The 144,179-nt window shown below is 38.8% G+C and overlaps 1 protein-coding gene across 1 annotated transcript; it reads left to right on the forward strand.

Annotated features, from left to right (window-relative positions):
- Positions 1–48,199: 48,199 nt before the first annotated feature.
- ANXA10 (annexin A10) lies at positions 48,200–115,313 on the forward strand. The gene is made up of 12 exons (XM_036856255.1): positions 48,200–48,383; positions 75,929–76,010; positions 82,314–82,408; positions 98,311–98,424; positions 100,078–100,168; positions 101,182–101,261; positions 108,746–108,799; positions 108,887–108,980; positions 109,646–109,741; positions 110,259–110,317; positions 112,879–113,001; positions 114,973–115,313. The coding sequence occupies exons 1-12, from the start codon at positions 48,366–48,368 to the stop codon at positions 115,039–115,041; spliced, it is 975 nt and encodes a 324-aa protein (XP_036712150.1). The 5' UTR covers positions 48,200–48,365; the 3' UTR covers positions 115,042–115,313.
- Positions 115,314–144,179: the final 28,866 nt, after the last annotated feature.

The following is a 144,179-nucleotide window of genomic DNA, read 5'->3' on the forward strand; positions in this document are numbered from 1 at the left end:
CACACTACTGTATATAAAATAAATAATAACTTCCTACTGTATAGCACAGTAAACTATATTCACTATCTGGTAATAACCTACAATAGAAAAGAATCTGATATATATATATATATATATATATATAGTCTGAATCACTGTGCTGTACACCTGAAACTAACATAACATTGTACATCAACTATGCTTCAATTTTTAAAAAATGGGCATTTATATGAACAGACACCTCACTAAAGAAGATATACAGAAATAAGCATTTGAAAAGATGCTTCACATTGTATGTTATTAGATAATTGCAAATTAAAATGAGATACCACTGCACACCTATTAGAATGGCTAAAATCCAAAACACTGACAACATGAAATGCTGGAGAGTATGTGGAGCAATAGGAACTCTCATTCAGTGCTGGTGGGAATGCAAAATGGTCCACTCACTTTGGAAGACAGTTTGGCAGTATCTCACAAAGTTAAACATAGTCTTGCATGCAATCCAGCCATCGTTATCCTAAGTATTTACCCAAGTGAGCTGAAAACTTATTTTCACACAAAACCTACACACCAATGTTTATAGCAGCTATATTGATAATTTATTCATGATTCAGGCAGAAACTGGAAGCAGCCGAGGTGTACTTCAATAGGTGAAAAGAGAAATAAATTGTGTCCAGACAATGAAATATTACTCAGAGATAAAAGCGAATGAGCTATTGACCCCCACCCCTCCAAAACGGGGGCTACTCTTCATTGCGGTGCATGGGCTTCTCATTGAGGTGGCTTCTCTTGTTGCGGAGCACGGGCTCTAGGCACGCAGGCTCAGTAGTTGTGGCTCATGGGCTCAGTAGTTGTGGCTCATGAGCTCTAGAGCGCAGGCTCAGGAGTTGTGGCGCACAGGCTCTAGGCACACGGGCTCAGTAGTCGTGACTCGTGGGCTCTAGAGCGCAGGCTCAGTAGCTGTGGCGCACGGGCTTAGTTGCTCTGTGGCATGTGGGATCTTCCCGGACCATGGCTCGAACCCATGTCCCCTGCATTGGCAGGCAAATTCTTAACCACTGTGCCACCAGGGAAGTCCCTACAATACAAATGGTCTTTTAAATCTCGGTGAAAGGACCTGGGAGGGCCCCGGTGCCATGGTCTCCTCTGAGAGATCAAAGGCGCATCAGTATATTAAACACTGGGAAGACCTGAAGGAAAGAAACATGTTTGAGTCCCATGTTCCCTGGCTTTTTATTATTGAACTCCACTTTCTACCAATAATATCTATCAACAAGCTGCACGGCGCATTTTAGGAGAGGCTGGACTGGACGTTTTAAGTTCCCCTTAAACTGCCTTCCAAAGAATGTCTCCCCTGTGTGCATCTAAACCCACTCAAGCAAAGGAAAATTATCACCCGGGCTCTCCGCTTCCCAGACTACACTCACGACGGAACCCGCCGCTGTCTTCCTCACCACCGCTCCTTTGAAAGAAAGACTGAAATCAGCATCGACCCTCATATGCTGAATGAGAAAGTCACCTTCTAGCTTCATTGACCGGTTTCTCCTCCAGTGCTCTATTCCTTTGTTTCCCCTGATTTTCCTCCCAACTCTGGGGCAGCTCTTTCTCCTCATCCTTTACCAACCCTCCTGTATTTAGCCTTTGACTGTTGAAAATACTCAGACCTTTGTGATAAGCTCCCTTATCCTCACCATCTCACTGTATCCTTTCACGTAAGTAATCTTGCACACGTTCATAGCTTTTCTTACCATAGCTCTGCCCGCGGCATCCAAATGTACCCCCTCCAGGCACGTCAAACCCATACGTGCAAAGAAATTCTAATGAACTTCACCTCTAAACGTGGTTCTTCTCCAGGAACTCCTCCTTCAGCAAATGCTCCCACCGTTTCTCGAGTTGCATAAGTGAAATCCAGAACACTGGGAGTCCATACCTCCCCCCGTGGCCCTGTCCAGGGCTCTGTGCTTCTTACCCTCCCACCCACTGCTCCTGTGAAGCCCCTCCCCTGTCACCCTCATCCCAGGGAACACCCCCATTTTTCTCTGGCTTTTACACGGTAGCTTCCTAACAAGTCTTTAGGAATTCTAACCCCAACCTTCACACTTCACAAAGTAGCCTTTTAAAAACATACACTTGAACAAATAAACTCTCTTTAAAACATGCATCCTGTGCTTTTTCTCAGACTTGCCAATGACTCATTTATGATTATCTGATTAATGTTTCTTTTCACCATTACCTTAGAATCCATCCGAAAAGGGTACAGATAGCATTTTATGTGTTTACCTTGCTTAAAGCAGAGTTGCCCGGCTCCCAGTATGTTTGCAGTTAATATACAATGAAATAATTAATAAAAATATACCCTTTAAATTCAGTACATATGTGTGTACCGATCAACTTGAGAAATAAGATTGGGCCCACCAATCTTATTTCGAAAGGGCCCACCAAAGTGTAGGCAAAGAGCAGAAGCTAAACTAGTAACTATCCTCTCGATAAAGCTGGAAAGGGCAGGCCAGCCACACAAGCATTATAAAAAAACAAAGAATCTAAGTAGGAAAATCACAGGTATGTAAGTGCTAGAAGGTAAAACAGGGCTTCTTCCCTTTTTGCAAATATCTCTGGTAGCATAAGATATTTATAATAGCTGATAACGACTGAAGACTACAGTATTACTACAGGGGTGGTAATAATAGCATCGAACATGGAAGGCTGTTGCAAAGATTAAATCATCACAAGTAAAGCACTTAGAACACCGCCTGTCAAACAAAAAGCCCACGCTACAGAGGAGCGGCGTTAGAAGGGTCTGCTCGTAGCAGGGAGGCCACTACACTGATTTCACTGCAACCTCAGGAAGCTGACTTTACCTACAAAACAAAAGGAGGGAGACATTTGCATGGAGAAACATATTTGGCATGAATAAGGAAGTGCTTTTTAGATGTTTTCCTTTAACCAACCCATAATCCTGTGAGGTAGTCTAGCCATCCCCATTTTTCAGGTGAGGAAACTGAGAGTGAATCCAAAGACTAATTATTTTTCCCCAATTCAGGAAAGCAGTGAGCAGAGGAGCTCCACAAAATAGAAAATACGTGTTTCTGCTCCAGAGCCCAGGTTTCCACCTCGGGAATGAGCCCTCCGGTCTGAGTGGCCCCCTTCCCACTGGGGGGGTTTCTGCGGCCACGTGACTGCCACCCACAGAGGACCACTCGGAGGACTTGCAGATCTGAGAACAGTTCATTTTCTCCAGGATTTCTGTTTCCTGATGAAGAAAATGGATGTTATGTTATCAGTACTTAAGCCAAAGGCATTCTCTCCTCATTATTAATGAGGCAACAAACTAAATAGTCTTGGAGAGAGAAGAGGCCAGAATTGTTCTCTCTCTTAGCATTTAACATAAAAGTCACGTTTTGCTCCTAGATTAAAAACAAAGACTCTAGGACCGGTTTACCTGCACTCGCGTCCCAGTTCTGTCATATCGGGCTGTGCGATACTGGATGTTTAAGATATAAATAGCAAGTTCTCATAAGTATTAGCAGGTATCAATGTTATATTCAGCACATGTCACGTTTTCCTGACAGCATGACCTTCTTAAAAGGGACAGAATCTGGATGCTGAGGCAAAGCCGGTGCCTACCATCCAGGTTGCTTTGTAAAAGGTAAAAATACCTGGTTAAAAGGGGAAATCCATGTAAAAGGGCATTTTCCTTTGGCAGATGTAACCCCTTTCATTCTCCCAGTCCCATCACATACTCCCCCAAAGTGACACATACTCCCCCCAAAAATGACACTTTATTGCTTAGCGCACACGCAACAGCTTATCTTTTTAAAATGCTTTGACCGAGTGAGTATCCATGCTTCCCTAAGACGTAACTCAATTTACATTTGGGAAAAAGTGAGAATTGTGGGACTGAATTCTGTAAACCATGCTCACCCTTCTACTGATCATCTCACGTAATATTTAATTATATGCTAGTTAAATTAATATTTCAATGAACTGAAAAATAATTCCTCCTCTGAAATCTGAAAATGCAATAAAAATTAGATATACTCTAATAAAAAAATGTTGTGTTAAAACAGTTAAAAACCTCGATATTTATTATTAATTTTCTGCTTTACCCAACAAGTATTATCCTAATGAAATAAATTGGTGCAAGACTGTCATGTGTTCTTCAATGATTTTTTGATTAATGATAATTAATGCATCATTAAAACCTGTAATATCACTTTGAGATAAATTGTCAGATATTATTAATTAATCTAGTATTCACTACACTTGCATTAGTCATGTTATTTTGGATGTAAAATGTTCTTTTGGAGATAATCATTGGTAAATCTGAATTACTTGAAATACTTTAAAATCTCCATTCTATAAAGGTTCATAATTAACAGTTTTTCTTCTTTTGGATACATATGCACATCAATGAATGAGCATGTATCTTTTATTACACTGTATCTCTCTAAGTAGTCTTAGGACAGTAGAGCTAATGTCATTAACATTCATTAACACACAGTCATTCTTTGTAATGGTCCTGCTGAGAATGAAACTTTCCTTCAACATTTTAGATGGAATTTGCTAGTCTTTCTTTGGAAGATGTGACTGCTCCCTAAATGTGTTTTCAGCACTTCATCGTGATTGGCAATAAGCATAAAGCCATGCTTAAAATGTGTTACATGTGGCTTAACTATCCTTCTATGTATGCGTTTTTTGTACTTCATGATGTTTTTAATCATTATAATAGGAGATGATTTTTTGTGTCCACAGATTCGGAGGTTAAACCACCACATGATTTCAACCCTATAGCTTTGTGAATTTTTTATTTCAAGTTCATTTTTTACATCAGAAACTCAGCATCAACTTACATTGTATAATTATGATTGAAAGAAACTATGTGAATGTATTTTTATTATAAATTATTAAATTTATTTAAACTAAAAAAGTAAAAAAAACAGTTCACCCGTTTCTCCCACCCTCATTCCCTGCTTTTGGCAATCGCCAAACCGTTCTCTGTGTCTATGAGCTTGGGTTTTTGTTTATTTGTTTCTCGGTTTTTTTGATACACATATAAGAGATACCGTACGGTACTTGTTTTTCTCGGTCTGACTTATTTTATTTAGCTTAATAGCCTCTAGGTCCATCCATGGTGTCGCAAATGGCAATATTTCATTTTTTTATGACTGAGTAATATTTCACTGTGTGTATATATATATATATATATATATATATATATATATATATATACCACATCTTCCTTATCCATTCATGTACGGATGGACACTTAGGCGGCGTCCACATCTTGGCTACTGTAAGTAATGCTGCTATGAACACTGGGGGTGTATGCATCTCTTCTAGTTAGTGTTTTCATTTGCCTTGGATAAACACCCAAAGTAAGACTGCTGGATCATATGGTAGTCCTATTTTTAATTTCTTGAGGAACCTCCATACTGTTCTCCATAGTGGCTCCACCAATTTACATTCCCACCAACAGTGTAGAAGGGTTCCCTTTTCTCCACATCCTTGCCAACGCTTGTTATTTCTTATCTTTTTGATAATAGCCATTCTAACATGGCTGTACAACTGTAAATGGGATTCTTTTCTTAAATTCTCTTCCTGACAGCTCTTTAGGAGTATGTAGAAATGCAACAGATTTTTGTTTGATTTTGTATCCTGCAACTTCACGGAATTCATTTATTAGTTCTAATGGTTTTTTGATGAAGCATTTAAAGTTTTCTATATATACTACCATGTTATCTGCAAGTAGTGACAGCTTCACTTCTTTTCCGATCTGGTTGCCTTTTATTTATTTTTCTTGACTAATTTCTCTGGCTAGAACTTCAAATACTATGTTCAATAAAAGTGGGGAGAGTGGGCATCCTCGCCTCCTTCCTGATCTTAGAGAAAAAGCGTTTAGCTCTTCACCATTGAGTAAGATGTTAGCTGTGGGCCTGTCATTATTGGCTTTATTAAGTTGAGGTATGTTCCCTCTATTCCAGCTTTGTTGAGAGTTTTTATCATAAAGAAATGTTGAATTTTGTCAAATGCTTTTTCTGCATCAATTGAGATGATCATATTAAGGTCAAGAGTTTGTAATATTGATGAAGCTTCCATCATCATTTTCCCACTTTTTGTTTATGGTTTTAGTGTCCTATCTTCGAACTCGGGTTTTAAAGATTTTCTCTTACATTTTTCCTAAAATTTAATAATTTTACCTCTTACCTTTAGGCCAAGAATCCACTGTGAGTTACTTTTAAGTGAGTGTGTATTTTATGGAATTAGGTCTAAATTCAACTTTGTGTGTGTGGATATCTAACTGTCCCAGCACTATTTGTGGAAAGCACTATCCTTTGTATTGAATTCCCTTGGTTCCCTGGTTGGCAATCAATTGGCCATAAAGATAAAAATTTTTCTATACAATTCTATTCCATAGATCTAAATGTTTATGTTGATGGTAGTACCACACTGTTTCCATTACTGTAGCTTTATAATAAATTTTGAAACCACAATTTTGTTGTGGCTATCTGAATATTTTTCATTTATACATAAATTTTAGGATTAGCACATCAATTTCTGCAAAATGCCTGTTGGGATTTTTATGGAGATACACATTCTTAACAATATTGAATCTTCCAATTCATGAACATGGAATATGTCTCAATTTACTTAGATCCCCAATTTCTCTTAACAATGTTTTGTAGTTTTCAGTGTACAAGTCTTGCATCTTTTTCTGAAATTTATTCCTATTCAATTTACTCTTTTTGATGCTAATGTGAATGGAATTCTTGGTGTTATTTCAGTATTGCTCATTGATAGCATGGAAATGTAACTGATTTTTGTACATACTGGGACCTTGCAGAATTTGTTTATTAGCTCTACAATTGGTTTTGTGGATTCCTTAGGACTTTCTATACATACAGTCATGTCATCTGCAAGTAGAGACAATTTTATTATTTCCTTCCCAGTCTAGATGCCTTTGGTCTCTTTTTCTCCCATTGTTGTTCAACAAGAACCCCAATTTCAATGTTGAATAGGAGTGGTAAGAGTGAGTAACTCTCCCTTGTTCCCAATCTTAAGGGGAAACATTCATTCTTTCACCACTGAATACGATTTTAATTGTAGTTTTTCCATAGATGCCTATTATCAGGTTGAGAAGGGTCCTCTGTATCCCCAGTTTGTTAACAGTTCTTTATCACGAATAGATGTTGAATACTGTCAAATTATTTTTCCATTTCTACTGACGTGATCCTGTAGTTTTATACTTTATTCTACTAATATGATATATTACATTAAGTGATGTTCTGATGATAAACCAATCTTGAATTTCCAAAATAAATCCTGCTTGGTCGTGGTATATAATCTTTTTTATATGTTGCTGAATTTGGTTTGCTAATACTTTGTTAAGAAATTTTTCATCTATATTCATGAATGATGTTGGTCCATAGTTCTCTTATGACACCTTTGTCTGGCTTTGGAATTACTGGCCTCATAAAATAAGTTGAGAGTGGTTTCTCCCTCTGTTTTGTGCTTCTTTTTTTAATTATTCTCAAATATTGCTGTTCCCCAGGGATCTGCTCCAGTTCTGTTCTCCTACTGTTTTATATGCCCTCCTTCAATAATCTAACCCACACCCATACTATCAGCTTGCAATTTGTAGGCTGAGGACTTCCAAATCTGTTTCTACAATGCAAATTTTGCTCTCAGGTTCTCTATTTCTCTTTCCAACTGCCTACAGGTTATTTGCATCTAAATGTTCACTGGCAATTCAAATACCCAACTGCCCCTTGTTAATGGAATAAAAGCCACCTATTTGTACACAGAGCCATAGACTTACTCACCACCACATAGTCAGTGAGCCCACCACTTAGACACACTATTTCCAAAATATCTCTTGAACTTTTCTTCTATTTCTCTCCTCTGGCACAGTCATTATTTCTCATTTGGATTAAACTATTCCCTCAACTGCTTTCTTTGTTCCTGTTTTTGGACCACTTTCAATACGTGTTTTAGCCAGGAGGCATCATTTGGAATATTAGAGGATGTAACTAGAATTTCCCTTAGTTTCTAGATGAAATCTTGAATCAACAGAAAGGCATTGTCCTCCAAAGCAACCTGGCTTTTACAGCTCCCAATGTCATACTCATAAAGAGTAATAGCAGGTACCCTATTGGTATTTACCCTTTTTCACCTTATCCCTTGATAATGTAAAAGCTCTGCCTAAGGTTAATACTGACCTTTTTTCCATTAAGAACGTATCCTCTCCTTAGTTACTTCCTGCAACTGTGGCACAAAATTTAAGGCTTTTCATCCAAACCCTTAGATCCACAGGAAAGTTATCAGGTATATACTAATGTCAGATTCATAACTGTAAATAACCTTATTGCAACATAAGTTTCTTTAATTTGTTCATTTGAATGTGTGCTCATACCATTTTCCTAAAATCTAATATAATCTGTAGAAACAAATAATTTTAAAAGAAAAATTGAAGAGCCAAATACAAATATATATATTATATATATATATTATATATATATATATGGGGGGAAAAGAGAAACATGGCAAATAAGGAAATTATTTTCACACCCATAACCCTCAGAAAGCCAATTGCAATACATTTGCTAGATAAATGGATATTGTAGTTAAAATCATATAAGGCAATTACGGTGACATTTTCAGCCATCTGCATGTACAATGCCAATAGCACTGAGCTATATATTTAAACTAACTGCTGTTAATAAAAGTGCCTGTTAAAAAAAAATCAGCTCCCTTTACAAATGAAAACAGTTAATACCAATTACCAGTTGTCAAGGTAACAGGTGAATACTAAACGGAGGGTATTTTGCTCCTTTGGCTTCTACAATCTGCTTCCTGGATTGGGGCACAGGGTACAAAGTCAAACGTCTATGAGGTTACAAGGCTGAGGTCAGATATGCTTCCTTTGGCATTTACACACCACCACTACAGTTATACTGCAACACTGTTAATTATGCTCGATTGCCTCCTTGTCTAGTTTTTAAAGCAAATAATTACATAGCATTTATATCTTGAAACATTCCTATACTGCTAGTTAGAAAAATATGCTTTCCAATATCGCAAGACTTCTCCTCCTTTCAAAAGAAGTCACTTTGTTTAAAAATTTGAAAAGGTTTTCTACATCCACTTCACTTCCCTATAAATCACATATAAAATTTTAAAAATCAACACTAATGTTATATATAGGACCTAAAAAGAATCACTTTATGGTGCTTTTTCTGATTTATGATTTTCTAAACTTTAAAAATACATTTACAAAAGAATTTTTGTGTAACCTACTTTTCTTTGGTGTTACTTCATCTGTAGAATCTTAAATTTTATTTTTATTTATTTATTTACTTTTAAAGGGAAGGAGAAAATATTTACTGTGCACCTACTGTGCACCAGACACTAGGCTTGGTACTTCACAGGTATTATCCTGATCCTCATAACAAAACTACAGGGCTTGAGTTATCTCCATTTTTCAATTGGAAAAACTGAGACTCAGATAAAGTAATATGACCCCAGTCGTGCAGTTGGTAAGATGTGGAACTAAAATTTAAATGTAAGCCTAATCAACTCCAATTCTGCATACTAGAGCTGACAGCTTCTTTCTCAACTAACTGACATTCTAGATTCCTGTCTGTCCAGCCTTAGCTCTCATTATCACTAACTGGTAATTATTAGATGTCCACCTGTACATAGTGCTTCCTGAACATACAGGTAAAGAGTTACACTGATAAAGATGGAGCCATTTTGTGTAAACTTAAAGTCTGGAATACACTGACATTCTCATGCTATGAAAAAAGTACTTCTGGTTCTTTTTTTTTTTTTTTGACTTGAATAATTTTTTTTTTTTTTATACAGCAGGTTCTTATTAGTCATCAATTTTATACACATCACTGTATACATGTCAATCCCAATCGCCTAATTCATCACACCACCAGCACCACCACCCCGCCGCTTTCCCTGCTTGGTGTCCGTGCGTTTGTTCTCTACATCTGTGTCTCTATTTCTGCCCTGCAAACCAGTTCATCTGTACCGTTAGAATCTTACATTTTAATTGTGTAAATACGGCACACTCTGTAGCACTTGTTTACCAACGAGTAACATTTAGGCTCAGATTTTCTTATATTAACTACACAAGTTGAATACATTATATAAATTGGCTTTTAAAATCTTGATGTTTGAAAATCTTTAGTAGGTAGAAAATATATCATATTTATTCATAACAATGTTGGCTATGTCTCTATGATGTGCTCATGATTAGTTATCAAAGAATCAGGACGACATACAAGTTTGCAGAGTATGGGTATTAGAAATTATGTAGGGTGGTTCTCTAAGAGTGGTCCCTGGGCAAGTCGCATCACCAGGTAACATGTCAGAAATGCAAACATCAGGCCCCATCCGGAACTCTGGCATCAGACCTTCTGTTGGTGGGACCCAGCAACCCCTTTGAACTAGTACTTCTGGTCACGCTGAGGCGTGTTTAAGTGTAAGAACTAGTGAACGAGACTAGTGCTTCCAGACGCCTGTCCACCGAGTAACACTGATTCGTGGACAAATCTCACCAGCTAGCATCACAGAAAAGAATTACAGCCAGGAGCAATTCCTTAGAAAATATTAAACTTAAAGATGATATCTGATTGGAATTTTCTGGTTATAAGAATGTAATCTCTTTATTAAAACAATGGTGACAGCAAGTCTCTTTTTAAGGTCCCTTTGTAGCAAAATTAAAAATCAGGAACTCTGTATTCATTCTTAACATTTCTTTTCTGTTGGAGGGAGGGGCAGCTATTGGGTTTGTGGTGAGTAAAGTACAGTCACTGTCAAGTGTTTTTATTCATAGATGCAGAACTGACCCAGTGTGATGAAGGGGCTGCTCTACGTCACACACCAAGTCCATGCAGAGCTGGACAGAACCCCCGACCTCTGCACCCTGAACCCAGCGCCACTGTATCACTGGGCTCTCTAAGACCACAGATGGCAGGACCAAATTTACAGGCATATCATTTGACAGGTTCTAGAAACACAAAGAAGTAGAAGTGATGAATAATGTATACAGTGAGGAACAGAAGGAAGGGTGACGGGTTAGCAAGTCCTCATGCACCAGGCAGGGCTGTGCCGGAGAATGAGACTGGTGGACTGGTGCGGGGATGGGGTACCACTGCGTGGACACCCCGCATACCCCGGCTCCCACCTTCCCTTCACACCGCAGTGAGCCCTCCTTCACGCGCAGCCCCCTCTCCTCACACTGTGGTATAAAGACCATAGCAGTCACAGGAAGTGCCTTTTTTTTCACCCTTAGCAGCGAGCATACAAAGTTTCACCTGAGGTGCAGGAAATCAAGTTGGCTCTACTTACAAAGGCTGAGTATCTCGCAGCACATTCACTACTGTGCCCCTGGTTTCTGTCATGACTAGGTTTTAATTTTAGCCTCCCAGCACTCCACTTACTCGCTCCCCCTCCCCTCTGGTCTTTCATCGACCCAACAGTCAGTCATGAGTTAGAAGGTAAGTCAGATCGTGTCACTGCTCTGGACAAAACCCGCACTGTCTTCCGATTACTCCTAGAACAAGGGCCAAAGGCTCCCTCCTGCCTGCGAGTCCCCGGGGCGGTCTGCCCCCTGCCTCCCCACCTCCACCTTACATCTCCCTGCATCACACATGCCAGCCTGCATGTTGTCAAACACACCTGCAACACTTTACATTTAGAGCCTTCGGCCTTAGCCTACCCTGCGCCTGGAGCACATTTCTCCCGAATATCTTCAAGTCATGCTCCCTCACCTCCTGTAAGGCTTTGCCCAGAAGTCATTTTCTGCCACTTTCTCAAAATCCCACCCTATTTATTTATCTATCTGAACATCTTTATTGGAGTATACTTGCTTTACAATGATGTGTTAGTTTCTGCTGTATGGAAACTTCCTCAACCATGGCACTCCTTATTCCTCTTTCCTGCTGTGTTTCTCCCTACTGCACGTACACCATCTAACATTCTTTACATTTTAAATTTTAACTTTTGTCAGTCTTCCTCTTCTAGAATTTAACCTTGTGACAGTGGTGATTTCTGTCTGCTTTGTTCGTTCACAGCTGTAAGTTTAGCACCCAAAACAGTGTGTGGCACCTAGGAAGTAGAAAACACTCGAATTCACTATTGAATAAATTATCAAGATGTTTTTGTAAAAGAAAATTCTGCAACGATCTGCCTTAGAAAGAGTGAAGAAGGGGACGTCTTTGTGCAGCTGGACTCGAAGGCTTAGAGTCCTCTGTACCCCCTACTGTGCCAGCAATAGGAATATTTTCAGTAACACTATCAGAATTCCTCATCCTACGCAAAATTCATTTAAAATCCTTTCAAGGCATTAACCTCTTCTACGTGCACATCCTTTTAGTTTGTTTCCAGTAAGGGTTGGTCAATGACAATGTGTCCACTGCTTGCTTTGAATACGCTACATACAATATACACTCACCATTTTTCCTGCCTCTGTCTCTCTTCCTCCCTCTTTTTCTCTTTCTCTCACCTCCTTCCTTCCTTCCTTCCTTCCTTCCTTCCCTCCCTCCTTCCTTCCTTCCTCAGGAGCTGCTGTAACATTGCACCAAGTCTAGACACACAGAGAAATGTGTCTTTTCAATGATCCTTCCCATATGCACCAGGGCATCACTCATCCCTAACTGCTCTTAATCACGACTACGTTGCGGTGATTCTTGCTATGGGGCTTCCTGTTTTACCCTAACGTAAAGAGGTTGATCTCTGAGACAGAAGTATACCCCCATGAGTAATCCTCCACAAAGTCTCAAAGGGCATCAGCTGGTCAGGGATCTGTGAGTGAGAACCCTTGAAGTCTCGCCCGCATGGACCACCACTGCTTTAACCTATGAGGAGTGTCAGGTATACAGGATGAACATTTCCAGCAGATGTCAGGATTTAGAGCTTTAAGATGTACTCATTTTTCAACTGATTCTTCGTGGACTGGTCTTGGAAGCATAATGAAGAGATCCCTGCGGAGTCTGCAGAAGGATCCTGGTATTAGTTTGCTCAGGCCGCCATAACCAAAGCCCTCGGACTGGGTAACTTAAACAGCAGGAATGCATTTTCTCAGTCTGGAAGCTAGGAGCTCGAGACCGAGGCGCGGGCAGGTGTCACTCCTGAGGAAGCCTCAGGCAGCCACCTCCTCACTGTGTCCTCACCGGGTCTTCCCCTGCGCACATGCCCGCGGTGTCTCTGGGGGTCCTAACCTCCTCTCCCTCTAAGGGCACCATCCTGTCGGGCTGGGGCCCACCTACCGGCCTCATTTTAATTCAGCCATCTGTGTAAAGACCCCGTCTCCAAATACAGTCACATTCTGAGGTACCGGGGGTCAGGACTTCCACATGGGAACTTGAGGAAGACACAATTCAGCCCATCACAATCCTGAGGAAGACTTGCCTGTAACTTTCACACGTTTTTCCTTAAAACGATAGACATGCATTCACAGCAGCCAGAGAAAAGACCCTTAGCCTTCGTGAAGAAAGTGCACGAATTATATGAGAAGCAGCCTGAATCCTCTCTTGTTTGCAGGTCATTATAAAGATGCTGGTTAGGACCCCTTAGACATTCCACTACCCTCCTCAGAATGGACACTTGGCAATGAGCCAGAATTTAGTCACGCAAATAAGGATTTTTAAAGGACCTTCAGACTCCGTGCCCTTGGCCTGAACTAATCTCTCAGCCCCGCTCCCTCTGCCCCATCCTGGACCTTCTCTCTCATCCATCATGGGAAATGAGCTTTGCTCCAGATAAGCATTATGTCGACTCTCGAACATGCACATACGTAATGTGAATTCACTACTTAGACTTTGATTTACCGCTCTTGCTCTTTTACCCTAAAATAGTAACACATGTGCTGAGAAAAGAGCTCACACACTGAAAATTAAATTAACATGCATCACGTTAAAATATTCACTCATTTGAAAATACGTATTCATTAATATGAAAATATCCATGGCACGTCAACTTTGTTTAGCACTGTGCTAGGAAGGATAAAACAGGTGAAAATGTAGTAAGCAAAAATTATAACAAAGACATAAACTCACCAAAAGATGGGTGTGGACTTCACGCAGCTGCTGGGAGGGACTCTGCCCTCGGAGGGTCCTGCCCGGTGCGGGTGTCCTTGTTCTGCCAGGATGATCTGCGGCTGGGGCTTCACATCCATGGTACCTGCTCGACCTCTGGACGGGCTGAGGCCACAGATCGGTGATGCAGTCAACAGACTCTGGCGAGGCCTCCAGACAGCAAGGCTCAGGTGAGTGTCTCTGCCGGCGACACTCCGTGTATGTTGTCACAGCCAACAGGAGAGGAGCGATGCCGTCCTGACTCCACGGAGACCCGACAGGTGGATGCTCCAGGTGTGGCCCTCCCTGCACTCCGTCCCGTGCAGCTTTTCCCTTGGCTGGTTTCAATTTTTGCCTTTAGCTCTCATCAACCTCAACTGGGAGTGGAACAGCTTTCCGGGAACTCCGGTCCCGGAAGATTATCCAGTCAGAGTGGTCTCCTGGCCGATGTTCTCTCTGACTTCACTATGATGTAAAAGTAATAAAGGAATTTAAGTGGCATTTACAAAAGAGGAAGAATACAACAGGTAGGCACAGGGTGAGGACGTGCTAGTTACCTAGGAGAGTTAGAGTTTCCCAGAAGAGAGCGGGGCTAATGGGGAGGCTGTATTGGGAACAGTGGAAGGAAGGTCCTTTCTAGCATACGGGATGGGATGCACACAGGCGGTGGCAAAGAGGCGAGAGCCTGTGTGTGCTTCGAGATGGGACAGCAGGGTGTCACACGTGGTAGGAACCTGCCCAACTTAGAGGGATGTAATGTAACTACCCTGGGGTGTGACTTCAGTCCAGTGGTACTGATGTTTTCTTTCTCTTTCTTTCTTTTTCTTTCTTTTCCTCCATCCTTTCTTTTCTTCTTTTCTTTCTTTTTTCTTTCTTTCTTCTTTCTCTTTCTCTTCCTTCCTTCCTTCCTCCCTTGCTTTCTTTCTTTCCATATAGTTCATTTACAAAGTTGTGTTAGTTTCAGGTATACAGCAAAGTGGTTCAGTTATACATATATATACACACATATATATGTATTCTTTTCCAGATTCCTTTCCCATACAAGTTGTTACAAAATATTGAGTGTAGTTGCCTGTGCTGATTTTAGACTTCTGGCCTCCAGAACTGTGAGAGAATACATTTCTATTGTTTACATCCATTAAGTGTGTAGTGATTTGTTACAGCCGTAGGAAACTAAACAGAGTCCAAGAAATGTACCTAGGATCCTCCTAAAGTCCTTGTCTGAAGACTGATCTGCACAAGCACAGGATGAAAATGCCCAAGGGTGGGCAAAGGAGAACTGCCGGCAAGTTGTAAGCTGAGAAATTCCTAGAGGTCAGAGAGGGATGGCAGGGGATGGATGTCCAACCTGTCAAAGTAGAGAGATCTGGGTGAATACCTGGGCCATTTGGTAGAGACTCCAAAATGACAACTACTAGGATTGACAAATCGGGCAAATAAAAATACAGAATAGTCTACTTGAATTTTAGATAAATTTTAGATAAATAACATTTTTTTATAATATAAGTATGTCTCAAATATTGCAATTGAAGTTTCACTTTAATGTCCCATTTTCTATTTTTAGTGTTGCACAGGACCTACTTTTCCTGAAATAAATGCTTTGTTGTTTATCTGAATCACAAATGTAATTGGACTTTCTAAATTTTAATATGCCATCTCTTCAAACCCATCCTACAAAAGCTTAAGAACAAGTCAGAAACAGGCAATTTAACTACCTGCCAAATCAAAGCCCAAAATTCTATAAAGACAAGAAAACACAGATATTCAACAATATAATAAATGCAATACCAGCATCTGATGAAAAATAATCCTGTAACCCCCCATCCAAAAAAAAATACAGACAAAATCTGATCTATAAACTGGATAAAAATTAGTTAATAAAAACAGACAAAAAATGGTAGAAATCTTGAAAGGAGCAGACAAGTTCCTTAAAACAGGTATTGCAAAAATACTCAGGAAACTGAAAGCAATAATGAAAATAAAGAAGAAAAAGATAGGAAATAAAGAGGAAAAATATACAGACATATATACATTAGTAGGCAGACAAATGAACTTGAAAAGTACAATATGAAATGAAAAAATGTGCTGGTTGAGATTAAAAGCAAATTAAACTATAGAAAGAAAGACCAGTGCACTTGAGGACAAAATAATATCAACTATACAAACTGAAACACAGGAAGAAAAAATGGCAGCTAACAATTAGAGTCTGAGTCATTTATGGGATTATATCACCCTGTTTAACAGACATATAGTTGGAGTTCCAGAAAAGAGAAGCCAAGAACTAGAAAACATATTTGAAGAAAAGTGGCCAAATTTTTCCAAATAAACAAAAACCATAGACCCACAGATTCGAAAAGCTCAACAAACTCCAAGCAAAATAAATATGAAGAAAACATTAAGGCATCATAATCAAATTGTTGTGTCAGTGATATGTGTATTATATAAAAACATATTGCAATGTGTAATATTTACTATATATATTTAAATATTTCAGACTTAACAGCAGTTTAGAAAAAAAGTGAATAAAATCTAGCAGTCTATATATCTATAAGAAAAAATTAAGTACAAATTAGGTATGAAGAAAATTTCTCCCTTCATTATTTGTCCCTTTTCTATTTATTTTAGAATAGTCAGTGATCAACAGAACAGCAAGAATCTCACTTTCCGTTTGCAAAGTATAGAAATTGCATATCATTAACTTGTTATCACAAATATTTTATTGTCACCAAAGAATAAGAGTTACAACCACAAATGTAAGGTTGGGAAATATTCAGGAGTCTGTATAAGATACTAAAGCTCATTAGTACACTTGTAATAATTCGATAGTCATATAGAACAATTCAATATTTTATCAATATTATTTTTAATAACTTTGTTCCATGCATTATAATAAATAATAATAATAATTCTGTTAGAGAAGGTCAGTGTAGTGGTTTAGTGAACAGACTGAAATAAATTGCCCAGACATATTCCAGTACCATCATTAATAAACCTCTTGACTTTGATCAATTCCTTGGTGCCTTAGTTTCCTCCTCTGTGAAATGGAAGAAATAATCATACCCATCTCATTGGGTTGCATGAAGATTAGCAGAATATTTAAATCTGTCTCTCCGTATGGAGCTGAAAACACCCATGTTGGTCATGATTCTCACATACGGATATTAGTCAATTGTATACACCATGGTCACTGTGACTGACTCGGTGGGAGCCAAGAACTCCTCCCCTCCCCTCCCCTCCCCTCCCCTCCCCTTCTCTTCCTTCACCTCCCCTCCTCTCCCCACAGCCTGGTTAGGACAATTGGTCTTTAACCTCCTCCAGTCAGTGTCATCATATTTTAATCATGATTTAATACACCTTTTCATGATCTCAAATCCACGTGTGGATCAATGGAATATACCACCAAGGTGTTGCATTTGTTGTCATAAATGGAAAAGAGAGGCTTTCCTTGCCATCTAATAGGGTTAAATATGATGATTACAAATATTCTAAACAGGACTCTCTCCTGCCCACAATCCCAAACCCACCTCTGCAGAACGGAAGGACAAGAAAGAGCTCAAACGCATGCTGGGTGACCTAATGGCAAAAACGAGCATCTTATTCACTAGCAACTCTCTTACAACAGATTTATTCGGTGCAGTGGCATAAATTACACTATTGGTGTGTATTACATAAAGAACCCCTTCAGATTTGCAAGAAATATGTGAAGAAAAATGGGCTAAGCATATGAACTATTCATACAAGGGTAAAAATCAATGTGAAAGTGGAAAATTGACATGCACAATATAATTTCAAAATGCAAATTAAAAGTGTAATGAGATATAGTTCAATGCATATTTAATTAGAAAGAAACTAATCCATACTAGCAAGAGTGTCTTGAAAGAATATAGATTCAGTTTATTAATCATAAGATGGCAAAAACTTCAAAAATAATATAAAAATGTTTTATCTTACACAAATAAAAAGTGTACTCTTTGACTTAGTATCATACTTCTAAGAATTTAACCCAAGGAACTAATATAAAAGGAAATAAAGTTTATTAAAAGTAATATAAAAGGAAATAAAGCTTAGTTTATTAAAATAATATTTATAATAGAAAGCAAATTGGGAAAATGACAATAGTCTAGACACTAAATTAAGGTACAGTTATTTGATAGAATATTATTCAGCCATTAAAATAATTAAAATAAAACTTCCTTTGGAGCATGAAAAGTGTGTGTGTCATATGTTAAGTAAAAACATAAAATATAAACTTCACTAATTACCACTATACATACAGAATAATATATATCTAACAAGAACAAAACAGGGGCAAAATATATTGTGATTTGATTAGGAAGAAAGATAATGAATAAACGTTATTTTATTCCTTTAAAATCCACAAGTAAACAAAAATAAACAAAATATTTGTTCATGAGGACCTTCCATGGCAGTTTAATTCTCTGAGGTCTGCCTGTCCTGTGGCCAGACCGTCCGTGCTCAGGCCGCCTGTGTGAAATAGAGTTATTTTAGGCGTACCCCCTCTATGCTTATCTCGGGGTCACCTGGAAGTCTGGAACTGACTCTTGATCAAGGTAAGGGGAGGCGGCGTTATAACTAATACTTTGTAATGTGCTATTTAAAGTTGAAAACTTCCCTGGTGGCGACAAACTGTTCAAGTTGTTTCTGGCTTACACCTGGTATTTCCTGTTACACAGCCTTGTTGATTATGTGATCAGGAGTGTAAAACATCCCCCTGGAGACTTAGGGACGTCTTCCCAAACGAAAGTTCATCACACAATCGTGAGGGTTCAAGCTGCAGACGAAGTGTGCCCCGGGCAAACGAGAAGGCTTGGTGAGGCTGCACCCGGACCAGGACCTCACGCTTTCCCATACGCTCTCCACTGCGCTGCTCGTGCCTCGAGTAAAACCTTTTGTTTCTGTTTCATCGAAGGTTTCACAAACAGAAACAGACTCCCAGACATAGGGAACAGACTGGAGGTTGCCAAGGGGGAGGGGGGAGGGGAAGGCATGGAGTGGGAGCTTAGGGTCAGCAGATATAAGCTTTTATATATGGGATGGATACACAACAAGGTCCTACTGTAGAGCACAGGGAACCATATTCAAAATCCTCTGATAAACTATAATGGAAAAGAATATAAAAAAAGAATATATTGTATATATATGTATAACTGAATCACTTCGCTGTACAGCAGTAATTAACACAGCACTGTGAATCGGCTATACTTCAATTAAAAAATAAAATAAATAAATAAAATAAAAAATAAAACCTTTTGGGTGTGTGTTCCATGCACTCTTGTGCGTCCTTTCAATTACATAACTGGTTGCAATCTGTGCAGGTGGCAGACTGTATAATTTAAATAATGGCGACGCCTCTGTTTGGGAGAATAAGCAATGAAGAAGGACTGGGGGGGGTTCAGGACCCCGACGCCTCCCCCCATCCCTGGCAGGAAGTCGCACAAATGCTGCGCCCATGGTGGGAGGGTGCATGCCTATCAGTGATGTGGGAGAGGAAGATCCCAACCCCGGGGCAAACAGCTAAATGAACTTCCGAGTTGACCCAGCTCTGCACCTTGGCTGCCTCTGTCTCTTGGGGAGAAAATGACAGTGAAGAGAAGCAGCGGGTGGGGTCCAAGGCCATAGACCGTGGCACGCGGCTCAGCCTGTAACGCCCAAGGGGACGGGGGAGATAACTGTTTTGTCAAAATACGTCCCCTGTATGAACAAAAGTCACTAACTGTTTACAACGGGGGAGGGGATCAAGAGACTACAGAAACACTAGGATATTCAGCTGCACAGGTTAAGCCACGTTGGAGATAGTCACAAACTCACTTCTGAACCTCTACTGAGATCAAAGGTTTTGCGTGGAAATCAAAGAGCCGCTTCCCCTGCATGGGGCACTGTCAAACGGACAACCATGCTAGTTTGTACTCGGGACCCTCACTTCTGGCAGCTTTGGCCATCATGTAGATACAGGGGCCAACGCCCAATCTGTTAACCTCTGCAAAGGGAAAGGTAAATAACACAAACCAGAAAGGAGAATTGTCCAAACCCACCCTCAGATATTCAGTGGAATACTTCTTTCTGAGGCCACTGAGGTGTGCTGAATACAAGTCACTTTGATTAGTTTTAATAGTCCTAAACTTTCTCCTAACTCGTCAGTGCTGTGCTGTAAGAGGCCCCTGCCACTCTGGCCCCTTGTAAGGCTTTACTGCTGCAGGGACGGGCTCGGGTGTGGGAAACTGGGAGGCTCTTTGCCCGGTTACTGCAAGGGGGGTGGGGGGCTAATGACGAGAGAAGGTTAGGGTTATTCTAAAGAAAGGAAATAAGGATAAAAGGGGTAAAAAGTACCTCAGAACATTTAAACTGAATCTTAAGTATTCAGTAGGTTGATCACAGGCACAGAAAACAGATTTATGGTTAAGGGGCAAGGCGGGGAGGGATAAATTAGGAGTTTGGGGTTAGCAGATACAAACTACTATATGTAAAACAGATAACCAACAAGGACCTATCGTAGAGCACAGGGAACTCTACTCAGTGTCTTGTAATAACCTACATGGGTAAAGAATCTAAAAAAGAAAAAATATATATACATAAATAAATATATGTATATACATATATGTATAAAACTGAATCACTCTGCTGTATACCAGAAACTAACACAACATTGTAAATCAACTATATTTTAATTAAAAACTAATTTTAATTAATTTAAAAAATTTTTAAGTAGCATTAAAAGGACACAATACATGGTGTAAGTACTAAATTTCTAATGACTCACTATACATCTCATTTTAATGATCAGATGATCTTACTGCATCACCAACTCTGCAAGCTCTGAAAAGACTGGGACAGATTTGCTCACGTTACCCTGGCCTTAATGAATTTTCTAAAATCTGATTATAATGCAAAAAGGAATTTATAATTCCTGGAGTAAAGGCCAATTAGAATTGTGTGGAAAAAAGGTGAAGAAAGAATCTGAATGACAGAAGGGCCAAGGTCGCAAGGCTCAGCCACCAGTGAGGGGCCCGAGGCTGTGCACAGTGATGTGGGTAGAGCAGCCTGAGGACACAAGAGGCTTTGGTGAGACGGCCGGACACCGGTGCCCGACACGGTGCCACACTAGAACGTGATGAAAAGTTCGCAGGCAACTAAAATTACATCAGGAAGGGTGGTGAGCCAGTGTAAAGAATTTGATGCTGAAAACTCGGCCTCTGTGCACCAGAGACAAATCAAATCTCAGAGACAGAGTTTTGGGTGAAGTAGAAAAGAAGAGCTTTATTGCTTTGCGAGGCAAAGGGGGCCACAGTGGGCTCCTGCCTGAAAACCTGTGTGCCCCAACCTGGGGGGATTTGGGGAGGAGTTTTATAGCAATGTCAAGGGCAGGGTTCCCAGTAAGGATCAGGGTGTGGGCAGGGCCTGCGTTCTTTTAATCTGGCCTCGGGTGGTCTCCTGATGAACTTCTCAAGGTTATCAAACTGTGACCCTCTCTGGAATGAAGAATTCTAACATCTTCCATTTGGTGGGGGCTTTAGTTCTGCAGAAGAGCTCAAAGGTATGGTTCTGTGTATCCCTTGAGGGGGCACCAGGACCCGCCCCAAGGCTGCACTATTGTTTCCTGACTGTTCCTCCCTTGTCTCTGCATCCCCTCCCTTCCCTGATGAGCAGCTGTTTGAACCTGCCATTTGGAACTCGGGGAAGGTCATGGAGGCTGGAGTCTATTCCCTACAAACAAGAAACAGGGTACAGAAAGGCTTCCATGCCCAGGAGCCCCACAGGGTCCTGCTCGGTTTCAGATACAGGTAAAAGTGTGGCTTAAAATGTAGGGATTTATGAACAAAAGATGTGTGTGTGTCTGTGTGCTGTCTCACCCCACCAGACTGTATTATTGGGATGGACATGATGTTCGAATGGAAGGTCTTATCTCACCCGAATCATTGGGGAAGAGGCTGTCCTGCAAATCTGTTCTTTGTTCTCTTTTAATGGAGCATGGTAATGGGAACTTTGACAATTATCTAAGCCCACTCAAGTGGCTAATTTAAAACAATTAGGAGAAACCAGGGTTGGACACCTGAGGTGCAAAAAGAAATTTTGATTAAAGTTCTTTTAGAGGCAGGGACATCAATACCCACAAATTCCTTGTTTAATGGTCTGTGAGAAAAGCTGAAGAATCCTGGAGACTCCCTGTAGATGATAAAAATCTTAAAAAACAATGGCCCCCAGGCCACAAGTAGTGCATCAATACCCACAAATTCCTTGTTTAATGGTCTGTGAGAAAAGCTGAAGAATCCTGGAGACTAGCTGGAGATGATGAAAATCTTAAAAAACAATGGCCTCCAAGCCACAAGGAGTGCACAGTGTGACATTAAATATTCAGACAGGGGGACAAGCTAAGGGAGACCGCAGGTCTGGGATCAATTTGGCTAATGCTTTCCCTCCATTTCTACTCAAGAAGAAATTCAAAGCCAATTTGCATTCATGTGAGATGGATGGAAAAATACACTTTTACTGTGTTTTCATGAAGATATTTAAATTTTCCTGCTTTTGCCAGAAATTATTCACCTTACAGCTGGAAGTTTGAAGTTTGTACCTTTGACCAACATCTCCCCATTTCCTCACCCTCAGCCCTGGTAATCCCCATCCTACTCTGTGTTTCAGTGAGCTCAGCTTTTTAAGATTCCACACATGAGATCATGCAGTATTTGACTTTCTCTGTCATACTTCACTTAGCATAATGCTGTCAAGGTCCATCCACATTGCCAAAAATGGCAGGGTTTCCTTCTTCCTTGTGGCTGAATAATGATATTCCATATCACATCTTCTTTATCCATTCATCCATGGACAGATGCTCAGGTTGTTTCCACACTATGACTATTGTGAATAATGCTGCAGTGAACATGGGGGAGAAGATATCTCTTCAATATCCCATTTTTATTTCCTTTCTATACACACCCAGGAGGGGAATTGCTGGATCATATGGCAATGCTTAGTTTTTTAAGGAGCCTCTATACTGTTCTCCATAGTGGCTGTATCAATTTACATTCCCACCAACAGTGCAGGAGGGTTCCCTTTTCTCCACACCCTCTGCAGCATTTATTGTTTATAGACTTTTTGATGATGGCCTATTCTGACAGGTGTGAGGTGATATCTCACTGTGATTTTGATTTGCATTTCCCTGATGATTAGTGATGCTGAACACTTTTTCATGTACCTCTTGACCATCTGTATAATTAAGTCTTTGGGGAAATGTCTATTCAGTTCCTCTTTCCATTTTTTAATCGCTTTGTTTGGTTTTTTCTTCTACTGAGTTGTATGAGTTCTTTACATATTTTTGCCATTAGAGATAAAGATTCAGTTGGAAAGTACAGTTATTTATTACATTATTGATATGTGTATTTCTCAATCTGGTCCCTAAGCTAAAACTGAATTAGAAGTATTGATACTTGTTAGCCATATGACACCAGAAGACACTGATTAAACCAACTAAAGTTCAGGGCTCAGCAAAAACCGTGAAATGCCCTGACATCTCTTGGACAGGGGTGACTAGGGCATCCTTCCGACAACCAAAAATGAGTTATTGGTCCTGCCATTTCCAAAATCAAAGCACGGAGCACTAAAATTGATTAGGTTGGTTGGTTTCTAGAGAAACCACATGTAACGTATGAGAAATTTATTAGCCCCTATTCATAAAATTACCAAGGAGAAAAAATCTAAATTTGAGTGGGGCTTTGAGAAACAGCAGTTTTGTTCTTTTTCAGGCCCTCAAAGAACCATAGCACAGGGACTTCCCTGGTGGCGCAGTGGTTGAGAATCCGCCTGCCAATGCAGGGGACACGGGTTCAAGCCCTAGTCCAGGAAGATTCCACATGCCGCGGAGCAACTAAGCCCGTGTGCCACAACTACTGAGCCTGCACTCTAGAGCCCACGAGCCACAACTACTGAGCCCGCGCGCTGCAACTACTGAAGCCTGTGCACCTAGAGCCTGTGCTCCGCAACAAGAGAAGCCACCACAATGAGAAGCCCGTGCACTGCAACAAAGAGTAGCCCCTGCTTGCTGCAACTAGAGAAAGCCCGCGCGCAGCAACGAAGACCCAATGCAGCCAAAAATAAATAAATAAATAAGAAAGAACCATAGCACAATCAAGCCTTTGTACCCCCCTCTCCCACTGTCCCTTAAAAGCTGGCTGGAACATTTGGCAAAAGCCTGCTGCTGCCACCCAGTGGCACCCGCTGGTATTCAGACTGGAAAGTAACCTGATGCAAGTTCCCGGACACCATGTGAAAACGACTGGGCTTGTTATTGTTACTGGGGACTTAATTGGAATTGTTCCCATTATAAAGGACATAAATTTGAGACTTGAGATACCTATCATTGTGGGTTATGTCATATCATCAAACTACACGGAGGGAAGTGGAGGGAAAGATTTAATGAAATTCATTATCTTTAAAAGAAATAGTGCATTCAAGAACATCCAATGGGGAGATCACTGGGGTCCTCAGCACGTGTATGAACAGAAGGCTGGCATCCCTTTGGGTCCTACATCTCCCTGTGGACTTATGGAAGGATGTGACAGAGTGATCCCCTCCCTGTAACACATTATCAAAGGGTGCCAAGCAGCATGGATTGTAGATGGTCATCAACGATCTAGACGACCAACCTACGTTCCATCTAGAGAACAGGGGCTCTGTTGACGCACTGATGATGCTACATTAACTCAAGAGGTAAAAGTAAAACCTGCCCAGTGGGCAGAATTAAGTGGTGTTCCTCACAACATCAGGGGACACAGACAACAGCAAAAGTGACTTTTGCCAGTTCCTGGGTACTAGCCAATAAGGTTGCGATACAGTCCAGAAAACAGGCTTGACACACCTGGCAGGTAAAGAACCCCAATGCAGAGCGCTGTATTATGAAATTCCTTTCAGAATCGTGGGTGGGTGTCAAAATGCAGCATTTCCAAACTAACCCTCAAATAACTCCCACAGTAACCCCAGAGCTGCTGGTACTGCTTAGTCAGCCTGGCTTGGCTACACAACCAGAGAGACATACAGATCTCACCAGGAACTTCTGGCAAAATCTGCCAAAGCAAGATACACTGCACAAACGATGGTTCCGCCTGGAGATGTCACATCCTCGCAGAGGAGGAGGCCCTTGCTGAGCAGGCCTGCTGTTTCCCTGAACCCTCTCCCCTGCCACTCTGGGCCCTTGTCTTCACTAAAAGCCTTACACGAGGGCGCTCTGTGCACTCTTGTGAGTCGATTATCTGAATCTAGTTTTCAGTCTATTCAACCCCAACTATATTGTGGACTAATAATAATGCCTACGTCACAGCATTGTTTTTAGGAGTAAACTAAACTATTCGAAGAGTTTAGAAGAAAGCTGGCACATTAGGTGCTCAAAAGTATTCTCTTTTATCACTGAAACCATGGCATCACTGCCATCGTATACGTATAATCTCCCAAGGTCAAGGACCACACACACTTGGATATATACATTCTAGCATGTCTGTTTTTTAAATACTTCATAGTCACACATCAAAATGAAATTTCTTATTTTACCAAAACTATATTTCTTATTTCAGTGGATAAGGTTAGCATATGTATGTTAAAAACAGAGTATTTTCATCCGACGGTATGAGCTTTATTTACTGATTTCAAGAAAAGTTAAATCAAGTTTACGGCTCTACTTTGGCCACATTTGCTCCATGAGAGCTCATGCTCCTCCCCATGACCAGGTGAAACATGTCATACAGGAATAAGGCGCATCATGTGTTTTCATTTCAAAGCAAAAGAAAAGGTATTGATAAACTAAAAGGTAAATATGATCCAGAAACATGTGATACCACTTTTTAATATGCCTTGCTTTTAGTATTAATTTCAGATGAGGCCAATTTAGCATCACAAATATTTCTTCTTCTTTAATGATAATGATTCTCTGACTCCTAAGCTCTGTGAAATATATGAAAATTATTATACCAGAAATGTGAACTTTGTTTCAAATTAATATACATAACTAATGTGCTAGAAACTAATTTTCAAAGTGATGAAAATAATTTTATAGTATGTTACTTTTTTCTTTGACTTTTAATTAAATTTCTTCTTATAAGGATTTGGAGATCTGATTTGAAAAATAATTTAAAATGGGTTATTGTTGTTCGTGAATTCTATTGCTACGAAATGGAAAGGGTCAGTGCAAATTTCCAATTACAGTGAGCCTTAAATGGGCTTTCAAATATCAGCCTATGTCCAAAGTGCGGAGATAAAGAGAATTTTTACAATCACGTTTTGTTCATTTATACATGACATGGATACCTATTGCGTATTCTATGTGAATTTACAGGAAAAATTACTTTAGATTTCAACAGCAATTCTCTTCGTCAATATGTGAAACTGACAATGGCATTTTGAGCAGGACAAGTGTGGTATATGCAATAAAAATTTATTGTTGTAATTGATAAGCCACACAATTCAGGACAGGTTACCTTTCCTATTTTGCTTCAGAAAGAATTTTGAGATTTACAAGAGAGAGGTTACGGAGATTGCTAGCTAGGATGACCAATAATAACATTTCTAAAGTCCTGGAAAAGAGTATTTGTGAAAAGTAGATGAATTCGGATGACGTATAACTTTGGTCTTTAAATTAACAGATAATCTGTATGTATGTTTCAGGGTGAGAGCACTGCCACAGCCCCACCAACATGACTGACAGCCTTGCTCTCAGGTTTAAATTCTTAGAAAATCAAATGCATTCATTCAAAAATTATTTTGGATGCTGTAAATACTTTATACAATATGTTACGTTCTGTGAGTATGGTGTGAACAAGACCAAGAAATGTTCTAGCCTCACAGAGTTTATTTTAGTGGTAGAGACACATTTTAAAAAATAAAGGAAAAACTATCATTCCCACTACAGAAGATGTGAAGAAGAAAACAGAATAAAGGTAGACATAGTGATGCAAGAGGAAGGGTCTATTAAAAACAGGTTGGCCTAAAGGGGAGAGGGTGGGGGAGGGATGGAGTGGGAGTTTGGGGTTAGCAGATGCAAACCATGATATATAGGATGAATAAACAACAAGGTCCTACTGTACAGCACAGGGAACTATATCCAATATCCTGTGATAAACCATAATGGAAAAGAATATTTTAAAAAAGAATGTGTATATATATATATATATATGTACACCTGAATAACTTTGCTGTACAGCAGTATTTAACACAACACTGTAAATCAACTATACTTCAATAAAAAAAAAAACTTTTTTTAAAAGACAGGTTGGCCAGGTATGATATTTTTCTAAGGAAGCAATATTTAAGCAGAGCTCTAGATAAGAAGAAAGAGCCACCCTGGTCAAAACATGCAGACAGGGAAGGGTCTACATAAATGAAGAGCAAGTTTAAATGCCCTATGTTAAGGGGTTTTTTTTGTTTTTTATTTATTTTTGGCTGTGTTGGGTCTTCGTTTCTGTGCAAGGGCTTTCTCTAGTTGTGGCAAGCGGGGGCCACTCTTCATCGCGGTGCGCGGGCCTCTCACTATCGCGGCCTCTCTTGTTGCGGAGCACAGGCTCCAGACGCGCAGGCTCAGTAGTTGTGGCTCACGGGCCTAGTTGCTCTGCGGCATGTGGGATCTTCCCAGACCAGGGCTCGAACCCATGCCCCCTGCATTGGCAGGCAGACTCCCAACCACTGCGCCACCAGGGAAGCCCAGTGTTAAGGTTTTGAGTAAGTGGTGAGCTTGGTGTCTGCAGGACCTCAGGGAGACGGCCTTTAGTCTGGGAAGAATGAACTGTGGGAGAAGAGGCGGACAAGAGGGCAGAAAGGCAGTCAGGGCCAGGCCACGTACAGCCTTGCATGACTGGGGAAGAAGTCCGGGTTTTATCTGAAATGTCAGAATGCAGTGAAGGATTCTGAAGGGATGAGCGATGGATCTGACTCACTCTGGGTCCTGTGTGGAGAATGGACCCTGTACAGTAAACTACAGCATCAAAGCAGCTCTGGGAGGCTGTGTGTGCAGAAGTCTAGCTGGGATTAGGTGGCCATGGTGGATGAGGATACAGTGATCCTATTCAGGGTGCATCGTAAAGGCAGAGCCAACAGGACCTGCGGGTGACTCGAGGTAGACAAAGGCTTCGAAGGGTGAGACGGAGATTTTCGGCTTGAGCAGCTCGGTGGGTTGTGGGTGGATCGTGGTGGCCCTGACTCACGTGGAAGGGCAGGTCTGCAGTGATGTGAAGAAAAGGTACGGTCCTATTTGATACATTTTAGATGGTCAAATGAGGGTGCTGAATAAACATTTTGGAGCTCAGGGACAAGATGTAAAATTGGGATTCCTAAGTAGAGGGATGGCTTTCAAGCTCAGGGATTAAATGTGATCATTTAGAACAAGTGTTTACATAGAAACAGAAAAGGAACAAAGACTAATCCTGGGAACATTTCCAAATACAGAAGTTGGGAAGAGAAGGAATTTCCAGAACAGGAGACTGAGAAAGTGCAACCAGTGCAGAGTCAGAGTAAAACCAGGAGACAGTGGCCCTCCAAGAGCAAGAGAAAAACAGGCATCCAAAACGGGGTAAGGCAACCATTCCCAATAGATGAGAAGAGAGACCAGGCCACTAGCTTTGCAAAGAGGACCACTGTTCACGACAAGAGCAGCTTCAGGGTTGGGGGCAGGGGCTGACTGAAATGAGAGGAAAGAGGAAAGAGGGGGATGGAGGACCCTGGGAAGGAGCTTCCCAACTTTGGGGGAAGGAAAACGGAGATGTGGCTGGAGGGGAACGGGGAGTCAAGGGAAGCTGTTTTCTGTTTGGTTGGTCGCTTGCTTTCTAAAATGAGAGTTGCTATAACGTGTTTTGCAGCTGATGGAAATATTAAGGGAATAAAATGATGATGTTGAGCAGAAATGGGATAATTTCCAGATTAAAGACCTCGTGTAAGTGAGAAAGAAGGTACAAGTCAAGTGCTTGGATACAGATGTGGAAAGGTGCCAGGTTAGGAGCAGTGAGCATCGCTAAGGGGGTGAGGAAGACACAGGGTAGGGCTGCGCATGGCGAATGGATGAAAAAGTTCTTATCTATTTGCATTAATGGGTGTTTCCTCAAGGAAACAATGAGAGCAGCTTCAGCTAAAACTGGAAGAAGGGTGGAGAGTGTAGGGCAGGGGCTGGAGGGAATGAAGATGTGAAATAGGCCTTAAAAAGAGTGGCTTTTCAGAGCTGGTCCCCACACTCCTGAGGTTCCCTGTCACATGTTTGTGTTGTACCCCGTCAATCCAGGGCTTCTGTTCTGTGTATGTCTCCTTATTCATTGTGACTCTTCACATACAAGTTTCAACCACATACTTATTAGGTTTAGATCAACATAACAGAAACAGGTGAATTTTATAGGAAACAAATTCACTTAGCAATAATTATTACCATGACTTGTAATCCCGGAACTTTTCAATGACCCAGTAGCTACTCACATCCTTATTATCAATGTCTGCAAAGTACAGAGTCCTTCATTTTAAGAATATCAACTTATGTACAGATATAGGGCAAAATATCCCTCAATGCAGTCTGGGACTAATGCCTAGGAATTTGGAAAACCAGCTTCATCAGATTAAGATTAATTACTTTCTTGCAGATGTGCACTGCTGTTCTAATTCTGTGAAAGTCTAAATTATAAACTTAATTATTTTCAAACATGACATTTAGCGACTAATACATCTAATACTTCTACAGTGTCTGACTTCTGTCAATTTGTCTAGTCTTTTCAAGGGACTTAAAGATAACCAAGAAAATTGAACATTGGTATAAATAATATAGGTCTTTGATACCAGGTGACAGAAGCAATTTGACTAAAAATTTTCCTGTTTACAGAGTTGCCTTTCCCCAGTTATGTTTAATTTTAACTCTGACAACAAGATATATCTAAGAAAGTACTAAGAACAAAATTAATAGTCATTAGAGAGGTCTTGCTTTTTGGTGTATTTACTAGAAATTGAGATGAATGATTATAATGATTGAAGAGCAAATCCTTCTGAACCAAATTTGTCAACTAATAAACTGATAAATATTTTGGTGATACATCACAATGTTCATATTAATCAGAGCTTCACAGAATTGAATTATATTCTTGTAAAAAAAACTTCTCCCATTCCTACCAAAATACTTATCTGAATATGCTTTGCAAAGCTTACACCTATTTTAAAAAAACCAGAATGTATGCTATTACTCTCTCATTCCAGCCACCAGAAACATTCACCCATGGGGACCTGAGAAAATAATTTATCTCATTATATTACAATATACTTGAAAATATTTATGTTTTTGACAAATCGTGCACTATTACTCTAAGGAAATCTCCTTAAAGAAGAAACAATTTTAATACTTAGAGGATTACATTCACAGGATTTATTTTTAATTTATTTATATTTATTTTTGGCTGTGTTGGGTCTTCATTTCTGTGCGAGGGCTTACTCTAGTTGCGGCAAGTGGGGGCCACTCTTCATCGTGGTGCGTGGGCCTCTCACTATCGTGACCTCTCTTGTTGTGGAGCACAGGCTCAGCAATTGTGGCTCACGGGCCTAGTCGCTTCATGGCATGTGGGATCTTCCCAGACCAGGGTTCGAACCCGTGTCCCCTGCATTGGCAGGCAGATTCTCAACCACTGCACCACCAGGGAAGCCCCCATAGGATTTTTAATAATTAAATTTCAATGCATAAAGAGAGAACGTCAAGGAATGGTGTCCCAGTAAAAGAGTTGTGTAGACTCAACCACGTTAGATAAAAATTATAATAGATAACAATTATAGAACCAGATGAAATAAAAATTCAACTATGTAAAGGCAGTAGAAATTATCCAAAATCAGACAGAGGCTGCAGGAAATTTTGCTCTGAAAAAACAGCTCTTAAAATAGTAAGAAATGTGTGAGTTTGAGGCTTTCAGTCCTGAATTTGTGGCTTTTGGATTACAGATCTTCTCAAACCCCCTTCAATGATGCGAATCAGCAGAAGAAGATTATATGATATCACTTATATGTGGAATCTAAAATATGATACAAATGAACTTATTTACAAAATAGAAACAGACTCACAGACATAGAAAACAAATTTATGGTTACCAAAGGGGAAAAGGGGTGGAGAAGGGGTAAATTAAGAGTTTGAGATTAACAGATACACCCAACTGCATATAAAATAGATTAACAACAAGGACCTACTGTATAGCACAGGGAACTATATTCAGTATCCTGTAATAAACCGTAATGGAAAAGAATATGAAAAAGAATACACACACACACACACACAACTGAATCACTGTACTGTATACGTGAAACTAACACAACACTGTAAATCAACTATAACTCAATAAAAACAAAAACAAACAAACAAACAAAATATAGTTTTACACGGGCAAAGTACCAGAAATGAGAGTTTATGATTGGAATAGCAGCTGGAAATTTTTTTAAAAATTTTAGCCATTCCAAGAAACAGCAAAGTATGACACAAATCCAGGAAGAGAGTCAATAGAAACTGATTCTAAGTGGGCCCACACATGAATTTAGGGAAGAACACTCCTAATCCCCTATTATAAACATTTGAACATAAGAAGAAATAGAAATTTGAATAGTTTTAACATTATATCTATAAAAAAAAAAACTTTACCAAGAATTCCAGACAAGTTGGGTTTCACAGATGAAATCAATCAAATATTAAAGAAATAATGTTAATATTACACAAATGGTATTAAAATTCTGTTGAAAATAGAAGAAAAAGAAATCCTTCCCATCACATTTTATGAGGCCACTATTACTCTGATAACAAAGCTAGACAAAGCATTATAAAAAAGAAGATACAAATATCATATCCGTTATGAATATTAGATGTAATTTTTTAAAGAGAACATTAGCAAATTCAACAATATATTAAAAATATAATGTATAATGGCCAAGCAGAGGTTCTTCCAGGAATACATGTTAATTTAGCATTCAAAATAAATTAATATAACTCACCAAACTAATAAGATAAAAAACAATCCATAAAACTCCTAGAAGAGAGCGTAGGCAACACATTCTCTAACATAAATCATACCAATGTTTTCCTAGGTCAGTCTCCCAAGGCAATAGAAATAAAAACAAAAATAAACAAATACGACCTAATCAAACTTACAAGCTTTTGTACAGCAAAGGAAACCATAAAACAAACAAACAAACATAAAAGACAACTTATGGAATGGGAGAAAGTACTTGGAAATGATGTGACCGACAAGGGCTTAATCTCCAAAATATACAATCAGCTCATATAACTCGACAACAAAAAAACAAACAACCCAACTGAAAAATGGGCAGAAGACCTAAATAGACATTTCTCCAAAGAAGACATACACATGGCCAGTAGGCACATGAAAAGATGCTCAACATCACTAACTATTAGAGAAAGGCACATCAAAACTACAGTGAGGTACCACCCACCTGTCAGAATGGGTATCATTAAAAAGTTTACAAATAACAAATAGTATGTTCTCAATGGTGAAAAACCGAAACCATTTCCACTAAGATTAGGAACAAGACAAGGTTGTCCACTCTCGTCACTATTATTCAACATAGTATTGGAAGTTTTAGCCACAGCAATCAGAGAAGAAAAAGAAATGAAAGGAATCCAAATCGGAAAGAAGATGTAAAGCTGTCACTGTTTGCAGATGACATGATACTATACATAGAGAATCCTAGAGACTACCAGAAAACTACTAGAGCTAATCAATGAATTTGGTAAAGTAGCAGGATACAAAATTAATGCACAGAAATCTCTTGCATTCCTATACACTAATGATGAAAAATCTGAAAGAGAAATTAAGGAAACACTCCCATTTACCATTGCAACAAAAAGAATAAAACGCCTAGGAATAAACCTAGCTATGGAGACAAAAGACCTGCATGCAGAAAACTATAAGACACTGATGAAAGAAATTAAAGGTGATACAAACAGATGGAGAGATATACTATGTTCTTGGATTGGAAGAATCAATATTGTGAAACTGACTATACTACCCAAAGCAATCTACAGATTCAGTGCAATCCCTATCAAACTACCACTGGCATTTTTCACAGAACTAGAACAAAAAATTTCACAATTTGTATGGAAACACAAAAGACTCCGAACACCCAAAGCAATCTTGAGAAAGAAAAACGGAGCTGGAGGAATCAGGCTCCCAGACTTCAGACTCTACTACAAAGCTACAGTAATCAAGACAGTATGGTACTGGCACAAAAACAGAAATATAGATCAATGGAACAGGATAGACAGCCCAGGGTTAAACCCATTCACATATGGTCACCTTATTTTTGATAAAGGAGACAAGAATATACAATGGAGAAAAGACAGCCTCTTCAATAAGTGGTGCTGGGAAAACTGGACAGCTACATGGAAAAGAATGAAATTAGAACGCTCCCTAACACCATACACAAAAATAAACTCAAAATGGATTCAAGACCTAAATGTAAGGCCAGACACTATAAAACTCTTAGAGGAAAACATATGCAGAACACTCTATGACATAAGTTACAGCAAGATCCTTTTTGACCCAGCTCCTAGAGAAATGGAAATAAAAACAAAAATAAACAAATGGGACCTAATGAAACTTAAAAGCTTTTGCACAGCAAAGGAAAACATAAACAAGATGAAAAGACAACCCTCAGAATGGGAAAAAATATTTGCAAATGAAGCAACTGACAAAGGATTAATCTCCAAAATATATAAACAGCTCATGCAGCTCAATATCAAAAAAACAAACAACCCAATCCAAAACTGGGCAGAAGACCTAAATATACATTTCTCCAAAGAAGATATACAGATTGCCAACAAACACATGAAAGGATGCTCAACATCACTAATCATTAGAGAAATGCAAATCAAAACTACAATGAGGTATCAACTCACACCAGTCAGAATGGCCATCATCAAAAAATCTACAAACAATAAATGCTGGAGAGGGTGTAGAGAAAAGGGAACCCTCTTGCACTGTTGGTGGGAATGTCAATTGATACAACCACTATGGAGAACAGTATGGAGGTTCCTTAAAAAACTAAAAATAGAACTACCATACGATCCAGCAATCCCACTACTGGGCATATACCCTGAGAAAACCATAATTCAAAAAGAGTCATGTACCACGTGTTTACTGCAGCACTATTTACAATAGCCAGGACATGGAAGCAACCTAAGTGTCCATCGACAGATGAATGGATAAAGAAGATGTGGCACATATATACAATGGAATATTAGCCATAAAAAGAAACGAAATTGAGTTATTTGTAGTGAGGTGGATGGACCCAGAGTCTGTCAAACAGAGTGAAGTAAGTCAGAGAAAAACAAATACCGTATGTTAACACATACATATGGAATCTAAAAAAAAAAAAAAATGGTTCTGAAGAACACAGGGGCAAGACAGGAATAAAGACACAGATGTAGAGAATGGACTTGAGGACAGGGGGAAAGGGAAGGGTAAGCTGGTACGAAGTGAGAGAGTGAAATGGACTTATATATACTACCAAATGTAAAATAGATAGCTAGTGGGAAGCACCCGCATAGCACAGGGAGATCAGCTTGGTGCTCTGTGACCACCTAGAGGGGTGGGATAGGGAGGGTGGGAGGGAGAGGCAAGAGGGAGGAGATATGGGGATATATGTATATGTATAGCTGATTCACTTTGTTATAAAGCAGAAACTTACATACCATTGTAAAGCAATTATACTCCAATAAAGATGTTAAAAAAAAAAAAGGGAACCCTCCTACACTGTTGGTGGGTATGTAAGTTTGTGCAGCCACTATGGAGAACAATATGGAGGTTCCTCAGAAAACTAAAAACAGAACTACCATATGATCCAGCTATCCCACTCCTGGGCATATATTTGGACAAAACTGTAATTCAAAAATATACATGCACCCCAATGTTCATAGCAGCACTATTCACAATAGCCAAAACATGGAAACAACATAAATGTCCACCAACAGATGAATGGGTAAAGAAGATGTGGTATGTATATACGATGGAATACTACTCAGCCATAAAAAAGAATGAAATAATGCCATTTTCAGCAACATGAGTGCAACTAGAGATTATCATGCTAAGTGAAGTAGGTCAGACAGAGAAAGACAAATACCGTATGATATCACTTATATGTGGAATCTAAAATAGGACAAAAATGAAGCTATCTACGAAACAGAAACAGACTCACAGACACAGAGATCAGACTTGTGGTTGCCAAGCGGGAGGGGAGGGATGGACTGGGAGTTTGGGATTAGCAGATGCAAACTATTACATATAGAATGGAAAAACAACAAAGTCCTACTGTAGAGCACAGGGAACTGTATCCAATCTCCTGGGATAAACCATAATGGAAAAGAATATTTAAAAAAAGAATGTATATATGTGTGTAACTGAGTCACTTTGATGTACAGCAGATAGGCACAACATTGTAAATCAACTATACTGCAATTTCAAAAAAAAGAAACAATCCATTTGATTATCTTAATAGTTTCAGAAAAAGAAATTTTAAAAATCCACTAATCATTCATGATGAAAAAAAGAATCTGCTAGTAAACTATGACTAGAAAGAGACTTCCTCAAATTAAAAAGAAATCTATTAAAGACCAATAAGCTAATAATGTATTTAATGAAGAAAAACTAAGTGCTTCCCTCTAAGACTCATGAACAGTTAGGATGCCAGCTCTCTCATTTATTCCACATTATACTAAATTCCTACCCAATAAAATAACAAAATCAAATATTTAAAAAGACACACAGATTGGAGAGGAAGGGGTGAAACTGTTTTTTCTTTCAAACTGGCCTGACTGTATTTGTAGAATACCCTAAAATATTTACAAAAGAGCTGCAGAAACTAACAAGACAGCTTAGCAAAGTCACAGAGTTAAATGTAAATATCACAAATCAGTAGTATACCCAATTATGATTACTAAATAATTGTAAATTTAAATAACAAATACAATATGATTTTCATGGAATTATAAAATGTGTTATTTCAGAAAAATTTTAAATAAATGCAGAGAAAACAATAAATACTCATGAAAGAAAGTAGAGTTTAATAAATTGAGAAATACACTACGTTCATGAATCAGAAGATTACATATTTTTAAAGAAACTATTTTTCCTCCAAATGAATCTATTGTGTTGGCCAAAAAGTGCCTTCGGTTTTTAAGTAAAAATAAAAGACACATTTTTCATTTTCACCAAGAGCTTTATTGAACATCATAATCACCCTTTTTTCCACTACATTCTGCCATTTTTCAGGCAACTTCATAATTCCATATTCCCAAAACTTTTTATTGTTTTGAGCAAAGAACTGTTCCAGGTGCCTTTTACAGTCTTCCAGGGAATTGAAATTTTTTCCATTAAGAGAATTTTCTAAAGGGGGCAGACAGCAGAAGCAAGAAGAACTAAAATCCTGCAGCCTATGGAACAAAAACCACATTCACAGAAAGACAGACAAGATGAAAAGGCAGAAGGCTATGTACCAGATGAAGGAACAAGATAAAACCCCAGAAAAACAACTAAGTGAAGTGGAGATGGGCAACCTTCCAGAAAAAGAATTCAGAATAATGATAGTGAAGATGATGCAGGACCTCGGAAAAAGAATGGAGGCAAAGATCGAGAAGATGCAAGAAATGTTTAACAAAGACCTAGAAGAATTAAAGAACAAACAAACAGAGATGAACAATACAATAACTGAAATGAAAACTACACTAGAAGGAATCAATAGCAGAATAACTGAGGCAGGAGACCGGATAAGTGACGTGGAAGACAGAATGCTGGAATTCACTGCTGTGGAACTGAATAAAGAAAAAAGAATGAAAAGAAATGAAGGCAGCCTAAGAGGCCTCTGGGACAACATTAAACGCAACAACATTCGCATTATAGGAGTCCCAGAAGGAAGAGAGAGAGAGAAAGGACCAGAGAAAACTTTTGAAGGGATTATAGTCGAAAACTTCCCTAACATGGGAAAGGAAATAGCCACCCAAGTCCAGGAAGCGCAGAGAGTCCCATACAGGATAAACCCAAGGAGAAAAATGTCGAGACACATAGTAATCAAATTGGCAAAAATTAAAGACAAAGAAAAATTCTTGAAAGCAGAAGGGAAAAATAACAAATAACATACAAGGGAACTCCCATAAGGTTAACAGCTGATTTCTCAGCAGAAACTCTACAAGCCAGAAGGGAGTGGCATGATATACTTAAAGTGATGAAAGGGAAGAAACTACAACCAAGATTACTCTGCCCAGCAAGGATCTCATTCAGATTTGATGGAGAAATCAAAAGCTTTACAGACAAGCAAAAGCTAAGAGAATTCAGCACCACCAAACCAGCTCTACCACAAATGCTAAAGGAACTTCTCTAAGTGGGAAACACAAGAGAAGAAAAGGACCTACAAAAACAAACCCAAAACAATTAAGAAAATGGTCATAGGAACATACATAATCGATAATTAACTTAAACGTGAATGGATTAAATGCTTCAACCAAAAGACACAGGCTTACTGAATGGATACAAAAACAAGACCCATCGAGATGCTGTCTACAAGACACCCACTTGAGACCTAGGGACACATACAGTCTGAAAGTGAGGGGATGGAAAAAGATATTCCACGCAAAAGGAAATCAAAAGAAAGCTGGAGTAGCTATACTCATATCAGATAAAATAGACTTTAAAATAAAGAATGTTACAAGAGACAAGGAAGGACATTACATAATGATCAAGGGATCAGTCCAAGAAGAAGATATAACAATTATAAATATATATGCACCCAACATAGGAGCACCTCAATATATAAGGCAACTGCTAACAGCTATAAAAGAGGAAATCGACAGTAACACAATAATAGTGGGGGACTTTAACACCTCACTTACACCAATGGACAGATCATCCAAAATGAAAATAAATAAGGAAACACAAGCTTTAAATCACACAATACACTAGATAGATTTAATTGATATTTATAGGACATTCCATCCAAAATCAGCAGATTACACTTTCTTCTCAAGTGCGCACGGAACATTCGCCAGGATAGATCACATCATGGGTCACAAATCAAGCCTCAGTAAATTTAAGAAAATTGAAATCATATCAAGCATCTTTTCTGACCACAACGCTATGAGATTAGAAATCAGTTACAGGGGAAAAATGTAAAAAACACAAACACATGGAGACTAAACAGTACATTACTAAATAACCAAGAGATCACGGAACAAATCAAAGAGGAAATCAAAAAATACTTAGAGACAAATGACAACAAAAACATGATGATCCAAAACCTATGGGATGCAGCAAAAGCAGTTCTAAGAGGGAAGTTTATAGCTATACAAGCCTACCTCAAGAAACAAGAAAAATCTCAAGTAAACAATCTAACCCTACACCTAAAGGAACTAGAGAAAGAAGAACAAACAAAACCCAAAGGAAGAAGAAGGAAAGAAATAATAAAGATCAGAGCAGAAATAAATAGAAACAAAGAAAAAAATAGCAAAGATCAATAAAACTAAAAGCTGGTTCTTTGAGAAGATAAACAAAATTGATAAACCATTAGCCAGACTCATCAAGAAAAAGAGGGAGAGGACTCAAATCAATAAAATTAGAAATGAAAAAGGAGAAGTTACAACAGACACCGCAGAAATACAAAGCACCCTAAGAGACTACTACAAGCAACTCTATGCCAATAAAATGGACAACCTGGAAGAAATGGACAAATTCTTAGAAAGGTACAACCTTCCAAGACTGAACCAGGAAGAAATAGAAAATATGAACAGACCAATCACAAGTAATGAAATGGAAACTGTGATTAAAAATCTTCCAACAAACAAAAGTCCAGGACCAGATGGTTTCACAGGTGAATTCTGTCAAACATTTAGAGAAGAGCTAACACCCATCCTTCTCAAACTCTTCCAAAACATTGCAGAAGAAGGAACACTCCCAAACTCATTCTACGAGGCCACCATCACCCTGATACCAAAACCAGACAAAGATACTATAAAAAAAGAAAATTACAGACCAATATCACTCATGAATATAGATGCAAAAATCCTCAACAAAATACTAGCAAACAGAGTCCATCAACACATTAAAAGGATCATACACCATGATCAAGTGGGATTTATCCCAGGGATGCAAGGATTCTACAGTATACGCAAATCAATCAATGTGATACACCATATTAACAAATTGAAGAATAAAAACCATATGATCATCTCAATAGATGCAGAAAAAGCTTTTGACAAAATTCAACACCCACTTATGATAAAAACTCTCCAGAAAGTGCACATAGAGGGAACCTACCTCAACATCATAAAGGCCATATACGACAAACCCACAGCAAACTTCATTCTCAATGGTGAAAAACTGAATGCATTTCCTCTAAGATCAGGAACAAGACAAGGATGTCCACTCTCACCACTATCATTCAACATAGTTTTGGAAGTCCTAGCCACGGCAATCAGAGAAGAAAAAGAAATAAAATGAATACAAATTGGAAAAGAAGAAGTAAAACTGTCACTGTTTTCAGATGACAGGATACTGTACATAGAGAATCCTAAAAATGCCACCAGAAAACTACTAGAGCTAATCAATGAATTTGGTAAAGTTGCAGGATACAAAATTAATGCACAGAAATCTCTAGCATTCCTATACACTAATGATGAAAAATCTGAAAGAGAAATTAAGGAAACACTCCCATTTACCATTGCAACAAAAGGAATAAAATACCTAGGAATAAACCTACCTAGGGAGACAAAAGACCTGTATGCAGAAAACTATAAGACCCTGATGAAAGAAATTAAAGATGATACCAACAGATGGAAAGATATACCATGTTCTTGGATTGGAAGAATCAATATTGTGAAAATGACTATACTACCCAAAGCAATCCACAGATTCAATGCAATCCCTATCAAATTACCAATGGCATTTTTTACGGAACTAGAACAAAATATCTTAAAATTTGTATGGAGACACAAAAGACCCCGAATAGCCAAAGCAGTCTTGAGGGAAAAAAATGGAGCTGGAAGAATCAGACTCCCTGACTTCAGACTATCCTACAAAGCTACAGAAATCAAGACAATATGGTACTGGCACAAAAACAGAAACATAGATCAATGGAACAAGATAGAAAGCCCAGAGATAAACCCACGCACCTATGGTCAACTAATCTACGACAAAGGAGGCAAGAATATACAGTGGAGAAAAGACAGTCTCTTCAATAAGTGGTGCTGGGAAAACTGGACAGCTACATGGAAAGGAATGAAATTAGAACACTCCCTAACACCATACACAAAAATAAACTCAAAATGGATTAGAGACCTAAATGTAAGACTGGACACTAAAAAACTCTTAGAGGAAAACATAGAAAGAACACTCTTTGACACAAATCACAGCAAGATCTTTTTTGATCCACCTCCTAGAGTAATGGAAATAAAAACAAAAATAAACAAATGGAACCTAATGAAACTTAAAAGCTTTTGCACAGCAAAGGAAACCATAAACAAGATGAAAAGACAACCCTCAGAATGGGAGAAAATATTTGCAAACGAATCAACAGACAAAGGATTAATCTCCAAAATATATAAACAGCTCATGCAGCTCAATATTAAAGAAACAAACAGCCTAATCCAAAAATGGGCAGAAGACCTAAATAGACATTTCTCCAAAGAAGACATACAGATGGCCAAGAAGCACATGAAAGGCTGCTCAACATCACTAATTATTAGAGAAATGCAAATCAAAACTACAATGAGGTATCACCTCACACCAGTCAGAATGGCCATCATCAGAAAATCTACAAACAACAAATGCTGGAGAGGGTGTGGATAAAAGGGAACCCTCTTGCACTGTTGGTGGGAATGTCAATTGATACAGCCACTATGGAGAACACTATGGAGGTTCCTTAAAGAACTAAAAATAGAATTACCATATGATCCAGCAATCCCACTACTGGGCATACACCCAGAGAAAACCATAATTCAAAAAGACACATGCACCCCAATGTTCATTACAGCACTATTTACAATAGCCAGGTCATGGAAGCAACCTAAATGCCCATTGCCAGACGAATGGATAAAGAAGTTGTGGTACGTATATACAATGGAATATTACTCAGCCATAAAAAGGAACGAAACTGAGTCATTTGTTGAGACGTGGATGGATCTAGAGACTGTCATACAGAGTGAAGGAAATTAGAAAGAGAAAAACAAATATCGTATATTAACGCATGTATGAGGAACCTAGAAAAATGGTACAGATGAACCGGTTTGCAGGGCAGAAATAGAGACACAGATGTAGAGAACAAACATATGGACACCAAGGGGGGAAAGCTGTGGGGGGATGGGGATAGTGGTGTGCTGAATTGGGCCATTGGGATTGACCTGTATACACTGATGTGTATAAAATTGATGACTAATAAGAACCTGCTGTATAAAAAAATAAATAAAATTCAAAAATTGAAAAATAAATAAATAAATAAATAAAAATAAACTAAAAAAAAAAAGAGAATTTTTTAACACCAAAATAAATGAAAATATGAAGGTGCAATGTCTGGTGAATATGGCAGATGAATCAGAACTTCTCAGCCAAGCTGTAGCAGCTTTTGCCTGGTCATCAAAGAATCATGGGGTCTTGCGTTAACCTGATGGAAGATTATGCATTTTCTCTTGACTAATTCTGTACGCTTTTCATCTAGTGCTGCTTTCAGTTGGTCTAACTGGGAGCAGTACTTTTTGGAATTAATCGTTTGGTTTTCCAGAAGGAGCTCATAATAGAGGACTCCCTTCCAATCCCACCATATACACAACATCACCTTCTTCAGATGAAGACCAGCCTTTGGTGTGGTTGGTGGTGGTTTATTTCACTTGCCCCACGATCTCTTCCATTCCATATTGTTGTACAGTATCCACTTTTCATTGCCCGTCACAATTTTTTTTAAAGCAGAATGTTTTCGTTACATTTAAGTAGAGAATATCATGCGGAAATACTGTCAAGAGGTTTTTTTCACTGAACTTATGTGGAACCCAAACATCAAAGCAATTCACATAACCAAGCTGGTGCAAATGATTTTCAATGGTTGATTTGGATATTTGGAGTATGTCGGCTCTCTCCCACATGGTATAACGTTGATTATTCTCAATTAATGTCTCGATTTGATCTCTATCAACTTCAACTGGTCTACCCAACCGTGGAGCATTGTCCAGCGAGAAATCTCCAGCACAAAACTTCACAAACCACTTCTGACATGTTCGATCAGTCACAGCACCTTCTCCATACACTGCATAAATCTTTTTTTGTGTGTTTCAGTTGCATTTTCACCTTTCTTGAAATAATCAAGCATAATATGCCAAAAATGTTACTTTTTTTCTTCCATCTTCAATATTAAAATGGCTACACAAAAATTCACCAATTTTGATAAGTCTTTTTTTAAATGCACGCTGATGTGACAGCTGTCACATACAATCTAACGAAATTGTTTCAAATGAAGTTAAAGACAACTAACTGCTACTAGAGCCATTCTACTGGAAAAAACCTTTTTGCCCACCCAATATAAGTTCAGTGCAATCTCAGTCAAGCTTCCAGCAGGCTTTTTTAAAGAAACTGACAAGCTGTTTTTTTTTTTTTAATAAATTTTTTAATTTATTTATTTATTTTATTTTTGGCTGTGTTGGGTCTTCATTTCTGTGCGAGGGCTTTCTCTAGTTGCGGCAAGGGGGGGCCACTCTTCATCGCAGTGCGCGGGCCTCTCACTATCGTGGCCTCTCTTGTTGGGAGCACAGGCTCCAGACGCGCAGGCTCAGTAGTTGTGGCTCACGGGCCTAGTTGCTCCGCGGCATGTGGGATCTTCCCGGACCAGGGCTCGAACCCATGTCCCCTGCATTGGCAGGCAGATTCTCAATCACTGCGCCACCAGGGAAGCCTGACAAGCTGTTTTAAAACTCATAAAATAATGGAAATAACTTACAGAAGCCAAAGCAATTAAAGGAGGATGAAGAGGACGAGGAGGAGAAGGAAGGGGTGGCAGAGGGGGACACCAGTAAAGTTGGAGAACTCACATTACTTGATTTCCATACTTATTATAGAGTACAGTTATTCATTAAGACAGTGTGGTACTGGTGAAAGATCACTGATTTAGAGCAATGGAGCATAATATAGAGTCAGTACTAGACCCACACATATATGGTAAAATAACGTTTGACCAAAGTGCCAGGATAAATCAATGGAGAAAAGAAAATCTTTTAAACAAATTGTGCTGTAACAACTGAGTTTCCCTATGGGGAAAAAGATGAGACATGACTTCTACTTTATACCATACAAATTTGAGTACTGATCATGTATATCATAAGAGATATAACTATAAACTTCTAAAAGAAACCTTGTGACATTGAAGTAGGCAAAAATCTTTTAGAGTAAAAAAAATATGAGTTAAAAATTATTAATTGGACTTTTTCCAATTATTAAAAATAAACAAAGAAGTCTTTCCTGTCGTAAGACACCATTTCACAAATGAAAAGACAAGGCATACACTGAGAGCAAGAATTTGTAAATCACAGCTGATGAGGAATGTGTATTTAGAATGTACAAAGATCTCTTGAAACTCAACACTAAAACCATCAACTCAGTTGGAAAATGGATACAAGATCTGAACAATTTATATAAGAAGATGTAAAAATGGCCATTTAGTGTATGAAAAGATATTCTGTATTCTTAGTCAAAAAGAATTTGCACATTAGAATCACAATGTGATATAACTACACAATTAGATGACTAAAATTTTAAAAGATGATAATGTCAAGTGTTGGCATGAAGGCATTTTTATTTATAACAGCAGATAATTATCAGGTAAGTGGGTAGATAATATGTAGTATATCCATACAATGGAATATTACTCAGCAATAAATAAATAGAAAGGAGCTCTTGATATACACACAATATAAATGAATCTCAAAAATATGCTGAAAAAATGAGTACACGTCATATGATTCTATTTATATGAAATTCTAGGTAAAGCAAACTAATCTATAGCTGCAGAAGACAGACCAGTGGTTTCCTGGGGCAAGAGGTTTCCTGGATGGGGGAAGAAACTTCAGGAGGGAGGTGGGAAAACATCACGGCTGGTGGAAATGACCTGAACCCTGACTGTGGATTTAGTTTCACAGATGCGTACACCTTCAAAACCCACCAAATAATACACTTTAAACGTATACAGTTACTTGTAGATAATTTATATTAAAGTTACTTATGAAAATTAGCAAAGATTCATGGAAAAGAGCCAGTGGCTTCCAGATGTAAATAAAAATAGAAATCACTACAGGCAAGATTAGAGAAAAAAATGTATATACATAATTTGTAAATAAATGATAAGGTGACCTCAAAAGATATTCAAAAGATATTCAAACATAAATCACCTCATGATAAACATAAGGGAAACAAAATGGAAATAGGGGTTCAGAGAGAGAGAGAGGGAAGATGCTAAATATTCAACCGTTAAACACAGTCTTGTCGCACATTTTTATGTGAATGATTGTGGGCGGTGAATTGCTCTGGGTTTTGGATCTCACTGAATGCTTTTGGAAGACTAAAAACCAACCTGCAACTATCTCATCTTGAATTAAAGTGTTTACATGCCACATTTTTAAAAGGATAAAGAGGTACATAGTTTTTCAAAATTCACTGATGCCAAATGGTTTGAAGACCACTGCCTAACGGGAAGGAAACCTGTGCTATTTAGAGCTGCCTTCTTACGATGTTGCCGGCAGTTAGTACTGCTCAAGGGGGAGTATCATTGTACACGAGTATGCATAAGCCTGCATCAAACAACATACATTAATTGCACTTTTTTGAATCACATATAAAATAAAAATTCCAAATTATTCATTAAGAAATAAAAGCACGACAAGGCAGGGATCTTTGTCTTGTTCAATGAAGTACCGCAAGCACCCAGTGCATCTCCAGGCACACGTTAGCTGCCTAATAAATATTTGCTAATAAATTGAATGAATAATATGAAATTAGACACTCAGGAGGATTAAATGCTTGTTTGGTATGGCGCACTACATAGGCATTCAAATTTCATCTAGAAGATCGCTGCTGAATAGTTATCAGAAGATAAAAATCGTAAAGTCAATGTTGAGACTAGGACGACTATTGCCAAAACTGAGACTGCGTTAGTTAGCTCAGGCAGATCTAAGAGGCTGCTCTCCTGGCCTCTCATTTAAGCTTCTTCTATTCTGGCACACACTATTTTTGCAAAGAGGGACAGAAAGTTACAATGTGTCTAAAAGTTTGTGCTCAGATGTCCTATCAAATTGCCTGCTCATATTCCACTAGCTGAAGCAGGGCACACGACCAAACCCCAAATCGACGGGGCATAAAAGTAATACACACCATATAACAGAAGTGAAGAGAGTGAATCCTTGTGAACAATAATACCATCTACCACAAGCATAAGTGCATTTGCACTTAGCAAAAGACCCCACATGCCTGGTACTTGGGCCGATGTGCCATCTAAGTATGTAATTATTACGTGGGTGCCACCAATCCTTGCCCCACTTGTCTATGCTTTACTTACTGACCCACCTGCCTTTGAATTCATCCACATTATTTTTTTAAACAAATTATTAACTTTGATAGGTTAGGATCATGTCTTCTTGGCCTAGAAGTCATTCTGTATTTTTAGACTGATTTGGCTAAAAAGATGTGATCCTCTCTGATCCAGGATGTACTGATTTATGACCAGGGGACATATTCATTCCAAGATATTGGATGCTGCTAATACTTCTCCTTTGAGCCTATCACGTTGAATTTTAACTCCAAAAAATGAAGCAGAAAAAAATGCATTTTATTGTTGGCCATATATAACTAACTATTCAGAGTCAGATTTAGAATTGATACAATTATAGTACACATTTCATGACCTCCACCTCCCTACCCTATCCGTGTGAGTGCTAGTTTCTGGGTTTCCGTACCTGGAAGGCTCTCTTTCCATCTCTAAGCTACATTTCAAATGCTACTTCATCTGGGAAGGCTTCTGGATTTACTTGCAGCCTAAAAGAACTTGCCTCTCATGGAATTGTCCACAACGTCTTATGTAACTTGCTCACGGCACCTACTGCTTCTCATCTTGTATTCTATTAATTTTATCCACCTATCAAAATATAAATCCTTTGAATCAAGAAATGTGCTTTTTAAATTTTTTTCTTTTTAACAGTTGTCTTGCTTTATTCACAGAGTACCTGCACAGCACAGAGACTGAGGTTCACAGAGTACCTGCACAGCATAGAGAGTGAGGTTATAAGTCCTGACACTGGACTGTCAAGGCTGAAATTTCTACTCCTTTTAAGAGTGTGATCTTCGGCACATTTTCTGACTACACAGTACCTCAGTGCTCTCCCCACTGAAATATGGGTGATAACAGTACCTAGCCCGTAGAGTTGTTGTGAGGATTAAATTTATTTATACAGGTAAATTCAAGTGAAACAGTGTCTCATAGAGAGTGAAAGCTCAAGTATTGTTAGCATTTATTACTTTTCATACAGCAGATACTCAAAGCATAGTTAAATATGAGTAAATAAGTTAAATGCAAAATGTTTAAAATTTTACTATGAAAATGTTCAAAAGCATAAAAAATAGAATTATTTAATGGACTTCTATCTTCTGAACAGTTTTCAAGACTTTTCCATACTGGATTAATATCTCCCAAGCCTTTATTTGCAGGAACTATTATAAAAGAAATCCCAGACATTATAGTTTAAACTGGGTACATTTTTTTTAAAAAAAAAGCTAAATCATAAAATAATGATGAATAAAAATAAACAGTAAGTAATAATTGTTTGGCAGGAAATTAGGGAATATTATCAAATCTCTTTTCTCTCAATTATCTGCTATTTAAAGAACATATGTTTGCTTCAAATTTTTTGACAATTTTTATTTCACATTGTCACACTGAGTCTATAATCAAAGCCATAAATCACACAACCTTTGAAAATAATCATAAAAAGAAAATAATCATAAATTTGTTTTAAAATTCTGAATCCTATACATATAACTATTATTTAGTAATTACCATATGCTCTCTAAATCTACACAGAAAAAACACAAGAATCAAATTCAGACACAAAGACAGATGTGCATACACACACATATATGTACATAGTATGACTTACTAGATTTTAACTTCCTTGAAAGCAGGCACGCTTCTTTACATCTTTCATAGTACTAAGTATATTATTAAGTTAATCATATTCTATTATAAATTGAACTCTGCAGAAATCAGACATTTTTCTGTTCATAATATATACATTAAAACATCCTGCTTAATGATTTTTTCATATTTTAACATCAGATTTATTTGGGGGAAAGTGGTCCTAGAGTTATGGATGATCAGTTAATGCTTATAATCCTCTCTGTTCCTTCAACCAAGAATAACTTATCCCTAATTTGTCTTCAAAATCTTTTAAAAATTTTATAGACTAAATGAACACTGTATTGTTCCCTAAATGGCAAGTAGCAGTAAAACGATATAATACATATTTATTGTGTGATTTTTGGAATAATGTATGAAACTTATGATTATAGATATTTCCTAACAATATATTGGGTGTTGAAAGTATTTTTAAATTTTGTTTCCTTAAAAGGTAATAAAGTTAAATATTAAAATAATATATATATAAAAGTGTGAAAATGATGGTGCGTATATGACTTCTCCAAAGACTTTTCCTGCTGGGTAATCAATTCTGTCCTAAATCAATTATTTTTTAACATATGACGGGATACATAATAGTTCAAAATATTTAGAGAATGGTGTAGATGCACATAAAATCTACCAACTTCAAGCATGAAGCTAGGGGCCTGAGTACCTGAAAGAGTCTGGGTGTTAAAAAACGACAAAGCAGAAAATAAATCATTAACTTCGTGGTTAATCAACCTACTTTCCACAAGTCACCAGCTTTCTCAAAAGATTACACTTCTTTCATTGGTTCGCTAATTTATGTTTCTTATATCAACATGGGGCCAGGGGCTAGGCTACTGGTTCTATTTGTTTTGTGCACAAATTCTGCCTACTCACCTGTGACTGATAGCTAAGTATAAATGCTGTGTCTCGAGACCTGCTGTGTCCAGAACTGACCCTTCGTTTTCTTGCCTGAGAAACTGAGGTGGACAGTGGACATATTTAAATTGGACTGAACAGTGAACTTCACTTTGTTCTAGCGACACAGTGAAACAAGTCTATTCATCTGACCACATACCAAAGACCTTTTGAACTGCTCTGAAGTTAAACACTATCAGCAACATGTTCTGTGGAGACTATGTAAGTATAATGGCTATTTCTGTAAAACTTTCCAGTCCTTTGAGATTTGAACCTTGTTTATAAAATTTCATTTGCAGGACTTGACATTTTCAACAGGAAATATTGGTGTTCTAATTTATCTTCATTAAAGTTTTAATTAGTAGATGCTCAGTGTAACCATTAAACAAAGTTAATACTATTAAATGTCAAATTCGTGCTAATTTTGAAGTAATGTATTGTTCTGTAGAGGCAATTTAGTGACGCCTACTTTCTTAAGTAACCTGACTCAGAATTCTAACTGAAGTTATAACAAGATTTTTTTGTCTCCATATTTATTTTCTATAAGGAACTAAAAATAAACTCGATTGTTAATTTTTATTGTAAATCTATGGTATCTTCAGAAAGTACAGTTCATTTTTGACTAATTATCTGTTGAATTTAAGCAAATGCAAAACTCAGTTTAGTCATTTTACTTTTCTTCCTTGTCCAAATCATTTTGACCCAATTGCTCTAATAGTCCACGAACTTTGGAAGAGCCTACATAGACAGTTATCTAAATATACATTGTTAGAAAAGATATCCATTTCACATGGTCTTGGAAATTACACATAAATGTGTTGTGTGTTGATGATGATATTTTAGAAATCTGTATTATGAAATATGCTTTCAGGAAGCCTTTCATTTTTAATGCAAAATTTTTATGCAAAAAATACAGCATAACTATTTGGTTAAACTTTGGCACAAAAATAATGTTACTCATTTACAAAGTATTAATTCCTAGAAAATTTTATTTACTTATATTGTTTTTCAAATATTGAATGAGGACCTAAAATACGGCTACTTTCCATCACTGTTGGCTCAAGAATCTTAATTTTATCTTGAGATTTCAGGATCTCATTTGCAGTTGAAACGTACTTTTTTGTCTTATTAATTGTGAGGCAGTTACATTTCATTACAGAAATAAAAGTCATTAGGTAATTTAGGCCAGTACTGTAAATGATTTAGTTTGTAACAATCAGGTTGCTTTCTCCCAATTATTACTTCCAAATAATTGTACTTGAATGAATAGAAATTTTCTCCCTTTCTATTCATTCAAGTATAATTATTTGGAAGTAATTAATACTATATTCTGTGTGCCATGTATGGTTTTTATATTAACATTTATATGCCAATGTATCGAAATAAACATTTATAGAATATTTAAATTATATTTCAGGGATTATTAAAAGTTACCAATGATAACAAGCTTTTAAAGAAATGCAATGATTTGCCATGCTTCTGGAGCAGATAAAGAATACCAGAGATTAAAAAAGAAAAAAACATTAGAGATTAAAAAGCTGGATTGGAGCAAACCTGAAAATTCACTTTAAGTATTTTGATCAGCTATTTCAGGGACAGATGTTAGGTTTTATGTATTATCTCAGCAAGTTTTGATGATAAAATGGTTTTACATAATCAATATTATTATATTTTAGAGCAATCATTTATATTCTTAAGATATATGGTCCAATTGGTAAAAATTTGGTATTAAAGAGACCAATATTTGATGTTAAGTTCGTCTGTTTAATCTCCATTCTGGGTCTGGCGTCCTTAAGCAAAAGATAAGCTCTTCCATGGGCAGGAAAGCCCAAGTCCTCATATCACAGTGCAGATAATTACTGACTGGGTGGCTTCTTAAAAACAGACCCCCAGGCTCTCTGCTCAGCAGTTCTGATTCAATATACATGACATCTGAATTTACCCCCTTGGTATAAATGCATGACTATTTCTGAGAACACCAAAGTAATGTGTTATGTCAGTTACAAAATCTAGAAAATTTAAATATAAATCAAGCAAGAGGCAAGAATTATAGAAAGGTAGTTATATTTCTATAAGAAATAAGCATATGCACTCCTTTAAAATTACTTGCTAGAATTATGGAGTTAGATGATCCTCAATGATTAAGGTAATTTAAGTGAGTTACATTGGGATGGTAAATTTACCCTTGACGCACGCAAGTATTTTACTATGTGCTTAGCTGTAAAATTGTCTATTGAAAGCAAGACTTAATTAAATGATTTAGGCAAGCCTGGAATTGCTTTGATTTATTTATTGGCCAGATATAAATCCCCCTTCAGGAAGATGTTATTATAATTTACTTCTTGGAGTGGAGGAAATTTCACTGCAGTGTTAAAAAACCTTGCCCAAGCCAGGATCTAAACCAGGTATCTCTCTGTCATTGTAACTCAAGCTCTTAGCCACTAAAATATACTGCCTCTTCCAAATATATTGCCCTGATTCTTCTAGTGAAATTGTTGGCTGCTGTTGTCCTGTTTTGCCATCAACTGATCCTCCCTTTTTTGTACAGAAGCATTATATTTACTATAGATTTCTTTATTGGGTTACACACTTCCTTTTTTGCCTCTAAGGAAACTTTAGTCCTATTCCTTTTCCTTTCCTTTTGACAGCTTTCCTATTTCTACCATATTTATTGACTAACAGAAAAAAGTTAAGCAGAGGCGTATCACAAGCAATATAACATATGGAATGCATATTCAGAACGTGAATTAACATTCTCTATTACATAGAGAGAAACTATTACTATTAAAATTTCCTGAGTCTCTACTAAACTTCAGGAGCTTTGTGTCCCTTGTCTAATTTAATAGTCACAGAAAATCTTCTTACAAAAATACCATTGAACATGCAAGGGTTTTGCCATTCTTCTTGGAGGCTCCAGATACTCTCTGCTCAGTGGTTTTACATGTATTATTTTTAGGCTTCACAATCTTCAAGGAAAGTATTATCATCCCCATTTTCCATATGAATATACTGAGGCTTAGAGAAGTTAAATAATTTTCCCAGCAGAAAGAGGTCAAACACGCCTAAGTGTGATTATCCTACATAATATAGACTTTACGTTATGAAGGAAAGAGCAGATCCTTTCTGAGCCCAATTAAGAGACAAAATGGGCACCAGTATCTTCACAAAGATGCTCTTACTCATAAATGTGCCCCCAGAATGACTCAAGAACAGTCCAACATCAGCAACTGAGGCAACATCCAGCATGGGCAGCAAGACATCCTGCATTTTAGCCCAACTAATATGAAGTAACTGCGCTGCTGCTTAGGTGTGCATGGCAGGTGATGAAGGCAGACACTCAGTAAATCAGAAGCAAATTCCAGGCTTTCAATCCAGGAGGGACTGCAGGCTGAGCAGACCTCCCGTGGAGGCAGAAGCTGTTGAGAGGCAAGATCTTTACTTTTTTAATTTTTATTGGAGTATAGCTGATTTAAAAGCATTTTTCCTATTGAAAGGGATTCCTGGGAGAAACATTCCAACCAAGAAATCTGATTTTGATTGCTTATCTGCAATACGACTTACTGAACAAATATTAATAAAAGGTTATTCATACTGTAGATTGCTTTTTACTATCACAAGACTGCATTGTCTGAACTTTACAGGCTAGGATTCAACAAAAGTTATGAATCATACTGGTTAGGGCCTCCACTTTAACTGAAGCTTCTGTTGAACTAATACGTATTAGATTGGAAAATTAAATGCAGTCACTTTTTCCTAGTTGTGATATGTAAGCATGTTTGTTAAAATTTTATAACTCCCCTTTAACAGCTATAGATTGCTTTTGTGGTAAGGGCTGGGCAAACATGACTGTAGAATAATAATTTAACAAGCACTCAGGGCCAGCTTTACCCTGAGGATCCATGACTGAGGACAATGTACTCAATCTTTCTGCATCTCAACTTTCCTACCTGTAAAATGGGTGTTATCATAGCACCTGTATTAGAAGAGTCTCTTGAGAATTAAGTGGCAGGTAAAACACCAAGAAGACCAGGAGCATAAATAGCACCTGGAAAGGTGAACTATTATTAACAGCTTTATTAAGTACTTGTGCCAAAGCCTGAACCCAACTAATGCAAAAGCCCTGGCTTTCAACAGCCCGATACACTGCTTCCGGAAGGGAGGTTGAGTTTGCACCCATTACACATATTCATAGATACATATATATGTGTATTCATATATATGTGTGTGATTGTTCCCACACATGTTCATAGAGACATATATATATGTATATTCATATATGTGTGTGTGATTATTTGTAACATTTATGCATAAATTTGAATAACATCAAAAGTTTCATGGGTGGAAATATATTCCCTTAAACTCAGCATAACATTTACTTATAAATAGTTTCTACCATGCTAAAAAATTTCACAATCCTACTTCCCCCATCAGTCATTGCCGAATTCTCTTTTTTATGGCAAAAGGCCTCATTACAACATATTGAACTCATTGTATCCAATTCCTTTCCTCCAAATCTCTCTGCCTCCATCCTAACTGGGCTTTCACCCAAAGCCCCTCCGCCTGAAGGGTCCGACAGAGGTAAGCAGCGACCTCCATGTTCCTGACCCCATACCCGACTCTCATGCCTTTTCTTGCTAGATATGAGTGTGGTCTGACACAGTCTCCTTTGCCAGGAAAGCTCCAGGGCTAAATTCTGGAAACTTTTCTCTTTCCAACTTATAGCCACTCCTTTGGTCATTGCACCCAATCTGACGGTTTTAATTACAACGTACACACAGAGTCTTCTTTGAATATGTACCTCAACCCAGCATCTATGCCCAAACCCCAGATTCGTATAACCAGGTGCCTACACAGGAAGTGAAAACTCTATCCTCCTTTTAGGTCAAAGGGGGAAAAAAAAAGTAAAAACTTAAAAATTGGAGTTATCCCTGATTCCTCTGTCTCTCTCATACCTTACAAATGATCCATCAGCAAAACCTTCTGGCTCTACACATTCACAGTATTCACTATATGACCACCTCTCATCACTCCCTCTCCAACTGCCCCGGTCCACGCCAGCAATATCATCATTTGCCGACTTCATGCAATAGCCTCCTACCTGGTCCCCTGCTCCTATCTTTGCTCTAGCTTCTATGTCTTGGGGACACAGCAGTGAGAATGATCGTCAAAAACATGCATTCTACTGACACATTGATGATGGTGTAGGAGCCATCATCATCCTGGAGTGAGTGAGAGTAGGAGGTAAAAACATTAAAGAGGAGCTTGTGAACAAGCTTTTGGTCCTGGTTTACCAGTTCTTAGAGTATTTACCATGATGGGAAGAAGAAGAAGAAGGCTTCAATGTGTAGGGTCATTTCCATTTTCCAAAGTGCTTACAGTATACGGATCACAGGGTCTATGGAAGATACGACACCTTTCTAACATACCTCTCTGGAAATGCTGACTTCTTTTAAATGCTAGAGGTTTCCAGATTTTGACGTTATACGTCTACTCACATTAATACATTGTGCTCATTTCAATAAGCATTATGGCAAAGCCAGAACCCGCTGCAAATGTAAACAGCACTGAGGGTCGTAAAACCCAAGAAACAGAAAAAATATGGTTGATGATATTTTAATTTTTTCGAATTAATCAACCCATTTAAACAGTACAAGAAGAATGCCATTGGATTATCACAAATCACTTTCAAAAACTGTACTTCTTTTGTTAAGTCATGAGGTTAAAGACTGAAGAAATGATGTTGGAGCAATGAGGCTCAGAGTGATTTTAATGAGTCACGCGCTCCTGGGATGAGGGGAAATGGGGAAAGCAGACAGAGAGAGACACCATTTAGAGGGCGTTACTGGTTGATTTTTCATTACTGGAGCACCACCTCTAGACCAACACCCAGCCCTTATCTACCACAGATTTCTGCTATCAGCACAAATTCCTTGTAATCATTCACCAAAAAAGAAAGGATTATGGGAATATTTTTAAGTCTTTCAGAGTTCACGCTGTCAATCTCCCTGCCTCAGCCTCTTTCGAATTGCCTCCAGGAATTCCTAAAACTCTGCTTATAGTTTGCGGACATGCCTTTCTCATCCAGGGAGTAGAAAAGACTGCTTCTTAAGACCCATCTTCTTCGCCAGCATCCCATCTTATCACAACACGGAGTTGTGACTATATTCTTTCTCTATTATACTTTGATGTATATCCTTCAGACATTCTGGTAATTATGCTCAAAGGAACCAGGAAAATAAAATGTTAACAGACTGTGACATGTATCACGTACAAAACACAAAAGTAATTCTAGGCTATTTGTGCATAAGATACCATGTTTTACATTGTCCTGTTACGGAGAAAGTGGGAATCAATTTCACTCACAGGCTACTTTGGATTGTCTTTTCATCTTTATTTTCTGGCAGTCTGTAATAAAGCAACTGAATATCAATGTATTTTATCATCCTATCTCTCAATTGCAATATTTGTACTACTTTATTTTTAAATGAGTGAGAATTGATAGCATGGCAGAAATATGTTTTCAAGTTACTAACAAAAAGCACTTTAACCCCAGCAGACACATTGTTCTTAGAAATGTGCATTAGTAATGGTTTAAAAAATATATGAATCCTATTGTATTTTATAGTTGGATGACTCTTGTGTTCTTGTCATCACTACAATATTAATCTGCTTGCATTATTGTTCAATTCTTGAGAGATACTGAATATATGTACACATTCTGCCAAGCTTTCATTTAGTTGCCAGTCTCAAAATGTTGTTTTAAAGGGTAAATAAAAAAACAGACAAGGGTGCTGAAAGATAGAGACACTGGCACCTGGGGCCACACACCTTCTGTGTACCTTTCATCACCTGTTTACCGACTACTGTGTGTTTAATCAAGCATGTAACTCATAAAAAAAAAATTAAAAAAGCAAATATTCATAGTGAGTACAGTAGTCCTTTCAAAGCAAAAAAGGGTCAGATTTGTGAACTCTCAATGACATGTCAATTACTGGTTTTGAAATGGGAATTTTTGGTGCAAACACGGTCACAACTGAACATACAGCAACTTAATTGCCAGTAGAAGCTCCTAGAGATCTCAGTCCCCAGCAGCCCTTATTCTGTGTTATTCCAGACACTGCATGATAGGGTGACCATGTACAGATATGCAAAGTCTTCCTTCAAGGAGCTGATTTCTTGATTTAGTGGACTTGGTCTTTTTCTTATATATAATAATACTGATTTGGAGTAACTTGAATGCTTCAAAGATAGAAATGGTTTTGGAAAATGTTACTATAGTTATTTAGCAGAGGGAAATAAGTACAAATAGTAACCCTGTCAGGGAGGAAGAAACTTTCCTCTATCCATCTAGGTTCTTCTGGCTGGTCTAAGAATTAAACGGACATGAGACAGATGAACAGGAGAAAATCACACAAAAGTTGAAAAGCAGGTATACATGGGAGAGACCCAGGAAAACTGAGTCACTTGCCAAAATGGCTGAAACCCTCCGCTTAAACAACATCTTCAAAGATAAAAGAGAATGTTGGGGGGTAGGGGTTGGGAACTCAAAGGGGAGGAAGGCAATTCACATGGAGACAGAAAAGCACACGTTTGATAAACACATGTCTGCTGGGCCAGCAGAGACAAGGGGCACAGAAGGGATTTTAACAGACTTTGCAGGTCCCTCCCTGTCTACACACTTGGTTCATATTAAAGTTACCTATGGTGATGGTTCTCTCTCTCTCCCTCTCTCTCTAGCTACCTATCATCTACCTTCATATTGATACATCCAATCTAATTCAGCCCCACATTTTAACCTTCACCATTACATATTCTTTCTCACACGATAAAAACGGTAACTATCAATATCTAAAATACATGTGCTCATTTGTTTAACTCTATCGTACATGTACATGTAGTTTAGAGTGTGCTAAGCCATAGCCCTGTGAGAAAGGAGAGGACATTGTCTGGGTTCCTTCCATCCTTAGCTTTACAGTCTCCCGACAAACACTATTTTGTGAAGTTACTTAGGGCGCGTCCCTTCTCCCAGCCCACTTAACTGTGGCTACAAGGTTCATGTGTAACTTAGACAGATTTGTTTGCTACAATCTGCATTCCCTGTCGGGTTCCCTTACTTCATAGTTGATTTTGTTAAATTTAAATTTACGTGTGGTAAAATGTGTTCTTTGTGGTATATACACTTGTAAGAGCTTTGGGTCATGTATCTGATCCATTTCCTTATAGAGACTTCCATCACCCCAAACATCCTCCACACTCCCGGTTTGCAGTCAGCCAACACCCCAGCCCTCAAACCTGGCAAACACTGATCTGTTTACCTTTTCTCTAGTTCTACCTTTTCCAGATTGTCATATAAATGGAATCACAGACTATAAACCCGTCTGGAAATGGCTTCTTTCACTTGGTGGGGTGCATTCAACAGTTATCCAAGTTGCTGCATGAATCACTAGCTGTCTTTTTACGGCTGAAAAGCAGTCTTGAATGACTATACCACCGTCTGTTTATCCATTCAGCTTGAAGGACAAATGGCTTGTTTCCAGCTTTTGATAATCACAAGCAAAGCTTCTAAGAACACTCAAGTTAAGGTTTTTGAGTAAAGTTCCTATTGCTTTAGACAAATATCTAGGGGTCGGATTGCCAGGTTATATGCTAAGACTGTGTTTAAACTTTATAAGAAATTGCCCAATTGTTATTCCAAAGTGGCCCACAATTTTGCATTCCGACCAGCAATGTATGTAGCAGTATCTCGCTGTAGTTTTACTTTGCATTTTTTAATGTAAATGATATCCGTAGTTTTTCATATGCTTATTTATTATACCTTCATTGGAAATGTGTCTGTTTATAATGCTTACCTATATTCTAAATTGGTTTTTTTGTTTGTTTATTTTTTATTGGTCTTTATATATTTTAGATAAAAGGGCTTCATGAAAAATGTGATTTACAAATATTCTCTCCCATTCTGCGACTTGTCTTTTCATTTTTTAACAACATTTTTCATAGAGCCAAAGTTTTCAATTGTGGTGAAGTTCAATTTATCTTTTTTTCTTTATAGATTGTATTTTTGTTGTCATGTCTAAAAATTTTTGACTAACCCAAAGTCATGCAGATTTTCTCCTATATTTTCTTCCAGATAGTTCACACAGTTAACATTTCTATTTAGGTCTATGATCAATTTGGGGTTAATTTTTGTATAAGGTATGAGGTATAGGTCAAGCTTAATTTTTTTTTTCATATGGATGTTCAGTTTTTATAGCACTATTTCTTGGAAAAACTATTCTTTCTCCATTGAATTGCTTTTACAACTTTGTCAAAAATTATGTATTTATATGGATCTATTGCTAGATTCTCTATTCTGTTCCACTGATCTTATTTTCTAGAACATTAGCCAATACCACAATCTCATTATTACTGTGACTTCATAATAATTCTTAAAATCAATTAGCATTATTCCTTTAATTTAGTTTTTCTTTTTCAAATCTGTTTCAGCTGTTCTAATTCCTTTGACTTCCAGTATGACGAAATAAATTGATTGATTTTTGAATGTCAAATCAGCCTTGCATTCTTGGAATAAACCTCACTTGGTCACGCTACTTATTCTTTTTATATGTTGCTGCATTGGAATTTCTTATATTAGATTGGGCATTTTTGCATCTATGTTAATAAGTGTTACCGTTCTGTAATTTTCTTTTCCTGTAACAGTTTTGCTTTGGTATTAGTGCAATTTTGGCTCCATGAAATGAGTTAGAAAGTGTTCTCTTCTATTTCTTATGAGACTTCGTAAAATTGGTTATTATTTATTCCTTGAATGCTTGGTAAAAATCTCCAGTGAAACTAAGTACCTGAAATACTTCTTGCTGATGTAATGCTAACTATGAATTCGATTTCCTCAAGAGATATGAGGCTATTCGGGTTATTTGTTTTTCTTGAGTGAATCTTGATAGTTTCCATCTGCCAAGGAATTTAAATTGTCATATTTATTGGCATATTGTTCTTAGCATTCCTTTTGGTAGGGATGTGTCAGCTATTTTCATATTTACGGTTTGTATCTTCTCTGTTTTTCTTTGTCAGTCTGGCTGGAGTTTTATCAGTTTTATTGTTGTTCAAAAAGCAAGCTTATGATTTCCTTTATTTCATTTTTCTCTTTTTAATTTTATTGATTTCTACTCTTGTCTTTATCACCTCCTACCTTCTGCTTGCTTTGAGTGTAATTTTCCATTATTTTTCTAATTTCTTAGGGTGAAAGGTTAAATTTTTAATGTGAGAACTTTTTTTCTAATATATGCATTTAATGCTATAATTGTTCCTTTAAGCACTGAAAGAAATTGAGTATCATAAATGCCAGACTTTCATAATGAATGTAGATGGTTGACCATTTCTCTTGCCTGGTTTTGATCAGAAAAAGTCTGTAAAGTCTTGAAAACTGTTATACTCTGTGATCAACTTGTTAATGTTGCACAGTAGAAACAATTATAGATCAACAATTTTTAAAGCATTTATTATGAATTTCTAATATATATGAGAAACATAAAATAAATACAACCGTGAAAATTTAAAAGACTAAAAATTTTAATTTTACAACTCAATGAAATTAGCATTTCTAATTTTATAGAAAATTGATTCTTGAAAACGGTAGCATCCCCTGAAACTCTCAGAAGAAGAATCAAGACCTAAGTGGGGTTACAGGTTGAAGTTAATGGTGATAATGAGGAAGAAGAGGAATAGGATTAATAATAACTACTACTGATTGACATGATACCTCACCATTCTTCATAAATAACTCAAGTAAACAAAGTACCTGTGTAACTCCACAATGCGTAAATCGGCAGTGCTTAAGTAACTTGCTACATTGTACAGCAAGGAACAAAGATGAGTTGAGACCCAGCCAGCCTGACTCTAGCGAGATAGAAAAGTTCACCAACAAGGGAGGTGAGAGAAGTTCCTAACTTTTACTGGCTACCCTTTATTCTTCACAATGTCCAGAGAAGGTCACTATCAGATGTTTCCTGGGTACAGGCTACATGATATTTGTCACAGTGTTTCACAGACTTGATAGACGTTTCCTTTCATGCCCCTCCTCTTTTAATCAGGAACATGGTAAACCATGGAGAATAAAGATGCTTCATATAGAGAGATGGAGAGGTTTTAGTCAGCGGCACAGAACGCGGACAATTTCATGGAGTTTCTAGAAAGAGTTAGTCCACGTTAGGTGGGGGGCCTCTTAACTCTTCCCTGAGGGGTCCTCAGAAAAACAAAGTTTAACATGAAATCATCGCCATATGAGTATCCCTTTCACATGGACCCCACTGGCGATGGTATAAGCAGATCAATCAAAGGGAAGAAGTATGGATTTACTTGATTACAAATCAAAGATTGAATAATTGAGTTTAATGTAAAATAAAAACAGAGACAAAGCTTTATAATTTGTAGTCAAAATGACTCGCAGTTGGTTGCAGTTTCCATGATTAGATAGTTCTTTGGGAATGAAATAAGTACGGATTGAGAAAATCGACAAAGCGGGTAACAGAGCAAAGCAGAATGAAGACTTTCAGTGAAAGATGGGGAGCAAGTCCTAAGAGGTTTTTTAAGTGAATCTCTGACACATTGTTAATTTAACTTTTCTGATTAGATAAATGAATGCACTATTATTTATACTTTATTTAACAGGTACTTTTGGAAAAAAACAATTTTTTTCAGGTAGTTAAACTTGGACTATTTATCAGAGAGAAAACAATATATACCTTTACTTGATTCCTACTTTGTCCGTTTAAACTCTACAGAGCTAGTTGCCCCTGGGTCCCGTCTTAGTCAGCTCCGGCTGCTGTAAGAAAATTTCATAGGCTGGGGTAGCTAAACCAACATTTGTTTCTCAGAGTTCGAAGGCCTACAATTCCAAGATCAAGGTGCCAGCAGATCCTGGGTCTGCTGAGGACCGTCTTCCCGGCTCACAGGCCTCCTTCCCACTGTGTCCTCACGCGACAGAGACACTCAGCTCTGGCCTCCTCTTCTTATCAGGATATGAACCCCATCATGGGGCCCCCGCCCTCATGACCTCATCCAAATCTAGTCACCTCCCAAAGGCTCCTTCAAACACCATCACACTGGGGATTAGGGCTTCATCGTATGAATTTGGGGGGCACAAACATTCTGCACATAAGAGATCTCATGACTTGGCTTTTGCTCTTAGGTACTTAAATATTCATAAATCACTTCCACTCACAAAAATGTATAGAAATTAAACATATCTAGATCTGTGCAAGGTAAAAATTTTGAACATTTCTTTTTTTAATTTTATTTATTTACTTTTTTATTGAAGTATAGTTGATTTACAATGTTGTGTTAATTACTGCTGTACAGCAAAGTGATTCAGTTATACATATATATACAAATTCTTTGTTTTATATTCTTTTCCATTATGGTTTATCATAGGATATTGAATATAGTTCCCTGTGCTATACAGTAGGACCTTGTTTATCCATTCTATATATAAAAGCAACATTTCTTCTTAATTAAAGCATCTCTCCCTCACCTGCTCCTGCCAGCTTCAGGTCAAAACCCTGCATTAGTAAAGAGGGTGAGACTGAGCTTTTTATCCTTCTGTGGGTGGCCCCCTCCACCTGTGAGTCCCCTGACTGAGGCATCCAACACCCCCAGGATTGGGGAAGAGTGTGTACATGGGGGAAAAGTTCAGGAACGTCTTGGGTCTTACTTAACAGGTATTTTAGTCACTGATGCTCTGTGGCCATAGAAGATGTCTCTTTGGAACCACTGTGCATTTACAGGACACCTCTCACGGGCAGGAATGTTCTCCTGAAGTTTATTTATCCGTCTGTTCTCAGAGCTCCTATTACTCCCCCTGAAGAAAGATTTGGAGCCAGATCCCTTCAAAATGACTTGTGACGAACATGTCCTACTTTGGGGCTCTCACCGGGTCCCCAGTAAACACGCACACGCCCTACATCCCCACTAGCTCTGGTATGGAATGAACACTTGGAGTTGAGGCATCCCCAGTAAAGCCGCCCTCCTCACATTGGGCAGCTGCTTAGCCAGAGTCTCGGCTTTAGCCTTATTTGCAGTGTGTGTCACTGGGTCCCCAGAACTCTGTGGACATATTCAAGTTCTCCAGGCAGCCCCCTTGTTGAAGACACCCCCGCCCTGTACCCTTCACCCCAGTTCCCATGGCAGCACAGGAAGGTCTCAGAACACCATCACCTCGACCCAAATACTCCCACCTATAATTTCAGAGCCGCTTCACCTCCTCCAGGTTGCTGAGTGGCTAAGAGTTACAAAACTGGTTTCTAGAACCTTCTTTGCAACCTCCCCCCACGTGGTCCACCCTTCACTTTGGAGTGTGGATGCCGTTGGCAGCCACTGTTTTGCCAGAAAATTAGAGCCTCAGAGAAACTGAACTATGAAGGGACCAAAGTTAAAATCCTACTACAGTGTTATATAAACATCTTGACTGTTTGCCACTTTTTCCCTATTGTTTGTCTATCAGATGAATCTCTCTACCAATCTTCACTTTCCAGAAAGAAGATTAATATATGTCTCATGTGGTGCAACCCATAACTGATTCCCATCTAACACACCCATATTTTATTTGGTAGATATTTTCCCTTTAATATAAGACACCATATGAATGTTGACAGATTTTGGTCTCCTCAGCACACATTCTCAGGTTTTGTAAATTATTTGAATACTAGTACTGCTTTACCTCTTACGCTTACATTTCTGTAGCTATTACATTTTTTAAATGAAGAAAAGTAACATAAAAGCATGTCAAATGCAATTTAGAGCAGATTATGGCACTGTACTTAAGTGCATACTAGGAAAATTACAGGTGCATTACCAACGCTTCAAGGTGTAAAAGTAACCAATTGAGTATTACTTTAAAAAATAAAAGGACTGGATTCCCCCCTTGAGTAGGTGACTATCATTTCCTGAATGTATCCTGGTATCATTGTGGGGTTTGACAAATAGCTGACAGATTATTTTGAAGATTAAAAAAAGGGGGGACACCTTCACCATATAATCAGATGACCATCAATATTTTCTGAATTTTTCCCTTCCTAAACATTTGATGACTCCTGAGATCTATTCTTCACAATGAGGTCACTTCTTAATTGCTATTTATCAGAATCTTCATCAACTTTTACAAGTAAAAGCATAACAAAGTGTAAAGCCAAGAACCCAGGTACTCTTGAGAAATTAAAAATTACCTTTAAATACTTTAAACAATTTAAAAGCATTTTATCTATTAGTAAAGTTAATTAATGTCTCCCTGATCTTGGATTCCTTACTATGATGCCATCAATGTATTTCATTAAGGAAGCAGAAAGCTGTGAACCAACTGATGTAAAACCAGTCAAGGTACAATGTGGTCCTCTGCCTCCTTCATCCCCAGAGCAGATGATGGCCTGAGGCACAACTAATGTCTACAAAGAAATCTTCTAGTAACAAATGTGATTCCGTATTTCCACCTTTATTATGATTCCATATTTTTTCCATGTTTATTGTGACGCCATATTTTTTCTTCAGTATAATTCTTTGTTTTTGCTTTTTGTGTGTGTTTTTGGGTTTTGGTGTTTGGTTTTGCTTTGTTTTAGATTTATACATCTTCACTCACTGAATGAAATAGAAATGCTTTGCAGGATACTTATGTAAAACAGTTCAAAGCAAAAATTGCCCTAAACAAACTGGCCATAAGTCTAACTCTGTAAAATATATTAGTCATATGTCTATCAAAATTAATTGCAAAATTCTAAAACTTTTGTTTGGGTTAAATTTCCCTCAATAGAGAAATATAAAATTTCTTTGTTTTATAGCTAAACAACTTAATTTACGGATTATCCAGCCAAAATTTTATTTAGCTGAGAATTGTTTTTTTAAAAAACCCATATTCTCTGTGCTATGCGGCTGCTTCCCACTAGCTATCTATTTTACATTTGGTAGTATTTATAAGTCCATGCCTAGCACAGGGAGATCAGCTCGATGCCTTGGGACCACCTAGAGGGGTGGGATAGGGAGGGTGAGAGGGAGATGCAAGAGGGAGGAGATAGGGGGATATATGTATATGTATAGCTGATTCACTTTGTTATAAGGCAGAAACTAACACACCATTGTAAAGCAATTATACTCCAATAAAGATGTTAAAAAAACTAAAAATAAAAACATAGGCCCTTCCTGAGACTATACAGATAATTCCAGAACAAAATTTACAATATCTAGAAAACAGGCCACACTGCTTAACACGGATGCTTAATTTGTATTTTCAACATATATTTATAGGTAAAGCTTTACTGTGAACAGTATGTTCATCAGATCAAATTCATGGATGTAATTAAATTTCTGCTTGTTGAGACCTGTTTTATAGCTCTTATTAAAAGTAAATGTAAATAAAGCTTGTTTGGAGATTAAAAAAAAGAAAAACATATTCTCTTGCTTTAGTTTATATTAACTCAGAGAAAAGAAAAAATGTCATATCAGCTAGAACCAAGCATTATTATAAAGGTAAAATCTGTTGGGAAAAGAACATCACGATTTTTTTTCACAGTAGCCTTTCAGCGTTTTAAAAGGAAGTAAAATGGTAGGCCAAAGAAGCCATTCTTTTTCTCATTAACATCTCAAGAACATGCAGTTCACTAGATAACATTATCACTGATTTCTGTTAGGAAAGCTAAAGAATTCTTATCACCAGGAGGCTGTTTCTATTTGTGAAACAGATTATTGGGCTTTGAGAGTGCTGGTTACTAACCTCTAAAGATATCAAATTAGAGAAGAGTGGCTGAAATCACCATTCATCTAAGAGCTGCAACCTCATTTTGTAGAAATTGTTCTAATAAACCCATGAGATGCAACTCTTCACACATTAAATGTCAACATAATCTCTATCTTAAAAGTGAAATTCAGGACTGCATGTGTTCTTTGAGTTTGAGCTATAGATCCTATATTGAATTTGCTTCCTAGTTAACATTTAAAAAGTTGAAGTTATGATATGCTTTATTCCTCTAGATTATGTTATGGGCATTCGGATATTTTAATCTTTTTGTAAGGGACATAAACAAATATGAAAGTAGCATTAGGTTTTTGAGATATGAGAATAATAATCAACAAAGAGTAAAAAAGAAGAAGAATGATAGGCAGGATATACGGGAAAAGCACTGGGTCTAAAGTCAAAACACTATTATTCTGGTCTGCCAATCATTAAGCCAATGGTGTTATATAAATATTGAGTCATCAGTTTTTATATGTAATGTAGAAATAAGAACACTTGCCTTGCCTGATACAGACTTGTTGATAACTTCAAATTAAACAAAGAACGTAAAGGCGCTGTTTAAACTGCAAAGTAGCTATACGGCAAGCAAGAAGTATAGAGCCTCCCTCACCTCAGAAAACCAGGTCTGCAAAATACACTTACACATTGTCTTATTGGGGACGTGGATATGTTTATTAGATTTAAATGTGATTTCAGGTCTCTTTAAATAATATATTATGGATGAAAAAAGAGTGTTAGGACACATTATTAATTAGACTATTCATACGTAAGGTTGAGCAGTATTTTTAGATCTGGTGCACGATATTTTTATCTTCAGAGATAAGAAAAGAGCAGAAGAGACTTTAAGATATCTCCTATAGAGTGGTACACTAGGAAAAGACAGACTACCAAATATGTAACACATGATTCCATTTGGAAAAATACAATTACATGTAAAGATAGGAAAAGCACAAGAAGAGGATGTGGCAGATATTTCCTTTTGTTATAGACATTAAATATTTAACAATAATTTGTAGACAATGAGATCATATATGATGTTTTAACTTTTTGTCAGAGATGTTCTTATTTGCTAACTCGATTATATTGAGTGTAGGTTTATTATTTAATGATAAAAAAAGTCCCACTTGAATTCCTTCGATGTTCAGAAGGGAGTCTAGCAGTTAAGAACACAGAGGTTGGTTTTCGAAGTCTGTGAGTCTGTTTCTGTTTTGTAAATAATTCATTTGTATCTTTTTTTTTTTTTTAATTCAGCATATAAGTGATGTCATGTGATATTTGTCTGTCTCTGTCTGGCTTACTTCACTTCGTATGATAATCTCTAGGACCGCCCATGTTGCTGCAAATGGCATTATTTCATTCTTTTTTTGGCTGAGTAATATTCCACTGTATATATGTACCACATCTTCAAAAACAAACTTATGGTTACCAAAGGGGAAACATTGCGGGGAGGGATAAATTAGGAGTTTGGGATTAACATATACACACTACTATATATAAAATAGGTAATCAACAAGGATGTACTGTATAACACAGGGAACTATACTCAATATTCTGTAATAATCTATACAGGGAAAGAATCTAAAAAAGAATGGATACATGCATATGTATAACTGAATCACTTTGCTGTACACCTGAAAGTAACACAACATTGTATATCAACCATACTCCAATATAAACTAAAAAATTAAATTAAAAATAAAAAAAAGAACACAGGGGCTGGAATCAGACCAAGCTGGGTCTGAATCTGGGCACCACCGCTCACTAAGTATGTGATCTATGAACAGAAATTGACCTCTCTAAACCTCGTTTCATCTGTAGCAATAGTACCAACCTGGCTTGTGTGTATTTTTGATTGTTTGTTTAATTCCTTGGAGTTCAGTAGTGTAAATTAACACGATTTTGGGGACATACTGGAAACTCAATGGGTGCTGACTATTGGATTGAGGTACTAATAGTATTGAACTACTTCTGTTCTTCACTTGACTTCCTTGCACTGATTCAGCTTCATTGGGCTGAATCATTCTTATCATGATCTGAAAAGGGTATGTAGGTGGTATCTTCTTCTTCTGCCCTTTCTTTTAAATTACAGTTTGCTGGATTTAAAACTTTTGAATCCTAAATTGTTTCCTCTGAATTCTGGAAAGACTGATCAAATGCCTTCTAACATTTAATTCTGTGGAAGAGAATTCTGATTCCAGTTTGATTGTTTCCTTTGTAAGCAAACTTGAATATGTTGTCTCTTAAGTGTTGATTTTTTCATTAATATTCCCCAATACAGATGGTCCCTTTTCATCACATCACAAGAATGTGATTCTTTCGTTGCCTGAATTTTTTCTACTTTTTCTTTTATTATTGTTTTTCTTCCATTCTCTCTCCCAGCTGTATACACATTAAATATAATGTCCTAAATTATGTCTCCATATTTTATTGTTTCTTCCATAATTTATAATCTCATCGCCATGTCTTTTTTCCATTTATTCTGAAAGACCCTAGACAGAATTATCAAGTAGCAATAATCTCCTTACAATCCTCCTTAGGTGGCATCAGTCACATGAAATTCTTCTATGATCTTTTACACTATGAAACATACTCCTTCTGGTAACTTCAGTGACTTTCTTGATTTACTTATAGAACAGTAATACCCATTGCCTTTTATTTATCCAGACAGAATGTTACTTCAGATTTCCTCATTATAGCTTATCAAATGCTAACTTCCCCAAAACAGCACCAAAACACTCCGAGGACGAAGCACATCTAAGGGGAAGGTCTACCTTGATGATCTTAATAGCATCTCAGAGGGGAGGGGGAACAGCAGGATATTTATGAGGTTTGGGGGGTTTGGTTTAAGTGTATCTTTTGATGAAGGGGGGGCCTGACTGGGAATGAGCAAGTTTGTGATGTAAGAGTTTAGGATGGGAGGACACGTGGAAACAAGGATTCCAAGGTGACTGTTAATTTTCTGTTGCTGCTATAACAAATTACTACAAGGTAGTGGCTTAAAACAAATGTATTCTCTTACAGTTCTGGAGGTCAGGAATCTGAAAACAGTTTTACCATGCAAAAGTGGGGCTGTCAGCAGGGCTGGCTCCCCCTGGAGGCTCTGGGAAGGATGGCCTCTTCGGCTTTTCGAGCTTCCAGAAGTCACCCACATCCCTGGACCATGTGTCCTTCCTTCATCTTCACAGCCAGTAATGTGACACCTTGCTTTCGGCTTCCTGTCACCTTCTTCTCCTGTAGTCAAATCTCCCTCTGCCCCCCTCTCATAAGGGCAGGTGGGATTATATTTACAGCCTCCCAGCTTAATCCAGGATAATCTCTCCATCTCAAAATCCTTCACTTAATCACACCAGCAAAGTCCCCTTTGGCAGGGGAGGTAACATTCGCAGATTCCAGGGTTTAGGAATCGAATATCTTGAGCTTTCAAGAGTAAGCAGTCATTTGATGCCATCGATTTTACTCTAATGAGGTTAAGTTTTATAGTCTTCTACTGCATATTACTAAGATAAAGTTTACCGTACCTGTTATTAAGATAAAGTTATCATCAATTTCATCTTCCTACACAATTGTTTCCTCAAAACATACAGTCTCGTGAGTGAAGACACTCTTGGATGGTAATCATAAGAGGCTGTGTGGGTGAATCCAGGTTCTTCCATGCTTTTCTTAAACTCCTTGACATCCATCTACTAAGCTGTAAAGATTTTACAGCAACTAATTTAGTAATTGGTTCGTAGTCATAAACACTTCTGCATCTATCTGAAAATATAACCCCGCCTACCTTAATATTAGTAGCTGTGGTAGACACCAGATCATTCAGCTTTATTTTGATTATATGATAGATGCATCTTTCCTTGGCAAGTGTAACCCAGATGTAAGCTGCAGTCATCCTGTCCTTTACGACCCGAATTAAGTTCACAAAAATTCTTCCCCCGGTTACTCCTTCTCCCTAAAGATTCTTATCTGAGGCCAGAGGAGCACAGGGAAGAAAGATTAGTGGTTCTCTCACTCACTTGACGTGATGTTTCCATTTCTCTTAGTTCGTGTGGGAGACAGCCAGCCAGCCCACGTGCGCTTTCCCTTCTCAGTGGCTGGAGACCCATCATGGGACAACCCTAATTCCCTCCCTCCTGCAAAATACCATCAGGAGAAAGCCATCCCCACCAACACTGGGCCTGGCCCCCTGCCACGTCCCACGCCAGCCCTGCTCCCCGTGGCCGGCAGCAGGCTGGCAGAACCCCGGGGGCTGCCACTCTGTGTGCCCAAAAGCGCCACCACGAGGGAGGGGTGGGGACGTGCAGGCAGCAGCTCAGACCCTCAGAGGGACTGGCCCACACACACGAGCTGGACGGCCGGCCTCCTGCCCGCTCGAGGACACGGTCTGGGTGGCCTGCATCTGGAGCTGGAGCTGGACATGCCAACTGCCCTGCCAGGTGCCGGGCCAGGGTGTCTGTCTGCTCTGCCTGGCACCGTTCTTGTCCATAGCGGTCACCAAAAGAGACAGAAAACAACGGGGGTTCATGACAACGGGGGGGGGGGGGGGGGCTATACTGGGGTTCTACTGAAGTTAAATATTAGACATTCTGTTCTTAAATGCACTTTGGTGACCCAGCTAATGGGAAGCTATTTTTGGCTGTCTTTCTCTAATTTCCTCAATCCCTCCTTCACACACACACACACACACACACACACACACACACACACACACCCCTTTCTTTTTCTCTTAGAATTGGTATAAGAAGAACAACTTATGCTTTTAGAACTTTGGTTTTACCCACAAGATCCTTTGCAAATAGAGATATTTTTCAGTTGCAAAGATGAATAAAGGGCCTCAATTGTACATGTTGTTTTACATCAGTTTCAGCTCTAAGGGAAAGGGCTCCAGCCAGGGAGTTAAATCTGGATTTCAGTGTCAGCTTCACGACACACGACCCGCATGGCTTCAGACAACTTAGCCTCAGAATCTCCTCATCTGTGAAATAAGCTTAGTATCACCAGCTTCACAAGACTGCTGAGGTGATTACCCAGGAAATGCAGGTGAAAATGCCCAGAGCACAGCCTGCTTGTATGAATAATGAATTTTTAAGCTGCTGGATGAGAGCAGATGTCTCTGAGTCCATGTATTTTTCTATTTAGTATTTTATAAACATTCTTAGAGCCCACTTTCTACCTAAGGTGCTGCCCTAAATGCTTTGAAAAGCAAGAGAAGAAGTGTCCCTGCCCTTCAGAAATTGAAAATTTAGGGGAAAAGGCAAATGCAAAAAATGCAAGGCCGTGGTCAACAGAGGTGCAAAGTAAACCATAGGTAATACTCGATAAAACCTGGAAAGACCCCACATAACAGGTGGAATTTGAGTTGAGTCCAGAGTTTGGCTGGAATGAGAGTAATTCTGCATTACTATCCATTCGTGTTACTTGTCATACCTCATCCCAAACTGTTTCCTGGAAATCCAAATATTCTTCCTTTATTCACGAGAACAGTCCAATCTCTAAATTTGCACAACCACTCACATTCAGGTCCATTTTCCACAAAACAAAGGACGCCCAGTTAATGAGACTTACTACTCTTGGAAACCTGGTAGAACTAGGAATGGATATTTTCTGCTGTGCTCCTGGCACTCGAGCAGGATGCCCTGCAGCTCTGGCACCAGGAAGAGGGTAGACAATTCCTGGGGCAGCAGGTGGGGGTGGTGGTGTGAGGAAGGACTCCCTGCACAGAGGGCCCTGGAGCCATCAGTTAAATCCTGAACAGATGTTCACGGTGGAGTCAGAGGATGCGAGTGTGTGTGGAGATGGGCACGGGTGGAGAACAATCCAAACAGAAGGGACAGAAGGGACAAGGCCACAGAGTCACTCAGGGCTGGGGTGTGGGCTGTGTGTCGTGTATAGGAGCCAAGAGGTTCAGCGCGAGAAAGTAAGACATGAACCCATGCAGATGGTCAGGGACCAGTCCTGAAGAGCACTGTTCACACTGCTAAAATATCCGATTGAGTCCCACAGTCATCTATTCTCAGTCATGGGAACGAGTTGCCGCGAACACTGAAAATACTCCCATCAAGACCAACGAGCCAAAGCTCGAACGTCTTTTTCTAGTCTATACGCTCACGTTTTGCCCAATATATGATATTCTCACCCCGACCTATGACCATATACTCTGTTGAGTGGAAGACAGAGAAGTGTCCTCAAGGCTAGCACACTGGGATGTGTTTGTAAACCTAGGTGCTCCCGGGGATGTTTCTTTCATGTGAAAATCAACCACCCCATGGGCCAGAGCAGAAAACAAATACTGAGAACTACTGCTCTGGGCAGGAAGGGCTTAGGCAGAGAAGGACACAGGACGTGTCTGATCTTGGGAAGGACCATTCTGGCTGTGGGAACAGCTCGTTGGGTGCGACCCAGGGGAAGGGGTAAAGGGGGCAGTAGCAGAGGTGAAGACAAGGGGGCCCTGTGGAAGGTATTGTGGGGAGAGGACGGACGGGATTGGACTGAAGGACACACTCGTGGAAGATGAGAGAGGGTGGGTTAAAACACTGGTTAATCAGCCCCCAGGGCTGGTCATGCTGAAGCCACTGAAACTGTTCAGGAAGCTCTTGTCAGACAGAAGTCAAAGGAGAGTGGGGTTCAGGGCGTCTGGAGATCCAGGGACCAGTGCCCCAAAGGTGAGTATGTGCCCTATGGAAACGGAGGCCCAGGACTTCTGTAGGATTTCCTCACAGGGCTCCAAAAACCCTCAGTTCACTGGAAATCTAAGAATCTCCGTTACACCGAAACAAAGCTGAATTATTCGCTGAAACCCACATGCAGGCAGGTGCCCAGTCAGTCCAGCTGATATTTCAAGTCCAAACTCTTTAGGTTCTCAGGCTGTCGGGATGAGGGTGACTTAAAAGCCAGATGAGAGAAAGGACTACAATGTGGGTGTTGAATAAGAAGCAACATGGGTTTATGGACCCCGGGCCCCTGGGTCACTATGAATAAATGAAATATGCATTATCAATGTACCTATTGACATGAGATGATGAACATATTTTTATCAACTTCATGAGCCATCTATATGTGACTTTTCCAGTCTGTATTCAGTTCCAGACAATAATTTTGAAATTCTTCTGTCAGTTAAAGAAATCCATTCATTATTTACTCAGGAGGTAGATTCTGGAACCAATTTTAAATCTACACATCACTCATGATCTCCTGCATAGTGAGTTCATGAGGCAGTTTATTCTGTCGTTTAAAATGGGAGTGTTTTTTATTCCTCTGTCAAAACCTAAATTCACAAATGACTAGAAGCAAAGATTATATTTTGATTACCTTGTGGTGAGAATTCAAATGGAAATGACAGACACTGGAACTTATTTTGCCTGCGACAAGTGATACTATTTCTAAATCTGACCATTTTCAAGGTAAAAAAATAATTTTACCATATACACGTTATTTTCATGTCACATTGGAAAGTGTCCACTTTTTCAAAATTTCCATTTTGCTCTAAGATGTGAACAAATTAGGAACACGTACATTAAAAAGGACTTTGCTTTAAAAGGTACACACGCTGAGAAATACCTGACACAACAGTCTCTTACTCTTTCAAAAGGTTAAACTAACGTGACTGGGTTAACTTAAAATACACCTCAAAAATTAGTAAGTTAAATTACACTCGGTCAACAGTCAAACTGCATTCATCAAGAACACACAGTTTGCTTCAGTTCAGGTGTACATTATACCTGCTAGAGGTTCTGAATTAGCCATGCCTACAACCTCTATCACTTCTTTTGGTTTCTTTCTTTACGTGGCTGTAGAGTGGAACTCCAATCAGATTATTTCACTCTCTTGCTTAAAAAAACATTCGATGTCCCTTGCTAATCACGTGACAGCTCACCTCTATCTTTGCTTCTCACCCGAGTCACTGTCAAGCCAGACGTGCCCCATTAACTAGGACCGTCTCTCACCCCACACCCTCTTCTCCAGGTCAGTTCTCATTTGTCTGATTTGTTTGTCTCTCTTCAGTTTTCCTAATACAAACAATAAATACGATCAGTATAATGATTTCAAGAACCTGCTTAACTCATGTACATTCTGTATTTGTTAAAAAAAAACAAAAACAAAAACAAAAAGAAAGTTTATCATATTAATTATATATAAAGCCAGGTCATTTGGCCAAAAATCTCATTCATGAATTTTTTTAAAGCAATCATTTAACTTAAGTGACATCACCAGTGAATGAGAACATTTTAAAAAGATGTCTCGCTGCATAGAAAATCATGTATAGTTTTGATGTACCCTCTGCAGACAAGGGACCTAAAATATAATTAGAAGGATAAGGAATGAAGCCACAGAACAACTACTTGTACGGCAGCAAATTATAAAACAATACTGTACTTGACATAGGCAAAGCCCCAACTTTAAGAACTGTATCAAAACTTATCTACGAAATAAAAACCGACTCACAGACACAGGGAACAGACTTGTGGTTACCAAAGGGGAGGGGGAAGGGGAGGGATGGACTAGGGGTTTGGGATTAGCAGACGCAAACTAGTATATACGGGATGGATAGACAACAAGGTCCTACTGCAGAGCACAGGGAACTCTATTCAACATCCTGAGATGAACCATAATGGAAAAGAATATAAAAGAGAATGTATATATATGTATAACTGAGTTACTTTGCTGTACAGCAGAAATCAACACAACATTGTAAATCAACAGTACTTCAATAATAAAAAAAGAACTGTATCAAATAGAAAAATGTAAGATACTAATGAAAAATAAAAGGGCCGTGAGTGGTAGGGAAGTTTAAGAAGCTCTCAGTGTAGACTAACGTCATCAGGAAGCCTGGTGTTGGGTGTGAGGATGCATAGAATGTGGCCGAGCACAAATACTGGAAAACAGTCCAAAGAAAGTCGAGGAATACATACCTACAGGTATATTGTAATCACGTGAAAAAAGTTTTATGGCCCAAAGCAATTAATCAATCAATTAATTTTTTCAAATAATTGTTTAATTCAGGGGACAAACTTAAAACTGGTAACTGAACTGCTTCCATAGCTTAACTGGTCAGTTCAGTCAAAATGGTCCCTGACAGATGGTGATTGTCAGGGCGATGTTGGTCAGAGGTACAAACTCCCGGTTTTGAGGTGAACAAGTCCTGGGGTGTCATGTGCAGCACGGTGACTCCAGTTTTCTTTTTTTTTTTTTTTTTTTGAATTTTATTTTATTTATTTTTTTATACAGCACGTTCTTATTAGGTATCCATTTTATACATATTAGTGTACATATGTCAATCCCAATCTCCCAATTCATCACATCCAGTTTTCAACACTGTCTTGTATACAGGAAAGCTGCTAGGAGCGTAGGTCTCAAATGTCCTCATCAGAACAAAAGGGACATGCAAAGTGAGGGGTGTATTAACTCACCTTACCGCGGGGATCACTTCACAGTGTACATGTGGATCAAGTCACATTGTACACCTTAAACTTGCACAATGTTACATGTCAATTATATCCCAATGAAACTGGAAAAATATGACCATTAAAAAACAAAGTCAGCATCCCAATGAGAAAATAAGTAAAAGGAACACTAAATACGTGTCTTACATGGAATAACGTTGCTCACTTGACCTTAACTGAAGTATAATTGACATAAAATGAATATAATGATTTAATACGCTATATAAATGGGCATGAATGACAAACATTATAAAACTATTTCCTGAATTACTAAACATTCACAATTTTTTTTTAAAAAAAACATTTTTAGTGTATTCGTTTAAGGCCAATTGATAAGGAGATAATTTTAAGTGGCAAAGGATATTGGAACTGTAATAAATAAATAAATGAATAAATAATTTTTGCATTATACTGTAAAAATATATTGTACTAGTAGTCTATATAAGGATTAAAAAAACTGAAGAAAAAAACTGTGGACTCTTATTTCACATACAAATTGTGCCTGATAAATCACTATAGACAGTTCTAACTTTATGTATAACTTTCAGAGCTTTTTTTTTTCTTTTTTCTATCTTTCATTTGTTTTTTTGTGCAAAAGATAAACAGTTTCATTTTGTAGCACATACTCCAGTAGAAAATTGGGGGATCCTAGCCCGGCCAGGAATGAAATGTTCTGTTTTGTGATGGACATTTCCACACTCGGTGCTGAAATTGCCTAGATAACTTACACGTATTTAACAGTATGTCCCATTGTTTTCAAATACATTTTCTCTTTCATACTTTAAAACAGTTCTTTGGTTGAGAGCACACAGCAAGACTAAGGTCACCAGGCATTGAATGGTACTGCCCCTCCCGACTTGTCCAAACAAGCCTTCTAACTCCTGACACAGGGAACTAAAGTATCTCTTTTCCATGCCTCAAAAAACCTTTAATATTTCCAATGGAAAAAAAAAAAAAAACAGAAAAAGCTACACAGACAAAAAGGATTTAGTAAAAGGCAGTGACAAATAGCAGACAAGAAATTTTACATTTAAAGGCATGGCTCTTCTTTCAAAAGTTTAAATCTTAAATTTCTCTAGGGTTATAAGATTCAAAACAAAATGACTGAGGTGAGGAGAACTCAATCAGGAAATTTATTTTAGAATCTGATCTCTGAACTTAATTTAGTAAATATAAGAAGAATCATAGTCTATTTTCCTAATAGAATCTCAGCCAATGGGACTGGCTAGTGAATAAGGGAGATAAAACTCATGATGTCTCCTAATAAATAGCTTCTAGAATCAAGAGTTGGCTCAAGAGAACTTAGTTTCTGGATCATTTCCAATAAGCTTGAAATATTAGAAGGAAATTGGACATTGGTTTGTAAACACAGGCACGGGCATCATAAGATGCAAACTGTGTTCATATTTTAATGACATATGTCCGTCCGTCTAGGATTTAAGGAGAATGTTTCACTAATTTGGTTGTACTTCTACATACAAAAATATGTCCATATTACAACTACTATATGGTTTCCAGTCTACTTCAAACAGGCAGCTTCCTGTTTATTAACGTCAGTCAAGTGGAATACAAATGGAATTGAATTCTTAGTTTTAACTCAAGTGAACAGTTTTCTTAATCCCCCAAAAATCTTTTCATAAATATTTTGGCATTGGTATATGCATATTTCTTGGACTAGAAGTTAGGTCCAGTCTTTGGCTCATCAATTAATTAATTTTCTGCTGTTAGACGATGGGCTCCGGAAAACTTCACCTTCTGCAAAAGAGCTCGGTGAACCTGCCTGCTGAAGGCCTGGAGACCCGTTTTCTACAGGAAGACATTTTTCCCAATGTTTCTGGGCAAACTCACGACAAACAGGGGAGAGCTCCCCTTCTTAACACACTTTGGTGGTCTGAGTGTCATACTACACAGCCCAGTCCTGCTGGCTCTGTCTCAAATAAGCGACTCAAAGCCTCACCTACGTCTTCTGCCATTTTATTATTAGCACGAGGGAGAACTTAAACAGAGAATCATCACGAGTTCACGTCTTCCTCTGCAGCTGCAGGCTTTGCCAAAAATCTCTGCCCCATCTTCATCATGAATCCCTAATCCAAATTCAAATGTTTCAATGTTCTCTAATATGATTTCAGGGCCCCTGAATTGTTAAAAAAAAAAAAAAGCTGTGGTGGTGAACTGCCACTTATAACTCACTTAAATGGGATGAATCCCCACAATTCATCTCTTTTCAGTTTCTATAAAATAGTCTCCAATTCCTAAGAAAATGCTTAGTGTTTACTAAGAAGACCTGTATTTATCTGATTCTTACACTTTTCTACTATTAGTTCTAGTTCCTCAGTTTCCTAGATGGACAATAGATGCCAATGCAGGAGAAGCCAATAGACTAAAAAGAACACAATTAAGTCTCTGCAATTGACATACAATTAACACATTTGTTTAACAGACCCGTGTGTATGTCTTAGAGTAATTCAAACATATAGAATGTACTTTTGTTTTTATTTATCTAAAAAAATGTTGAAACCTTTGGTGTGCATTGCTGCAATCCCTTTCTCTCTGACTCTCCCCACCAGGTGCAGGGAACCATCTTCCCGGCTCCCAATTTCAACCCCATGATGGATGCCCAAATGCTGGGGGGAGCACTCCAGGGATTTGGTAAGCCTGGTGATTTCTAGCACCTTTCTTGGTCATTTTTTTCCTGTGCTTTACCTTGTCTTAAGACTGTAACATGGGTGTAAACAGCTGATGTCTAACGGAAGGCAAACACAGATTCAAACAAAAAGCTGGGCAAAAAAGTAGAACAAGAAAAATAATAGAAAAGATCAACAGAATTGCCTCTCGCAATTGCAGATCTGATCTTGACATGTTTTTGCCTTAGATTCTTAAATGCCTAACAACTAAATGAAATTCCAAACCAAAAAACTTAATCTGGGATAAACATCCTTTTTCGCCCTTGTTTGTTTGCTAGCCTGTTTCCTTTGAGACTTCCACGTCAGGCCAAATCAGACTTCCTGCTGCTCCCCCAGGGGATCTGCTTTTCCACATCCTTGCAAACTGGCCCAGTAATCCCCCTGCCTGGAAGGCTATATTCTTCTCCCATCTACTTGGAATTCAAATTCTCTTCCTTCAGGAATCCCTTCAATTGAGCCTTCCTCTTTGAACCCTTCTTTGCCCTCCAAAGAGTATCAGTTGTCCCAAGCCCAGCACCTGCTTCTGCACTGTCCTGCCTCTGACCCCACCTCCACCAGGCCTGTCCCCCACCCCCCACCTCCCCATCACCTGCTGACTGGCCTCTGAGCTCCCAGGGCGGGAGGCTGGGTCAGGTGCTTGTAAGTGCATGCCCAGTGAATGAACTAGAGTTTAGGAAAGGAATGTAGAGAGAAGCGGGAAATTGTTGAGTTCTTTTTAAAAAGATTTAATCTTTAAGATATGATATGGAGCTGTTAAACATCCAACCTGTCATAAGGGGACATCTGGTGAGCACGAAGATAAACACTGACAACAGAAAGGAAACCTTTGCATGAAACATACAAAGCCTTTCATGGGAAAGCAAGCTCTCAGCTTTGAAGACAAGGTCGTCTTTACACGAGCTATACTGTGTGTGTGTGTGTGTGTGTGTGTGTGTGTGTGTGTGTGTGTGTGTGTGTGTGTGTGTGTGTGTGTGTGTGTGTGTGTGTGTGTGTGTGTGTGTGTGTGTGTGTGTGTGTGTGTGTGTCCACTAGCAGGACCCTGGAGGAAAACAATAAAGGACTTTGAATATGCTCTAAAGTCAACTTTAAGAGTCCGCAATGCTTATGCCTTTTAAAATATTAATCATCGCTAGAAAAATCTGGAGACAGGGTAACGAACAGTTATGGATTAACTTTTTCTTCAGGAGAATGATTTTTGCTTTAAAACTATAAATCAGGGCAATCTATTCACTGAAAAATTTTCTTTGTGCCAGTTTCAATTTTCCTGTCATCGCAATTTTAGGTCAGAATTCGGATTCATTTTGACCCTTGTAGGTTTTTGCTTGTCAGTGTTTTAGCTGAAGAATTTCAGGAGGTTTTGGGTTTGACGGCACACCTCTGCTGCAGTATGACAGAGCAAGAACACAGCTCAAGACGCTGTGAAAGTGTATGCACTCTGATGCCCCTGGCAAAGGGCAATCGAAAACGACAATCGCAAATGTTTTCCTTGGCTACTGTGGGTTTTCTCCAGCTTTGCTGAGACACAAATGACCTATAACATTGTGTAAGTTTAAGGTGTACCATGTGATGATTTCACAGATGTATATTTTGCTAAATGGTCAACACAATAAGGTTAGTTTACGCATCCTTCTTCTCACAGAATTACCATTTTGTCGTTATTGTTACGGTGAGAACATTTACTCTCTACTCTCTTAGCCACTTTCAAGTATGCAATACAGTATTGTTAACTGTAGTCACCATGACGGATGTTAGATCCCCAGAACTTATTCCTCTTATAACTGGAAGTCTGTACACTTTGACCGTCATATCCCCCTTTCCTCCATCCCTCAGCCCCTGGTTGTTTCTATGAATTCAGCTATTTTGGATTCCATGTATGTGAAATCATACAGTATCTGCATTTCTCTGTCTTATTTCACTTAGTGTAATGCCTTCAAGATTCATCCATGTTGTCACAAATGGCAGGATTTCCTTTTTGTGGCTGAGTAATATTCCATTGTGTGTGTATCATATCTTCTGTATTCATTCCTTTGTTGATGGACACCTAAGTGGCTTCCATGTCTCAGCAATTGTGAACAATGCTGTAATGAGCATGGGGGTGGAGATAACTCTTCAAGATAGCAATTTCATTTCCTGTGGATAAATACCCAGGAGCGGAACTACTGGATCATATGGTAGCTCTATTTTTAGTTTTTTGAGGAACCTCCGTAATGTTTTCCATAGTGGTTGCACCAATTTACATTCCCACCAACAGTGCAGGAGGGTTCCCTTTTCTCCACATCCTTGCCAACACTTTTTATCTCTTGTCTTTCAGATGATAGCCATTCTGACAGGTGTGAGGTGGTAGCTCATTGTGGTTTTGATTTGCATTTCCCTGATGATTAGTGATGTTGAGCATCTTTTCGTGTACTTCTTGGCCATTTGTACATCTTCTTGGGAAAAATGTCTATTCAGGTCCTTTGCCCATTTTTTCAATCAGATTATTATTTTTTTTTTTTTACTATTGAGTTGTATGAGTTCCTGATACATTGCAGATATCAACTCCTTATCAGGTATATGATTTGCAAATATTTTCTCCCATTCTGTAGGTTGCCTTTTCACTTTGTTGATTGTTTCTCTTGCTCTGCAGAAGCTTTTGAGTTTAATGTAGTCCCACTTGTTGGTTTTTGACTTGGCTACTGTGTTTTACATAGAAAAATCAGAAAGCAAAGATATTCTCTGACGCAAATGGAAATGAGTAGTTTTAAGAAAAATTGTCTTAAGTTGTATAACAATTCACCAAGGAAAAGCAGTACCTCTCAGGTAACAATCTCTAACAGTGCAGTCCACTTGCCAAGTCCTAACTGCGACAAGCTACTTCCCCTACCCACACACTCTTAGAACAACTGTGTTTATTTTGTCTCAGTTAACACATATAATTTCCAGATCATGCCTATGAGATCCTGGGCAAGGGGAACTATTTTTAACCTATATGCCTAACTCATGGTAAAGCTGCAGACAAGACAAAATGAATCTTTGTGAAACACTGGGTGCTATTTAGACTAGGCCTCCTCACCTGCCCCAGGCCTTACTCACCACCAATATGATGTGAGCTGTAGGGTGTGTGTAGACCTTCCTTACAGAAGTGGAGAGAGTTTCCCTCTATTCCTAGCAGCTGAGTTTTCCTATATTTCCCCTAGAAGCAGTCGTTCAGCATTTACTAATTCATGCTCACGGTGACTTTGTAGAAACCTTTCACTAATAACAAGAATCAACTGTACATCATAAAAACCTATAAGACTGCTATGGTTCACCATGTCACATTTTTCTGTTAAACCATAGGATAGGAATTATCTAGAAATTCCTGCCCCTAATACAATAGGACAAGAAAGAGAAATAGATACGATGATTCTAAAAAACAAATCAAAATTCTCTGAATTTGCAGAGGACATTATTAATATATCTCAAAATTCAAGGTAATCAAGCAAAAGCGTTATTAAAAATTATGAGAGTCCAATAATTTTTCTGGATACAAAGTCAACATAAAACTCAACATCATTTACTTCATTAAGCAATTATGTGTTAAGAAACAAAGTAAAAATAATATAGCTTGAAATATCAATAGAAATGCAAATACGAATAATTTCAACAAAATCAAGTTTCTTGTTATTTGCCAAAACTCTACAAATCTTTACTAAGTCCTTTAGAAAAGAAAAACACATAAATAATTCAACAGATACATCATGTTAGTGACAGAAAGACAATTTCTCTAAATTGATTCCTAAGTTTACAGTTATTTTAATTGAAATTTTAATAATACTTTTGAGATCCATATGAAATTACTCTGAAATATCTCTAGAAGGATAAATGAGCCAGAATTGCTATGAACTTTGAAAAATGGAGAGTAATTCAGAGAGGAAGGTTGTGGATAATCCCAACAGAACAACAACGAAAACCAGAAGGCTACAAACATTACAGAAGTGTGACGACAACAAAATCAACAATGGATCCAACTGAAAAACCTTCTATTTATTGTTAAGAATACGTTCATCTGGACCACCCATCACGCAGTCAGCAGATCCCTTCAGAACCACCTAATGTGCCTGGCTCCAGCGCTTAACCTGGGCCCCGTGCACCTGCTGCTCTGTGCCTTTCTCTACAGGCTGCCTCTGCTCCCAAACCCGAAACCCCAGGCTCTGGAGCTGGTCCTCTGCCTCCCTCCCTCCATCTTGCAGCTGCCGGACCATTTCTCTCACCTGCATAAATACCTCGCTCCCCCTGTGGGTTCTTCCAGGCACGGTCATCCGTGTATATCCAGTCCCTTGCCCTCATTCACTGGATGCTTTCACACGCAGCTCATCACTTTCCCATGATCCGAACACATCCAGGATGGCTTTAACTTCCAAAAAGATGATCTGCTTAACATCCTAGCGCTTCAACTCGTTTTTCTCCTCATCTCCATAATTTGTCAAAGAAAAAGCATACCACCCAGAATTCAACAGGCAGGGAAGCCTTCATGAAAGAGGAGAGAGACTGAACTCAGCTCCTCTGAAACAAAAGGCAGGCGAGGTCTGAGCCCTGGGATGTTCTAGAGGTCACAGGGGTGGGGGCCTTGGTCAACACAATGAGGACTTCTGAGACTGCTCATTGGCACTTAGGGTCCTGCCTGCCACAGAGGCTGGGAGACAGTGGCTCTATCTTTCCTGGCAATTATATTTCAAAGGGATGCATCCCAAGTCCTTGAGAAAGGCATTTCTGGGCATTAAAACTGGCAGGTGGTTGGGAGAAGATTTATGTCTTGAGGAGAAAAGAAAGAATTTACAACTGCAAGTTTTCTGAAGTAAATGCTCTCAGAAAGAAAGAAAGAAAGAAGGAAGGAAGGAAGGAAGGAAGGAAGGATAGAAAGAAGGAAAGAAGGAAAGAAAGAAAGAAAAGAAAAAAGAAAAGAAAAGAAAAGAAAGAAAGAGAGGTCAAGGGCTTCTAATTGGGAGAAGTTTGTCTGAATTTTGGTCAAGCTGAGGGAATGCTAACACCTTCTTGGTTACTCTACCACCACTAACGTTGCAGCTAAATTTCCCTGAAGCAGCTGTGCATTCAGGCGTTTTTTCAGGTTCATGGGTTGGTGCAGGAGGAAGCAGGGGCCTCAGAGCCCAGGAGCAGAGCCTCTGTTATGGGGAGGGGCTGCCCACCCCTGGGCAGGGGCATGGCCCCCCCTCTCACAGCCCCTTCCCCAGGACTCTTCCTTCTTTTGGGGTCTGGACTGAGGTATGAGGCAGATGCACCCCTGGGCTGAGCAGCTGGGGTTTGTCAAATCAAGCAGACTAAACTGGAGCTCTGTTTTCCCCTGACACTCCAAGGACAAAGTTAATGGCAGGAGCTGAGCTCTGCTGAAGAGGTGAGATGACCACATCTATCACATCTCCTGAGGTCAGGGAAACCTCTCCAAGTGCACATGCACAGAGAGGCTCCTCGGGGGTCAAAAAGGGAGGGGGCGCTACCCCATAATATGTGTTGTCAAACCTCCCGTTAGCCTCAGCGCTGGAATCCACCTTGGCAAAAAGATGTGCACACATATCGGGAGGGCCCTGAGACAGGTCAGATGTGGGAAAAGAAGGGAGATAATTGGCCAGAGGAGAACAGAGACCTGGAAGAACTGCCCTATATAAGTGATTTAAATCACCTCTCCTCGTTCAGGACTCCTGCACTCTTCTCTGGGTGTGTATTTGTGCTTTGCTTCTGCTCTTGCAGCAAACTGCTTCTTTTTTCTCTTTGCACATACTATGCTTCCAATAAACTCTGTGCCTGCTTTACAATGTCTCTTTGTGGAATTCTTCCTCCAAAGAAGACAAGGACCGGGATCCTCTCGCCTGCTGACATCAGGACCACAGCAGTTACTTTTGTCGTAATGTACATTTGTTGTAAGTCATATCGAACCGTACAGTAAGAAAGACACGGGGCCGATTCAAACAGGAATCAGCTTGGCGTTCAGGGAAGCCTTTTGTTGGTGGGGTAGGAGGGGTGGTGGAAGAAAGACCACATTCTTCACTCCTCTGTATTTTTATTGAATCCTTTTAAAGGAAAATCTGTAGTTGTAGCATCAAGAGGAGAGACAGGAGGTACCTCGCCATGTCAGGGGCTGCCCTGTGACTTCCATTTGAGTTGGAACTGTTCCCTGCCTGCTGGAAGCACCACGGGGACAAGGCCTGCATGCTGGCTCTGATCTCTGGACACTGAGTTCTTCCTACGTACAAGGTAGCAGCCTCACGACTCTCCAAATACGCCTCTTTTCCAGGCTGTGACAAGGACCTGCTGATCGACATCCTGAGCCAGCGCTGCAACGCCCAGAGGCTGGTGATCGCCGAGGCCTACCTGAGCACCTTTGGCCGGGTGAGTCCCTCCGTCCCCACCCTCTTCCAAGGAAATTCCTGAGAAGCCTCAGAACGGGTACTGTTACCCTTTTCAGCCTCCGATTACAAAGGCTTCTGACTTCACCAAACATCAGAAACAGTTCTTCTGCCCCAAATGCGTTGCACAGAATGTGGGAAAGAGACACATCAAACGTGCCTGTCATCCCACCAGCCCTTTCTCAGAAATTGTTCAGCTTCATAAAGTAAAAGTTCTGATAGCCTGACACCACCAGTTGGTCCAGTTAGGCTAAAAACACCCCTGCATCAAGCTCTAGGGAAGGTGCACAAGGGGCTGATAATCCAAGGCCCCAAAATAAGACTTTTTCCTGCAGTTCTCCAGAGTTCCTCACCCACCTCTCAACCCAAGCAAATTCCGCACTAGCTTTTCTTCCCACAGCTGCAGTTAGAGCCCGTTAGAAGAGAACGGCACTTAAAAATAGTTTCAGGCAATAAAACTACCCACAGTGCTTTAAAGTAATCACACCCAATTTCAAAGCAAGTGCCATTAAAGCTTTCTTTTGTTATGCATTTAAACCACAGATTCAGAACAAAAACTCTTCAGGCCAAAAGGACCTGGAATAGCAATTTCTTTGTCAACTGAGCATTATCGATGAAACACCATCATAAATCTTATTCTGTAACGTTAGTCCTTAAAAACTTAATCTCCAAACCTCAGTCTGAACAACTAGAGTGCACAAAACAAAGGTATACCTCTGCTTTAGAATGAATGACGAGTCCAAAAAGCCACCACTACTCATGAAATTAGCTGAATTAAGCCGTAGTTGGAAACCAGTTTTGCTTTTTTTCCAGGTAAAACTGTTACTTTTCTTATGTTCCTATGACACCAGTGCTAGTTTTCTTTTGAAAGAGAATGTAAAAGCTATACAAGTTGCAGTATTAGTAATCCAATATTGTTTTAATATGCATACTGCCATAAGAGAGGTCATTTTTCAGTAAATTTTTAACCCAAAACTTTGCATACATCTGTGCTTTTCATAGATCAGGTTAACTTAGGTAACAGCATTACTTTATCACTCTCTACAAAATTACCCTAAAACAGATTAAAATAATTAAGAAATGAGGTGCTTACAACTCATCAGACAACGGATCCTCCAGGGGAGAGCACTCACCACACGCCCAAGGTCTCAGAGTAGTCAGACCCCCTGTGCTGAGGTCCCTGGGCACCGGGGAACTTAGGGACCCTTAGACGAGCCGATAGGGGCCTCTCTGCTCTGAAATGCCCCGTCAGACATCAGTTACCGGGTCTCATAGTCACTTTTCCTGTCGCGTGTCCCTGGCTCACACTGTCCTGATTTGGGCCTTCACCATGTGGTATCCAGATGGATGTGGAAATGGCCCTCACCCCCAGAGCTGCTGCCCCCCAGCCCTTCCCCTGGGTACCCCCCAAATTGAAGACAGAAAGAGTCCAAATCTAAAACTCCACTCTCCTGCTTTAATCCCTGAGCGTTAATCTCAATTCCCCTCACAAATATCCGTCTGGGCACCGAATTCAACCCACCTGCCAACAGGCTCACCGAGTCCCCCAGCCCCTCTCTTCTCCACACCTCAAGCCGGCTCACCACCTCCTGCTTCATCCACCGCATCAAAGGCAGGCCCTGCGGTCTGCAAACTGACAGCGGGCTGCCCGGCCCGCCTGGTGCTCCGTGTACTCCAGTGCCCGGACCTGCACAGCCAGGCCACCCCAGACGCGCATCCCTGACACCTGACACCGTTGCACCAAAATCTCTCCAGCTGCTGCCCCATCCTCTCCTGCAGGCGCCCAGGTCAGGCGGCCATGCTGTCCTCCTCCCCGCCAGGTGTTCGGGTTTACTTACCTCCTGACCCCTCGGCCATCACCTCCTAGAAATCAGGGACCGGGTTACTGGCCACCATCCTTCCCTCCAGAGTCCTGCCTGGGTCTGACACAGAACAGGCACTGCGTTTATAGAATTCCACTCTGCCTCTAAGAAAAAAGGAGAAAAAGAAAAACATCACTTTAGAATCCAATAGTTAAAAAGAACACTCACAAATTGCCTAAATTTCCCTTTTCCCTCATTCCCTGCTCTGGCTGCCCTGGGGTCACCCTGCCTGACCTTGGTGAGGGCTTCTTGACCTCCCCCACTGCTCACGTTCAGAATGATTTCTTCCACCTGGACAAGTTGTGTCTTCTACTAGCTTTCCCTTTCTGTGGGAGAGTTTACAGATTCTTGTATGTTAATCATTGATATTCTTATATTTTTATTAATGTGAATAATCAAGATTAGAGGGAATTATTTTCTTAGCTACTGAATAAGGTACAATTCTAGGCATGTTCCATAAATACCTATTATTATATACTTGACTCCTGTCTAACAGCTCCCAAGTTCAAAAAGGAGGTAATAAAAATGCTAAAGGAATTTTTTAAAATTTCAATAGAAATGCAGATCACTGTAACAAGCAACTAGAAACTATAAAGAGGAGCCAATCCAAATTAGACAGCTCAATTGCTGAGACAAAAACTGAACTAAAAGCAATGAATAGCAGACTAAATAATGCAGAAGAACAAATAAGTGATCTGGAAGATAAAATAATGGAAATCACCCAATCAGAACAGCAGACAAAAAGACAAATAAAAAAAAAGCAACATACGAGATCTATGGGATAATATAAAGTGTGCCAACCTATGCTAAATAGGGATCCCAGAAGGAGAAAAAAGAAGAAAGGGGATTGAAAATGTATTTGAAGAAATTATGGCTGAAAACTTCCCAAACCTAACGAAGGAAATAGATATCCAGGAACAGGAAGCACAGAGGGTCCCAAACAAGATGAATACAAAAAGACTCACACCAAGGAATATCATAATTGAAATGGCAAAAGTGAAAGACAAAGAGAGGATTCTAAAGGCAGCAAAAGAAAAACAAAGAGTCGTATACAAGGGAACTCCCATAAGGCTATCAGCTGATTTCTCTGCAGAAACTCTGCATGCCAGAGGGAGTGGCAATATATATTCAAAGTCCTGAAAGGGAAAACTCTGCAAACTTGGATACTCTACCCAGCATGATTATCATTTAGAATAGAAGGAAAGATAAAGAATTTCTCAGACAAGAAAAAGGTAAAAGAATATAGCAATGTTAAATCTATCCTAAAAGAAATATTGCAAGGTTTTCTCAAAATAGAAAAGAAACAACAATCTTTTCAGGAAAGGCAAATATATAAAAGGACTGAAGATCACTTAAATAGGCCAATACATAGATTAAAAACAATCAAAAATTTTTGTAAAAGTGATTATAACTACAATTAACAGCAAAAGAATAAACATGAAGATAAAAATAGAATGTCAAAATTACAAAATGTGGGAAGGCGAGTAAGAAAGTGTAGATCTTTTAGAATGTGTTTGAGCTTATATGACTATCAGTCTAAAGCAAGTAGGTATGGTTAAGGGTTAACATACTTGAAAATCAGGGTAATTACAAATCAAAAACATACAAGAGATTCACAAAAACCAAAAAGAAAGGAGCTCAAGCGTAATACAAAAGAAAATCATCAAATCGCAAAAGGAAAAACAAAAAGAAGAAGAAAGGAACAAAAAAGAATACAAAATCAACTGGAAAACAAGGTTTGAAATGGCAATAAATACATACTTATCAAAAATTACTTTAAATGTCTATAGACTAAATGCTCTGTTAAAAAGACACAGAGTAGCAGATTGGATAAAAACAAGAACCTAAAATGTGCTGCCTACAAGGACTCACTTTAGGGCACAAGTCACACAGATTACAAGTGAGGGGATGGAAAAGATATTTCATGCAAATGGGAATGACAAGAAAGCAGCGGTAGCTATACTCATGTCAGACAAAATAGACTTTAAAACAAAGGCCATAAAGAAAGACAATGAAGGACACTATATAACGATAAGAGGATCAATACAAAAAGAGGATATTCCACTCATTAACATATATGCACCCAATATAGAAGCACCTAAATAGATAAAACAAATGCTAACAGATATGAAGGGAGAAACTGACAAAAATACAATATAGTAGGAGACTTTAACACCCCACTGACATCAATGGACAGATCTTCCAGACAGAAAATCAATAAAGCAACAGAGACTCTAAATGACACAATGGAACAGTTTAACTTAATTGACATCTAAAGGACACTACATCCAAAAAAATACCAGAATACACATTCTCTAGTATACTTCATATACTAGGATACAAAACAAGCCTCAAGAAATTTAAGAGGGTAGAAATTATTTCAGATAATAATTTCTGTGGTCAGAAAGCCTCTTTTCTGACCACAATGGCATAAAACCAGAAATCAACCACAGAAAGAATGGGGGAAAATGATCACATGGAGACTAAACAACATGCTACTGAAAAACCAATGGGTCAATGATGAAATCAAAGAGGAAATCAGAAAATACCTCAAGACAAATGGCAATGAAAACACAGCCTTACAAAATCTATGGGATGAAGCAAAGGCAGTTACAAGAGAGAAGTTCACAGTGATACAGGCCTTCCTCAAGAAACAAGAAAAATCTTAAATTAACAACTTAACCTACCACCTAAAAGAATTAGAAAAAGAAGAAAAAACAAAACCCAAAGTTAGCAAAAGGAATGAAATACTAAAGATCACAGAGGAAATAAATAGAGATAATCAATAGAAAAAAAATCAATAAAACCAAGAGCTGGTTTTTTGAAAGGATAAAAAAAATCAACAAACCTCTAGTCAGGCTCACCAAGAAGAAAAGAGAGAGAACTCAAATAAACAAAATAAGAAATGAAAGCAGAGAAATATCAACTGATAACCACAGAAATACAAAAAAAAACTTGTAAGAAAATAGTTTGAACAGTTATATACCAACAAATTGGACAACCTAGATGAAATAGGCAAGTTTCTAAAAACATACAACCTGCCAAACTTGAGCCAATAAAAAACAGATAATTTGAACAGACTGATACTAGAAGTGAAATAGAATCTGCAATTAAAAAAAAACAAAAAAAAAACTGCCTGCAAACAAAGTCCAGGACTGGATAGCTTCTCTGGGGAATTCTACCAAACATACAAAGAACTTATACCTACCCTTCTCAAACTCTTCCAAAAGATTGAAGAGGAGGGAACACTCTCAAAGTCATTCTATGAAGCCACCATCACCCTGATACCAAAACCAGACAAAGTCACTACAAAAAAACAGAATTACAGGCCAATACCTTTGATGAATATAGATGAAAAAGTCCTCAAAAAATATTAGCAAACCGGATCCAACAGCATATAAAAAGTAGAATTTATTCCACGGTCACAACAATGGTTCAACATATACAAATCTATTAATGTGATGCACCATATTAAGAAAAGAAAGGACAAAGTCTCAATAGACACAGAAAAAGCATTTGATAAAATTCAACATCCATTTGTGGTAAAAACTCTCACCAAAGTGGGTATAGAGGGAACATGTCTCAAGATGATAAAAGCCACTTATGACAAACCTACAGCCAACATAATAATCAGTGGTGAAAAGCTGAAAACCTTCCCACTAAATTCTGAAGCAAGACAAAGATGCCTACTCTCACCACTTCTATTCAACATAATATTGGAAGTCCTAGACACAGCAATCAGACAAGAAAAAGAAATAAAAAGTATCCAAATTCAAAGGAAAGTGGTAAAATTGTCATTATATGCACATGACATGACACTATATATAGAAAACTGTAAAGACCCTGCACAAAAACTATTCAGCAAAGTAGCAGGATACAAAATTAACGTACAGAAATCTGCTGCATTTCTTTACACTAACAATGAAATATCAGAAAGAGAAAATTAAAAAATCAATCCCATTTAAAATTGCTTCAAAATAAAGAAGATATCTAGGCATAAACCTAACCAAGGAGGTGAAAGACCTATATGTTGAGGACTATAAAATGTTGATAAAGAAAACTGAAGATGATTCAAAGAAATGGAAAGATAACCCATGCTCTTGGAAGAATTTATATTGTTAAAATGGCCATACTCTCCTAAGCAATCCCTATTTAATGTGATCCCTATCAAATTACCCATGACATTTTTCACAGAACTAGAACAAATAATCTTAAAATTTATATGGAACCACGAAAGACCCAGAACTGCCAAAGCAATCCTGAGAAAAAAGAATAAAACTGGAGGCATAACCCTCCCAGACTTTGGACAATACTACAAAGCTACAGTAATCAATCAAAACAGTGTGATACTGGCACATAAACAGATATATGGATCAATGGAACAGAAGAGAGAGCCCAAAAATAAATCCACACCCCTACAGTCAATTAATCTTCAACAAAGGAGGCAAGAATATACAGTGGAGAAAAGACAATCTCTTTAACAAGTGGTGTTGGGAAAGCTGGACAGCCACATATAAATCAATGAAGTTAGAACACTCCCTCATACCATACATAAAAATAAACCCCAAATGACGTAAAGCTTATATATAAGACACGGTACCATAAAACTCCTAGAAGAGAATATAGGCAAAATATTCTCTGACATAAATCCTAGCAATATTTTCTTAGATCAGTCTCCCAAGGCAAAGAAATAAAAGCAAAAATAAACAAATGGGACCTAATCAAACTTAAAAGCTTTTGTGCAGCAAAGGAAATCACAAACAAAACAAAAAGACAACAACCTATGGATTGGGAGAAAATATTTGCAAATGATGCAACAGACAAGGGCTTAATTTCCAAAATATACATAGAGCTCAATATCACAAAAAAAAAAAAAAACCAACCCAATCAAAAAATAGGCAGAGGGCTTCCCTGGTGGCGCAGTGGTTGAGAGTCTGCCTGCCAATGCAGGGGACACGGGTTCGAGCCCTGGTCTGGGAAGATCCCACGTGCCGCGGAGCAGCTGGGCCCGTGAGCCACAATTGCTGAGCCTGCGCGTCTGGCGCCTGTGCTCCGCAACAACAGAGGCCGCGATGGTGAGAGGCCCGCGCACCGCGATGAAGAGTGGTCCCCGCTTGCCGCAACTGGAAAAAGCCCTCGCACAGAAACGAAGACTCAACACAGTCATAAATAAATAAATAAAAGGACGTGAATTTCTAAAAAAAAAAAAAAAAAAAAAAAATAGGCAGAATACCTAAATAAACATTTCTCAAAAGAAGACATACACATGGCCAATATGTATATGAAAAGATGCTCAACATCACTAATTATTAGAGAAATGCAAATAAAAAACCACAATGAGGTGTCACCTCACGCCAGTCAGAATAGCCATCAATAAAAATTTACAAATAACAAACGCTGGAGAGAGTGTGGAGAAAAGGGAATGTAAATTGTTGCAGCCACTATGGAAAACAGTATGGAGGTTCCTCAAAAAACTAAAAATAGAGTTACCATATAACTCTGCAATCCTATTCCTGGGCATATATCTGGAAAACATGAAAACTCTAATTTGAAAAGATACATGCACCCCAATGTTCACAGCAGCACTGTTTACTATAGCCAGGACATGGAAATAACCTAAATGTCCAATAACAGATCAATGGATAAAGAAGATGTGGTACATATATACAATGGAATATTACTCAGCCATAAAAGAGAATGAAATAATGCCATTTGCAGCAACATGGATGGACCTAGAGATGACCATACTAAGTGAAGTCAGACAGAGAAAGACAAATGTCATATGATATCACTTACATGTGGAATCTAAAAAATAATACAAATGAATCTATATAGAAAACAGAAACGGACTCACAGAGTAGAAAACAAACTTATGGTTATCAAAGGGGAAAGGGAGTGGAGGGAAGGGATAAATTAGGAGTTTGGGATTAACAGAAACACACTGAATATATAAAATAAACAACAAGGGTTTACTGTATAGCACAGGGAACTATAGTCAACATCCTGTAGTAACCTATAACTGAATCACTTTGCTGTATACTTGAAACTAACACAATATAATAAATCAACTATAGTTCAATATAAATAAATAAATTTTTAAAAAATTTACTTACCACTGCACAGTGACAAAGCAGCTTGCACAAGTGTTTTTATAATATAAAATTGCCCAAGTATTTACACAATGAATATCAGTGGGGGTAGAATTAAGACAACTTCTAAGTTACACTTTGTACAGGCCTACATCACAGAGTGTTTCAACAGCAAGTATTTTTTTTATGATAATAGAAAAGACATGGAAGTTAAAAGCATATAAAACTATGCTCCTGAGCATATTCAGACAAAAAGAGTGCTAGTCATCCTTCCATATCTTGCCCCTGAGTGCACACAATTAGATAACGGTAAAAAGAAGAAAGGAAAAGGAACCGCCATGTTACTTTCAGTTTAAATGGAGCTGTGGGAATTGCTGCGGCGTGGCCCACCTGCAGCACCAGGAGCTCAGAGCAGCTCGATTTGAGCAGCACGTACTCATTAGCCTAACGCAGGGCCAGGCTGTGAGGTCCATAGCGTCCCTTTAGGGCAAACAAGAAAGCAGAGGCAGTCCAGCTGGGGAAAGGCACACTCCAAAGGTTGCATCTGCAAAGCTATTTCTATCCCTCCCAGAGAGAATTTAAGACTCTAACTAGAGAATGTGTTTGAAGGCTCCTCTTTGAACTTGCAAAGTTTAGCTACTTAAACATATTATTCAATATGTATCTTCGCAAATGTAAGTGATATGTTCTTCTGATGTCCTGAAAAACCACTGTAGAACTCTTGGCCCATTTGCAGTGCAAGGGCACTGTAATTCCAGAGTTCCAGCCCCTCCATGAAATCAAAGTGCGTGCAGATGGGGACCGTTGCTTGTTTTTCCTTGAGCAGCCAATGCCTCCGAACAAACAACTGAGGAAATACGAGTGGACCCATCCGTTCATTATTTTATACCAATGCTGTGTAGCTGGCACCGTGCTACGGCTGGGGAAACTGCCATGAATAAAACAGACCAAAAGCCCTGCCAGGGTCTTTACCTGGTGAGACAGAGAAAAATTAGTGAAACGTGTCCTGTTAGAAGGGACTAGTGCTCTGGAGAAAAGATGAAGCCTGGTGAGAAGGACAGAGAGTGCTGGCGGACCAAGCGCACAGTAAGTCCCCCACATGCGAACGAGTTCCGTTCCCAGAGCGCGTTCGCAAGTCCAATTTGTTCGTAAGTCCAGCAAGGTTAGCCTAGGTACCCCACTGACACAGTCGGCTATATAGTATGTACTGTCATAGGTTTATAATACTCTTCACACAAAGAATACATAAAAAACAAAGAAACACAAAAAATAGAGAAACGCTTTTTAATCTTATAGTACAGTCCCTTGAAAAGTACAGTAGTCCAGTACAACAGCTGGCACACAGGGGCTGGCATCGAGTGAACAGGCAGGAAGAGTTACTGACTGGAGGGGGGAGAGGAGGTGGGAGATGGCAGAGCTGAAGGATCGTCAGCAATAGGAGACGGAGGGCAAGCTTCAGTTTCACTCACGCCTGACGCTGATGGCACAGGTTCTGGTTCCTTGCTAGATTCAGTTCTATCTACTCTCTTGAAGAAACGATCCAGTGATGTCTGGGTAGTATCTCTTTTTTTCTCATCATAGATGACACGGTAGCACATTCTGAACGGCTGCTGCAACCTTCGTGTACCGTTCTACGTTCAGGTTCTGTGCCTCAGAAACTAACAGTGCCTCCTCAAATAAAGAAAATCCCCTTGCTGTTCCCTGCATCGTGAATCTCTTCGGTTCTTCAGTTACTTCTTCTTCTCTCTCTTTGTCCTTTCTCTGGGCACATTCGCATCTCTGAAAGTTCACAACGTGAAGGTTCGTATGTAGAGGACTTACTTACTGTAATTGTAAATAGCCTGACGATGGCAGGCTCTGTGAAGAAGTCCGAGGGGCGAGGCACGTGCTCGGCTAGAGAAGGAACATTCAAGCTACAGAGAGGAGAAAGCAATGGCCCTGAGAGGGCAGGTCTGCTGTGCCAGGAGCCACCGGAAGCCCAGGGGGTGGAGGGGGGTCGGGAGCAGGGAGAGGAGTGGCAGGAGGTGACGGCACAGATTGGCCAAGGGGACATCGTGTGCCATGGTGACCATCGCATAAAACACCTGCATGTTTGCTTATCCCGAGCTCAGCTGCACAAAAGTAGCTGTAACTCATCCTGGAGTTTGGAGTGGGAAAGGGTGTTTCTGCAGAGGAGTGACTAACAGATCGGCATTTTTCCAGGAGCACCTGTCAGGTGTGTGTGGGGAGGACAGGTGTAAGGGCAGAAGGGGACGCACTCGGAGGCTGTTGCATTGACGTAAGGAGCCATGACGGTGCCGAAGCCAGGGTTATGGCGGTAAAAGTGGGACAAAATCGTCAGTTTCTGGATGTAAGTTAGAGACCACAGAATTTACTGACAATGGATATTGGTAACGTGTGAGAAATGCAGTGTAACAGGCAAACTTCTGGGGTGCAGAGAGAGAAAGAGACAGAAAGAGGGGAGAGAGGAAACAGCTAGTATCAGCCGTTTTTAATCTGCAGCAAATTACCTAATATTTGGGGGTGGGGGGGGAGACATTTTGAGTGCCTCATACCTCCCAGAAAATATTTTAAGAATTCCACCTGAGTTAAATATTTTCTGGTAAGGCCAATGCTATGAGGTGGGTGCTGTTAGAATTCTCCCTGTACAGACGGGAAGCAGACACAGAAGTAAGGGCACCTACCTGTCACCTCACAGCTGACGCTCGGCCAGGACCGGAACCACACGCCACCCCCAGGCCTGGGCACGACCGGTTGGGGTGACGCCTGGCACTGCCTGTTCCACCAAAATTCTCTAACTTCCTTGAGGTAGCTTACGAAATCAGTTTGCTAGAGCCATGTACGCACGCACGCACGCGCATGCGCGCACGCACGCATGCGCACACGCACAGACGCACGCACGCACACCTGCGCTCCAAAGCAAAGCTCTCCCGCGCCATCTAGCGGCCGCGCTGATCCCTATCAGCAGTGGAAACCACGCAGGTGTTCCGGGTCAGAGCCCAAAGCGATCACAAAGTGAAGTAAGGGAAGATGCTGTTATGAATATTTGGGAGGGATACGGACCCAAAAAGTGACTGAAGATCAAACGGAAGATTTTGCAGTGCCCAAGCCATTGCCTTTATCTTTTACGTTTAATCAGTAAATTCAGGGCTTTCTCCTCCCACATTTATTCCTTTATTCTCGCACTTGTTCACACGTTCATTTATACATTATATATCACGTACTCTGCACATTTGAGTACTCAGCACTGTGCCAGAGCGAGATGATGGATTTGGGAACATTTGTGAGAAAGTCCGTGTCTGATAGACGTTGGGGGGACATAAATGCATATAATATGGTCATTAAATCTAGTGTAATAAGTGCGAGGGTGGAGCAGCCGTGGCAAAGAAATAATCAGCTTCCCCGAGGGTCAGAGGAAGGCTCGCAAAAAGTGATGATAATTCTAACGTTTCCATCTGTCCATCAGCTGCCAGGACCCTTTAACTCTCTACATAAAAGTCTACTCCATTGGTCTGTTTGCATTTAAACCTTCAAGGCACTGTGCTGGATTTAATTTTTTGTTTGTTTTTTGTTTGTTTGTTTTGGGGTGGTTTTTTTGGTATTAGGACAGCACTAGTCACATAAAATAAATTGAGAAGTCTTCTTTCATCTGCTGCTTTCTACAAGATTTTGTGTAGAATTTACTTCCACCTTAAATGTTTCATAGATTTTTATCAAGTGATTTCACCTGGCTCTAGAGATTAAGCGTGTGGGTTAATTGTGAATCCAGTTTTTCAAAATAGATATAAGGAAATTTTGACTGAGTTTGAAATTCTCCTTGAGTTTATTCTGGTAATTTGTGTCTGTCAAGGAACTGATCCATTTCAACTAAATTTCAAAATATAGTGGTGTATCTTTGAATTATGGTTCTCTGCAGATATATGCTGAGGAATGGGTTTGCTGGGTCATACGGTAACTCTATTTTTGTTTTTTAAGGAACCTCCATACTGTTCTCCATAGTGGCTGCACCAGTTTGCATTCCCACCAACAGTGTAGGAGGGTTCCCTTTTCTCCACACCCTCTGCAGCAAATCAAGCCTTGGCTTCTGCTTGGCTGTTTCTGTGATGCAGCCACAGGCAGCTTCTAGGGATGCACCAGCAAGGCGATAGGCATAACCTATAGGTGGTGAGCAGCCTCTCCAGCAGTTATTATTTGTAGACTTTTTGATGATGGCATAATTCAAAAAGATACATGCACCCCAATGTTCACTGCAGCACTATTTACAATAGCCAAAACATGGAAGTAACCTAAATGTCCATCAACAGATGAATGGATAAAGAAGATGTGGTACATATATACAATGGAATATTACTCAGCCATGAAAACAAATGAAATAATGCCATTTGCAGCAACATGGATGGACCTAGAAATAATTATACTAAGTGAAGTAAAACAGAAAGAGAAAGACAAATATCATATGATATCACTTATATGTGGAATCTAAAATATGACACAAATGAACTTATTTACAAAACAGAAACAGACTGACAGCATAAAGAATAGACCTGTGATTGCCAAGGCAGGGGAAGGAGGGATAAATTAGGAGTATGGGATTAACAGACACACACTACTATATATAGAATAGATAAACAACAAGGACCTACTGTATAGCACAGGGAACTCTACTCAATATTTTGTAATAACCTATAAGGGAAAAGAATCTGGAAAAAATTAAAAAATATATATGTATAACTGAATCACTTTGCTATACACTTGAAACTAACACAACATTGTAAATCAGCTATATTTCACTTATATATATAGTGTTATAAATGTGGTCATAATATTCTTTTTTCCTTTAATGTCTGTAGTATTTGTATATGTCACTCTTACTTTGCCAATATTTTTGTATTTTCTTTTTTTCTTGTCAGTCTAATTAGAATTTTATTAACATTACTCATCTTTTCAGAAAATTACATTTTGATTTCATTCACAGTGTCTAGTATTTATTTTCTGTTTCATTGATTTCTGATCTTATTCTTATTTCCTTCCTTCTTATCCTGGACTTAATTTACTCTTCCTTTTTCTAGATTTTTTGAGGTGGAAGATTAGGTCATTGATTGTATGTTTCTCTTCTAACATGAATATTTAAAGCTAAAAGTGTATCTTCAATCACTATCTTCACTGCATCTCACAAATTTTGACATGCTGCATTTTCACCTTCATTAAATTAAAAGTATTTTCTAACTCCCTTGTGATATATTCTTTGAGATTTGGATCATACAAAAGTGCATTTTAAAATTTCCAAACATTTGGGATTCTCCAGATATATTTTTATTGTTAGTTTGAAGTTAATTTTGTTGTAGTGGGAGAATAAACACCTGTTAGAGGCACATTATGAGCCATATTGAAGGAAACATCTCAACCACGTGCTGTTCCAACTATGCAAGGTCCTCACTGTTGGGAACGATGTCAACAGATGTCTAGAGAGAGAGAGATTTTGAGGAATTAGCTCACATGATTGCAGAGGCCTGCAAGCCCAAATACACACGACAGGCCAGCAGAGACTATGGCAGGCTAGAGCCTCAGAGAGGGTAGCTGCTCAGTTCCAAAGGCCGTGTGCTGGTAGAATTCTTGAAGGAAAATCAATCTTTTTTTATAAAGTCTTCAACTGACTGAATGAGACCCACCCACACTGTGGAGAGTAATCTGCTTTACTCGAAGTCCACTGATTTAAATGTTAATCATCTAAAAAATACCTTCACAGGATGTGGTACATATATACAATGGAATATTGCTCAGCCATAAAAAAGAATGAAATCATGCCATTTGCAGCAACATGATATGATAGAGATTATCATGCTAAGTGAAGTAAGTCAGAAAGAGAAAGACAAACACCATATGATATCACTCATATGTGGAATCTAAAATACAACTTACAAATGACATTATCTATTAAACAGAAACAGACTCACAGACATAGAGAACAGACTTGTAATTGCCAAGTGGGACGAGGGTGGAGGAGGGATGGAGTGGAAGTTTGGGATTAGCAGATGCAAATTATTATATACAGAATGGATAAACAACAAGGTCCTACTGTAGAGCACAGGGAACTATGTTCAACATCTTGGGATAAACCATAATGGAAAAAAACGGGAAAAAAGAATGTATATACATGTATAACTGAGTCACTTTGCTGTACAGCAGTAACTAACACAACATTGTAAATCAGCTATACTTCATTTAAAAAACATTTTTTTTTAAATACCTTCACAGAAACATCTAGAAGAATGTTTGACCAAATATCCGGGTGCTGTGGCCCATCCAAGCTGACATAAAATTAACCATCACAAATGGCATCTGAACTCCTACCTCCATGCCACTTGTCCTTCCTTGTGTAACTGTGTCTTCTGTCCTCTGATCCTGTAAGGCCATTCTGATATATTATCTGAATTCTTAGAACTCTCTTGAACTACTGCTTTAGGATCTTATAAAGTGAAACATGAAGATCAGAGCCTTCGAAAGCATTAGCTCACATTTTTACTTACACTACGTCTGGGTTTATGGGATGTTGGTCCTCTTGAAAACAGAGACCTTGTGTTATCTTTCTCCAGCTCCTACCACCATGTCTGGGAAAGAGTAGAAATAAACACCCATTGAATACACTGCCATCTTTCCTTCAAAAAAGATGTATTGAGCTCGTGTGAGCATGAGAACAAAGGCTTCACAAGCTCAGATGTTCATGTCAGCTTTATCCATTGCTATCACCTGTCTCCTAATAGCACCTTCAGGACTATTTGGTAAAGGGATTAGAAACAGTCGATGGTGAACAACGAGGGAATTAACTAGACTACCAGCTCCATGAGGAAGCGATCTTGTAAGTCTTATATCTACTCCAAGCACCTGCCACAACTCCAGACACCTATTAACTGCTCATTAAACAAATTGCACTGACCTGGGCGAAAATTCAATAGATTCTCTCTGTTACCAATTACCACCTTGTGGATGATGCTTTTATTTGTTAAAAAAGAAAACCCACAGTATAGGAAACGTGCTGCCAGATTATACTAAACAAAATGAAAATTATGACTATTTTGTTTTTATTGTAACAAAGCTTATTTATTATGCCTTATTGAATTATATTATTGAACCAAGTCAGAACTAAAATGTTGTGTATTTCAACATAAAACTGAATATACACTATACATTTTAGCAAGAAATGGTAAATTTTAAACACCTTTCAGATATCTTTGTAACCCTACAAAAAATAAATTGAGCATATATGTTTTTAAACATCCACTCTACATGAGTAAAAGGAAAGTCACATTAAAACGATCAATTTCATGCTCTTGTACCTGTATTTCAAGGCCAAAAATCCAGCACACTTATTTTTCTTTTTAAGCATTTAATTTTCAATATTTTCAGTAAATGTATTCATGTGACTATTTGAAGAAAGTTCTAAGACTACTTAATTCACTTATACAAGCTTTTTGGCAATAGTATAACCAGAAACTCTTTGCTAAAGGACATTGCTATAATGATAAAATAAAATGCATATTTTCTTTAAGGACTTTCTTTCATTAATTCCACACAAGAAAACTAAGCACTCCCAACTAAAATGCTTTCAGGTTTCAAATTTTATTTATTTTCATAATGAGATGAGAAGAGGGGTCGGGTTGGGATTAGGGAAGGAGTTATCCTTCTGTGTTTACGTGACTAGAATATCCATACAGATGATGTTTCATGCAGAGATGTCATCACATCAGTCATTTTCAAACCCTCAAGTCCACGATCTCGTGTAATCCACGTACACACGTGTGAACTAAAACCAGACTAGTTATTATGTGAAGTGACGTGGAAAAGGAAATCGTACTAGAAGACTTTCTGCAATTACCCCATTTCTCTCATAAAATTGGTAAGCGATATAATGAAGGTATTTCTTTTTCCCTCCACAGGACCTGGTTAGTGACCTGAAGGAGAAGCTTTCCGATCACTTCAAGGAAGTCATGGTGGGACTCATGTACCCACCGCCCTCCTACGATGCCCACGAGCTCTGGCACGCCATGAAGGTAGAGGTCGGATGCGAAACTATTTCCATAGTGCGGGACCTGCCCTGTGACGCTGCTACGTGTGATCAGGGAGGGGAGGGAACTTCTGCGCAAAGAAGAAACAAAAGAAATGCTGGGGGGCTGTCAGGAAAGGGGGGACCTCCAGAGCCCAGCGGCGGGATCAGTCGATTCTCCTGTTGTGCAAACTCAGACCCACCAACCCCGCTCTGTGCCAACCTGCCTAAAGGAAAGCTTCCGGGGCTGTTTGGATTTGTCTCTCCCCAGTATATCTTCATACATTAAGAGGAAATATTATAATTCATGTGAATCTCTTTACACTGTGGTAAAAATTGGGCTCATCAAGTAATGAGTCAGCAGTAATACTGAGTCAGAGACAAAATATAGATGACATCTTTATTTTTGTGACTCTAAATCAATCCTTTACAAAAACTATCGCTCAAATGTAGCAAAATATTACTTCTGAAGGATTAGAACAATTCTTTCTTACAGGAAAGAAATTAACTACAGATTTGTTAGAGGTTTGTTGGCTAGGGATGGGGGACAAAGGGCTTTTCACATCTTTCCAAATGCTGATATGAAACACCTGCAGAGCTGCTGTAATCATTCCAATACAATGCCTGCCAATGACCTGATTACCCTGGTCTGGGAACAGTGTGTGACTCGAAAAGGGAAAGGGAAAAAAATTATGGAATCTGGATCTTGGCCATCATATTTGTAGATCAGAATAAGCCTTATGTAAAATATGAATTTCAACTATTTTTTTTTTTACAATTCCATATGTGGAATTTACTCAGTTAAAATTCAGTGAGTAGATATGAATCTCAAAAGTATTGAATTTTTTTTTACTATTTAAAAAAAAATTTTATTGGAGTATAGTTGATTTACACTGTTGTGTTAGTTTCAGGGGTACAGCAAAGTGAATCAGTTATACATGTGCATATATCCACTCCACTCTTATTTGTTTTTTTAGATTCGTTTCCCATATAGGCCATTACAGAGTATTGAGTGTTGCATAATGTCAATCCCTACCTCTTGCAAAATGATGTGACTAAAAACTATAAGGAGAAAGTCCTATGTTACTGTTTAGATGAAACTGTTACATTGTATCAATGTCTCATAGAACGGAAAGGATTTCTGAAGCTTTCTGAAAAAGATGTGTTGTCTTTAAAATCACCATCAGAGAAGAGTTCATGCCTATGGCTGAAAGAGACTACAGAAAGTACCCAGTCCAAACGTTTAGGCAAACGGTGCACAAGTCCACATCCGGGGAGAGGCAGGGAGACGTCTCTGAAACATCTTTGCAAAATTAGAGACCCAGGGTCAAATTCGAGCTTGCCCAAGAATTGATATTCTAGCAGGAAAAAAATCAGTGTCATGAGCATTGTTTAAACATCTTTTCCCACATTATTTAGAAATGCCCATGCTGTTTTACTCTATGAAGGAACAGAGTTTCAGATAATATTATCTTCTTGGGACCAAACAGCTAGTAAGTAGCAGAGGCAGACTGAACTGGGCCTGTCTTTATCCCAAACATACTTCCTTGCCCTCTGCCACCTCTCAGAACACCAGGGAGGCTGTATCCCTTTACTGCACAGACTGCACTGTTATTTCCAGCACAGATACCATTATATTTCTCTCGCTCTGTCTTTCTAGGGAGCAGGCACTGATGAGAATTGCCTCATTGATATATTAGCTTCAAGAACAAACGGAGAAATTTTCCAGATGCGAGAAGCCTACTATTTGCGTAAGGAAATACACATTTGTACATATGTTTTACACTCATAGAAACTTTATATTTTCCAAATAACACGTAAAATATTCCAGTTTATGTATTTTAAAGAATTTTCTAAGACACTCATATGTGAAATACCACTCACTCAAGACTAATTAATTCACTAGGTAGAATCGATGATCAGGGTACTAAAAATGAAACAATTCCCTAGACAATCAAGTTAAGCAGACTTTCCAGGAAAATAATTACTAGTTTCTATGAGGTGGGTGTTTACATTAGGACAGCAAGTACCTGGTACAGTGGCTCAGGGAGCATCGTATCTCTTACCTAGGAGGGACCAGGTATAAAGACAGAACAAAGCAAAGCGCGATGACCGCTCAGCGAATTCTACAAATATGGGCAACTACTTCAATTTACATAAACCTCATAATCACTGCGATCCACCTCAGAATCAGATTTTTACACATTTTAAAAGTGGAAAGGTTAACTCTTTTCATTTTTAAAAAGGCTTAATGCCTTAAGTTCCACTGCATCATGTATTATGTGACATTGAACTGTCAAGAAAAGGTTCCGGACAATCAGCTCTATTGCATTCAAACAAAAACAAGACTTTCCCAAGGGGAGTGAAGTAAGACCCTTCACTGAAAATATTAAGACAGGACAAAGACTTGGGAAGAGCTGGGCTGGGCAGTGTGCAAAGGAAAGAGAAGGCAGAATTCTGAATTTTAAAGATTGCAGAATGCGAAATGATTCTCAATGTTGTTTTTCAGTTTTGGAATAGACATAGTATTTTTTTTTTAAGAAAACAGACCTGGGCCTATGTTACCATTGCTGTCAAATTACTTGGGTGGACTGTTTATTGGCTTCATGTGAGTAGAATGCGGTAAAAGACAAAGAAATGTCAGCAGATTAGATGTCTCCTCACTTTCCACTCATACGGGGGAAGTAGCGCTGACCTAGGCAAGCACAGCGATACGTGGTTCTATCGTAAACCAACCCTCCAACATGGGCGTTCTCGTACCCAGAATACAGCCGCGACCTGCAGGAGGACATTTACTCAGAGACCTCGGGACACTTCAGAGATACGCTGGTGAACTTGGTCCAGGTATGAAACTCCAAAATTCACACAATTTTGCACTATTAAAAAAGATAGGTATGTTTCATTTTCAAAAATAGGACAGAAAACTCCAGTTTAACAGTGAATTCTGTACAATAACAAGTACTGAATGCCAGCTAAATTCAAGGCACTATGATAGAAACTTGGGTTGGATATAGAAACAAACAAACATGAATACGACACCATCTCTGTTCTCAAAACAATCTACTATAAGTAAAATGATTATAATTATCAATAAATGCATAAATGATTATATATTACAAGGGTGTTAACAGATTAAAAATATTACGGTTACAATTAGTAGAATGAGAACATCGCCTAAGGCCCCAGGGACCCAGGACCACACCAATAGGTGAATAAGTCAGAATCACCAGATGAGAGTACAATATACAGAGGGATCCAGGAGCCTCACTTATGACTTTAAATTAGGAGAATCTGGATTATTGAAAATAAAAACTAGTTTTCCCTTCTTACCATCTCTTTATTTCTGTAATTCCATCTTCTCCTTGAGTTTGTGTTGACCAAATCAATCAGACACATCCTCAGTACCTGATGAAGTGATGCAGGAAACGGGAGAGGATTCAGCAGGAAACAAGGGGCTTGAATTTAGGCAAGAAAAGCTATTCGGTTCCTCTGTGTTATCACTCAGATTGTTGACTAACCATCTTCTAGCAGGGAGAGCAGTGGATGGAACTCTTGATGTTGCAGCCCAGGTTATAGAACTTATAGAATGAAAGAAAACAAGGGAACATCAGGTCAGGAAAAAAATACAGAAAATCTCCCAACCACTCCAGAAAATAGACCCACAGCCATATGCTAATTTTTCTTTCTGAAATTGCAGGTTCAAACTTTTACCTAGAGAGAGTTCTTTTTTTTTAATTCTACAAAGTTTTTTTACAAAAATGAACAAATTTATTTCTCAAGTTGAAGTATTGTATTACTTTTTACAAGAAAGATAAAAATTAAGAATTCTTTCTACCCTGTCTAGAACTAGTCTATATACAGAAAATAGTTAAAATGAGAAAATGACTATTGATAATGATTTTTTTTCCTTTAAAATATCAATGGCAGTGTGCAAATTTAAATGACTACTTCATTTTCCTTCTTTTCTGACTGGGCAATTTTGCTATCTTTCTCATTCGGGGTGGATTAACACACCCAATCAAACACAGGAGGTGTGGTTTCTTTAATGTGTGTTTATTGTGATTAAAAACTTTATACTGTACTTCACAATAGTCTCTATAATTTAAGAATGAATAAATATATCAGCCAGATTAGAACACAGACTAACAATTCCATTCATTGCCAGGCAACAAGGATTTAAAATTTTTTTTACTCTTTTTTTTTGTGCCCAAGTTATTGTCAGTTTTGAATTAGAAATAAAGAAATCCAAAAGGAAAGATTCCAGAGGAAGCAAGTATTAGCTGCCCCAGACGGAGGAGAGATTGGTGACTAGGGCTGGTTGGATTTCTTCAAATTGTTCAACTGAAAAAAATGGCACAGTACTGAGCAAATCCACTGACCTTTCAATTAAAGTAAAAATTCTATTTGTAAAAACAAAATCAAGAATTTGCTTTCTTGTTTAATTTGGTTTGCTGTGGTTTAATTTGGATGTGCATGGCGTGGCCGCATAGTTCATAAAACTGCCTGTATCAATTCATCAAGTCCTATTCTGAAGATTCTAATCTCTGGGATGAGAACATCAATAGAGAATAGATATCGTCCAACTTGAGACTTCTGTGTAAGGTGTTGTAGAAATAAGCTTATTTAAATATGTGACAGAAGTTGAGTCGTTATAGGAAAAAAGTTTTTAATAATCATTATTAATATTAAAAATAATCTTACTTGGCAACATGTCAATTGAATATTTTCTAACTTGTCAACGTTGTAAGATTAATTAAAACATTCTCTCAATTTAGAAGGGTCTTCATCTCTTGGTTTTCTAGGACTGATGCTCCATAATGTAAATTAAAACAACAGCTTCCAGTCAGAAATTCGTGTCGGCATTAGTACTGCCGCTAATAAAACCAAAAGTCCTATTATAAATCCACGAGTTGCATCTTAATAGCAAACACGTTTTTACTTTCTTAGTATCCAAAAAGAAATTTATTTCAATTTATTAAAGAAATATATAAGCTTTCTAGTAAGACAAAAAATATATTTCATTAGGACTATTTTGCATTCCACTAGGCCTATATCACAGCCCAGCCTCTCCTTCCAAATTCAGCTTCTTTTCTCTCCCATCCACAGTTGATCCCCAGCACATCCCATAATAACAAGAATCTGTTTTGTAAATAAGTTCATTTGTATCATGTTTTAGATTCTACCTATAAGCGATATCATATGGTATTTCTCTTTCTCTGTCCGACTTACTTCACTTAGTATGATCATCTCTAGGTCCATCCATGTTACTGCAAATGGCATTATTTCATTCTTTTTTATGGCTGAGTAATATTCCATTGTATATATGGACCACATCTTTATCCATTCATCTGCTGATGGACATTTAGGTTGCTTCCATGTCCTGGCTATTGTAAACAGTGCTGCTATGAACATAGGGGCGCAGGTATCTTTTCAATATGTGTACGTGTATAACTGAATCACTTTGCTATACACCTGAAACTAACCCAACATTGTAAATCAACTATACTTCAATAAATTTTTTTTTAATTAATTAATTTATTTATTTTTGGCTGTGTTGGGTCTTCGTTTCTGTGCGAGGGCTTTCTCTAGTTGCGGCAAGCGGGGGCCACTCTTCATCGCGGTGCACGGGCCTTTCACTGTCGCGGCCTCTCTTGTTGTGGGGCACAGGCTCCAGACACGCAGGCTCAGTAGTTGTAGCTCACGGGCTTAGTTGCTCCGCGGCATGTGGGATCTTCCCAGACCAGGGCTCGAACCCGTGTCCCCTGCTTTGGCAGGCAGATTCTCAACCACTGCGCCACCAGGGAAGCCCTAAATTTTTTTTTAAAAAGGCAAAAAAATATAACAAGATACCTGCTGGTCTCCATCTCAGAGTCAGCTCCCCAGGGGAGCCGAATAGCTGCACCCCATCCCTGGGAGCTCAGATGGGCTCCGTGGCTGGCCTGACGTTTCACGTCTGCTGAGTGAGAGACTAACCTGAAAAGAGCCCCAAGACACCATACCTCCACCTCCACTGTTAAATGTGATTGCTCCCACCTCCAACCCCATCTGATTGTACTCCAGTTCTACTTCTATTTGGTAAAATTCCAATGATCAAGTACTCAAATAACCTCTCAGAATCTCTGCACCTTGTCAAAGGTTATGCTACAAACCCCCTAAAAGTAACTGACAGCCAAGAATCAGGATCGCAGTGTGTTTTTATAAAGCAAAGCTCTTATATTTCAGGAAAAAAACACACAGTTCTGAAAACTAAACTTGCGAGAAAATAAGTCACAAGGGTAAAAAATCAGTGAACGATATTTTCCCTTGATGTAATAGGGCTATCTATCTTATGCACAATTGCAGTTCCTTTTTCCTGAAATTAAACAATAATGCTTTATTTTTGATAGAGTATAAATGTGAGGATGTGTATTTGTACATATAATATTATTTGTATAGACACACATATTTTAAAATAATACACAATTTATTTTATCACTGGGTTTCACCTAATTTGGATTATGACTTTACAGGATAAAGTATTACTTCTTAAGTTCAATTTCTAGAGTTGGAACTTAAGTGTGTGTGTGTGTTTAACCTTGAAACAGCTCTTCAGAGCAGTAAAATTGTCCTTTCAACATAGAATATAAAAATTGATGGTGACAATTCCACATTGCCTTGATTACTGGAGCTTTATAGTAAGCTTTAAGTTAGGTAGTGACAGTCTTCTGACTTTGTTCTTCTCCTTCAATATTGTGTTGGCTATCCTAGGTCTCGCCATATAAACTTTAGAATCAATTTATTGATATCCACAAAATAACTTGCTGAGATTTTGATTGAGACTGTGTTGAACCTACAGATTAAGAACTGACATCTTGACAATATTGAGTATTCCTATCAATAGACATGGAATGTACCTCTAAAAAAAAAAAATTGATGGTGAAGCAAGACCTAGATTTTATAAGAAGCCAAGGGAAATTAATGAGGTTTACTTAAATATTATGTATTTATAAGGTTTCATAGTATATTCCCCTTAAAATGTAAAACACAATTTACGAGTATAAGATAATACATATTTCAAAGAAAGCACTTAACTCATAATTGAAAATGGAAGTAAAAAACTTATATTTCAAGATCAGGAGTCCCATGTAATGCTTAGTAAAATGTACAATTTCTCATAGATGTTTAAATATTTTGAAGTCTGACCACTGACTTCTGACTTCTACATTAATGGCTCTTCCTTTTGGACCTACTGGTTTAGGCTTTGGATCAGTAAATTTCCAAGAGTGGAAAAAGATGTAACGTTAACTAGAGAATTGAAGAAGTCCATCACTTCTGACCACTATCTGTGGTGTACACCATTTCAGAGACTCTGTCTAGACATCTTACAAAAATAGGTGATGAGTTCCAGCCAAATAACTGAGGGGCACTGTCACGTGACCAAGTTCCTTCTACCCTCCAGCTGGGATCCTTATTCTCTCTGCCCCTATCTCTCTCTATAGATAGATGTTTGATAGATGGTAGATGATAGATACATACATACATATATATACATAGAGAGATGATAGATACATAGATAGATAATAGATACATAGGTAGATAGATACGTAGATGGATGATAGATACATAGATAGATAGAGATATAGATAGGTAGACAGGTAGATAGATGATGGATAGATAATAGATGGACAGACAGATAGATAGATACTCTGTGTAAAACAACCAGGTATATATCTATGTATCTTTTGCTCTTGGCTCTAAGTCAGTTGTGTGTCCTTGGGTTTATCATTTTGCTTTCTTGAGATCCCAGACATTTACCCTGTAAATTAAAGGAAGTGAACCCATTCTGCTCCATTCCCTCCCAGTACCCATATTCTAAAATTCTTCAGCAATTATAATCACATCCTCCTCCTCCCTCTGCATCTTCACTTTCAGAATCAAAGGAAACACCGCCCATAGCTTTCATCTTTTTGACATCATGAACATTCAGATACACCTCCTTTTTGTGAATTAATAGAGATTGAGGGAATTGGAAGCTTTAAGGTATTCATGAAACATGAAGTGTTTAAATTACTGTCATACTTTCTGGGAAAAAAAATAGCTTTTAATCTATAAAGAATTTTCCAACAGGGCTATTTCTAATAAGAAAACCACTCAACCAGAAAACATTCTTCTTGAAAACTAATGCCAATCACTGAACCGACTCACAGCACTTCCTGTGCTTTTATTAAACCAGATTTACAGATCTAATTATCTGTCAAATAATGAAAAGTTAGTCACTTAAAGATCAATTAATCCATATGTGCAAATCACACTGCAGATGATAAATGTTTCCACAGATGGAAAAAATGGAAACTGTCCTCATCTTGGCTGTCAGGAGTCTCCCCGTGATGCTTCCTCAGACTCATGCCCTGAGGCCTCTGGGGATCTTCTGTAGCCATTTTGCTCCAAATACTTCCAGCCAGATTTTAATTCCTTTAATTTCTTCCTTTCACATTTTTATTTTGCCCCTAACCCCAATTCTCATTTATGCCGTTTCTCTGGCATTTACATCACCTACCAGTCTACTGTCTTAGGCTTTTTATATGACAAAATCCACTTGCTGGGAAAAGCTAAATCCCACAGTAACTGATTCACATTTTTTTAATCTACCGGTCTGCTTAAAGTGCTTTTGGCAATTAACTGCACAAAGAAGTAAACAGCTGGGCACCATCTCAAGTTAAATGTCCCAAAATCAAATCTCTCACAAAAATTTCAGAACTGCAGAAAATTCTTAAATATTTCTCACAAACTTTGCATGCATAGGTGTTTACTTAGCTACATCGTTTGATTGGAAATCACGAAAAACACTTCAATGATCCAGAAAATCTTCCCGTTTCTACTAACTGGTGTTTCAATTCTGCCATCTAAAAGGTATTTCTTTAACTTTCCTTCCTTCGTTTAGTATTGATTCAGTGAATATTTCTCAAAAGCCTACAACGTGCCAAGGGCAATTGGGAGTTATCAAAAGAGACAAAGACCCCAGTCTTAAGAAGCTTGCATTCTAGTCGGGGGATGCAGACAGCTAAGGAGAAATCTAATAAATTGGTGCATTTCACAGCATGTTAGGTGATGAAGGATACGGCAGGGCAGGGGAGGGGATGGTGGGTAGGTTACGACGTTGCACAGCTTGGTCAGGGCAAATCCCATTGAGAAGACGAGACTTGACCAGTTAAGCTGGTTAACTTATATCGCTTTTTCCATCTCAGTTTGATCAGAACCAAGTAACCTTTCAGGATGGTTCAGCCTCACCCTTGCTCTCTCTGGAGCCTAAGACTCCCACTGGTGCCCGGCTGTGTCCTGCACACGGTTCCAGCCAGCGCGGTCTGTCTCACAGCCCTGGCCTGCTGGAAGGGTCTGCCCCACTGCGGCCATAAACCACTCCATCCGTCAGGCTCCGCTGCCGGCTTGTCAGCCGGCAGGCAAGTTCCTCCATCAGGAGCAGACGGGAGAGTTGGGGCCCATTCATGCTGCTTCGGGACTGAGATGAACTCAGGAAGGTGTCTTCGGGGCCTCCGCTGCCCTATCTTGCTCTGTCACTGAGTTCATTTCCGGCGTCTGAAAAGACAACAGGAACAGAAGGCAGTGTACTCTGTGTTCTTCCAGCAAAGTCAAAAAAGAAAAAAAAAAGCATTTCCTCCAGATCTGGACCCAGAGGAAAGGAAGGGTTAAATAAACTGCCTCATCCCACGTCTCTCCTACCTCTTTCTGCCCTCTTGTCCTCATAACCCTCAGGGACCAGAGGGTCCTGCATTAGTGAGCTCGCCTTCCCTCCTGTTTGAAAGGACTTCTCTTAGGGCAGCTTGGCCATGTCTGTTCTTTCTTCATATGATAAAGAGGCAGGAGTGAAACAAATTTACAAAATACTCTCACTGCACACATTCTGGATTTCATGGTTATTTTACTGTTGCCTATATGAGATGTTACAAGTCAGAGGCCGAGCATTAACTCACGTTTTCTCTCTGCCTTTTCCTTCTGACGATGTTAAAATCCCGTCTCTACCAGCCAGCCAGGCAGTGGGCGCTGTTTGAAGGGGTGGGCGGCGGAGATACCGCCCGGGGAATTGGAAAAGCAAAAAACTTGTCAACTCCTTTGAAAGATTACCTCGGCTACAAAGAAAAAATGAAAAGTGCCCACATTTTTAAAAAGACCTGCATTGCATAAAGTACCCAAGAAATGTAGACTAACTCCAATGATAGAACTTTCTTAGGAGTCTCCAGTGTGTTTGGTGGCTCAAAGATTTGTGTCCCGGTAACTCTACTAAGTTGTCAATTCAGAGCACTTACAGAGAGAACCCTGTGCTTACTTCACAGGGAACCAGGGAAGAAGGGTACGCGGACCCTGCCACGGCTGCCCAGGACGCCATGGTAACGGGCCAGCCCTGGGGCGACCGCGGGACCTTGGGCACGCCAGCCTGGGGCCGCGGTGCTACCTGGCGGCCTGTGATGTTTCAGGTGCTGTGGGAGACCTGCCAGCAGAGGACAGGGGAGCACAAAACGCTGTTGCAAATGATCCTGTGTAACAAGAGCTACCAGCAGCTGTGGCTGGGTAACTGCCCTCTGTTCTTTACAGCTACCCCCTGATTAGAGAATAAAAAGCAAGTAGGTAATTGGGAAAGGGGGGTGTTACATATGAAGGGAGGAAAGCCAGTTATCTCAAAGGTACCTCTTTGGGGTTATGTTTATACAGACGTGCCTCATCTAATAACATTGCTAAGGATGAAGTTCCTCTAGAATTTTATTTTGCCAATAATTGAATCACATAACCTTTCAATACTAAACTTTTTAAAACCACCTCTGTTTCTGAAGGAGAACTTACCTATATTACCTATCTCCTGTTAGGTGCATCATATGTTGTCTTAAAAAGAATATGGTGAACACAGGTTAACCAGTCCGTAATGAACCAAGGTCATTATTACTGAAGTCGTGATTTGTGTGAAGCTGCCTTATTGGTCTTACAGGCGCTTTGTTCGACTTTCCCCAAACTGCTGTACCTTTCTGTCTCCCTTATTTTTTAAAATACTTTTTTGTTTTTTCTACTATATATAACACACAAAAGTCCATAAAAACATTTTAAAAGATGGCCTATTGCTACCCAACACCCGCCCCTATACTTTACTTACCTTCACTGTGCATAAGCAATCAAATCCATGTTTGCATTTTAAATTTATAATATTCATAAAATCTCCTTTGAATTATATCGATTTGTTGAAGTTTTCCAGGAATTTCAAACTATTTCTGGGCAAGACATAGTAGATGCCATTAATGAATGTTATGATGGATCTTTTCAAGAGCTGCTAGTTGCAATTGGTGAGTAATAATGTGTTTGGTACAATGAATGCTGATTAGCTCTGATTGAATTAAAGACGCATGAGCAAGCTCTTGATTGAGTCACTTTCCCCTGAATTTAATTATTTAGACAGAATGTTAACTCTGTAGAGGAAACATGCATGGGCTACTGATACAATGCACTAAACTGGCAAGCTAATAACTTTCATGAACCCATACCCTTCCTAACAGCTGTCAACTTTCACACTAGGAAACCTTGAATTCTCAGGTAATTGGGATCTCCCACCTTTAAATTCATCTTGTACATACTAACTTCCTTTCCCTTCTAAAGAAGGTTATGGTTTTACCGCTATTCTAAATGTTGACATTTTAATACAATGTACAATGAGGGATCTCCCACAGAGAACTCACAAAATATCAGTCTTCCGGGATTGTAACTGGAAAAAAAAAAAAAAGCGTTCTCATTGTTTCCCAAATTTTGAAGAAAATATGTACTGTCACTCCCAAACTTTCTTCTTTTCTCTCTGATTTTTCCTAGTTCTCTGTGTTCGAGACAAACCAGCCTATTTTGCTTACAGATTATATAGTGCAATCCATGTAAGTATGAGCCACGTATTTTTAAAATTTCTCCAGAAATCATGTCTACTTTCTCAAAGGACTAGTTTTACTTCAATTATTTAAATATTGATTCCCATATTTGAATTGTATGCAAATATATTAATTTCAAAGAAAATATGCTCCAGTGAAGAAATATATTATACACCAAAATGAGACCCAACAAATAAAGATAATGCTCTGCTTTCTGTATCAAACAGAGGTACCTAAGAAGTATTCCTTGGGGCCTCTCCCCCCAAGGAGAAGTGCTTTAGCATTTCTTAGCGTCTGGAGAAACTGGTAGGTCCAAATGCTTTTACCGCATATGAAGACCACCCCCTCATACTCAGGCAATTACACAACATATGGCATCAAGCAGAAAATGTCAAAACATTACAAACTCTCAGAAAGAAATGGCTGCATTCCTGAACTTTAAAAACACAACACGTGAGTGGTTATTTTTAAACATAAAGTATTATTTTAAAAAACACTTAAAAGGAGACAGCTAGACAACAATAAACTCTAAAGCTATTTTTGTAATTAAGTGAGAATGTTTTTTAGTTTCGGGTGATAGTCAACTGCACATCTTTGGTGCATTCATTTTCAAAGAAACAAACACTTATGTGCATGAGACAATGCATATCTCATCCACAATGTGCACGAAAATATTTAGAAAATGAAAAGGTCTCATACAAATCACTATACATGTCATAGCCCTGAAAACTCAAAGAAAATCATTAAAAACAATTCAGTGGTACAATAATTTTACGGGAGTGTTTTATCCTCAAAGTAATTGTTATAGACCAACTTCTTAGGGGTAACCAGCAAGCTTGGATAATATGCTAATCATCAAGAATATTTTATTTATTGACTTTTATTGAGGTACAAGTATTTTTTATTAGGTACAAGAACCCACGTATCCTCAGAACGCAGGATGAAGATCAGTACTCACTGTCCTCTGCTTCTTTTTGATTCTATTTCCAAGAATAAAGGTGGATTTGATTAACTGTATATTTAAAAGTGTACTGGGCAAGGATATTGGATGACATCAACCGTTTCCTTCTCCAGCAAAAAGAGTAAAGCTTCACTTGTGAATGACCTTGGGAAAATAATCACATTACTCTGATTCCAATTATGCCCAAAGTGAGGGCCAGTTATCCTAATAATAGATAAAAACTCTACCCTTGCTGTGTGTGTCAATGCAAAAAGGAAGGTATGTGTACTCACGAACAGTTTGCAGGTACAGCAGAGGACTGTATATTCCAGTAATCAGAGTGTTCATATACAAGGGCCTCCTGCCAATGTCAAGTATTGTTCAAAAGCTGTTTTCACCAGCTCTCACCAAAGAAAATCTCTGTTTTTCTCCAGTGTATTCTAAGCGAATGATACACAACTTAAATATGGGAAGTTGGTTGGATCATTCATTTTCATCACTTCAAATTATGGAAAAGTTTGTTAGTAGGTCTATACCCAAAACATTCAGACATCAAAAATTAGCTGCTGCTTCCTGGCCAGTGGATGTCACCAGTACTCCATTTGAACAGACAAGTTGAAATTGCTTTGTGAAGCAGTATTCATTCCGGACCTAGTACACAGAAAGGGATGGCTGTGTATTTTTCAGTATTGGAGGTTAAATCAGCAAATATTTTGAGTACCTGGAATTCTTACTTTTACAGTTTTCCACGATAAGCAGACGATAAAATAAAAATATAATTGCCATCTCAGAAACGCTGACGTTCATCTAACAGAGTTGGGACCCACCTCCCAACCCAGGAAGAATTTTTACCTAGAAAGAGCACATGATCAGATTTGCATCTTAAAATGCAGCGTTCAGGAGACAGTGGGGAGGTTGACCAGGTTTAAAAGGGAGAATTATAGAGTCTCAGACATAGAAAACAAACTTACGGTCGCCAGGCGGTAAGGGGAGAGGGATAAGTTAGGAGATTGGGACTGACATATACACACTACTATGTATAAAATGGATAACTAATAAGGCCCTACTGTGTAGCTCAGAGGACTCTACTCAACATTCTGTAATGGGCTATATGGGAAAAGAATCTAAAATAGAGTGGATATATATATATATATATATATATATATATATATATATATATATATATATATATATATATATATATATATATATGTACATGTATAACTGAATCACTTTGCTGCACAGCAGAAGCTAACACAACATTGTAAATCAACTACACTCCAATTAAAAAAAATTTTTTTTTTAAATAAAAGGGAGGATTATTGCAGAGTCAGGTGAAGTAATGAGGGCCAGCATCAAGGCTGTGACCCTGGAAACAGAGATTAGAGGGCATTTAAGAAGCAGAGTAGATGGACCACTTCACTGTGTGTGTACAGTGCGGGGCGGGGGGGGGCGGGTCACAGAGGGGAGGCAGAGTCTGAGTCAATGCTCGTGGGTGGGGGTGCCAGGGCTTGAGGGATACAGGACCAGGAGCACAGGGCCACAGAAAAGAGGATGAGTCGATTTTAGAGAGACTGACTTTAAGGTGCTGTTTCCTTATTGTTTTTCTCCCCTTGGCTGTGTCTTTTAGGACTTTGGTTTCCATAATAAAACCGTGATCAGGATTCTAATTGCCAGAAGTGAAATAGACCTGATGACCATAAGGAAACGATACAAAGAGAGATACGGGAAGTCCCTCTTCCATGATATCAAAGTAAGTCTCCTATTCGTGATTTATTTGCACCCATATTTGATCCTTTTCGAAACTGAAACAAGAGCTGTAATTTAAGTAACTTCACGGTGGAATCTAAAAAGTTAAATATTCTGGCTGGGATCATCTACATTAGTAGGTCAGGCAGCCTTAGTGCACCAACAGGTGAGAAAAATCCCTTCACCTCGGTGACAAAACTGATGCCTCTTTGATGTGTTTTAAGCAAAAGTCATTGGTTTGTCATGTAAACTATCCATCCCATGATCATGTGATGAGGCTCTACGAGCTAAATGCCCAAGAATGATGAGCACCAGGAAGAAAACGTTTTGCAAGAAGAGCCCATTAACTGTGAAGAGCTTTCTGAGATCAGCTCTCCTGTGTTGTCACAGGAGGGGGCAGCCAGTCAGATCCCATCACATGGGTGCAAAATTCTGCACATTGCCATCCCATGAGCCCTTGAAGCTCATGCCAAGAAGCAGTGACTCAGAAGTCAACAGGCCGGTGGTTTCTTCACTCTGATACACCTAAGCTTTAGCCTGGATTTTGATAAAACCCAGCAAAGGATTATCAGAATATGTAGGACCATCTATGTAATTTGGGGCACCCCATGGAAAATGAAAACATTTGACCCCTCATTCAAAAAAGTATAAAGAACTTCAAGATGGCACCCTCAGAGCAGTAACCCAAGCACAGGGCCCTAGAACGTATCTTAATGTATATTTTGCACATAGCTAAGTCCTGTTACCTTGTCCACGTTGTTTCCATTGAAATTTTCAATTGCATAAAATAGCTTTTTAGTTTATTGAAAGATACGGAAGAAACTTGACAACCCAAGGAGCAAGAGATCACACAACCCAGAAGACCTTGTAGGCCCTCAGGAAGCTAAAGTGGTTTCCAAGAGGAAGGGTTAATGGAGCATTTAAGAGACATCTTCCTCCTTCGTCTTTGATAAAACTCTCCTTACAGCCACCTTCAAAACCTTAAACTTTTAGTGGTGCTAAACATTTCTCATTGAGAAATGCATGTCATAACTCATTTTCTAAATGAATAAACTAGTTCTAATACCTATACAGCAATTAACGACAGCCACCTCAAAATCTACTAACATTCACATATGATTAATGCAATTTACTATGTGCATTTAAGGCAGTGAATTATAATTACACAACTTTGTGTAAGAGAACATGGATGTGAGAGTTGACTTTTAACAAAGATAAGTTTTATAATTCCTTTTATTTATTACTGTCATTTTTTTTGAAAAACTTGGAAACTACGGAAGCATGATAAAAGGATTAAAATGGCCCTAATTCTCCACCACAGATAACCAATAACAAAATTTTTTTGTACATGTTTTCTTTTAAAAAAATGTTTTACTACTTAAAGAAATATTTTTATTAAATCATGGATCCCACTGTAAAAGTTCTAAAGTACATAAACTACCCCACATTATTATTTATTGCTTTTTACTTTTTCACTATTATACATAATATTACGGTGTATATTTTGGAGCATAAGTCTTGGGCTCATCAATAATTGATCATTATTTCCTTAGGATAGATTTCTTGAGGTAGAATTTCTGCATTAATGAGTATAAACATTTTTAAGCCATCTGAGGCATATTGCCCAATCTGCCCTCCAGACTCTACACTGATTTACAACAATAAATGAGGACACCTCTTTCAAGCTGAGGAGAAGATTTGATTCTACTGGAAGTTATTCTTCTTATAAAAACACACTAGGGTTCCATCAACTTTATATAAACTTTGTTCTATTGATTATAACCATGGTATTATTTTTCAGTAACTTCCAGGGAATAGTTCTCAGGGCATATTAAATATTTCGATGAAAAAAATAAATAATTTTTGAGATGCTAACGGCCCATGGTCTTTCATTCTATAGTTCAGAGGAATTATGCTTCTTTTTAGAAATACTGTGACACTGTATTTCAAATACATTACATTTTCTTCTTTTCAGCATTTCGCTTCAGGGCATTACGAGAAGGCTCTGCTTGCCATCTGTGCCGGTGATGCTGACGATTACTAAGTAAAAAGAAGGATTTGGAGGATGCACTCATTTTCAGAGACACGTCAAAATATAGATTCTGTGATTAATGTGCACTGCTAGTAGCATTATTACAAAACTATAGAATCATATTTTCTTTTCTCTCTTTAAAATTATTCCAAGAATAATTATTATCAATAGGTCATTCAAGAAAACCCTATTGACAAAAGTGTATGGGATTGGATTTGCACATAGCTAAATCAGAAATTCGTTAGATTGCGTGTAACAGAATAATAAAAGACATTATTGCATTGAAATATGTTATTTAACGTGAACCGTCAATTCCCTACAAGGAGTGGGTCTGCTTACAGCCGTCCCAGCATGCTGTGGGAGATGAGGGAAACGGGGTACATGGCCATCCCCTTCCCCACTCGAGACTCTGGACAAACGCAATAAAGCCAAAGTGAACATCTCAGGCCCCTTTAAATGAAAATAAAGATATAAAACAGCAGAATACAGCCAGATATATACTTGTCAAGCTTAGCTGTGTAAGAGACTTAGATGGAAAAATAGGCATGTGTGTGCACACGTGTGTGCTTGAGTGCTGTGTATTTGACAATCACTCTGGTAAAGGCAACATCTCTAGCTATTGCTGTTCCTGGCATTAGTGCCTAGCCAGCCACTTGCCCAGGCAACGTCAGCAAAGTCCTGGCTCCTTGTTTGTCTTCACTCCTTAACATCAGCATCAAAGCCTATCTGGGAAGTAACTGTACGATTTGTGCCATTAGTCAAGGCTGTTCCCTTCTGTGTCTGAAGATTTGGTAAATTAGGAGCAGCAAAGAAAAAGTACTCACTGAGTCAGATTTGGGGGAGAATCTAGTTTGACGCCACAGTCTAGCCAAGAGCAAAAGCAGGGACAGAGATGGGTGAGCCCACGACAGAGGGATAAGCTCCCAGGATACGCAGGGGGGACACACAAATGAGGTCACAGAAAGCAGCAGTTAAGGAAGGCAAGCAAGGCAAATGTGGACACCCAGGCAATAAATCTAGACGTACTGGTGACGCTGGCGGATGTGCTTTATTCCACGTGGAACGCTCTCAATGGCTCACAGCCTAGTAGTCTCTGTAGATGTGTCCCCACTGGTCTCAGGGACATGGAAAATGTGCTCAGAACCTGGGGTCTGCCTGGGGGAAGAACACAGGACGTTTAGAAACATGCAATAATTAGACATCCGAAACTACTTTCAAGAGTTCAGCTCACTGCTACAGTGTATGATGTATAATTTTAACGTGGGTTTTATTTCTGTCTTTAAAAAAAATCGTTAGCATTTCAAGCCAAAGTAGTAATTGTTTGAGACATTTAGCATAGCTATTACACAAGCTAAAACTCTTAAAAATGTTAGAATTCCTAATGAGAACTTGGACGTCTAACGAAAAACTTTCCACCCTAAGATATCTTTATATAAGTTGTTCAATAAATTGTGAAATCTATCCTTTAGTTAAGTAATATCTTTTACATCTCTAGCGCAGCATGAAAATCAAATCAAAAACAAATCTGGGGCTTCCCTGGTGGCGCAGTGGTTAAGAATCCGCCTCCCAATGCAGGGGACAAGGGTTCAAGCCCTGGTCCGGGAAGTTCCCACACGCCGCGGAGCAATGAAGCCCGTGCGCCACAACTACTGAGCCTGCACTCTAGAGCCCAAAAGCCACAACTACTGAGTCCTCGTGCCCCAACTACTGAAGCCCACGCGCCTAGAGCCCGTGCTCCGCAACAAGAGAAGCCACCGCAATGAGAAGCCCACGCACCGCAGCAAAGAGTAGCCCCCGCTCGCCACAACTGGAGAAAGCACGCACGCAGCAAGGAAGACCCAACGCAGCCAAAAATAAATAAATAAATAAATAAAATAAATTAAAACAAACAAACAAACAAACAAATCTGGACTTAGGTAAGAAGAGATTTACTGGAAAAGACCATTGCAGTAAGTGGAAAAGCCTACTGCAGAGGGAAAACACTCTGACCGTGGGATGTGCAGGGGTCTCAAAGGTCAGCAGAAAAAGATCTTCAATTTATAGGGATTAGTAAACAAGGCTGGAAATGATCAGGTGCGGGGGAATGGGTGTGTGTGGTGTGATTGCACAGTTGACCTCACAGTGACCTGGGGTTGGGGCAGGGACAGGTGACCTGGGGACCCCTCCGGGCAGCTTTCAGGAGGAGCCTAAGGGTGGATTAAAGTTCAGGGACTTGTGGGGCAGATGGGAGAAGCCTGACTAATATTTGGTCAAGTTAGCAGGTATTTTGTCCAGTTGGTCAGCAGGAGAAATCAGTTCAGCTAATCTTTTATGAGACAAAGCATGAGAATTTGGAGGGTGTGTTGAGGATGGTCATAGGGAACAAGGGGTTGTTTGCAAGCCTCCTCTTTGTCATGCAGGAAGGGGCAGTGATCCACGTCCTGAAACACAAAGGGTGGCATTCTGGCTATCTCTGTCTCCTAGGCGCACAGGACTCAGGAAAACTGGACACGGTCAGGGTCGTTCTTTTCTCCCAAGTTTTCTGTCGAATGCTTCACTTAGTTGTTTAAATGCCAACACAACGTTGTCATCTTTGTCATCGCATAATTCACTTAGTGAGATCCTGTACGAGAATGAAGTGTTTCAATTACTATCATGGTTTTTTGTGCTTAAAGACGTTCAGCTGCTTATAGGAGTTTCACATGCAGGGGGCATTTACTCTACCTGATGGTCTGAGTGACAAGCACAAAATCTGTTATTAACTTAAATGCATCGCCCATGTTTAACCTACAGAAAAAAAGAGAGTAACATTACAGTAATACATTTTGTTTTGATGGGTTCTCAATCTACAGCCAAGGAAAAGATAAATTACCACTGAATTGCTGGCCCTTCCAGAGACAAAATAAAGCCAGACATGGAGATACCTCAGGACATACCCCTGTGCTTTGCATCCAGAGCCTTACTCTGTTCCGTGTAGCCCTAAATTGACCAAACTAGTAAAGAGGCTAATCGTTTGGCTAAAAAAGCATGACTTTTAGTGCTCTTATAGAGTAGCCCATTATTATGACCAAAGTTGTTATTTTACATGTTAAAACAGTGCCAAATGTGAGTGATGTCACCAAAGACAGCAGAGCAGGCAGAAGGAGGGACCATCCCTGCACAGAAATATCAAAAACTCAAGCAAAAGCTGCCAGAAGGGTGGAAAATAAGCCAAGGTATAACTCGGAGTCAAGAACAGGTTAGAAAAGTAGGAAAGCGCTGAGACATTTTTATTCACCCTTTTATTTCCCCTTTCCTTCCTTCCAGCTTAGCATCAGCCTTGTTTCCCAGTCCCCGATTCCCCAGGGAGCAGAGCCAGCCTTGTTCACCTGTCTGTCCTAACCTGTCTGGGAGCTGCAGGAAGGACTGAGGTGAGGTGCTTGTCTTTGTTTGGCCGAGCTCAGAGCTCAGTCAGGGAGGGAGATAGCGAGGCAGCTGCCGAGGGTGAAAGATGACATTCGAGACTGCCGACTGTAAAAAATGCACAGCGTGAGAGTTGTGAGTTAAATTTTATTTGGGGCAAAATGAGGACTAGAGCCTGGGAGACAGCGTTTCAGAGAGCTCTGAGAAACAGCTCTGAAGAGGAGGAAGGGAGGAGGACAGTATAGATGTGATTTTGGTGAAGGGGGAGTACATGCAATCAAGCACATATTTTTTGCAAAAGGCTTCCACTAGTCTCATGAAGGTTACTGTTGGTCATGAGGAGCAGACTTCACCATGAAGGATTTTAGTGCTTTTCTAGATACGAGGAGATGCAAGAATTGGGCTCATAAAATCTTCTCCTCAAAATATCTATCTGAAGACCTGTTCTGCCTGTTTTCCCCAGAGCCCAGAGTGCCTCATTTCTGCTCTCCACCCTGAACTCCTTTCAGGGGGTGCTGAAGGTCAGCAGCTGCTGCAGCACATGATTTGATCCTTGCAGAGGTAGATGGCAAGTGCCAATTTGTAGGTGACAAGACAAAACAGCTGAGTAACGAAAACCTCTGAGGAAAATCTGGGCGAACCCACATACATCGGGGAATTCAGACAGCCATGCAGATGCCTAGGGCAGGACACATGCTTAGAAAAGACCTGAGAAGACCCCAAGCCTTCATTACTGCTGCTCCAGGATGAGTGCAAGCAGGACATGGGGGTAGGGTGAGTCATAAAAGGCTTCAGTGTTGAAGGAGATCCCAGCACAGAGCCAATCTGCAAAGAACGGAAGGGAGATTTTTCTTTCCTTTTCTTCTTCTCCTTCTCCTCCTTCTTCTCATTTTCTTCCCGTTTCTCCTTCTCCTGCTCTTCCTCCTTCTTCTTCTTTCTCTTCTTCCTCTCCCTGTCTCTCCCAGCCCCTCTCTCTCCCCCCACCCCCTCTCTCTCCCCCCACCCCGTCTCTCCCACTCCCCCTTGTGTTCAAAAAAATCTCTGTCCAAACACTAGCTGAATACAGTCTAAGGAAACAAGGACTTCAGGGACTTCCCTGGTGGTCCAGTGGGTAAGACTCTGCACTCCCAATGAAGGGGGCCTGGGTTCGATCCCTGGTCAGGGAACTAGATCCCGCACGCATGCCACAACTAAGAAATCTGCATGCCACAGCTAAGAAGTCTGCATGCCGCAGCTAAGACCCAGCACAGCCAAAATAAATAAATAAATAAACAAATTTTTTTTAATTAAAAAAATAAAGAAACAAGGACTTCAGAGGCCATACATGATGAACAATATACACAGATTTTTATAAAAATAGTTTAGAAAAGTCACTAAACCAAACAACGCCACAGCGGACCCCTAGAAACATAAACCCTGAGAAGGGAGACAATTCCAGAATTACCACATTATTGTATTCAAAATGTATAGTGCTCAACAAAAAGTTATGAAGCGTAAAGAGAAACTAGAAAGTATACCCACTGACAGATAAAATTGCCAGAAACTATCCCTGAGAAACAAAAAAGAGCATAAGACTTATTAAAAAAAAAATATCAAAATGGCAAAAGTAAATCCTTCCTTATCAGTAATTACTTTAAATGTAAGTGGATTAAATTCTGCAATCAAAAGATTGGCAGAATGAATTAAAAACTACATAATCCAACAATTTACTGTCTATAAGAGACTAATTTTGGATACAAAGATGTTGAAAAGTGAAAGAACAGAAAAAGATACTCCATGCAAATAGTAAATAGAAGAGAGCTGGGATGGCTGTACTAATATCAGAAAAAAATAGACTTTAAGTACAAACTGTTACAAGAGACGAAAAAGACATTATATGTGAATAAAAGGGTTGATTCATGTAGAAGATATAACACTTATCTAGAAGATACAATAAATATATAGACCCCAAATAACAGATCCCCCAAATATATGAGGCAAAACACTGACAGAATTGAAGAAAGAAAGTGACAGTTCTAAAATAGTAGTTGAAGGGGACTCTGAGAGGGCTCACGCCAAGGAGTACTTCCCAGAACTTCTGCTGCCAGTGTCCTTGTCCCCACAGTGAGCCACAGCCACCCCCCCTGCCTCTGCAGGAGACCCTCCAACACTAGCAGGGAATCCTACTAGACAAGTCCAGTGGCTCCAGCAGTCACATAGAAGATGCCTGCTCATCATTCACTTGTCTAAGAAAATTTCACCTCATGTATTGTCTCCCTCACTGGAATGCCAACTCCCTGACAGCAAAGGCTCTTTTCACCTCTGTGCCTCTAGACTAGTCCTTAGAGGAGTGCCTGGTATATAGGAGGTATGCTTGGCACATGGAAAACTCAATGCTCACTGAATTGCTACATTCTGAAGAGAGAGATTTTCCAAAAATAACTAGAGTCTAAATGGCAGCTACTCAATAATGAAACTGGGTCATAAGTAGCCATCTACAATTTGGCAGAAAATATGTTTAAAAATTAATCTAAGATAGCAGGAAACTTGCTCAAGCCTCTTAGATAGCCTCAGCCACCAGAGGGCAGACAGCAGAAGAAGAACTATAATCCTGCAGCCTGTGGAACAAAAACCACATTCACAGAAAGATAGACAAGATGAAAAGGCAGAGGGCTATGTACCAGATGAAGGAACAAGATAAAACCCCAGAAAAACAACTAAATGAAGTGGAGATAGGCAACCTTACAGAAAAAGAATTCAACATAATGATAGTGAAGATGATCCAGGACCTCGGAATAAGAATGGAGGCAAAGATCGAGAAGATGCAAGAAATGTTTAACAAAAACCTAGAAGAATTAAAGAACAAACAAATAGAGATGAACAATACAGTAACTGAAATGAAAACTACACTAGAAGGAATCAATAGCAGAATAACTGAGGCAGAAGAACAGATAAGTGACCTGGAAGACAGAATGGTGGAATTCACTGATGCAGAACAGAATAAAGAAAAAAGAATGAAAAGAAATGAAGACAGCCTAAGAGACCTCTGGGACAACATTAAATGCAACAACATTCGCATTATAGGGGTCCCAGAAAGAGAAGAGACAGAGAAAGGATCAGAGAAAATATTTGAAGAGATTATAGTTGAAAACTTCCCTAACATGGGAAAGGAAATAACCACCCAAGTCCAGGAAGCACAGAGAGTCCCATACAGGATAAACCCAAGGAGAAACACGCCGAGACACACAGTAATCAAACTGGCAAAAATTAAATACAAAGAAAAATTATTGAAAGCAGCAAGGGAAAAACGACAAATAACATATAAGGGAACTCCCAGAAGGTTATCAGCTGATTTCTCAGCAGAAACTCTACAAGCCAGAAGGGAGTGGCATGATATACTTAAAGTGATGAAAGGGAAGAACCTACAACCAAGATTACTCTACCCAGCAAGGATCTCATTCAGATTCGATGGAGAAATCAAAAGCTTTACAGACAAGCAAAAGCTAAGAGAATTCAGCACCACCAAACCAGCTCTACCACAAATGCTAAAGGAACTTCTCTAAGTGGGAAACACAAGAGAAGAAAAGGACCTACAAAAACGAACCCAAAACAATTAAGAAAATGGTCATAGGAACGTACATATCGATAATTACCTTAAACGTGAATGGATTAAATGCTACAACCAAAAGGCACAGGCTTGCTGAATGGATACAAAAACAAGACCCATATATATGCTGTCTATAAGAGACCCACTTTAGACCTAGGGACACATACAGACTGAAAGTGAGGGGATGGAAAAAGATATTCCATGCAAATGGAAATCAAAAGAAAGTTGGAGTAGCCATACTCATATCAGATAAAATAGACTTTAAAATAACGAATGTTACAGGACACAAGGAAGGACACTACATAATGATCAAGGGATCAATCCAAGAAGAAGATACAACAATTATAAATATATATGCACCCAACATAGGAGCACCTCAATACAAAAGGTAACTGCTAACAGCTATAAAAGAGGAAATCGATAGTAACACAATAATAGTGGGGGACTTTAACACCTCACTTACACCAACAGACAGATCATCCAAAATGAAAATAAATAAGGAAACAGAAACTTTAAATGACACAATAGACCAGATAGATTTAATTGATATTTATAGGACATTCCAACCAAAAACAGCAGATTACACTTTCTTCTCAAGTGCACACGGAACATTCTCCAGGATAGATCACATCTTGGGTCACAACTCAAGCCACAGTAAATTTAAGAAAATTGAAATCATATCAAGCATCTTTTCTGACCACAACACTATGAGATTAGAAATGAATTACAGGGGAAAAAAACGTAAAAAACACAAACACATGGAGGCTAAAATAGTAGTTGAAGACTTCAATACCCCACTTTTAATAATGGATAGAACATCTAGACACAAAATCAATAAGGAAAGGAATGACTTAACACCATAAACCAACTAAACATAACAGACGTATTTCAAAGACCACACCCAACAACAGCAGAAGATTACACTCCTCACAAGCGTATCAAACGTTCTCCAGAAGAGACCATAAGTTAGGCTACAAAACAAGTTTTAATACATTTAAAATTACAGAAGTCACACAAAGTCTTTTCAGACACATTTCAGAGCACAGTGGAATGAAGCTAGAAATCATTAACAGAAGGAAAATACGAAAATTGACAACTCTATAGAAATTAAACAGCACACAGACAATGAGTCAAAGAAGAAATCACAGGTAAGTTAGAAAACAAAGACATATGACAGCAAAAGCAAAGCATACCAAAACTTATGGGATACAGAGAAGCTGCTCAGAAGGAAATTTATACCAGTTAATGCCCAAATTAAAAAAGATGGAAGATCTCAAATCAGCAACCTAATTTTACACTTAAGGAACTAGAGGAAGAAGTGTGATCTAAAACCTAAGCTAGCAGAAGGAAGGAAATAATAAAGATTAGTGTGGTGGGAAATGAAATAAATACTAGAAAAATAGAATCAGTGAAACAAAAGTTGGATCTCAGAAAAGATCAACAAAATTGACAAAATCTTTAGCTAGATTGACAAAGAAGAAGAAAGAAGATGCAAATAAACAAAATCAGAAATGAACATAGGGAAAGATGCTACAGAAATAAAAAGGATTATATGAGGTTATTATCAACAAATAACATTACAACGAAATATTAGATAATCTAGGTTAAATGGATGAATTTCTAGAAATATACATATTACCAATACTGACTCAAAAAAATAGAAAATCTAATAAAGCCGATAGTAATTAAATAAACTGAGTCAGTTATCAAAACCCTCCTAACAGAGAAAAGTCCAGATCAGCTGGTAGTGAATTCTACCAAACACTTAAAGAAGAATCAACACCAATCTTTTTCAAACTGTTGCAAAAAAACAGAAGAGGAAGAAATGCTTCCTAACTCATTCTATGAGGCCCATTTTACCCTAATACCAAAACCAGACTAAGACATCACAGGAAAAGACCAACTTCTCTTATGAACATAGATGCAAAAATCCTCAGCAAAGTACCAACAAACTGAGTCCAAAAGTATATTTAAAAGATTACACACTATGACTCAGTGAGATTTACCCCAGGAATGCATGGATGATTCAACATGAGAAAACCAATCAATGTAACACACCACATTAATAGAATAAAAGAAAAAAGCCACCAGATCACCTCAGTTAGTGCAGAATAAGCATTTGAAAAAAAGTCCTTTCATAAAAATACTCAGCAAACTAAGAATATAAGGGAACTCTCTCATCATGATAAAGAACATTTATGAAAAGCTCACAGCTAAGGTCAGATTCAATGATAGAAGACTGAAATATCCTCCCTAAGATGAGGAACAAAACAAGGATGTCTGCTTTCACCATTGCTAATCAACATTTTACTGGAAGTACTAGCCAGAGCCCTTAGGTAAGAGGAAGAAAAAGAAGGCATTCAAATTGGAAAGGAACAAGTAAAACTCCTTTTTTCACAGATGGCATGATCCCATACGTAGAAAATGCTGAAGAATCCACAAAATAACTATCAGAGCTAATAAACAAATTTGGCCAAGTCATTTTGAGTACAAGATCATTTTGAGTACAAGATCAATACTCAAAAACCATTTGCGTTTCTACATGAAAGCGAGGTACTTTCTGAAAATAAGATTAAGGGAAAAGTTCCAACTGCAATAGCATGCATAAGAATAAAATACCTAGGAATAAATTTAACAAAGGAGGTCAAAGACTTGTACACTGAAAGCTACAACATTGCAGAAAGAAATTAAGGATGACCTAAAAATGGAAAGATATCCTGTGTTTATGGATTGAAAGACTTAATATTGTTAAGATGCCAATAGTACTCAAAGTGATCTACAGATCATTGCAATCCTTATCCAAATTCCTACAGCCTTTTTCGCCTTTTTTGCAGAAGTGGAAAAGACAATCCTCAAATTCATATGGAATTACAAAGGACCCTGAATAGCCAAAACAGTATTAAACACAAAGAGGGTTGGAAGACCCACACATTTCACAAGCCATAGTTATCAAAACAGGGTGGTACTGGCATGAGAATAGACAGACTAATGGAATAGAACTGAGAATTCAAAAATAAACACACATATCTGTCAGCTGAGGTTTGACGAGTTACCAACCCCATTCGGTGGAGAAAGAATTCAACAAATGGTTCTGGGGCAACTGTAAATCCACATGCAGATGAATGAAGCTGGAAACTTATACCATACACCAAATCTATTCAAAATGGATCAACAATCTAAATATAAGAGCTCTTAGAAGAAAACATAGGGAGAAATCTTCATGACCTTGGATTTGGGAATGGATTCTTGGATATGACACCAAAAGGATGAGTAACAAAAGAAGAATTAGGTAGGTTGGATTTCCTCAAAATTAAAAATTTCATGCATCAAAGGACATTATCAAGAAAATAAAAGATAACTTACAGAGTAGGAGAAAATATTTGCAAATCATATATCTGACAAGAGGCTAGTATTAGAATATCTAAAGAACTTCTACAACTCAACAACAAAAGATAAACAACGTAATTGTAGAGTGGGCAAAGGACTTGAATAGACATTTTTCCAAAGACTATATACATCTCTTTCATAACATAAAATTAAGCTCAAAATATTTAGTGTTTAGGGAAATGTAAAGTAAAACCACAGTGAGATATGGATCACTTCACACACACTAGAATGGCTATAATTTTTTTAAAAAAGGAAAATAACAAGTGTGGTGAGGTTGTGGAGAAAGTAGAACCCTTGTACAGTGCAGTTGGTTGTGTAAAGTTGTTGCTGTGGAAAATATTTCAGCGGTTCTACAGAAGTTGAACAAGGAGTTACTACAGGACCCAACAATTCTACTCCTAGGTTTATACACAAAAGAATTGAAAACAGGCACTGAAATAAATACATGTGCATGCTTGTTCACTGCAGCACTATTCACAGTAGCCAAAAGTTGAAGCAACCCAAATGTTCATTCATTGGATAAACAAATTGTATATATACAAACAATGGAATAATATCCAGCTATAAAAAGGAGTCAAGTACTGCTATCACTACAACATGGGCGAACCTCGAAATATCCTAGTGAAAGAAGTCAGACACAGAAAGTCACATAATTGTATGATTCCATTCATTAATTACCCAGACTAGTTAAATCCACAAGATGGAGAACAGACAGACACAGAACAGTAAGTGCCAGAGTTGAGGGAGGGGAGGGGAGTGACTGCTTCAGGGGTCCAGACTTTCCCCTTGGGTCAATGACAATGTTTAATACCTGGATAGAGGCGGTGGTTGTTCATTATGAACGCATCAACTGTCCCTGAATTGTTCACTTTCAGATGGTCAATTTTATGTTATGTGAGCTTCACCACAATCATAATTTGAAAAGGTGTTTTTTAAGCTGTTTGAAATAAATTGCATCTTAATGACTCAAATTATTGCATCTTGAAATTATTCTCATAAGTCATAATGTAACAGCATTCATTACACAAACACACACGCCTGTCTATAAAGAATGTTAAAACAGAAAAGGTCATACCAGTTATCCTTGGTCAGTGCTGACAGGGAGCCGTGTTTGTAGAAGTCCAATACGTAACTGTTCAAAGGGCATCCCCTTCCACTCTTATCATATTTATTCAAGCAAAGGAGAAGAATATTTTCTGCATCCACATCAAACGTTTGTAACATAGCCTGACGATATGCAGAGATTTTAGATTGTTAGCGTCTTTCTTTTGAGATATGCCTTAGTCTATTACAAAATGTGATCATTCTGGTTCTTTACATCTAGCTCACCAAAACAATAACTCATTATATTTTAATGAAGTATTGTCAAACATGCAAACAGTGTATTAAGGTTTTCTCCACTTTAATATAAATGACCAAATAAAGTCAGTTAAAAAAAATCAATACTCAAAATATTGACTCTTTGAAATCATAGAAATAATGTCTCTAATTTACTAGAAATGTGACGTCACAGTCACTTTTATCATCCCGGAATTATACTACAAAAATTTTTTTGAAATCCATTTTTCCTGAAAAAATATTCATGGCTTTACAAACTTATATTGTATCAGCTACATATAACAGGAATAGCATTCCCCTTTCCATATACATCTATTTTTTCTTAAACTGTCTTTCAGAATATAATTAACTGACTTTGGCCAATGATGTCCTCACAGTCATTTAGAACGTACTGGCCGTCGAACCCTCCTACACTGTTGGTGGGAAGTTGGTGCAGCCACTCTGGAGAGGAGTATGGAGGTTCCTCAGAAAACTAAAAATAGAGCTACCATATGATCCTGCAATCCCATTCTGGACAAAACTCTAATTCGAAAAGGTACATGCACCCCTATGTTCATAGCAGCACTATTCACAATAGCCAAGACATAGAAGCAACCTAAATGTCCATCGACAGATGAATGGATAAAGAAGAAGTGGTACATATAGACAGTGGAATATTACTCAGCCATAAAAAGAATGAAATAATGCCATTTGCAGCAACATGGATGGACTTGGAGATTATCACACTAAATAAGTCAGACAGAGAAAGACAAATACCATATGATATCACTTATATGTGGAATCTAAAATACGACAAAAATGAACCTATCTATGAAACAGAAACAGAATCACGGACATAGAGAACAGACTTATGGTTGCCAAGGGGGAGGGAGGTGGAGGAGAGATAGATTGGGAGTTTGGGGTTGTAGATATAAGTTTTTACATATAGAATGGATAAACAACAAGGTCCTACTATATAGCACAGAGAACACTATTCAATAGCCTATGATAAACCATAATGGAAAAGAATATATAAAAAAAGAATGCATATATATGTATAACTGAATCACTTTGCTGTACAGCAGTAATTAACACAACATTGTAAATCAACTATGCTTCAATAAAAAAAAAAAAGAACGAGGAAGTATTTCCTAGAACCTTCCATCCAAAAACAAAAAAGGAATGTATTGCCCGTCCACATGCTGTGGGTAAGTCACCAGGGCCCCAGGCAAGGCTGGCTGGCAGACTCATTACCCCCAATCACATGTGACAGGAAACAGTGGCTCATGTGTTCATCTTAAAAATTAAAGTGTGCGTTATATATTTGTTGGTTCTACTCTGTATATCACACACCTTCTTCTTTAGGTGCAAGGATCACAAAAATGAGGACAAACACACACTGCCTATCGCAGGGGTGCCCAATGTTGATGTGCATCAGAACTCAGTGGTTATAGGACGGCATCTCCAGCAGGTAATGCTAGCGACGCTAGTGGTGCTGGTCTCTGGTCCACACGTGAGCAGCCAGGGCCTCTGGCGTAATGATCCCCACAGTAAGGCATAATCCGTACATGATGATTAACTGAGAATGTAACATTCTCTTCCTTACCTAATTTAATTTTCTATTTTAAAACCACTCAGGTATTTTAAAAAAAGATTTGTTCTTCCACTTCAGTGAAAAGCTGGAATTCTTATTCTGGAATATGAGTAACATGGCTTTGGTAGAGTGGACACTTTGCTACTACTATCATCGTGTAAAAATTATTTCTCTTAAATGAATAAACAAGATAAAAGAAAGCTGCACCCATACATTCACGTACACCTTTTACCACACTGATGTCAACCAAATCTTGATCGATTATGTTGGACAGACAGGCAAACGGGGAGACTGCCGTCCTGCTGTCTGCCCCGGGGCATCAGATGACAGACCAGCTCAGAGTCTACACATTCTTTACCTGAAAAGTCTAGTAAGAAACGAAGTGGAAAATCGAAGAAGAAATGAATTGAAAATTGTTCTCCTGTTAAACACGAATTATTTAAAACAAATCAGACTTGTTTATACCATTATTACTAAGCAAATGATTAAAGTTTTTTAGAAAGGAAAATATTTAAGATGAAAATTTAAGAAGTATACTGCCGGACCATCACTGGGAAGGCTTTCTTTTTAAACTAAACTCATTCTGGCATCTGTTAGAGGTGCTATTATTTGTCCTCATCGACTGGTCCAGTGGGGTAACTCTGTGTCTATCACCCAGAAATGGGATGAACACCATTTACAAAACAGAAAACGCACTTCATTGGACCCTAGTGATCTGAGGATCTCAGGCCAAAGTCCAGCACCATCCCCCTGTCCTTTAAAACGCATTTCATTATCAGTTCATTGTTTTGAAGATGCTAACACAACATTGTAAATCACTGTATTTCAATAATTTTTTTAAAAAAAGATGTTCTGGAGCTACAAAAACTGCAAGATTTCCCATAACAGAGTGAAAATCGGCATCGCTGCCCACTTAGGCTATCTCTCCCCTTCATACCCCAGCAGAAGGGAGGAAACTCCTACCTCCCTCTCCACGGGCTCTGGTTGAGCCCCCCAGGCCTGAGAGGTGAACCTGGGAGGAGAAGCTACTGCCACGGGTCACGTGGTCTCCCTGTGTCTGTACCCCCCCTGCATCCCCTCCTTCCTCTCAACTTGTTCTCTCTAACAGCATCACAGAGAAATCCTTTAGCTACATCACATGCTCACAGGGTCCCAGGATCAGGACCCAGACCCCTTCGTGGGTAGGAGGCATTATTATGCCCACACATATTGGCCCAGAGAAAAACAAAAGAAAGATAAATGTATTCACCCCTCTAAGTCCCAAATGTAGGCAATTTCCTGGAAGCACATAACTTCTTTCCTATGAAGTTGACTCATTGCTAGCTAATTTCGTATTCCATGATTGAATGAACCGACCCTTTTCTCTCTGTCCCTCATAAGCCTTCCACATTCCAGTGTAATAATCTATCCAGAAATATGAATAAACCCAAGCAGCCCTTACTGCTCCATTTTTTCCTCCTTGCTTCTTCTGGAATTGAGGGAGAGAATTCCGCCCCCTTCTCATTTTCCTCTTAGGCGTCTCTTCTTTTCATCCGGGGCGGTGAGTGTATTCTCTGCTTCCAAAGCCTTTACTTCATCTGGCACAAATTAGTGCATTTTCCTTATATTTTTGTCATTTTCCTTTCCTTTACTCTGTCCTTTCCTCAAAGGCACAGGCAATGCCTCAACTTCCTTGTTGCCCCCCCACCCCGTAGTACTCAAGAAAGTACTAACATACTGATGAACCCCATAAATATGCCAATAGTGCTTTTCTTATATTTCCAAAGTTATTCAGATTTGAAAGCTTAACTAGTGAAGAACATCAATATTGACCAAAAGACAAATACCATCAAGAGGAAAGGGGAGATTCTGGACTAAATTTAGACAATTGCATGGTCTGTTAGCTTATAATGACACTAGAAAACGTAAAAATATTTCAAGCATTTAGTGTCAAATCAAATCCATGGTGGCTTAGCTAATTCCAAATAATATATTTCAGTATAACTTTTGCACAGCATAGATCTGAAGGATTATGTTTGTTTCCTAAGCGTTCTTTTTGCAAGAGTTTTCTCCTTATATTCTAAAGTTTAATTTTATTGAATATCTCAAAATATTGACATTTATTTTCCGTTATTGACTACACAGTCTGTTCATGGACGTTCTCAACCTTACCAATTTCTGAGAGAGGCAGTTGGTATTCTTTTCTCATGTCAGCCAGCTTAGAAATTGTTAGGAGGAAGGAAGCAAAATTCTTTTGAATTCCGTCATTGTGTTCCTCTACCACAGCAGCAAAGTCCTTGGGAAGGTCCTTCAGAATTACCTATGGAATGTGTAACTAGTTAAAGCCCAAGTAGAGGATACCAAGTCTGGGAGACACAGGGTCACAATATTTTTTAAAAGCCTGCATGGAAATATAGTTCTAAGTATAAATTTATAGTATAAATACTACAGTAAAGAATATTGGTAAAGGATCCATCTAAGTACAATCCTATCAACATAACCGTTCGTTGTAATCTTTGCCAGATTAACAAGTGAACTGCAGTATCTTGTTAATTCCCATTTTCTACTATTGGGGAGTTTATGTCACACTTTATTTTCTTCATCACTTTAGTGTATGGGAAAGCTATACATTTCATTAAATCTATTTTGCATCTGAATACTTATTTTTCTGCTGATTCTTTTGCCTTTTACAGGGGCCAGTCATTTTGTCCGTAAATAATGACATTTATGAAAATAAGATCTAACACGTATTGTTTCCTATATGCCAAGCACTGCTCTAAGCCCACTGCATATATTCATTGATTCAATCCTCACAGCAATCCTTTGAAGTAGGTACTGGTATGATGCCCAGTCGACAATAAAGAAATTTGATTACGGCCACCTACGTGCTCAGTAGCAGGGCTGGGATGGAATCCGGGTTTACATCACTCTACCCTGCTCCCTGCTTGCTCTGCTCACTTATCCAATGCTACTATCATGTTTTTATTTCTTGCAATGAGTAAAATTCCCAGAACAAAATTTTCAAATTACCGTTAAACTGACCATTCATGTCTTCTCGTTTCAAATATACAGTAAGTCCCTTACATACGAACCCTCAAGTTGCAAACTTTCAAAGATGCGAACGTGCGCTTGCATGTCCAATCACGTAAGTTAGTTCACGTGTCTGGCATACATTGTCACGTGCATGCATCCCGTACAAGTGGTTGTGCTTTTGTGTACTTTACTGTACAGTACTGTAGAGTACAGTAGTACAGTATCTTTGTTTCGAGCCCAGGACGTCCAGAAGCAAGCGTAAAAGCAGCAGTGATGTAGCTGGTACAGTACTACCCAGACATCACTGGATCATTTTTTTAAGAGGGTGGACAGAATTGAATACAGCAAGCAACAGAACCTGTGCCATCAAGGTCAGTCATGAGTGAAACTTCAGCTTGCCCTCCGTCTCCTATGGCGGACGATCTTTCAGCTCTACCATCTCCCACCTCCTCTCCCCACTCTAGTCAGTAACTCTGCTTGCCTATTCACTGGATGCCAGCCCCTGGATGCCAGCTGTTGTACTGGACTACTGTACTTTTCAAGGTACTATGCTGTAAGATTAAAAAGCTTTTCTTTATTTTTTGTGTTTGCTCGTTTTTTATGTATTATTTGTGTGAGAAGTATTATAAACCTATTACAGTACAGTACTATACAGCCGACTGTGTTAGTCGGGTACCTAGGCTAACTTTGTTGGACTTATCAACAAATTGGACTTACGAACGTGCTCTCGGAACGGAACTCGTTCATACGTAGGGGACTTACTGTACTTCAATCGTGGTCTAAAACCAGTCAATTGGAATTTCCTGGTCAGCAGTGGTGAGGCAATCCATCTGATAGACCCCTTCCATCGCCCAAAGAAAGATGAGGTCATCTGCTCTTCTCTTATCTCACCCCTTTACGTCTATAAAAACCTTCCATTTTGCACAGCCCCTTGGAGCTCCTTTCTACTTGCTGGATGGGATGGTACCTGATTCATGAGTCTCTGAATAAAGTCAATTAGACCTTCAAATCTACTCAGTTGAATTTTGTTTTTTAACATCATCAAAATGCATCACTGTGATACTGCCAATGCAGTAAGTGGGCAATCATTTGATCTCTCTGGGCTGCAGTTTCCTTTTCTTTAAAATAGCAGTAAAAATATATTTCCCTCACAAAGCATAAAAGCATAAATATAATGTGAGAAGAAGTAAAAGTGTTGACCATTCTGCCGCATTTCCAACCCTTCCTGTTGCTGGCTTTTTTCAGCAAATGCAATTGCCCACAAATATAATTTCACTTTGATGAATGTTCATTTCATTCATTCATTAATCCACTCAATCATCTTTTATTGGGCATTTAATATGATATTAGATATTGTTCTAGGCAATATTCTCAAGGCCGCTAGCGTCTAGAAGAACCCAGTCTAGAGCAAGTCAGAGACAAGTTCGCAGACTAAGAAATGACATGATGAGGGTTGCACTGCAGCTGGTAAACAAGCTCTTTAGAGCAGAATCACCAGCGGGTAGTGCCCGGGAGAAGTGAATACGGCTTCTCAGGGGAGAGGATGCTTCAGCTTGAGCTCGCAGGGGTTTGTCAGATAAAGACTGGGTAGGAGCATTCTGGAGAAACAGGGCAGCAGCAGCTCCGAGGAAGGTAGCCCCACCCTGGACTCGCCCCAGGTGTGCTGCTCACAGAGCATCAGGGTCTTCCCTGGTCCCCAGACAGAATATGTGTAAACATTATTTGATTAAGCCCACCGGCCAATCGTATCAAGAAATAGCTGCAAGCACATCCTAGACAATCACGCTTGTCTTAATGATGAGCACAAATGACATTTTTTTTCTCCCATGCTTCCCCTGAAATACCCAACAGCACAGGATCTGGGGAAACATCTAACAGCAGCCCTAGCAAGCACACAATCTCATGGATGTCTCATTCTTTACCTTTTTTAGTAAAAATGCATATAAATGTTGCATTCTACCACATAATATATCAGTATTTTTAATATAAAAGTAGGTGTTTCTCTGAAAAGTCTTTTCCAGACATTCTCCCAGAGCCCTCTGAACAATCTCGTACTGTTGGAGTTATTATCTCTAATTTTAGAGATGAGTCATCAGAGAATCAGGGAGGTTTTGTAAAGGCTTGCGAATAAGTTGAAGCGGTGAGTGTGTCTGATGCCATGCCCCATCTTTCCCAGGAGACTAACCGTGCTGCTGAGGTCACAGGCAGGTACCAGCTGCTCCAGGGAGCCGCACAGCTGGACTTGCAGAGCAACTACAGACAAGAACTGACTTTGCCCTTGATTTCCAGTTTCACTGAAATGTTGCAAGTACACTTTGCTGTTCACAGAACCCCAATTTAGTTGAGTCACAAATCGCCCCCTACCTTAAAGTAAAAGACAATTCTTAGCTATTAAACATAGAAGTACACTCAAGAAAACTATGCTGACAGTATTTTAAAATCCAAGTTTACAAACCACCATTTAAGGTAGATTTCTCACTTGTTAATGCCATTATTTCTCTATCAATCCTGCCAAGCTCCTCATTGATACAAACACACACACGCACAGATACACACACATATATACACACATACACACACACACTCACACAAACGCTTGTGTCCTTCACATGTTTGTCAGTTACATTAAGCTATAAACTTAATGCAAAATTGTGTATCACGTTTTTTAAAATAATCAAGCTGGTACCAAGTCTTACTATGTTTACAAAATATGAATTCAATCCAAAGGGGACATTTGAACTTAATTTATTTTCAAGTAAGTGACTTAGTCTTGGGACTGAAGCAGCACCATTCTGCCACCCCGAGTCTAACATTCAAGTTTATCTCAGCTATTAGCAGTCACTTCTTTCCTTAAACAATCCCCAAACACATGCGCTCATTTTTCTCACCGCCTCACCTGTGCACAAGGCACCAAACCCCCTCCTACCTGTGGTCTGTGGTTCCCTCCTCACACCCAACAGCCGGCAGCTGCTACAGGATGGGGTCAGGTGTCCTGGGAGGCCCTGGGAAGACCTGGAACAGAGCCCACTGCTGCTCCGACCGAGGCCCTGGCAGTGCCCTCTCTACACCAGCGAAGTCTCCTGCCTTAGGCTTCGATTCCTGGAGAGGCTGAGGGAAGAGCAAGAGCAAGTAGGGTATCACAGCTTCTCTGCTTCATCCCATTTCCTCGGCCACACCCTCTGTGAAAGTGCATTTATAGGACACTGAAGGCAAAGGTCAAGTGTGTGCACACACCTGCCTCGGGCCAGCTGCAGTCTGCACACGCCCCTACCAGCCTCTCCCAGGACTCTCCCAGCCACCCCGCACACTACACGTACCTTCCCCCACCTCCTTCTGCTGTCCTCCTTGTAAAGTCTACAAGAATTACAGCGAGGACACATGAAATCTTGGGGCAATTAATTGGAGCCTTGAGATCCACTGAACATTCTTCTTCATCAACTCAAAAGTCCTGATCAGTGTAGACTAGAACTGAAAACCTCGTATGTGCTCAGAAATACTCTGCCGGTCCAATGGAGGGTAAGACCACACAGTGGAGAGAGTTCAGTAACAAAATGCAGAGAACTAGCCCAATGAACCTCCCTCAAGGTTTTAATGGGACAGAGAAATACTACACCACTGACCTAGGCACATTTCTTCATATTTTTCATGTTACAGGTATCAAGGAGGTCAGAGAAAATTTGAACAGGGTATTAATTAAAAAACTTTCTCTTACTCTATATAAAATAGATAACTAATAAGGACCTGCTGTACAGCACAGGTAACTCTACTCAATACTCTGTAATAACCGATATGGGAAAAGAATCTAAAAAAGAGTGGATATATGTATATGTATAACTCATTCACTTTGCTGTACACCTGAAACTAACACGACATTGTAAATCAACTATATTCCAATAAAAATTTTTTAAAAAACCTATCTCTGACTGCTATGACTTCTAATACAGAATACATTCTACTCAAGTAAATAAGGAACATGTTTGAAATATATTAAATAACAAAGTAAGTCTACAAAATTCAAGGTATAGTGTCTTAGAGACCATGTTCCCTAACCACATAATCAATAATGGAAGATAAATAAGAAAAATAAAACAAAATGTCTTACATGTGCAAGTTAATAAGAGCACTTCTAATTAATTTTGCAGGGCAAAAAGAATTAATGGGAAAATTTTTAAATACTTGAATTTAAATAACACCAAGAATATTCATAAAAATGTACTGAATGCCTCTAAAATTGTGAATAGACAGAAATTTATATCATTAAGTGCTTATATTAGAAAAGAAGTTAGAATAAAAGTTAGTGAGCTAAGCATGAAACATAGCTAAAGAAGTTAAAAGCAGAACATTTTTAAAGAAAGTGATAGAAATTATCAAGATTAACATTTTAGTGACATGTAAAAAAGAAGAAAGGATTGATAAAGCCAAAACTAATTATTTGAAAATAACAAAATCAACAAAGTTTATCATCATTTGTCAGGAAAAAAAAAGAGGTAACAAAAATAAATAATTTTAGGAATAAAAGGGGGATCAGAACTACAAAAATGGCAGCAATTTTACAAATTAGAAAAAGTGCTATCAACAGGTATATCATAAGAAATTTGAATATTTAGATAAAATGGAAATTTTCGTATGATATGCCAACCTAAATAAGAAATAGAAAACTTTAGGGCTTCCCTGGTGGTGCAGTGGTTAAGAATCCACCTGCCAATGCAGGGGACACGGGTTCGAGCCCTGGTCCAGGAAGATCCCACATGCCGCGGAGCAACTAAGCCCGTGTGCCACAACTACTGAGCCTGCGCTCTAGAGCCTGCGCGCCACAACTACTGAGCCCACGTGCCACAACTACTGAAGCCCGCGTACCTACAGCCCATGCTCCAGAACAAGAGAAGCCACTGCAATGAGAAGCCCACGCACCGCAATGAAGAGTAGCCCTGACTCGCCACAACTAGAGAAAGCCCACGCACAGCAACAAAGACCCAATGCAGCCAAAAATAAATAAAATAAATTAATTTATTTAAAAAAGAAAACTTTAATAGACCAATAAACAAATATTTAAAATTTACCCCAATCCTCTTCTCCAATTAAAAAAATAAAAATCATCATTCAAGGAACATATTATTCCAATCCCATCAAACAGTTCATATATAGAAGATAAATAAAAAAGAAAGAATGCTCCACAAATTATTTTGAGTCTAAAATAAACTTTTCAATCAAAAAAAATCAAACATAGGAAAGGAAATTTTCAGGTCTGTGTCATTAATTTATATAGAAATAAAAATCCTAAGCAAAATATCTGAAAGAAAAATCCTAAACAAAATCCTAAAAAAAATAATAGCAAACCTTATCCAGCAAGGTATAAAGAAATAAAACATAGTTTATAAAACCCTTCCAAAATAAGTTCACATCTTTTCTTGGCAATTTCCTAACTCTGTGAAGACCTCAAATGTCTCTAACCTGCTTCTTCAGCCCCAAAATTGGAATAATGCCTTTCTCTTTGCAGGAATTAAATAACAAATTAATACCCTGTATGTGAGTCAGTGTTTTGTAATCAAAGGAAAGAGATTTGGAGCCAGACAGATCTAGGTTCACACCACAGCTTGTGAGTTCTTCTGAGCCTCAGTTTTCTCATCTTTAAAACAAAGCTGGCAAGAATAACTACTTTTCAAAGTTGTTTACAGAATTAAAAAATAACTTATTAGAGACTGGAGTCCAGATCAGGATGGCAGAGTTGGAAGACCCTGAGCCCCACTCCCCCAACGGGCACAGCAAAACCACAAGTACCCGTAGAACAACTCTCTGAGGACAACCTGAAAACCAGCAGGACAGGTTTTCTATGACTAAGGATATGAAGAAGGGCCACATGGAGACAGGCTGGAGGGGCAGAGATGCAGTCCAGTCAGAATCCACAGCCCCAAGTAAGTGACCCACAAGCAGGAGGGTAACACAACCGCAATGTTCCCCTGAGGAGCGAGGGGTCTGACCAGCTCCAGGAGGACAAGCCCCCATAGCGTCTGGCTTGGAAAATCAGTGGGGCTTCTATCCGGGAAGGCTGGGGGGCTGTGGGGAACTGAGACTCCACTCTTGAAGTGGATTCATTGACTAATATTAGGGTGGATGCCAGGCAGGCAGGGACCTGGGGAAACTTTCTCCAAGGACAGAAGTACTGGCTGGAGACTTTTGTTTTCCTTTTTTTACTCTCCTTCCAACTAGCAGGCCCGGTGCCGGTGGGGCCGTTTCTATCACTCTCAATCAACCTACCTAACACCCTGTGCCCTGCCCTGGTGTTCCCCTGAGGACCCGCCCCACCCAAGCCACCTCTCCAAAGCAGCTCCTAGCCCACTCAACTGACAGGCAGCCCTGGCCAGCACCAATGCCCCCCAAAGCGGATCCCACTAGAGAGGGCTGGCCCCGCACACCAGCACACCCACAGCGGTCACGGCCGGGACAATCAGCCAGATGAACTAGGGGCCAGCCCTGCCCACCGGTGCATCCACAACCACAATGGGAGGGCACACACAGCCCACAAAGAAGGTACCTCAGGAGCACCTGGCTTCGCGGACCAGGGGGCACTGAGCCAAAGGACCCCATAGGACACCTTCTACACAAGGCAACTCTCTCAGGAGTGACAGAGGTAGCTGATAGGCCTAATCACTTAAACTAACACAGAGAGTTATGCAAAATGAGGGGACAAGGAATACCTTCCAGATGAGAGAACAAGACAAAACCCCAGGAAAATTACTAAATGAAATGGATATAAGCAATTTACCAGATGAAGAGTTCAAAGTAATAGTCACAAAAAAATGCTCACTGAACTTGGGAGAAAAATAAATAAAATCAGTAAGAAATTAAACAAAGAGATAGAAAATATAAAAGAGAAAACAAGGAACTGAAGAATACAGTTACTGAAATGAAAAATACACTAGAAGGAATCAACAGCAGATTAGAGGATGCAGAAGAATATATCAGCAATCTGGAAGATGGGGTAGTGAAATCACCTAATCAGAACAAAAAAAAGAAAAAAGAATCTTAAAAAATGAGGATAGTTTAAGGGACTTCTGGGACAACATCAGGCTTACTAACATTCACCTTATAGGGCTTTCAGAAGGAGAAGAGAGAAAGGGACAGAAAACCTATTTGAAGAAGTAACAACTGAAAATTTAGCCAGCCTAATGAAAGAAACAGACATCCAAGTCCAGGAAGCACAGAGTCCCAAAGAAAAAGAACCCAAAGAGATCTACACCAAGACATATTGTAATTAAAATATCAAAAGTTAAAAGCAAAGGAGAGAATATTAAAAGCTACAATAGAAAGACAAATTGTTACAAGGGAACCCCCATAAGACTATCAACAGATTTTTCAGCTGATAAAAATCAGAAACAAAAGAGGAGAAGTTAGCAATACCACAGAAATACAAAGGATCACAAGCGATTACTATGAACAATTATATGCCAATAAAATGGACAACCTAGAAGAAAAGAATAAATTCCTAGAAACATATAATCTCCCAAGACTGAATCAGGAAGAAGTAGAAAACATGAACAGACTGATTATCAGTTATGAAATTGAATTGGTAATAAAAATACTCCCAACAAACAAAAGTTCAGGACCAGATGGCTTCACAGGTGAATGCTACCAAACATCTAAAAAGGTATTAACACCTATCATTCTCAAACTTTTCCAAAACAACTGAAGAGGAAGGAACACCTGAACACATTCCACAAAGCCACCACCATCCAGTTACCAAAACCAGACAAAGAAACCACAAGAAAAGAAAATTTCAGACCAATATCCTTGATGAACAGAGATAAAAAATCCTCAACAAAATGTCAGCAAACCAAATACAATTCAATAAAAGGACTGCACACCACGATCAAGTGGAATTTATCCCACGGATGCAAGGATGGTTCAATATCCACACATCAATCAATGTGATAAACCACATTAACAAAACAAGGATAGAAATCATATGATCATCTCAAGCGAAAGGAACTACATAATGCTCTGACTGAACAAATCAAACTGCCTATTTTCAAAGTGCATTTTACTTTCAAATTAAAGGTAAAGAGTTCCTGGCTAACTCAGTCTGCAGAATAGCACCAATATGATGAAAGATGCCCAGTTTTAGCCAAGCTGTCAGCTGTGGTCAATGTTTTATATTAGTGAATTTTAACGGCAGTTGTGAGAGCTTGAAGAATGCAAAGGATTAAATATCACTCTAGATTGGGTTGGGGGAGGTGGAGAAATCATACAAATGTTTAAAAATGTTTGAAGCTGCAATGATTAAATAAAGGAACACATCAATTTGGAGCCACTGGGGAAAAAAATCATATGATCAGCTCAATAGATGCAGAAAAAGCATCTGGCAAAATTCAAAATCCATTGTGACATAAACTCCCACAAAGTGGGTATAGAGGGGATATACCACAACATAATAAAGGCCATATATGACAAACCTACAGCTAACATCATAAGAGTGACAAGCTAAAAGCTTTTTCTCTAAGATCAGGAACAAGACAAAGAGGCTCACGCTTGTCACTTCAACACAGTCTAGGAGATAAAAGTCATCCAAATTGGAAAGTGACAAGTACAACTCACTAATTGCAGATGACATAATACTATATAGAAAACCCTAAAGACCCCACCAAAAACCATTACAACTAGTAAATGAATTCAGTAAAGTTGCAGGGTACAAAATTAATATACAGAACCAAACGAAAGTCATTAGAACTAGTAAATGAATTCACTGAAGTTGCAGGGTACAAAGTTAACATACAGAAATCTGTTGATTTTTATATACCAATAATGAACTTTCAGAAAAATAAATGAAGAAAACAATCCCATTTATAATTGCGAAAAGAATAAAATACCTAGGAGTAAACTGAACCAAGGGGGTGAATGACTTGTATCCTGAAAACTATGACACTAATGAAAGAAACTGAAGACTACACAAATAAATAGAAAGATATACCATGCTCAAAGACTGGAAGAATTAATATTGTTAAAACGTCCATGCTATTGAAAGTAATCTAGAGATTGAATCTACAAAACAAAACAAAAAATGTCAAAGGCATTTTTCACAGAACTACAAAAGACAATTCTAACATTTGTATGGAACCACAGAAGACCCCAAATAGCCACAACAATCTAAATAAAGGAAAATTAAGCTTCGCTTGGTCATGCTCCCTGATTTCAAACTATACTACAAAGTTATAGTAACCAAAACTGTATGCTACAGGTGCAAAAGTATACACATAGATCAATGGCTCAGAATGGAGAGCCCAGAAATAAACCCGTACTCATATGGTCAATCTTTGACAAACGAACCAAGAATACGCAATGGGGAAAAGTCAATCTCTTCAATAAATGGTGTTGGGAAAACTGGACAGCTACATGCAAAAGAATGAAACTGGATTACTTTCTCACACCAAATACAAAAATACATTCAAAATGGATTAAAGACTTAAATGTAAAACTTGAAACCAGAAAACTCCTAGAAGAAAATATAGGCAGTACACTCTCTGACATCAGTCTTAGCAATATTTTCTTTGGGTCTCTCTCCTCAGGCAAGGGAAACAAAAGCAAAAGTAAACAAATGGGACTTCATCAAACTAAAAGGTTTTGCACAGTGAAGGAAACCATCAACAAGACAGAAAACCCAGGCTACTGAATAGGAGAAGATACAGGTAGACCCTGTTTTATTGCACTTTGCTTTGTTGCACTTTGAAGATCTTGCATTTTTTACAAATTTGTGGCAACCAGCAAGTCTATAGCCATTTTTCCTACATTTGCTCATTTTATGACTCTGTGTCACATTTTCCTAATGCTCAAAATATTTTCACTCTTCTACCAGCAGAAAGAGTATGACTCACTGAAGGCTCAGATCACGGCTAGCATTTTTTTTAGCAATAAAGTATTTTTAACTGAGGTATTTACATTGTTATTTTAGACATAATGTTATTTCAAACTTAATAGACTACAGCATAGTGTAAACATAACTTTTTACTCATTATGAAATCAAAAAAATATGTGACTTGCTTTACTTTGATATTCACTTTATTGCATTGGCCTGGAACTGAACCTTCAATAGCTCAGAGGTATGCCTGTATTTGCAAATGATATATCCCATAAAGGATACGTAAAATACGTACATCCCAAAATACATAAAAAAAAAAAAAACTCACACAACACAAAATTAAAAGAACAAACAATCTGATTAAAAAGGGGACAGAGGATCTGAATAGACATTTTTCCAAAGAAGACATATAGATGGCCAACAGACACATGAAAAGATGCTCAACATCACTAGTCATCAGGGAAATGCAAATCAAAACCACAATGAGATATCACCTCACACCTGTCAGAATGGCTATCATAAAAAGTCAAGAAATAACTTGGCAAAGATGTGGAGAAAAGGGAGGAGTTACACACTGTCTGTGGGAAAGTAAATCAGTGCAGACACTATGGAAAACAGTATTGCAAGACATACTTTCGTGTTTTCCCCTTTCCAATAGGTCCAAAAAAGGAAAAGATCATCTGGTGGGACGGTACACAGAGAAGTGCTATTTGACGTGGGCTTTAAAGCATGGCTAAGATATAGATAAAGAGGAGGGAAACTCAGAGCCAAATAATTGGTCTTAAAAAGAGGAATATACAAACCGTATACTGGAGGACCTTCTGTGAACTCGTTTAGTTTGGCCAGATCATGAAAGATATAACATGTTGACAAAGTGTAGACAATATGGCTCCAAAGATAGTTTGATGCCAGATTGTAGAGGAAGGAGATAAAAGCAGAGCTCTGATTAGCTCCACCTCACACTGCCTTGTTCATGCCCACTGATGCCAGGTTGGGGGAGGCTGGATGCCCTGATGACACAGTGGGGAAGCACAGCAGTGATGAGGCCCCCCTCACGCTGCTTGGACGTATGGGAGGCATGAGGAAACCCAGATAATCCACTGCCGTGTCATTCCTCATGTCTCAACGTCCTTATTCTTGTTTTTGAGATACGGCCAGGGCTTGTTGTTGCTAAGAAGAAAGACCTAGGAGACACAGGGCTGCTCTGTCTTGAATTTTTATTAAAAGAATGAAATGTTTGGACGTGTTGGGAAAAGTTAGATTTTGTATTTTTCACGTGAATCCATAACTGGGACAAGAGAAAGCTTCACTTCTTCAACTGACTGTTATGATTTCATAATTTCTGCCCCGTTCAGGAAGTCTCCTGGCAGGTGGGCAAGGCTTCCATAGCCCGAGAGTTTTCTGAAAGCCAGCTTTTGCTTCTCTCAATAGCCTTTCTTGATCCTGTTTTATGTCTTCCTATTGAATGAAGGCTCACTCTATCATATTTATGGATATCACACGTGGTAAAATCCCTAGTAGGTTGAGTGCTTATTAGGAAAAGTGCTGTCTAATCAACATAGTTGATATAAAACCAAATTAGCTCTTGTTACTTACATGGGTATGCCAAGATGAACCCAACTCTAACTTCGTACTTGATAGATCGATTGGTCGTGCTTGCACCACACATCCCCGTGAGGCTGAGTTGATAACAAGCCTTTATCGTAGCTTAGAAACCTGGAAACCAAAGAATGCAGACTCTGTGTTTGCAGTGACCTGCCCTCTGGATACATCTCTACATAGGTGCTTAGTCCCCTAGGAAGGAATGCACGCTCATCCCCTGGCCCTGGCTGGTTTTGTGCAAGTCGGATGTGCAGTTAGTGAACACTGAAGTTGAAATAAAACTCTGTTTAACAAATGGTATATTTAGTTGGCATCATTGTGTATTTTGCTAGATTCCTATAATAAATACTTCATATGTTATGTTTTCTCCTCGTAGCTTCTGAGTCACAAGTTGCCACAGTCATCAAGTCTGGCTTCTCTCCTTAGTCTTCACAGCTTCCAATATTTTTCCATCAAAGAAACTGCCACACTACTTTCAGGACTTGTTGTGGAATGAAATGGAGAATATAAAGCATAAGGAAAATAGAAGACTTGTGGGAGCATTTCCAAGGTACACTGCAAAGGGAGTGTGTGTGTGTGTGTGTGTGTGTGTGTGTGTGAACCTGAGGACAGGTCAATAGCCTTCACCAATCTGAATAAGAGAGAGAAAGTGGACTGAAAAGAAAATGAAGAGTGTCAGGGACCTATGAGACTACACAGAAAAGCCAACACTCACACCATTGGAGTCTCAGAAGGAGAGGGAAAATGAGTAGGGCTGAAAAGATATTTAAAGAAATAATGGTGACATATGATCCAGCAATCCCACTCCTGGGCCTATATCCAGACAAAATTCTAATTCAAAAAGATACAGACACCCTTATGTTTATAGCAGCACTATTCACAATAGCCAAGACATGGAAAAAACCTAAATGTCCATCAACAGATAAATGCATAAAGAAGATGTGGTACATATATAATGGAATATTACTCAGCCATAAAAAAGAATGAAATAATGCCATTTGCAGCAACAGGGATGGACCTAGAGATTATCATACTAAGTGAAATAAGTCAGAAAGAGAAAGACGAATACCATATGATATCACTTATATGTGGAATCTAAAATACAACACAAATGAACTTCTCTATGAAACAGAAACGGACTCACAGACATAGAGAACAGACTTGTGGTTGCCAAGGGGGAGAGGGTGGGGGAGGGAAGGACTGGGAGTGTGGGATTAGCAGATGCAAACTATTACACTTAGAATGGATATAAACAACAAGGTCCTACTGTAGAGCACAGGGAACTATATTCAATATCCTGTGATAAACCATAATGGAAAAGAATATGAAAAAGAATGTATGTACACGTATAACTGAATCACTTTGCTGTACAGCAGAAATTAACACAACATTGTAAATCAACTATACTTCAATAAAAAAAT

Source organism: Balaenoptera musculus, chromosome 6 (assembly GCF_009873245.2).
Source record: "Balaenoptera musculus isolate JJ_BM4_2016_0621 chromosome 6, mBalMus1.pri.v3, whole genome shotgun sequence".
Lineage (NCBI taxonomy): Eukaryota > Metazoa > Chordata > Mammalia > Artiodactyla > Balaenopteridae > Balaenoptera > Balaenoptera musculus.

What these genes read in the sequence shown, in the direction of transcription:
- ANXA10 (XM_036856255.1), top strand. An exon ending in AGCTCTGGCACGCCATGAAG is followed by an intron (nt 98,425 to 100,077) that starts GTAGAGGTCGGA and finishes CTGTCTTTCTAG; the next exon opens with GGAGCAGGCACTGATGAGAA. An exon ending in CTACCAGCAGCTGTGGCTGG is followed by an intron (nt 108,981 to 109,645) that starts GTAACTGCCCTC and finishes GATTTGTTGAAG; the next exon opens with TTTTCCAGGAATTTCAAACT.